At 43.4% G+C, this 107524-nt stretch overlaps 1 protein-coding gene across 5 annotated transcripts; it reads right to left on the bottom strand.

Moving 5' to 3' along the window:
- Window positions 1-6967: 6967 nt before the first annotated feature.
- Window positions 6968-83426, bottom strand: LOC129708953 (anillin-like). Of its 5 annotated transcripts, none has more exons than XM_055655048.1 (27): window positions 79723-79774; window positions 77411-77548; window positions 76829-76927; window positions 74387-74531; window positions 70798-71112; window positions 60558-60901; window positions 59370-59580; window positions 57752-57945; window positions 53165-53266; window positions 49904-50087; window positions 46947-47084; window positions 40384-40521; window positions 34414-34691; window positions 32159-32277; window positions 30389-30536; window positions 30010-30145; window positions 28352-28540; window positions 26878-27004; window positions 26353-26401; window positions 25910-25966; window positions 17404-17439; window positions 16628-16649; window positions 14940-15052; window positions 13517-13603; window positions 12331-12438; window positions 8814-8986; window positions 6968-8423 (listed from the first exon to the last, which is right to left on the bottom strand). In XM_055655048.1, the coding sequence occupies exons 3-27, from the start codon at window positions 76841-76843 to the stop codon at window positions 8279-8281; spliced, it is 3573 nt and encodes a 1190-aa protein (XP_055511023.1). In that variant the 5' UTR covers window positions 76844-76927; window positions 77411-77548; window positions 79723-79774; the 3' UTR covers window positions 6968-8278. The 5 variants fall into 5 exon arrangements, with proteins under 5 accessions (XP_055511023.1, XP_055511032.1, XP_055511049.1 ...); XM_055655057.1 differs by having other exon boundaries at window positions 77411-77544; window positions 79723-79760; XM_055655074.1 differs by lacking the exon at window positions 76829-76927 and having other exon boundaries at window positions 79723-79759.
- Between the last annotated feature and the right edge of the window lie 24098 nt (window positions 83427-107524).

Genomic DNA, 107524 nt, shown 5'->3' with positions numbered 1-107524 from the left:
CAAGAGGAATCGAATATAGGAGCAAAGAGGTCCCTCTGCATTTGTGCAAAGCCCTAGTGAGACCACACCTGGAATATTGTGTGCAGTTTTGGTCCCCTAATTTGAGAAAGGACATTCTTGCTATTGAGGGAGTGCAAGGTTTACAAGGTTAATTCCCGGGATGGTGGGACTGTCATATGCTGAGAGAATGGAGCAGCTGGGCTTGTACACTCTGGAGTTTAGAAGGAAGAGAGGGGATCTCTTTGAAACATATAAGATTGTTCTGGGCTTGGACACGTTGGAGGCAGGAAACATGTTCCCTATGTTGGGGGAGTCCAGAACCGGGGCCACAGTTTAAGAATAACGAGTAAGCCATTTAGAACGGAGACGAGGAAACACTTTTTCTCACAGAGAGTGGTGAGTCTGTGGAAGTCTCTGCCTTGTGGGGAGGTGGAGGCAGGTTCTCTGGATGCTTTGAAGAGAGCGCTAGATAGGACTTAAAAATAACGGAGTCAGGGGATATGGGGAGAAGGCAGGAACGGGGTACTGATTGGGGATGATTAGCCATGATCACATTGAATGGCGGCGCTGGCTCAAAGGGCCGAATGGCCTACTCCTGCACCTATTGATGCAGAGTTTATCCAGCATTTTGTGGTTTGAATGATAATGTAAATGGCATTCCATTTCATGAATTAATGATTTTGCAATCAAACATTGGGGTGGGAGATTGCAACCTTCACGTGGTCCACCCTGTTTCGACGAATGCAATCAATTTGGCGTGCACAAACAAGATCAAATAGAACAAGTTGACCTACAACTTTAGGCTGTGCACGCCATACACAATAAGAAGATTCAAACATTCAGGAGCCTGCAACCAGTAATTGTGCGAAGATCCAGCTTCAAAGTGATTTCCTGTTGTAATGTGTAGATGCTGAATCCTGGACGTTTTTATCTGGTGAGAAAGACTGAAAATCCTGAAAGAAATTGGGCAGTAAATGGTCGCTTACATTCTCCGAATATGGTTCAAAGGACATCCATTAAACATGGGCACAAAAACTGAGTTAGTCTTCGTCAGCGCTGTTGTAGCTGCCAGGTAATTTAGTTCATCTGGACATCTACTCTGTTTGACGGCTGGGACGAGAAAAAACAATTATCTGGTTTAACTCCTGTCCATATCCTTTCTGGGAGGCACTCCCAGAATTCTAATGAATTTTACCATGTACATTAATCTGTCCAAGAACATCTGACTAAACACTCAAGGTATTGTTGCAATTATCCTGAGAATGAAAAATGCTGTAAATAGACCTGAAATGGCAACAATGCTGGCATTAACAAATCTGTTCTTGTGTTTAGTGCTTTCATGTCAATGGTCTATTTCATAGTATAATTATTTTTGTAGAGCTCAAATGCAATTATCTATAACAACTGGCAGATCTGTATCACAGCTCTCATACTTAATCACGTGTAAAGCCAGGTACAGGAGAATGGAATAGGGCAAGGGTAAAATTTCCCAGCTCGAGTGGAACAACTATGAAAGACGTTGCAAACTCTTTTGTTTTCCGTTGGTTCCTAGAAACTAGGCAATATTTCTGGACGTCTGAAGAAGGGTTTCGGCCCGAAACGTCGCCCATTTCCTTCACTCCATAGATGCTGCTGCACCCGCTGAGTTTCTCCAGCATTTTTGTGTACCTTCGATCTTGAACAATATTTCTGGACGTACCTAGATGAGACGGAGACTCCTCTCCTCCATAAAACATTTACACTATGTTAATTGCTTGCATGTGGCATGGAGGAATAAGATCCTTACCTTTATTTTCCATTTCATAGGCTGAAGGGTTGAGTAACCATTTTCTTTCACTCTTTCCAGCTTTCCTACAACAAGGTGACCAAAACTAAACATAATTCCTCAAGCAGTCTCACCAGCGACTTGTACAACTGTAACATAATGTTCCAACTTCGATACTCAAATCCCTACCTAATAAAGGCCAGCATGCCAAAAGTCTTCTCTGCCATCCTATCTACCTGCAAAACCACTTTTGGGAACTATGTACTTGGATTATTTTCTATGGAACAGCGGAGTTTGCAGAAAGACTTGGTAGAAGTATTTAAAATTATGAAATTAGACAGAGTAGATAGTCAGAACCTTTTAACCACATTTGAAAAATCAAATACTAGAGGACATGGCTGTAAGGTGAAATGGACAAAATATAAAGATGTGCAGGCAAGTTTTTTTTTTTTTTTTTACAAAGAGGGCAGTAAGTGCCTGGAATGTGCTGCCGGGGGTGGTGGTTGAGGCAGGTATGATAGTGGCATTTAAGAGATGTAGGGATTAGCATATGGATATGCAGGGTTGTGGTTATTGGTCTTGTCATCATGTTCAGTACAGTCATTGTGGGCCGATGGGCCTGCTCTTGTGCTATACTGATTTAAGTTCTAAGTAATCCCTGTCTACAACACTCCCCAGGGCACTGCCATTCACTGTGAAGATCCTACCCGTTTGACCTCCGAAAATGTAACACCTCGCACAGGTCTGAATTAAAATTCCATTTGCCATTCCTTGGCCCACATGCCTAGCTGATCAGGATCCTGCACACTGTTTATTTTTCTCTTTGCCCAACCCATTGTTCTCATGCTTAGTTTAGTTTGGTTTAGAGATACAGTGTGGAGATCGGCTCTTTGGCCCAACGAGTCCATGCCGACCAACCATCACTCGGATTCTACAAACTAGGGGCCATTTTACAGAGGCAAATTAATCTAGAAACCTGCACATCTGTGGGATGTGGAAGGAAACCAGAGCACACAGAGAAAGCCTATGCGGTCACAGGAAGAATGTGAATTCCGTACCTATAGCACCCCTAGTCAGGATCGAACCCAGGTCTCTGGCGCTGCAAGGCTACAACTCTACCACTGCACTGCTGGGTTATGTAATTATTTGACTGGGGAGCATGTAAACAAGGCTTTCCAAAGTATCTCAGTACACATGACAATAAACTAATAACAATACATTGGTCAGATTCATTCCGTTGGCCACATTGCTCACATGGTCGATGCCAGCATCCAGAAGCTGATGTTCTGTTCAAAGTTCTCTCATTGGATTACTGTAAACAGGCACCAGAGACCGTGTACGATTTAAACACATCTTTAATGAGCACTAAAACTTAACAGCGTTGGGGACAACAGGTTGTCAGTGCATCCTAGCTGCTCAAACTAGCAGTGACGGGAACGAGTGTTAGTATAAGTGTTATAGTGGGGTTGAGTTAGTGATGCTGGCTTATGTGCGATTGGTTCACATGCATCATCAATCTACAATTACCAATGGAGAGGGAAAGATTCAAAGAAGTACTTACTGTAAGCTTCTTTGGAGAAGTGCAACATCCCCTTTGATACCTGTGAATCTCAGGTCCAAGACTGTTTAAAGTGGACCAGATTTGGGGAATGTATAGTGCCCACAAGGTGATGCTCTGGGACCCCACAGAACTTCCAGTACAGAATAACAATCAGCAAAATAAAATTGCAGTTAATTCAGTTAGGATTCCACAGAAAGTCTTTAAAACATTTGGCTCCCCTTTATAAACTGCCTTTCATTATTTTCTATGGCAACTGACATTTACATCAAATTATTATTGCCTTATTATTCTTTCCCATTTTATCATCTGTGCGAACAAACTAAATCTATTGTTGTGACTAACTGGGCACTTTGTGCCTGCAATTCATTTTCACAAATAAATATGGACAGCTGTCAACTGGAAAGGACTGCAGCTTTGTTCTTTACATATCTGAAGCAGTCAACATTTTCAGATTGACAAAGAGAAATCTTTGTGTAGGAAGGAACTGCAGAAGCTGGTTTAAACCGAAGACAGACACAAAAAGCTGGAGTAACTCAGCCAGTGGGTCAGGCAGCATCTATGGAGAAAAGGAATAGGTGACGTTTTGGGTTAAGACCCTTCTTCAGAATCAGAATTCAGAAGATAAATCTTCAATATTGTTATATAAGAGGCAGGAAGGGTGGATCAACTCAAAAATTACCCACTTACTCGACTCGTCAGTCACTTTCAAGCCTGGAAGAGCCCACAGTTCCCACATTTGCCCATTTAACCACTCAAGAAAACTAGAGTGGAAGCACATGATTCTTGATCCAGTGGCAGTGGCTTAGATTAGGAAGGGATCAAGTTAAATGTTACTTGTTGAACTGTTTGTTGCATGCGTGTCTCCATTGCAATGAGGATTATACCGGCAAAGGAGAAAGTGATGACCTGAATGATCTCAATTAACACTCAAGCTTGCGTTGCCATTCCAAATATCGTGACTGAGTGCTTGAAATCCACTTTCCAACCTAATCTCCATTGAGAAGGGATAATTCAGGCTTGAACCTCAAAAATCTAAAATTATTTCAACAGCTGGAAACATGTTGCTGGAGAATTTGTATTTTTGGTGAAATACATGTGGTGAAAGAATCTTCACGTACAACGGATGGAGTAGAGTACTTGAAATTAGTTGAATGCCTAAAAGATACAACCTGGAAACAGGCCCTTTGGTCCACGGAGTCCAAACCGAGTATCGATCACAGGTTCACATCCACTCCCGACACACTAGGGGCAATTAACCTACAAATGCATACATTTTGGCAATGTGGGGGGAAGCCAAAGCATCCAGAGGCAACGCATGCGGCCACAGAGCTAAGCGCATCCGGTCAGAGCGAATGTGCAAACACAGAGAGCATCAGAGGTCAGGATTGAATCCGGATCGCTAGCACAGTGAGGCCCTCATCTCTATCAGCTGCACCACTGTATTGCCCCTAGTTAGGATGTGTTGGGAGTCTGTGAAACATTCTAGAATTGATATTTCCTTTTATACCTATACCATATATAGGATTTCTTTGTAAGTTCTGGAATTTTAGGCTGCGACGGAAATGCAAAGAAATAGGTTGCAGTCTGGATCGGTCGAGGTTGGTTACTTTCTAATTGACAGCTGCCCACATTTATTTGTGCAAAAACAGTCACAAATTAACTAGTTAGTAACAATGAGAAATGTGTGGGGTTTTTTGCACTGAAGATAAAAGTGGAGATAACAAGGCAATAATAATTTAAGGACGCAAATAGCCAGTTGCCATAGAATATAATAAAAGAGAGCTTGTAAAGGAGATTGTTTCATAAGGATTAGCAGTGGAATCCTAACTTAATTAATTTTTATTCCATAATTGTAACCAGCATCAAAATAGAATTTATATAGGAGGAAATAATGAATGCAAGACCAGGGGATAGAAATGAAATACAACTCAATCCCGAGGCAATACAACAACAAAAATCTGTACATTTCCCCATCATAACATTTGGCTCTTAGACCAAGTTTTCTCTTATCTATTTTCCAATCAGAAACCCATTCTCCATCTGTAATCCACTCAAGAATATCTTGATGACAACAATGAGATAGATCTACATTATGTCTTATTAGATTTATTTAACCTACTTTGTCAGAAATTTTAACTCCCAATATATTTTAATTTACAGCAGTGACTGTATTTCAAAGTTACCTCATTGTCAGAACCTTTCGTAGATAGTTAGTTTTCGAATGGCACAATCAAGTGCAAGTTTTCCCCCTCATGATCATGTCCAATGCACTAATTACATTTTGGTCTACATGTCAATAACAAATATAAGAAAACAGGCATGAGACAGGAAAAAGAGGAAGAGAGCTGGGGGTCCAGTGGGCATTGCTCCCTGGTAGGATTCCAAGGAAAACGCCACTGGTGGGGGTAAAATGGGGCAGTGTCCCCTTTATGCAGATTTATTTTGATAATTGTACCTTGAAATGACACAATTTTCTTGCCTGTTTACCCTCAATTTCTAGAGGACCACCTGGACCCCTGGCACAGGAAAACCCCACCACCTTTGCTCACTTGCTACAGTGGGGAGACCCCTCACACTGGTCCACACACTCACAGGGAACCCAACTGCCTCACACTCATCGGGATGTGCCTCACCATTTTTACCCCCCCCCCCCCCCCCATAAGATTGTCGGCTGCCCTCTCCTACCTTTGGGGACCTACACGAGTTCCCGGACAAATAGATAAAAAACAGTAAAAAGGGACCCCCCCCCCCCCTCCCCTTGCCCAAAAAAACAACATCTCCAGCCTCAACGACTCAACGGCCAGTCGCTCACCAGGACTCACTCACTTCCTGTCGGGTCGAAGCCACTCCCTCTACTTGCTTTAAGATGCTTATTGACACCGACAAGGCTCCGGCCCTACAGCCACGCCCCCTCCTTTCCCAGCCCAATGCCCAATCTCCCGCTGCCCTCCCCAGCGCCACGTCTCCCTCCTCAATCCCGTCTCCCTCTGGTCCAATGGGCCCCCTCGATCATCAGTTCCGCCCCCACTCTCTTACAGATTTAGAGTTTTTTTTTAACGAATTTCGAAATCCGCGGGGCCGCAGAGAAATCTCATGCCTGGATAAATAAACCATTAGCACTGCTGTACACGATCTACTATTGGCAATCATGCTGTTATTAACTAATCATGGCAATTAGTCTTCATCAATTTATCAAGACATGATGCTATCAAAACAGTCTATCCAAAATGATTTGCCGCACACTTCACTGCAGCATAGGAGACCATTCAACCCATGCCAGCTCTAATCAAATTTATCTATCCCATTCTCTCAGTTACTTTCCTGTAATTTAATCTCACACATGCCCATTAACTCTTGATTTTGCCATCACAGGTAATTTGGAGGTGCCAATTAACCTCCCAAACTTTGGGATGTGGGAAGAAACCAGAATACCCAGAAGAAACCCATAATAAGAGAAAGAAGTTGCAAACTTCACACAGACAACACAGGTGGCTAGAATCAAACCCAGTCGCTGGGCCAGATGCCACCAACAGTATCTTTCTAATTCAATTTAATTGTCCTCGCCAAAGTGTTTCAAATTGCTTATTTCCGTGTTGTTGTTGAAGTTCAATCAGTGTATGAACATATCACCTTTGAGATGGTTTCCATTTTGAAGCAGTTTATTTTAGACAATGTGCATAAGAATGTTTTATAATAATACATTAAACGGAACCAAAATAAAAATAGCACAGTTGAAGAGACAAGATGACAAGATGGAGGACAATATATAGAACATACATTTTTCCATTTAATACAAGTTAGTGTGTTGTTACTGTTATTTGGCACGTGTTTAAAGCTGTAAAAAAATTATTGGACAAAAACTAAGTGAACAATCTTCAATACATTCTATGATGGCACACATTTGGGTTCAAAATCTTTATGCCAGTTATCAGCATAATCAAGAATTATCCAACTTTCTTCCAACTGCAGTTCACATTTAAGTACAAAATAGCTTAATTTTAGGTAGAAAAAAAAGACATGGACATATCTAAAAAAAAATTAGATTAAAAGGATCAACAACGATACTCAAAACGAATGATAGAATTGTTGAAATTTAATCAAACTATCCCAATAATGTCTGTATTATTCCTTTCCGGTTGAATCATATTAAAGTGTTTTGCTCAAGTTAAATGTCATAGCCTGCAAGCATCAAGCAGGTAATATATAGCAGCATAATCAGAAATACATTTGAAATTATTGCATAGTGTGTTCTGGTCTCTCCAGTGCATCAAATGGCAGTTTACACAAACATATGTTCGTATATTTCAACCTGGTATTTTCTCAAATTAATCCATGTGCCAGGCCAACAACTTTAGAAGTCTCAATAACAGCACAGATAGACTTTGTAGAAATTTGCTAGCGCGTGGATGGAATATTGAGTGGGGAAGTTCCCCATGGTGGAGGGGTTGGGGCAAGACCTATATATAACTCTTAAAAATAAGCATGGCTGATGCAGAGCAGCAGCACAATTAATAATCTTTTCATATTTTATTGTTTTGGTTTATATCTCCATCTCCACAAATAGTTGCTATATGCAATTTCTTAAAAGTAATCCCAAATCTAAACTGAACAAGCAAAGTCCCACCCATGAAAAGGCATTTTTTGCAGATATAAAGTTTTTAAAGGGGCTTGAAGCATATTTTCAACCATGAAATAACAACTTCAAGGCAGTGCTGATATTCATAAAACATTCGATAATCTTGTTTTCCAAAATTATTTACCATGTTCCCCCTTTCACCTGATGTTGCTGCTGGACTAATCTGTACACCTTTGCTTAAAAACATTTACTTCAGAAATATTTTTGTCAGTGCCCTAACTGCTTAGTAATATTTAGCATACAAAGTGTCATTACATATTTGCACTTGATCAATACTCATTCCAGGATGAGACAAAAAAAAAGTAAATAAATCTGGTTAATAATGGTCTCCAATCTGCTTTAACAGGATATGAGGCGAGTAGCAGGCATCAGGTTGCCAGGTTCGTAGATCAACCAGAACTCTATTCAGCTTTTGCATCCAGAGATTGCGTTCATCCTTGGTATCAGCAGACAGCCAGTTTCTGGAACGGGTGGAAAATTGTTAAAATTGCTTCAAATGTATAAAACACATTGTACAGATTGAACAAATTAAATGACTAATTTAAATTATAATAATTTTATGCTTTGTCCTCAGTTCTAGTTGGCATTCAAATTATCCTGTACACAGGCAATCTTATTCTCTGCAATGCTCTTCAATTTGTGAAAGGGTTTCTCAGTCTCCCCAAACATCCCTTTAGCTTAATAAATATCTTAATTAGACCACCACTAAATTTGTAAAGTTAAAAAGAAAACAGGTTTTGTCAACCTGTCCTCAACCTGGCTTCTGAAACCCGAGTATCCATTCTGATAATGTTATGTATAGAGTAAATGTTTCAAGACAATGTCATAAAGAGATTGGTTCTATTACTCACTTGGTGACACAGAGCGTGTTCTTGCATTGACTAACAAGCGTCTCTCGGTCACCTTCTCGCTGAGGTCTTACAGTGATGAGTTCAAATGTGTGGGGTCGAGCACAGAACTCACGGTTAGCTGGATCTATTTTTCGGCTAGTACAATTAGCCAAGTTTATACGGCCAAGTGGATTCTGCAAGTAAATAAAGTGCCATTTTTTATCATACTAACTCTCTACATATTATTGTTGAATAAAACTTGCAAGTTTTAAGTGCAAAAAAGATTTTGTACATCACAAAATTTAATACACTTCTTTGCCAAACTAAATTTGTGTTAATTTCCATTAATATCATTTATTACAGACAAGATTGCTTAAATCCAACAAAACTCCAAAAAAGGACATTAAAGAAATTAATGCTTTAAAGTAGAACTTAGGAGTCAATAAATAATTCACGCAGCCACACAACTTGACAATTTTTGAAAAGTGAAATAGGACCTGGTAGCCTGGAATGAAAAATTGATAGGTAAAGCATTAAATAACCAATGGGAGCTTTCCAGAAGAGAGCTCATTGCTGCAAGGAAGGAAAGAGGCATCAAAGACTACAGGTCTACAGGCCGGGAGGCGCTACAGGTCTCTCCGTTGCTGAACCAGCAGGTCGAGGAACAGCTTCTTTCCGGCGGCTGTCACTCTACTCAACAACGTACCTCGGTGACTGCCAATCACCACCCCCCCCCGGACACTTATTATTTTTTATTCAAATCGTTTGCTATGTCGCTCTTCAAGGGAGATGCTAAATGCATTTCGTTGTCTCTGTACTGTACACTGACAATGACAATTAAAATTGAATCTGAATCTGAATCTGAGGTCCCATACAAAATTATAAAATCCATTGAGAATAAAAGATATAAATAAAAGCCTTTTAACAAATAACTGAAACTAAGAATTACGAAATCAAAGTAGAGCAAGAGTCAATGTTTGTTAACAGTCCAGTTATTTAACCAAATTGGCAGCATTTATAATCTGGACTAGCATTGAACCTCTGAAATGGGGCTTCAGCACCAAATATTATGAGCAATGGGAATAGACAATTGAGACCTCTGCCATTTTAAACAATTGATTGATTTGTAAATGACTGGATGACAGAGATAAACAACTTGTAGAAACATAGAAATTAGGTGCAGGAGTAGGCCATTCGGCCCTTCGAGCCTGCACCGCCATTCAATATGATCATGGCTGATCATCCAACTCAGTATCCCGTACCTGCCTTCTCTCCATACCCCCTGATCCCTTTTAGCCACAAGGGCCACATCTAACTCCCTCTTAAATATAGCCAATGAACTGGCCTCAACTACCCTCTGTGGCAGAGAGTTCCAGAGATTCACCGCTCTCTGTGTGAAAAAAGTTCTTCTCATCTCGGTTTTAAAGGATTTCCCCCTTATCCTTAAGTTGTGACCCCTTGTCCTGGACTTCCCCAACATCGGGAACAATCTTCCTGCATCTAGCCTGTCCAACCCCTTAAGAATTTTGTAAGTTTCTATAAGATCCCCTTCTCAATCTCCTAAATTCTAGAGAGTATAAACCAAGTCTATCCAGTCTTTCTTCATAAGACAGTCCTGACATCCCAGTAATCAGTCTGGTGAACAGTCTCTGCACTCCCTCTATGGCAATAATGTCCTTCCTCAGATTTGGAGACCAAAACTGTACGCAATACTCCAGGTGTTGTCTCACCAAGACCCTGTACAACTGCAGTAGAACCTCCCTGCTCCTATACTCAAATCCTTTTGCTATGAAAGCTAACATACCATTTCGCTTTCTTTACTGCCTGCTGCACCTGCATGCCTACCTTCAATGACTGGTGTACCATGACACCCAGGTCTCGCTGCATCTCCCCCTTTCCCAATCGGCCACCATTTAGATAATAGTCTGCTTTCCCGTTTTTGCCACCAAAATGGATAACCTCACATTTATCCACGTTATACTGCATCTGCCAAACATTTGCCCACTCACCCAGCCTATCCAAGTCACCTTGCAGTCTCCTAGCATCCCTCCTCACAGCTAACACTGCCCCCCAGCTTAGTGTCATCCGCAAACTTGGAGATATTGCCTTCAATTCCCTCATCCAGATCAGTAATATATATTGTAAATAGCTGGGGTCCCAGCACTGAGCCTTGCGGTGCCCCACTAGTCACTGCCTGCCATTGTGAAAAGGACCCGTTTACTCCTACTCTTTTGCTTCCTGTTTGCCAGCCAGTTCTCTATCCACATCAATACTGAACCCCCAATGCCTTGTGCTTTAAGTTTGTATACTAATCTCTTATGTGGGACCTTGTCGAAAGCCTTCTGGAAGTCCAGATACACCACATTCACTGGTTCTCCCCTATCCACGCTGTTAGTTACATCCTCGATAAATTCTATAAGATTCGTCAGACATGACTTTACCTTTCATAACCAAAATAGCAGTTTCCCCACTACCGATGTTAGACTTTGTCCAATGATTTCTCCCACTTTCTTAAAAATGGGCTGCTATCCATCTTTATTATAACCACTACTCTAGCAGTTAAGTACCCCACTACCGATTTATGCCTTTAATCCATTATAAATGGTCTGTAATTAAGCCCATGCTGGATTTTCTCTCTCCCTCCCTTCTTAAAAATGGTGGGGTTCAAGACGGACTGCGGGGGTGCTACCCGCCAATGGCCGCTTCTGGTCCTACTTTCCAGAATCTAAAGGAGTTTTGAAAGGGGGAAATTATTATTTTAATCCCAGTCCTACCTGGTCCACTATTTCTGGAGCTCTTCGTCCTCTCTTAAGTACTAGTCTGGGATGCAGCCTATCTGGCCCTCGACGGGATTTATCGGCCTTTAATCCCTTATAAATTGTAAATGTAAATGGTTAAGCAGCTACAGATGCTGGATGCCATGGAAAAGCTACTGATGCTGGATGTTATACAATTGAAAAGGTATGGAATTGAAAAGTGAGGGGGAGAATGATATTTTTGGTGCCTTCCCTCACAGTGAAGTGTTTCATGTTGATTTCTATAGTGTACTGTTTCTGTGTCTTTTTTCTTTTTCTCTTTTTTCTCTTTTTTTGATTTGTATGGATTTATTGCATTGATCTGTTCAATTAATTTAATCAATCTCTGTAAAGCACTTTGGTTCAAATACTGGTTTTGTTGAAAAGTGCTATATAAATAAATATTATTATTATTATTATTATGTTGTATGAAAAAGTGATGACACCAGCAATTTTTTTTTTGATGAAAAATGCTACTGATATCAATGCATCTCGTAATTAAACCAGATGAACAATTTTTCTCCACTCCCTAACAATACCAGCAGGATATGACACCACAAAAATATTACCGATGAGACGCTTCAATTTTACTATTAATAAAAACTGTAACATTTTCACCACTAAAGAACGTAAGAAAACCTTTAAAATAATTGCATGCGGAGAGGGATGCAAAAGGGATATTTGAATTGCATTAAGTTTCACCAGCTGATAATTTCTATAGCAATTGCTTCTGCACTACAAACCTTGGATTTTTCATCATCTGGATAGGTCCAATACGAGATGCAGTTTCCTAATAAGACACACCAGCGTCGATGCCAAGCTCCAAAACCACTAACATCATCAAACATGGTCTGCAAGGAGAGAAATCCATTGAGTTGCATCAGAAGAACCTTATCACTACACATGAGATATTGCATAAACAGTATAAATATTTGTGAATTTGTCTGGACCAACAAAGTTTCTAAGAAGGAACTGCAGATGCTGGAAAATCGAAGGTCCACAAAAAAGCTGGAGAAACTCAGCGGGTGCAACAGCATCTATGGAGCGAAAGAAATAGGCAACGTTTCGGGCCGAAACGTCTGAAGAAGGGTTTCGGCCCGAAACGTTGCCTATTTCCTTTACACATTGCAATTATACATATACCATACATGATAGTTAATGTCCCAGGCTTCCCCATCACAATATCTGGGAGTGCTCTATGCCACAGGGATGACATTCCTGCCTGAGGTAGAAGCATACGGATAAACACACAAGGAAGTGCCTTGGTGCATGTCGAGACAAAATCCATTCTTATCAAAAAAATCCATGGTATACATCTCAAAAGAAAACCCGAGTTGGATCATGTATTTGACACTGCTGCAGTTGTGAATACTTCACAGTTTTTAACTGGGATAAGTTGGGTCCCACCTATGAACGCAGATGTTATTAAAGAGTGTAGTGTGTGTATGTGGGGGCACGGTGGCGCAGCAGTAGAGTTGCTGTCATACAGCGCCAGAAACCTGGGTTGGAACTCCACTATGGGTGCTGTCTGTACGGAGTTTGTACGTTCTCCCTATATCAGTTTGGGCTATCTCCAAGAGCTCCAGTTTCCTCCCACATTCCAAAGATTTGTAGGTTAATTGGCTTCAGTAAAAATTGTACCTAGTGTAGAATAGTGCTAATGTACGGTGGGTGATCAGTGATCGGCACGGACGTGATGGGCCTAAGGACCCATTTCCGCGCTGGATCTCTAAACTAAACAGTGCTTTAACCATTTAATGGTTCTGACCATTTTTGTAAGTTTGTAATAATCTGGGGATGTGGGAATTGCCATCTGAATTTAATCTTGTTCATTCTTTCTTTTCGCATGAATCATTTGTACTTTAGATAACAATCCACAGACACTTGTTAAAGAAAGTAACACAATGTGACAACCAAAGAAAATCTTACCAAAAATCCACGCTCTTCAATCGTGGATCCAACCTGGCACTGCAGTTTTACACAAATGTGACCTTCAAGTGGTGACAAGAAGGGAACCTGCAAAAGCAGTCATATAACATTTAATCTGTACTTTTAATAGTCAGTATTCTTGAAAGATTTTGCCTGTTATTGATGCAAATACTTCAGGTTGCATTTTATATTTCGCAATATTGATCTGAAAACCCAAGGTTACAGAAGGCGACAATGATATGCACCAGCTGGCAGCAACCAATTATAACACCATTAAAGGCCGGATAGTTGATAGAACGTGATACCAAGACTGAAGCCAAATTTCAACGTGTTTTCTGGCAAATGGCAAGAATTGTCAAGTATACATTTTTGATCAGCTAAATAGGATCAGTTTTGAGGATTCATGGATAGCAAATTTATACTCCTTTGTTATAATGTACTTTGCTCGAATGCCCTTCTGGGACTCAGAATACATAATTATACTTTGAAGCAAACACAATTACATTTTAAAGATACTACTAGCCATGGGTGGAAACATTTCACTAGAATTCCAGGACTGCAAACTAGTGACGTGGGAACAAATACTTTCCCCAGAGTTTAAACTTAGGATCATAACCACAGATTTAGTTAGATTTCTACTCATGTGGATTATTTTTAGCCGAAAACTCAAAGGTGCAAGGGCCGCACCTACAACCAAGATACTAGTGTTTGTTACTCAAATTTTATGAGAACAAATTCATATTTAAGTCACCTGCTCCAAATACTAAAAACTCACTTTTTGATGAGGCACATAAGCAGTGGAAAATGACACCATTGATTAATGGTGTAATTAATTGAGCCATGAAACATGTTAATCAGCAGGAAAAAAAATAACTGTCAAGTATTGGTATTAATATAAAAACAATAAAGCCTTTACATTAAGAATACTTCCCAAAAAATTGCATATATCAAAGTGGGCAGCATCAGTGCACCAAAACAATTAGCCAATTATTTTATAATTGATCGTATTATAGTCACCTTTTCCAAAGTTATGTGCTACACCTCAACATGCCTCATAAAATATAACTCAGACAAGCTCTGCATGATTGGTAAGAGGATTGTCCAAAAATAAACTTGGTGATATTGGTCAATGGTCAAAGAAATCGCATTTGGTAACAGAACAATATTAAAATCTCAGGACACGTTTTTGAAATGTAAAAACATTTTCTCGATCAAGGTAATCTCTCATTCAACTTAAAATTAAACAAACAAACGATTGAATGATTACCAATTAAATAACGGTTCCTATATGACTGCAGTGCTTATGCACATTTTAAAGACGCTTCGACTGCTAAAAATGCAATCGAAAACAGAACTTAATCTATGTAAGATTCGATTAATCTATGTATATATATTAATCCATGTAAGATTCCAATATACAAACCTTCGCCAGTTGGAATTTAGAATTTCCTACAGAAGAGAGAGAGAACTTGTGCGATCCGACCATGCTGAAGTTACTGGTGCGCACTGCATTGGGTCCTCCAGGACTTGCCAAAGCTACATATAAAAACAATATATTTTGAGGGAACTTGCTAACATTTTCAGACAGCCTCAAAAATCTACCTGTGAAGGAAATCAGCGTGGAATGACTGTGCTTAGGAGCAAGAAGATGCGCCTCGATAACATTGAAACCAAATATAAAAATAAAAAATAAAAAAACAAAATATGAATATAGAAATATAAAAACTCCCTTTTGATTATCACGCTCTTAATTAGCCGCATCACACATGGATAGAAACATAGAAAAATAGAAAATAGGTGCAGGAGGAGGCCATTCGAGCCAGCACCACCATTGCGATCATGGCTGATCGTCGCCTATCAACAACCCGTGCCTGCCCTCTCTCCCCACATCCCTTGACTCCACTAGCCCCCAGAGCTCTAGCCAACTCTCAATCACAAGGATGTCCTTCCTCAAATTAGGAGACCAAAACTGTACACAATACTCCAGATGTGGTCTCACCAGAACCCAAACAACTGCAGAAGAACCTCTTTACTCCTATACTGAAATCCTCTTGTTATGAAGGCCAACATTCCATTAGCTTTCTTCACTGCCTGCTGTACCTGCACGCCAACTTTCAGTGTCCGGTGTACAAGGACGCCCAGGTCTCGCTGCACCTCCCCCTCGCCTAACCTCATTGAGATAATAATCTGCCCCCTCGTTTATGCCGCAACAAAGCTAGCAGGTTCAAGGCCTACTTTAGATTGCTGCTCTAAGGGGACTTTAAAATTAGATAGATGATGTTTTGGGGCGAGACCCTTCTTCAGATTATACAAAGTAGAAGTCTGTGAAAGGAATTGAAAGCTTAATATACAAGAAAGTCTGGACGAGACTAGGAGTGGTCAGATTGGAAATAAGGAAAGCAAACATTTATTTGAAAATATTGGCAGTAATATTAAAGAGAAAATGTTTTACAGAATTTTCTAACTACAATTTTCCAACCCTCCCTGGCTCCAGTACTACCAGATGATCGGAGGACTGCTAACATTGTACCTCTTTAAAAAAGGGAATAAACCAAACAATTACAGACCAATTAAATTACCTTGGTGGCCAGAATAAAGATTTTTTCGTGTTTCAGTTACCCAGAGAGTGGATAGCCCTGAAAACTATTGACAGGCATTCAGGATAAAGTCAAATTGAACATATTTATATTCAACTGAAACAATTGTGGTCCTTCAGGATGCTGACTTGACTCCCAACATAAATTTATTCCCAATGTTTTCTGTCTTTTAAACTGCCCTTACAAGACACCAGTATAATACCACCCAATCTCATGCTTCCTCATTTTATTTAATATAATAATCTGTGTAACAATTGAAGGCATTATTCCACGAGTCCAAATACAACACGTGCATTAGTTCCTCTTATTTATTCTGGAAGCAAAAACTTAAAAAGCAGATTCATCACACAGCATCTTTCTCATAATCCTTTGCCGACTCTGCCCATTCTCAATATTGTTTCCAAAGTTCTCCCCTACGATTTCATCAATGATGTTTTCTAGTACTTTTCCAATGCTATTGTCATTATTCCTGGAGACAAAACCCCACTTACACATTAAACTGCATGCAACATACCTGGTGTGTGCAAGTTGGTCTTCTGTTTGGAATGAAGGAAGAGGCAATGTTAAAGTAGTAATAGAATACATACACAAAAATGAAAAGCACAGCAAATTGTATTTAGCATTAGGTTGTTTGTTTTGAAGATATTTTCCAAAAATAATCAGCTTTCCTTTGGAAATCATTGAAGAACACCAGAACAAAGAAGAAATCAGTTCACTGATCTTTCTATTGCTCTTGAACAATTTTGGATTAAAATGTGCCAAGGATTTAACAGAATTGCAGGTATGTTTCTCCTAGTGTACATTTTCATCAATTACTTTCTTCAAATGTTCCTTTGAAAAATTTACAATGACAACATCACATCATGGTCCCCATCTGAAATGTTATTTTGATTAAACACCAGGATTTATTCTGTACTACAGAGAGACTTCCACTATTCTCTGTTGATCATGAAGAAAATAGAAACGTTTCACTAGACATGAATTCAAAAGTCCATACCAAACAATCCGCAAGATGTAATGAAGTAAGAAACATCAAGGCTTAATTGAGGGATCACATGGTGACTTCCCTTTGACTCGCTTTACTGTATGAATAATTCTGACATAGAAAAATTCTAGATATTCAGGCAATATTTGTCTTTCCAACAATTTAACCAGTATAATTAGAAAATGACATGTTTTTAAAATCTCATTTATTCTCTTTGTTTGGTAGAGTTAAGAATTTCTTAATGTCAGCTAATAAATCCCAACTATATTTTATTTATTCCCATAAAGTAGTCATGTTACACTTACTGTAATTGAAGTCAATAGCCTCTTTGGAGTAATGGCCTAAGAAAGAAAAATAATCGTTTAGTTACTGTTAATCATTAAGTAATGTTGAGATTAAAATTGCTCTCCTGGTATCTGCATGCAACCCAAACATCAGCAGATGTGTGCAAAACAATGTGAACCGTTAGTTTGAATTAGTTAAAAAGTTATTATTTTTGTTTCTCCAGAGGATCGGGGAAAGCAAGTTCCTTTTCTAAAAATATTTCAATGAGATCAAATATCAAACCTGTACACATTAGCATAGTCATTATCCATACAGATTGTGGATAATATAGTCAGAGAATCAAATCTGCTAAGTGAAACTGACAGCCCAGGAACCCAGGAAAAATATGTTAGAGGGTGAGAAGCCTTAACTATTACAAGAGTATTGACACTACTTTTTGCTTTCAATGCAACATGTTCCAGAAAGCTATTTTTATTATTGCAAATGTTTAATAATTACCTGCTCTGGCTCCCTTTTCTGTACAGACCTTACAGGGTAAAGGGACAACTTCTGCCTAACTAACTGTTGCTTAGAGAGACGAACATCCGTGAATGGAAAGTTACTAGAGTGTGTTCGGAGGGATAAGATAATAATGCATGTAGATAGACAAGAGCTGATTAGGGCCAGTCAGCATAATTTTGTGGAAGACCGTATTTCACGAGTCTGATTTTTTTTGTTAAGAATTAACCAAAAAACGATGAGGGCAGAGCTATAGGCATTGCATATATGGATTTTAGCAAGGCATTTGATATGGTTCTGCATGATAGACTGCTCTGGAAGGTTAAATCGCATGTGATCCAAGGAGAGCCAGCCGACTGCATAGAAAATTGGCTTCATGGAAGGGAGCAGCGGGTGATGGGGAAAGGTTGGTTTGCGGACGGGAGACCTGTGACTAGTGGTGTGCCTCAGGGTTCGGTGCTAGGTCCAATATTGTGTGTCATCTATATCATTGATTTTGGATGAAAGTGTGCAAGGCATGATTAGGAAGTCTAATGGAGTTTGATACAGATAAGTGCGAGGTATTGCATTTTGGTAAATCTAACCAGGACAGGACCTACACAGTGAATGGCTGGACTGTCGACACATTGACCTTCATCAGAGTTATGAGTATAGAAGTTGGGAGGTCATGTTGCAGTTGTATAAGACATGGCTAAGGCTACCTTTGGAATATTGTGTTCAGGACTGGTCACCGTGTTATAAGAAAGATATTGTTAAACTGGAAAATGCGCAGAAAATATTTACAAGGATGTTGCCAGGATTTGAGGGCCTGGGCTACAGGGAGAGGACGAGTAGACAAGGAATTTACTTCTGGGAGTGCAGGAGGCCGAGGGGTGATCTTATAGAAATTTATAAGATCACGGGAGGATTAGTTAGGGTAATCGGATTAATTAGTTGTGGCAATGCAGTGGTAGAGTTGCTGCCTTACTGCGCCAGAGACCCGGGTTCGATTCTTACTACTGGTGTTGTCTGTACGGAGTTTGTATGTTCTCCCCATGATAGCATGGGTTGCTCTGGTTTCCTCCTACACTCCAAATACGTACAAACACCACACAGACAGCACCCAAGTAAAGATTGAACCCGGGTGCTGAGAGGCAGCAGCTCATTGTACCGCCCAATGACTGGTTAAAACCCCTTATTCCTTTCTGTTCCAGCATTATTTAATTTTAATAAAAGTGAATAAGCAAGGAAAAAACAATAATGCAAGCACAAGTATTAATTCAGCATTTAATTGATACCTAATGAAAATAGAGCCAGTTTTGCTACTTGATGTGGATTATAATAGCACCAAAAACACACAGATTAGCAATCATCAACATTATCTTAAATATTATTCTGCAATGATTTGTCTGATATGATAAAAGGTTAATTGCAAGATGAATAAATTAATTCAAGTTATATTGACTTATGCACAATTGAATTAATAGTGTAGTACAGGAATCGTCTGAGGTTCTCAAAATCTTTTACATGCCATTTATAGAAACATGGAAAATAGGTGCCGGAACAGGCCATTTGGCCCATCGAGCCAGCACCACCATTCAATATGATCATGGCTGATCATCTAAAATCAGTACCCCGATCCTACTTTTTACCCCATATCCCTTTATTCTGTTAGCCTTAAGAGCTAAATCTAACTCTTGAAAACGTCCAGTGAATTGGCCTCCACTGGCTTCTGTGGCAGAGAATTCCACAGATTCACAACTCTCAGGGTGAAAAAGTTTTTCCTCACATCTCAGTCCTAAATGGTCTACCCCTTACCCTTAAACTGTGATCCCCCCCTGGTTCTGGACTCCCCCAACATGGGGAACATTTTTTCTGCATCTAGTCTGTTCAATCCCTTGTGAATTTTATATGTTTCTATAAGATTCCCTCTCATCCTTCTAAACTCCAGTGAATACAAGCCCAGTCGACGTATTCTTTCATCAAATGTCAGTCCCGCCATCCCAGGAATTAACCTGGTGAACCTATGCTGCACTCCAATAGCAATAATGTCCTTTCTCAAATTAGGAGACCAAAACTGTACACAATACTCCAGATGCAGCCTCACCAGGGCCCTGTACAGCTGCAGAACCTCCTTGCTCCTAAACCCAAATCCTCTCGCCATGAAGGCCAACATACCATTAGATTTCTTCACTGCCAGCTGTACCTGCATGCTTACTTTCAGTGACTGACGTACAAGCACACTCAGGTCTCGTTGCACCTCCCCTTTTCCTAATCGGGCACCATTCAGATAATAATTTGCCTTCCTGTACATGCCACCAAAGTGGATAACCTCACATTTATCCACATTGTACAGCATCTTCTCACTCACTCAAACTATCCAAGTCACCCTGCAGCCTCATAGTATCATCCTTGCAGCTCGCACTGCCACCCCGCAAACTTGGAGATGTTACATTTAATTCCCTTGTCTAAATCGTTACTATATATTGTAAATAACCAAGGTCCCAGCACTGAGCCTTACGGCACCCCACTAGTCACTGCCTGCCATTCTGAAAAGGATCTGTTAATTCCTACGCTTTACTTCCTGTATGGCAACCAGTTAATCCATGTCAATACCCTACCCCCATATGCTCTAATACCACGTGCTCTAATTTTGCACACTAATCTCTAGTGTGGGATTTTGTCAAAGGCTTTTGAAAGTACAAATACACCACATCCACTGGCTCTCCCTTATCCATTCTACTTGTTAGATCCTCAAAAAATTCTAGAAGATTTGTCAAGCATAATTTCCCCATCATAAATCCATGCTGGCTTTGACCAATCCTGTCACTGCTTTCCAAATGCGCTGCTGTTACATCTTTAATAATCGACTTAAGCATCTTCCCCACTACCAAAGTAAGACTAACTGGACTATAATATCCAGTTTTCTCTCTCCCTCCTTTCAGACCATCAGGCCCTGGGGATTTATCTGCCTTCAGTCCCAACAGTTTACCTAACACCATTTCCTGACTAATGTGGATTCCCTTCAGTTCCTTCCTCCCACTACAGTCTAAACCCTCGATACCCACTGCTTAATAAAAATAAAGTACTATTTCCCAAGTTTCCATTCCCAAATTCTACAGGCAAGCGGCTTCTGCATCTTGTTCTCACCCAGCTATCTCTCGTCCATATATTTATCCATCCCAGCATTCCCTGGATCAAACCTGCAAGACAGCAACGCTACCTCTGCGCCACCATAACTAATTTATCAGACCTAACGTCCTATTTCGTGATTTTGTACAACTCCCAATGTCAGCCACACTTGGATACTCAAACCAAGAATCTTCTGCTCATTATTCTCCAGCTACTGGCAGCACCCCAACAATCATTATATTCAATATACTAGTATCAGTGTCTACTACACCTTTGTAAAATATTTTGCATTACAATATTTGACCAACACACATGGTGCAACTGCTGGCCAATCTTGATCTCTATCAAAAGTGAAGAAAAATATTAACTCCTACTGGTATCTGACCTTCTAACTAGAAGAGAAAGCACCTTTATTGCAGTATTCAACATTTAGTTACAATATAGGCTTTAAAGACAGATCTTAAAGGAGAGGGAATTGGAAAAACAAATTAAGCACATTAATCCAGTGTGTATTCTAAGCAGTCAAAGATATTTACTACTGATGGTGGATGAAAGCAGAGTACACAAGGAGCATTGTCTGGATGGGCTGAGTGGCCGGGAGAGGGAGAGGCCTAGTTCTGCCTCGGGTCCCAATCCTATTTCCCCCCCCCCCCCCCCCCCCGGCAGGGGAAGTGAAAAAAAGTATTGAAAAGTGCTTTTTGTAAAGTTTTAAATGTCAATAACATCAATCCGAACGAAAATTGTCTCTTTTACATCCCAGGACAATGGAGAGTAAGGCGAGCCAAATATTGTAGTGCTATCGTGTACCGTTTTGGAGGAGTTTTGAAACTTCACACACTCGCACTCATACCAACAGAATTTTAGTAATACACTAGACCATTGGGTCCCGTTCCTTCAACGCGCGGTTGCGGGTTGGTGGGGGCCTGCAGCATCACACACACACACACACACACAAACATGCATTTGGCATTTTTTAACATTGATTAATAACTGGAGAATTATTAAGAATTATTGCATGAACTTTCCAGATAATGCAATTTTTGACAACGGGATAAATCTCTACAGACATGTGTAAAGATTTTACCAGTAGAGCGTTGTTTTTTTCAAGCAGTAGGATTATACAGACACACACACATCCAAGATCAGAGTTTTAAGTACATAGATTAGTTGATTACACATGTGACAATTACAGAATATCTGCCTAAATCTTGTCTTTCTCATTCAGCCGATCTAAACATGTGTAACCCCACTTTTTAAAAAGGGAGGGAGAGAGAAAACGGGGAATTAGACAAGATAGTCTAACATCGGTAGTGGGGAAACTGCTAGAGTCAGTTATTAAAGATGGGATAGCAGCACATTTGCAAAGTGGTGAAATCATTGGACAAAGTCAGCATGGATTTATGAAAGGTAAATCATGTCTGACGAATCTTATAGAATTTTTCGAGGATGTAGAATGGATAAGGGAGATCCAGTGGATGTGTTATATCTAGACTTTCAGAAGGCTTTCGACAAGGTCCCACATAAGAGATTAGTATACAAACTTAAAGCACACGGTATTGGGGGTTCAGTATTGATGTGGATAGAGAACTGGCTGGCAGACATGAAGCAAAGCGTAAACGGGTCCTTTGCACAATGGCAGGCAGTGACTAGTGGGGTACCGCAAGGCTCAGTGCTGGGACCCCAGCTATTTACAATATATCTCAATGATTTGGACGAGGGAATTGTATGCAACATCTCCAAGTTTGCCGATGACACGAAGCTGGGGGGCAGTGTTAGCTGTGAGGAGAATGCTAGGAGGCTGCAAGGTGACTTGGATAGGCTGGGTGCGTGGGCAAATGCATGGCAGATGCAGTATAATGTGGATAAATGTGAGGTTATCCACTTTGGTGGCAAAAATAGAAAAGTAGACTATTATCTGAATGGTGGCCGATTAGGAAAAGAGGAGATGCAACGAGACCTGGGTGTCATGGTGCACCAGTCATTGAAAGTAGGCATGCAGGTGCAGCAGGCAGTGAAGAAAGCGAATGGTATATTAGCATTCATAGCAAAAGGATTTGAGTAGAGGAGCAGGGAGGTTCTACTGCAGTTGCACAGGGTCTTGGTGAGACCACACCTGGAGTATTGCGTACAGTTTTGGTCTCCTAATCTGAGGAAGGACATTCTTGCCATAGAGGGAGTACAGAGAAGGTTCACCAGACTGATTCCTGGGATGTCAGGACTTTCATATGAAGAACGACTGGATAGACTCGGCTTGTACTCGCTAGAATTTAGAAGATTGAGGGGGGATCTTATAGAAACTTAAATTCTTAAGGGGTTGGACAGGCTAGATGCAGAAAGATTGTTCCCGATGTTGGGGAAGTCCAGAACAAGGGGTCACAGTTTAAGGATAAGGGGGAAATCTTTTAGGACCGAGATGAGAAAAACATTTTTCACACAGAGAGTGGCGAATGTCTGGAATTCTCTGCCACAGAAGGTAGTTGAGGCCAGTTCATTGGCTATATTTAAAAGGGAGTTAGATGTGGCCCTTGGGGCTAAAGGGATCAGGGCGTATGGAGAGAACTAGGTTTGGCTTGAGATAATACGCATTTAATAAATTAAATGAATTGTATAGGGTTGATTTGTTTCGTTCCAAATCCATGTACAGTGCCCTCCATAATGTTTTGGAAATGTATTTGCCTCTGTACTCCACAATTTGAGATTTGTAATAGAAAAAAAAAAATCACATGTGGTTTAAGTGCACATTGTCAATTTTTAATAAAGGCCATTTTTATATATTTTGGGTTCACCATGTAGAAATTACAGCAGTGTTTATACATGGGTTGTCCACCCTCCCCCCCCCGCTTTTTTTTTTTTCAGGGCACCATATTGTTTGGGACACAGCAATGTCATGTGAATGAAAGTAGTCATGTTTAGTATTTTTATGCATATCCTTTGCATGCAATGACTGCTTGAAGTCTGCGATTCATGGACATCACCAGTTAGAAACATAGAAAATAGGTGCAAGTGGAGGCCATTCGGCCCTTCGAGCCAGCACTGCCATTCATTATGATCATGGCTGATCGTCCCAAATCAATAACCCGTACCTGCCTTGCAAGGAATACTCAAGAAAGAGTATTCCTTGCATTTGTAGCCACTGTGGCATACTCAGGAGTTCGCTCGCTTAATTCAGCAATCTGAAGAAGGGTTTTCGGCCCGAAACGTTGCCTATTTCATTCGCTCCTGACGCTGCCGTACCCGCTGAGTTTCTCCAGCAATTTTGTCTACCTTTGATTTTCCAGCATCCGTAGTTCCTTCTTGAACAGTTATGACAGTCGACAAAATAAAGGATATGTGCGGATAGCAAAACAAACAATAAATGTCATGAATCCGATATTAAGAAGTGGTGGGTTTAGATGGAATCAGGCATCACTTCTAATACTCGATGCTAATCACTTGGATATTCTCCATGTTTTCCAGTTTCATCTCACACTAACCTGCGCAAAAGTTACATTCCCATTATAAGAGTTTCCTATCATGTTCTGACAGAGTTTCTTCATCAGATAGCTCATCCCAACATTCTCAGAAATGCAGTTGTCGACTTGAGTTTTAATATCGATGGCAAGCCATATCTGGTGGAACGGAGTTTCTGGAACGTTTTAAACACACGGAGGCTGTCAAAATTCTTGGAAGGCAGGTACAGGATACTGAGTGGATGATCAGCCATGATCCTATTGAATGGCGGTGCAGGCTCGAAGGGACGAATGGCCTACTCCTGCACCTATTTTCTCTGTTTCCATGTTTCTATGTGTTCAATGCCCTCACTTGTATGTAATTGTAGTGGATGGCAATCAAGAGCAAAGATATTTCTTCCATTTTTTCACATCTATTCCAGGATACCCAAGAATGTTTATAGTGTCCCATAAATACCACCAATTGATACCAGAAAGTTAAAAATCAAACATGAGATGAGCAAAACGGTGCCACCATATTGAGAAACAGCAAGAGGTTCATAAGACTTTTGCCAGTCAGTTTTAATTTACATTTTTAACATTCAAAGGCAGCATTTACTTTCACTTTCGTAAAGTTCACTTTCCGATACATTTTAAACACATTTGCAGTTAATCTGAAGAACCCTATAAAGAAGCGCCGTGTGATTTCCACCCATTCATTTCACGTGACTTGCAAACTAAAACTCTGAATCATCGTCATCTGAAGGCCTGTCAGAAATTGAGTACATCGTTGGGATTTTGTTATTGAAGTGTAAGCAGAAGAGGTGAACTTTGTTATATTGTTAAATTATGTTATAATCATACCAAAGAACAAATCAGTTCTCGAAAGTAATGAAATACTCCCAGATGAAGTGCAGACATTTTGCATAGAAACTATAAAAGAAAATATATTTAGCTGGCTTATTCTAGGCAGAATTTAAATAAAAAAAAGACTAACAGTTTCTGACCCTACAAATTGTTTTCAAACAATCCAATTATCTAAATGGAACAGACAATACAAAGACAAATTCAGGTTATACCATATCAACCATAAAAATGCAGAAACTTGACTATATTGCAAGAAATATGCTGTTACAGCTCAAAGCAATTATTTCCTTGCTTCTTAATTTCTGTTGCAACAACAAATTGTACAAAATGAAGACTGAACAACTTAAGATATAGTATTGTTAAATGCGAGATAAATTACATGGATTGATGGGAAAAGCAAAAAAAGAACCAATATGTTTCAAGGCCTAAATCTCAACTCTTAAGCAAAATTTAGTTTCTCACTTTCTAGCATATTCTTAGATGCAATTTGAAGTCAAATTTTTCTCTACCATGAATTTCACCGAGTAATTTTATATACATCCCACCTGATCACCATGCATTATAGCTACTGAAACCGTATTAAAAGAAATGGAACCAATTTCATGCAAAACTTTCCCTTTACCTTAGATTTGGTAGGTTTCTTTTTCTTTTCTGTAATGCTACTCTCCCGGTGCAATGCCTAAATAAAAACAACGGTCAGAAAAATGGCAAAAGGATTGTTCCTTTGAGAATTATTTCAGATGACCTCTGCATTACTGCCATCTGGTTCATAGAAATCCGCTCAGACAGAATTTATAAATCAATACCCACTACCCAATAATTTGAGATACGGAATAAAATGTATTTAAATTGTAAGCAATGCACAAAAAAAAAAAAAAATCAACAAAATAAATGTTTTGCCCAGTCTCGTTTCTTGACATACGTGCAGATAATGTGACTTTGGGTTATGAAAAATGACGCCAGGGGCGTTTACTAAGTACACAACTCCACCCTGTCCCGCTGAGTTACTCCAGCTTTTTGTGTCTATCCACCCTATAGTGCAGGGGTTGCCTTATCGTAACTTACCAGACAATAAACCTCTATCTCAATTTCAAAATCATTCAAGACATCTTGCCTAAAATAAAAATAGAACAAATTTAAAGCGCATTCATTCCCATAAAAAAGAAATTAGCTTCTAAAACCAAAGATTCAATTAATGATAATAAGGCACTTTCTTCAGAGAACTTTAACTTACAGTATGATCTTGAACAAAAGGTTAAAAGTCCATTTGCTTGCTTTCAGATCCCTAATCGTGTGAACTGGCAGTCAGAATTGTTTTAAATCATAACTAAACCACAAGATTACTGCATAAAAATTAAGCTTTTTATAGTTCACAAATAAACTAATTGAAAGCTGTACAAGTGGCATTGCTCCTTTGATTACAGGAAAGCACAACTTTAAACAGGTCATTTTAATCAGAGTTGCATGACACCTTTGCTCAGCTGACCCAATAACTTGAATACAAACTAATTTATAACCCTAAGCTAATAAAGAGTTTTAGTTAGATTTTGAAAAGCAAGGGAAACCATTTTTGACATGTCTGTTACTTACAGAGTGAACTTTGTGGGAAAACTAATAGCGTCGCCACTGAGAGCATTTTGGATGGAGGCCAATGGTGTAGCCACTATATTTAACGCTCCTGCTTTAATTAGCACGAAAAAATAGTAGTTGGTAACATCTGAAAGAGATTAATAACCTATATGTTAAAAATGCACTTGCCAAAATAAAACTTTAAAAAAAAACTATGCTCACCATTCAACTGAAACAATGAATATCCAGCATTTTCCAAGGATCTATTTACTTAACTAGCACCAGTAATTTTCATCTAAATGATTAAAACAAATTTAAAATAAATATGTTAAAACCACAACTCCTTATTTTACCTTGTATTCCATTAACTGCTGATATTCAAGTATAAAGCAACATAATTTAACGGTTTCACTGACTTAGTTGCATTCATTACTTCATTTAATACATAGTCTCAAGATTATATACCAGCCAAAATCCATTTTGTAGTTATGATGCCATTGAATCACAAAACAGTGATTCTGACCAGTAATTCTCAGATACTGACCTGCACTGTTAAAATAATGCAAAAGGGTGACACTGTTCATCAACAATTGTTGCAGCCTTAGTGCTACCACTGCAAAAGTCAATAACACTCAAATGACAATTGATAATGCTTTGTGCCTTCTTTGAAGGAGAACAAAGCATGAGCGGCAGCAGGAGTGGATCCAAGGAGACAGAGTGGGAGAAGAGATGGGAAGCAGTTTGCCTTTCATCACTTCCTATCTCTTCTACGCATATGTGCATAGAGGTGTACTTGAGCACCAGGGATCACCCGTGTAAGAAATTAAGCACATCTACTTGGTTCCCTGCGCATAACTTGTGACCCATGTCAGAGACAAGCTTTATTTAACAGTGCTGCTCAGAAGGAGCACTGTATGAAAAATGATATTCCTCATACGGGTTACTGATTGGGGACGATCAGCCATGATCACGAATGGCGGTGCTGGCTCGAAGGGCCAAATGGCCTTCTCCTGCACCTATTTTCTATTTCTGTTTCTATGATATATCCTTTAAGTGAGTATTCAAAATTTGAAAGGAGGAAGAATGAACAGATGTAATTGGCCAGTCAAATTTCTAGATTGATGCAGTTTAAGGCATGATAGCGTCGGCATTTAAGAGATTTTTGGATAGGTACATGGATATGCAAAGAACAGAAGGATATGGATTATGTGCAGGCAGATAAGTGTTGGTCTTGGAATCATGTTCAGCAGACACCGTGGGCCAAATGGCTTGTTCCTGTGCTGTACAGTTCTGTCTTCTATAAGAGTGCAATGTGTCAAAATTTCTACATTTTAAACATACCACAAATCTAACCAGTTACGGTGTTGGAATTTGAATAAATAAGAGTAGAACACCAAATTGCATTTATATCTATATTACTGATTCCGTTTTCTTGAGGCTTTGGTCTATTAACAGCAAACGGCAAGTTCCAAGTTAACAGGAAAATTAGTCTTACCCGTTTTCTGAGCTGTTGAACAGATGAAATCTGCCTTTAAAGGAAGGCGGATATCTGAAAGTGCAAAACAGCCTCTAGATGGAGCAAATTCACCAGCTGATTTTGCTGCATGGCCACCTCTCTTATTTACAGGTACTCCTTCACCCTTTAGTTTGTTTATTTCAGCAAGAAGTGCCAATCTCTTTTCACCTATGTAAAATGAAGCAAAATAGACAAATTAAAGAAACCAATCTTTATGCACATCAGAGAAAAAAAAATAACCTGGCCAAATCACATTATTTGAAAAAGCATGATATTGATAATGATCATCTAAATGCAGGCTATCCCCCCCCCCCATGTGCTGCTTTCTTAGAAATTGTGATTTTCTATAGTTCCCATTGAATCAAATATTATAAGTGGAGATGCATTCCTATGGGATGAGAATCACAACTATTCGTTCAGAGCAGGGGGCACTGAAGATATTTGCATTGGAAACTGACAAGCAGTCAGTTAAGTCGCTTGCGACTGTGTTTGGAGACAAGCGGCTGCAGATGCTCATCATCTTCCATCGTCAGTTTGAATGGAGGCACACACTTTTTAACGCATATCAAATATAGATAACATAGGCTAAATAAATACTTCATAAATAAATAAGTAGTTGTTTAAGTATACAAACAGGGTGGCACAGTGACTGCCTTACAACACCAGAGACCCGGGCTCGATCCTGACTACAGGTGCTGTGTGTACAGAGTTTGTACGTTCTCCCTGTGTCCTGGTGTGTGTAGGATAGCATTAGTGTGCTGCGATTGCTGGGCAGCGTGGACTTGCTGGACCAAAGGGCCTGTTTCTGCGCTGTATCTCTAAACTAAAATTAAACTGTACTTAATGTTCATGGTCCAGTTTTAGACATTTTACGCTAAATAAAATGCAAACTCCTGAAAATAAACTGCTAGGAAACTGAACAAACTGCAAAAAAAAGCCAATGGTATTATCGAAGCATATATCAAATATGTTAAAAACAAAATAACAAAATCTGTTGTTTCTTTTGCCATTCTGTGCTAATTTATTTAATTCCCCCCCACCCCATACACAAATTCCATAAGAACAAATTTTATTCCACATCTTGGATTTTTTGGTAATGATTTGTGATTTCTGTTAGGTTGAGTTTCCATAATCCAAATGACCGTAACAAAGGGATTGTTTGTACTTACTATCTAAAAAGAACAATTTGCTGTTATTTGAATACCTAATACATTCATATCTACTAGTGAATTCAGGCAGATTAATTTGAATTAATTTTCCTAACGGCAGATGCAATATAGCATGACTGCTCAATCACTGCTCATACATGTGTTCAAGAAGGAACTGCAGATGCTGGAAGATCGAAGGTACACAAAAATGCTGGAGAAACTCAGCGGGTGCAGCAGCATCTATGGAGCGAAGGAAGGGTCTCTGAAGACATCTGAAGAAGGGTTTCGGCCCGAAACGTCGCCTATTTCCTTCGCTCCATAGATGCTGCTGCACCCGCTGAGTTTCTCCAGCATTTTTGTGTACCCACTGCTCATACATGTTCTGGTTTAAATGCGCTTAAGCCTTTCCAGAGGCCATATGTCAACTTTGTATTTAAGAAAATTGTAAATTCTGAAATGATACTTAATCTTTTGTGTTGCATTTCTTACTGGCAATCAGTAGCAGCCTCTCAGCTTCGGCCTCCTGCTGAGATCCTTTCCCATGATCTTCATCTGTACAGCAGTTTAAAGCCTGGCTTGCCTGGTGGATAACACTTTGCTGGATATTTATTTCATTGTTCAGATTCTTGGAATAATAAAGTGAAACAAATAAATATACGAGAAAAAAATTATTAAACGGAAGGATTTTACAGCCCACATTGACAAAAAATGTCACCTCAAAGAACACAAACCAAACTCAATACAGCAAACTCCAGTTATTTTTTTCCACTGAATTTTAATGTTGTTATTTCAAAATTCATAACCCGAGAGGCATTTAGGTCGATGTAGTGTCCAGCATGGCATAGTCTTCTTGCAATTAAGACATTACCTTCATCTTCTGTTTTATGCTAATTGAACTTGGCGGTGCATTAATTTTCTCTTCAAGTCTTTGAGAAACATCCTCTTTACGGACAATGACTTGTTTCACTGAAGGGCGCTCAATATTTTTAATTCTTTGCGATCTGTAGGCATCAATACTGGGAAAAAAAAAAAGGGTTGGTGGTCGAGAAGACAAATTAAAAATGAAAATTACAACAAAATTAATGAAAACTCAAAAAACACTAACATAGAAAATAGGCGCAGGAGGCCATTCGGCCCTTCGAGCCAGCACCGCCATTCATTGTGATCATGGCTGATCGTCTCCAATCAATAACCCGTGCCAACCTTCTCCCCATATCATAGAAACATAGGAATTAGGTGCAGGAGTAGGCCATTCGGCCCTTCGAGACTGCACTGCCATTCTATATGATCATGGCTGATCATCCAACTCAGTATCCCGTACCTGCCTTCTCTCCATACACCCCGATCCCCTTAGCCACATGTAACTCCCTCTTAAATATAGCCAATTAACTAGCCTCAACTACCTTCTGTGGCAGAGAATTCCAGAGATTCACCACTCTGTGTGAAAAATGTTTTTTTCATCTCGGTCCTAAAAGACTTCCCCAACATAGGGAATAATCTTCCTGCATCTAGCCTGTACAACCCCTTAAGAATTTTGTAAGTTTCTATAAGATCCCCCCTCAATCTTCTAAATTCTAGCTAATACAAGCCAAGTCTATCCAGCCTTTCTTCATGTGAAAGTCCTGACATCCCAGGCATCAGTCTGGTGAACCTTCTCTGTACTCCCTCTATGGCAAGAATGTCTTTCCTCAGATTAGGATACCCCTTGATTTCACTAGCCCCTAGAGCTCTAACTCTCTCATAAATCCATCCAGTGATTTGGCCTCCACTGCCCTCTGTGGCAGGGAATTCCACAATTTCACAACTCTCTGGGTGAAAACGTTTTTTCTCACCTCAGTCCTAAATGGCCTCCCCTTAACAGTAGGAATCAACAATACAAAGATTCAAAGTTAGTGCTCTGTAAAAGCATCTTGCTGAATAAATTAACAACAAGGCTAACTGGATAGTCACAAGTTCCTTAAAAATCTTCAACTGCTAAAAATCATCATCTGGTTGGGCAGCATCACTAAGCTGAAACATTAACTTGTTTCTCTCCAGAGACATTGCTCGACCTGCAGAGTATCTCCAGCATTTTCTGTTTTAGTTCCCTTACATTCTGTATAATGTCCCCATATTTGACAGTCAGACCAATTGTTCCCCATGTGAAAATGTATTTCTTACCTAACCCACCCTCTTACTAATAGATTGAAGTTGTCCTATGGACCTGCATACCCCATTGGGTTTGACGAGTCATTGGCGAGTCATTGGCAATATCCAAGCCATTTGATAATTAGCTGCTTGGGAAGCCACAGGTCTGGCTCGGAACACTGATGGTGTTTAAAGCTCGGCCCTCAGGTGATCGAGGTTTTTTTTTTCAGGGATATCTTCCCCACCCGTACAAGGAGAAATATCACCTTGTCAAAGCTCCTGGGCAAAATCGACATCTTTCACCCACTCACTTCATTATTCAATTCTTCCTATTTTGCTATACATTTTTACCTCAAAGTAGGAGCATGGTAAGCCAAAATACAACTGCATCAAAAACAGCAAATACATTAAAGGACAATAACAATTTAGGGGATAAAACTTCAGCGCATAAAGTATTCTTCTATTTAATCAGATAACACCCCAGGTTAAAATAATAAAAACTTTGTTATACCTGTATAACAATTTGTGTTCATCAGTTGAAGATCCTACATTGTCAGCCGACTCCGATCTGGTTATGGGTTTTAGCTGGCATTTGCCCTCCTTTGTATTGCTGGCAGGCTTAGCACTCCCCTGTGTAGCAAAACACATTGAAGTAAGTGTGGAATTAAGTTAGCGTATGAAGAAAACAAAATCCGGCAATTGAATCCCTCAGTAACTTACATTTTATTTTAAATTGAATTCAGCCAAAATGATCCTTTTTAAAATATGCTAAACAAAAATGCAATTGTTGAACTCAAAACAATTATTACATTTTACTTCAAAAACAAAATTTCTCCCGAAGATATAGTTGTTAAGCTTCCGCATGACAGAACACAAAATAATTAAAAGTGTAGGGAATGAAATAGATTTATGACAAGAATATCTTTTATTTGTCATTAGATTTTTAATAATTTATACAGATTGGGAAAAGCTGATTGACATTACAAAAGTGGCCAGTGAAGTCCAAATATGTTGTGAATACAGAAGAAAAGTTACAAACAAGATTCTATAGAAAATATAACCTGACAAGAAGGAAATTGAGGTAATGAAAGGTGGGGGGTGTTGAGCAAAAAAACAAAACAAAAAAAAAACTGCTTAAAAAAGGGAAAAGGTTGGATATAAGAAAAATCAACTAGGTCTGTCAATTTTGCATTGTTTCTTTAAGTGTAACTAATTATAATACAAGGAAACCATGGGAAATTAGAACACAGCCAGGGCCTAATCATGTCACTAAGCATTTTGTCCACTTCCAAGATGGGATATGTCAGCAACTCCGGTTGTGGAGGGGGCTGTGGTGGAGTGGGGAAGAGGCAGAGTGGAGAGAGCAACAGGAAAAGGAGGAGACAACATTGGTGGGGGAGGGGTTAGGGGGGGAAAGAGGTCCAGTGGACAAAGCGAACCCCACTGTGACTTAACATGTCCTATACGTGGCTGCGGCCTGAAGAAACCTGCTCTCCCCAGGGGCTACAACGTGAGACAACCAGACTGTGCAATGAATGAAGGACTCGCTGGTGCACCTAGCTAGCCAGGAGTGGCGTCGGAAAAGGGGTGCGAGCCAGACTGGTGTTGGCAGGTCCGTCAGCTATAACCAAACTCCGTTATAAAGGGGCTTGTTAAAACGAGAATTTAGTGTACATGCACCTTTAGGTCTCGCTGCCCGTACTCCTCTCCAGGATAATGCAGGTGTAACTTTCTAAACTGCAATACGTCGCTTGTCAGAGTTAAATTGCATTTGCCATTTTGTAGTTCACTTCCCCCAATCATCCTGTTGCATGGATAGTTAGTCCTCTGCTCTGTCTCTACTCCACTAATATTGTTATTGTGTGCAAACTTACTTTCCATTCCAACATTTTATCTATGTTAATAATTTGGATGACAAACATTTTTATTTCACAGTTTTGCAGATTTTGCTCATTTTGGCTCTGCAAACCCTGCTAGTGCTTAGCACTGCAAAGGTTCCAAAGATGAGGTTTTTTACTTCATTGTTTGCACTATTCACCTTCTTCCTTTATGGAAAACGACAAATGTATTGGAAGCAGTTTAATGCTCAAAATAATAGAATGGCTGTCATGTGAAGGACAGCTGGATAAGCTTTCCTTTTATCCACTGGAGTTTAGAAGAGTTACAGGCAACTTAATCCCATGCATGGAGAGGTTTTGTTTTTTTTAATGTTACAGAGAATGGAGCCTTCAAATATTTTTATGGCAAGAATTCGACTCTTGATAAGCAGGGGTGATAGGCTAGTGAGGATAGGATGGAATGTAGAGTTTAAGTTACAAACAAATCAGCCATGAACTAATTGAATGGCTGAGCATGCTTGAGGGGCTGAGTAACCTATTCCTGCTCAGAGAACAAGCACTAAATCACACATGAATTTAGTGTTGATTAATGTAACATGGCAATTTCCTTGCTCCTTCAATAGTGCCCTTAAAAAAATTTCAAAAAGCAAAACTCAACTATGCTTTGATTTTACACCCGATTCCAGCAACCACGTGTTACAAGCATTTTAGAGAGAAATAGAATTGTCACGTTGGTGCATTTCTCCTCTGCAGAAGTAAATGAGTGGGGCAATGGATGATGCTTAAACAATACAGAGTGCTTCTATGTTGTGTTCCGCATGGACTTGTGCTCCAATTTCTAGCAAAACAATTGCTACCTTTGAACATAAATTCACCAGGAGGAAAATAAATACACAAATGCTCAGTACTCTCCAACATTAAACTCGACCTTTTGATTTGTGACTGCATCAACAGTTTCTTCCATTGGCGCGAGGAGCGACATTGAGGATATATTTAGCTCATCGTTTTTCTCCGCTGGATTACTTTCAGTTTCTTTGTTGCATGCCATTTTCTCACTCATCTCATCATCTTCCTCCTCTTCCTCCAGGACATCAAATAGTTCATCAATGACGGCAGAACTGTTAGTCTCATCATCATCGTCATCGTCATCATCATCATCATCATCATCAACGTTCATCTCAATCTCACGTTCCATTTCAATTTTATCTACCAAAACATTGGGATTAACAATTTAGTTTATAAACATCTAAAACAATCATAATGGAAATAATTTCACATGTTACTGCTAGATATAGACTAAAGTTCCAGTTGGCAAATTCTTCAGTGACTTAAGATCATTTAGTCCTCATTACAGTTTCAAATGGAGTTGCCAATTGAATGGCAGACTGGGAAGTGATGCATGTTATGAATATGCTTCAATGTTACCATTAGTAGACGCAATTTTTTTCCAATCCTACATATTAGATTAAATTAAAAATCTAATTTTGAAGATTTAACAATGGTTGACCGACCTGCTCTGCTACCCAATTCGCAACTCAAATCATCTTCCCTTAGCATGAACACAATGTAGCATATGCAGTTACAAAGTTGTGTATGAAAATTCCGAATACAGGTACACAACCTTTTATCCGAAAGCCTTGGGACCAGACACTTCTCGGATTTCCGAATGGAAGATTTTTAGCATAGATTAGGTAGGTAGCACGGGCGGCTTGAAAAGTCTGGAGCGGCTGCCTCCTCCCCGGAGACCGGGGAATCATTGTAAATCATTGCTTAAATGTTAGTCAGTTATTTGGAGGGATTTTATGTGGTGGGGGGGTGAAGGGGGAAACTTTAATTCTTAGTCCCCTACCTGGTCGGAGAGGCGGGGAGCAGGCAATGCCTTACCGGGTCGCCGTGCAGTAAGCTCCGGAGCGCTGTGGCCGCCGACTCCCGACATCGCGGAGCTGGGGCTGCGGGCTTCCGGCCGCGGGCAGCGCCAGTTGTAGCTCCGACCCCGGCAACTCTACCCCTGGCTGCGCGGCGCTCCAAATCCAGCGCGGCTCGCGGCCGGACACCCGCAGCCACAGCTCCGCGATGTTGGAAGTCGGCGGCCACAGCGCTGGGATACCAGCGGGGAGCGGGCAATGCCTTACCGGGTCGCCGACTCCCAACATCGTGTGGAGCGTGTGGCCGCCGACTCCCAAAATCGCGGAGCGGTGGCTGCAGGCCACACTGGATTTGGAGCGCCGCGCAGCCAGGGTTAGAGTTCGCCGGGGTCTGAGCTCCAACCGGCGCCGCCCGCCCGCAGCCCCAGCTCCGCGATGTTGGGAGTCGGCAGCCACAGCGCTCCGGAGCTTACTGCACGGCGACCCAGTAAGGCATTGCCCGCTCCCCGACTCTTCGACTAGGTAGGGGACTAAGAATTAAAGTTTCCCCCTTCACCCTCCCTTCACATAAAAGCCCTCCAAACTAACCGACTAACATTTAAGCAATGATTTACAGATGTTTAAGTGTCTCCCCGGTCTCCGGGGAGGAGGCAGCCGCTACAGTAGTACAGACCTGGGTTGACCGTGGGTCGTTTCGGGTCAAGTTTGGCGCCAAACGCGAGCTTTGGTGTGCAGACGACATCCTGGAAAAAATGTCCGGTTTTCGGAGCTTTTCGGTTTCCGGAACTCCGGATAAAAGGTTGTGCACCTGTACATGGTTTTACATAAGTATCTATCTATGCGGCATAAATATAATCTTCAATATTGCAACTTGCTCTGTTCCTTCCTTTCAATGTAAGTGCTGTTTCTTCCTCAGTTGACAATTCAAATTGTTAATCTGCAGATTTTTTTACTTATTTCCAATGATTGCATATATCTAATTGAGAATCTATCTATCTCTGCCTTCAAAATATCCAGTGGTTTGGCCTCCACAGCATTCTGAGGCAAAGAATTCCACAGATTCACCACCATCATCTGACTCACCACCATATAATCTAGAACAAATTCCTCCTTATCTCCTTCCTAAATTCCTTTAATTTTAAGGCTACAACTTCTCCATATCCACTTTATGCAAGCCTTTCACTATTTTCCCACACTATTGTCCCTATTGTGGAGAATAGTGCTGATGGATGGGGTGATCGCAGGCACGTAAAGGGCTGTCACAGGTGTGTCGAATCTGAAGATGGGTCCTGACCCACGTCACCTATCCATGTCCTCCAGAGAAGCTGCCTGACCCGCTGAGTTACTCCAGCAGTTTGTGAAACATCATCTGTCCTTTTCCCTCCATGGCTACTGCGAGATCCGCTGAATTCCTCCAGCAGTTTGATTTTTGCTCAAGACTATCACCTGCCCTCTCGCAAGTTTCTATTTCTCTGCTATTATTTTGTCTAGTTTACTTGCCCTCTACATACTGCACAGGAACAGGCCAACTCGGCCCACAATGTCTGTGCCAAACACGATGCCAAGACCAACTATTAACTGCCTGCTCTTAATCCACATTCCTCAATTCTCAGCACATACCTGTGCCTATAAACACATTTCAGGCTCGCACTACCCTTGAATTGCAAAAACAATGGCCGAACACATTTCTTTTAAACTTTGCTCTCCGAGTTCTGCGCAATAACACCAACAATCTATCTGCATTTGGAAAGATAAGGACTGATTAGGGATAGCCAGCGCGGATTCGTGGATAGGAGATTGTGTTACACAAATGTAACTGATATTTGACGAGGTCACCAAGAGAAAGGCCTGACAAAGGCAGAAGACGTTCTCTACAAGGACTTTAGCAAGGCCTTTGACAATGTCCCATGTGGTTGGCTAGTCAGGAAGGTTAGATCACATGGGATCCAGTATGAGCAAGCCATTCAGATACAACAATTAGCTTTCTAGAAAAGTTTTAATTCCAATTAGAGGCCTGTGACCAGCAGCTGTTGGCGTTACTGGTAGTCCCATTGTTATTTGTCATCCATATTAACGATCTGTAGGACAATGTCATAAATAAGTGATGCAGTGCAAGAATAAGTGTAGAGGATTATTGAAAAATACAATATAATCTAGAAGAATTTGGCCAAAAGCCCCAAAAAAACAGCAACCAGAATTTAACTCCAACAAATGCAAAGTGTTACATTTTGGAAAATTAAATCAGGGCAGGATTTACACGTAAATGGTAGAGTCAGTATAGAACTAAGGAATTGTAAGGGTAAAAAGGCCCTTATGGGACTTACGTACAGGCCCCCAAACAGTAGTTAGGATGAATCGGGAGTTAAAATTGACATGTAGTAACGGTAATGCTACGGATGTTACGGGAGATTTCAACATGCAGGTAGACTGGGAAATCAGGTTGGTACTGGACCCCAAGAAAGGGAGTTTGTTGAGTGCCTCCGTGATGGATTCTTAGAGCAACTTGTACTGGAGCCGACCAGGGAGAAGGTAATTCTGGATTTAGTGTTGTGTAATGAGCTGGATTTGATAAAGGAACGAGGTTAATGAGCCATTAGGAGGCAGTGATCATAATATGATCAAGTTTAATCTACAATTGGAAAGGGAGAAGGGTAAATCGGAGGTGTCAATGTTACAGTTGAATAAAGGGGATTATGTAGCCATGAGGGAGGAGCTGGCCAAAGTTGATTGGAAAGATACCCTAGCATGGATGACAGTGGAACAACAATGGCGGGTATATCTGGGAATAATACAGAAGGTAAGAGGCGACTGGGGCTGTCAGGGACATGGACATCAGGGACAGAATAAAAATAAAAGAGAAGTACAACATAGCAAAAATGAGCGGGAAAGCAAGAGGATTGGCTAATGTTTAAAGGGGAACAGATAATAACTAAAAGGGCAATACGGGGAGAAAAGATAAGGTACGAAGGTAAGCTAGCCAAGAATATAAAGGGGGATAGTAAAAGCTTCTTTAGGTATGTGAAGTGGAAAAAAATAGTTAAGACCAAAGTTGGACCCTTGAAGACTGAAAAAGGTGAATTTATTATGGGGAACAAGGAAATGGCAGATGAGTTGAACAGGTACTTTGGATCCGTCTTCACTACGGAGGACACAAACAATCTTCCTGATGGCTAGAGGATCTGGAATGACGGAGGAACTGAAGGAAATACACATTAGACAGGAAATGGTGTTGGATAGACTGATGGGACTGAAGGCTAATAAATCCCCAGGGCCTGATGGTCTGCATACCAGAGTACTTAGGGAAGTGGCTCTAGGATTTACAAAGGAGAAATCATGCTCGACTAATCTTCTGGAATTTTTTGAGGATGCAATTAGGAAAATGGACAAGGGAGGGCCAGTGGATGCAGTGTACCTGGACTTTCAGAAAGTATTTGATAAGGTCCCACGGGAGATTAGTGGGCAAAATTAGGGCACATGTTGTTGGGGGTAGAGTGCTGACATGGGTAGAAAATTGGTTGGCAGACAGGAAACAAAGAGTATGGTCCCTTTCGGAATGGCAGGCGGTGACTAGTGGGGTACCACAAGGCTCGGTGCTGGGATCGCAAGGGCTCTTAAAGATAGCGGAGTCAGGAAATATGGGGAGACGACAGGAACGGGGTACTGTTTGGCGGATGATCAGCCATGATCACAGTGATCAGCCAATTCACAGCCATGATCAGCCAATTCTCTGCCACAGAAGGTAGTTGAGGCCAGTTCATTGGCTGGATTTAAGAGGGTTAGATGTGGCCCTTGTGGCTAAAGGGATCAGGGGGTATGGAGAGAAGGCAGGTATGGGATATTGATTTGGATGATCAGCCATCATCATATTGAATGGCGGTGCAGGCTCGAAGGGCCGAATGCCCTACTCCTGCACCTATTCTCTATGTTTCTATGATCACATTAATGGCGGTGCTGGCTTGAAAGGCCTACTCCAATTGCCTATTGTCATGGAGAGTGCTGTACACCCAGAGGGACAAGTACATAGATCCACATTAGTGACACCACAGGTAGACGGGATAGCAAAGAAAGCGTTTGGACTGCTTGCTTCGTCAATCGGGGCATCAAATACAGGAATTGGGATGTTATGATGCAACGGTACAAGCTACCATTGAGACCACACTTGAATTATTGCATGCAGTTTTGGTCATCCAGCTAAAGGATGTCATTAAGCTGGAAAGGATGCAGAAAAGATTCACAACAATCTGATCAGAAATGGAGGGCTAGAGTTATAAGGAAAGACTGGCACTTTTTCCACTGGAGTGAAGGAGGTTGAGTGGTGACCAAATTGAGGTAGTTAAAATCAAGAGGGGCAGAGATAAGGTGGATAAGGTTGTCTGACAAAGGGTCTCGACCCTGAAACTTCACCCATTCCTTCTCTCCAGAAGATGCTGCCTGTCCCGCTGAGTTACTCCAGTATTTTGTGTCTATCTTAGGTGGTCAGTCTTTTTCTCCAGGGTAGGAGAGTCGAAAACTAGAGGGCATAGATTTAAGTCACACAAAGGGCAATGTTTTCACACAAGGGGGACAAGGATATTGTAAAGGTAGGTAGAATTACAATGTTTAAATGACATTTGGACAGGTACATGGAGAGAAACGTTTAGAGATGCACGGATCAAGTTCCAGGCAAATAATCTTGGTTGGCATGAGTGATTTGGGCCATAGGGTCTATATCTGTCATATATAACTCTCATGTACAACCATCAAGTTGCCCTTCTGCCTTTATAAATGTCATTCCTTCATTGTAGCTGAAGGTCTCAACAATTCACAAAGATGGCTTATGGGTTATGGGTCAAGTTGTAAATGGATATTAGATGATTAGATGCCGACTTTGCCTGTAACATTCACATCGCAATAAATATACAACTTTTTGCATTTCTAAAAAAAGTGGGGAAATCAGGAACCAGAACCAGCTTTGGTAAAATTAAGTTTTCCCCAAAATAAGTATACCTTCAAAAATCTTCAAACTATTGCTTGAACAGCAAATGGTTTCTTACCTGTACATCTACCATTGCCCTTCTCTGCTTTACATATACTGACATCCAGCTGCTCAGGAACAGCAGACACTCTTTTGAAGGGGCCAAATTTAGCAGGAATATTAGCAATCTTCCTCGCATTTAGCTCTTTGGAAGTAACTATAAGATTGAAAAAAAAACCCCAATGTGTTAAAATCCAAATGATGACACAAAATCTTAGTTTGGAATCTTCTACACTATTACTAAAACTCTCATCTTGACCACTTGTCTGCATTATAAGTAAATTTGCGCAAAAATGCTACACTATATTGCTAGGATTTTTTCGCCACCTTACTCAACGTTCTCCTCAGCTCCAAGCGCACCAAGTTTTGTTCAAATCGGTTAAATAATAGAAAGGTTATGAAGGTTTGAATAAATGGTGAGATCAACAGATTGGTCTTCTCACCTGTCAGTCACCATGAAGGTAACGTCCATTCCACGGGCGAGGAGCATAAAGCCCCGGAGGCCCTGCGCGAGTCAGTCAGCCCGGAAGTCGTGAGTGAGAGTCGAGTCCAGAACTGAGTCTACCAACTGTGCTGAGTGAGTGAACCATGAGTCTACAAGCCGTGCTGAGTGAGTGAACCGTGAGTCTACAAGCTGGGCTGAGTGAACTGTGAGTCTACATGCAATTAGTGACAGAACTGTGAGTCTACTTGCCGCTAGTGACTGAACTGTGAGTCTACAAGCCGTGGCTGAATCCGAAGGCCGCGCTCAGTCCAGAAGTCGGGTGCGAGTATAATCAAGAGTTTTACTGCCGTATGTCCCGGATGCGTGTGTGAGATGGAGGGTGGGTGCGCGTGTGTATTTGCTGGAGTGGTTGTGTGTGCGCGCGAGATGGAGGGTGTGCGTGAGTGTGTGTGTGAGATGGAGGGTGTGCGCGTGTGCATGAGATATGGAGGATGTGCATGTCCGTGTGTGATGGAGGGTGAGGGGAGAGAGAGGGGGGGGAGAGAGAGAGGAGGAGGGGGAGAGAGGGAGGGGGCAGAGAGAGAGGAGGGGGGCAAGAGGAGGGGGGGGGGAGAGAGAGAGGGGGGGGGAGAGAGAGAGGGGGAGAGGAGAGAGAGGAGGGGAGGAGAGGAGAGGGAGAGGAGAGAGGAGGGGGAGAGGAGAGGGGGAGGAGAGGAGAGGAGAGGGGGGGGAGAGAGGAGAGGGGGGAGGAGAGGAGGGAGAGAGGAGAGAGGGGAGAGAGAGAGGAGAGGGGGGAGAGAGGAGGAGAGAGGGGGGAGGAGAGAGAGGAGGGGGGGAGCAGAGAGGGAGAGGGGGGGGGGGAGAGAGGAGAGAGAGAGGAGAGGGAGAGAGAGAGAGGGGGAGAGAGAGGAGTAGAGGGAGAGAGAGGAGGAGGGGGAGAGAGGGCGAGAGGGAGAGGGAGAGAGGGGGGGAGGGAGAGAGAGGCGAGAGAGGGGGGGAGAGAGAGGAGGAGGAGAGAGATAGAGGGAGAGGGAGAGGGGAGAGAGAAGGAGAGAGAGAGGGAGAGAGGGAGGGAGGGGGGGGAGAGAGAGGGGGGGGGGGCAGAGGGAGAGGGGGGGGGGGAGAGAGAGGGGGGGCAGAGAGGGAGGGAGGAGAGAGGGAGGGGGAGCCAGAGAGGGGGGGGGAGAGAAGAGGAGAGAGGAGGGGGAGAGGAGAGAGGGGGAGAGAGGAGAGAGAGAGGGGAGAGGGGGGAGAGAGAGAGGGGGGGAGGGAGGGGGGGAGGAAAGGGAGAGGGGGAGAGAGAGAGAGGGAGAGAGAGAGGGAGAGGGAGGGAGAGAGGGGGGGGGAGAGGAGAGGAGAGAGAGAGGGAATGAGGGGGAGAGAGGGGGGGGGGAGGGGGGAGAGGGGAGGAGAGGGGGGGGGAGGAGGGGGAGAGAGAGAGGGGGGGAGAGAGGGAGGAGGGGAGGAGGAGGGGGAGGGGGGAGAGAGAGGAGGGGGGGGAGAGAGGGAGGGGGAGGGGAGAGGGGAGGGGGAGAGGGGGGAGAGAGAGGGGGGGGGAGAGAGAGAGAGAGGGGGGAGAGGAGGAGAGGGAGAGAGAGGAGGAGAGAGAGAGAGGGGGGGAGAGAGAGAGAGAGAGAGAGAGAGAGAGTGGCGTTTGGGAGAGACAAGAGAGGAGATAATAGCAGAGACAGGGGAGGGGGGAGGAGGGAGAGAGGGGGGTGAGAGGAGGGGAGAGAGAGAGGGGGAGGAGAGAGAGGGGAGGGGGAGAGGAGAGAGAGAGGGAGGGGGGAGAGAGGGGGAGGGGGAGGAGGGGAGGGAGGGAGGGGAAAAAGAGAGAGGGGGGAGAGAGGAGAGAGAGGGGGGGGGGAGAGAGAGAGAGGGGGAGAGGAGAGAGGGAGGGAGGGGGAGAGAGGGAGATGGGGCAGAGAGAGAGGGGGAGCAAGAGGGAGAGAGAGGAGGGGGAGAGAGAGAGAGAGAGGGGAGGGAGGAGGAGAGAGAGAGAGGGGGAGGGGAGGGGGAGAGAGAGAGGGAGGGAGGGAGAGAGAGAGAGAGAGAGATAGAGGAGAGAGAGGGGGAGAGAGAGGGGGGGGGGGGGAGAGAGGGGGGGGGGAGGGAGGGAGGGAGGAGAGAGAGGGAGGAGGAGAGGGAGAGGGGGAGAGAGGGGGGGGGGGCAGAGAGAGGGGGGGGAGAGAGAGAGGGAGAGGGGAGAGGGAGAGGGAGAGAGGGAGAGAGAAAGCTAGGGAGAGAGAGAGAGAGAGGGAGAGAGAGGGGAGGGAGAGAGAGAAGGGGGGGGGAGAGGAGGGAGAGAGAGAGAGAGAGAGAGGGGGAGAGAGAGAGAGAGAGAGAGAGAGAGAGGGAGGGGAGGGGGGGAGAGAGGGAGGGAGAGGGGAGAGAGAGAGAGAGAGAGGGGAGAGAGAGAGAGAGAGAGGAGAGAGAGAGGGAGAGAGAGGGGGGGGGAGAGGAGAGAGGGGGGGAGAGAGGGGGAGAGGAGAGAGAGGAGAGGAGGGAGAGAGAGGGAGAGGGGGAGAGAGGGGGGGAGAGAGAGAGGGAGAGAGAGAGAGAGGGGGAGAGGGAGAGGGAGGGAGGAGAGAGGGAGAGGGAGAGAGAGGGGGGGAGAGAGAGAGGGAGAGGAGAGAGAGGGGAGAGAGAGAGGGAGGGAGAGGGAGAGGGGAGGGGGAGAGAGAGAGGGGGGGGAGAGAGAGGGAGGGAGGGAGAGTGGGGGGGGGGGGGGGAGAGAGGGCGTACAAGAGGGAGAGGAGAGAGAGGGAGAGAGAGGAGAGAGAGGAGGAGAGAGGAGAGAGGAGGGAAGGAGGGGGGAGGGAGAGAGGGGGGGGGAGAGAGGGAGGGAGGGAGGGAGAGGGGGGGGGGAGAGAGAGGGAGGGGGAGAGAGGGGGGGAGAGAGGGAGAGAGAGAGAGAGGGGAGAGGAGGGAGAGAGAGAGAGAGAGAGAGAGAGAGCGAGAGAGGGAGAGGGAGGGAGAGGGGGAGGGAGAGGAGAGAGAGAAGAGAGGGAGAGGGAGGGAGGTTGAGAGAGACGGAGAGAGGGAGGGGAGAGAGGAGAGAGAGGAGAGAGGGGGAGGGAGAGGGGGGATGGAGAGCGTGTGGTGAATAGAGAGAGATGAGAGAGGGGAAAGATGGGAGAGAGAATGAGGGGGGGGGGGAGAGAGAGGGAGGAGAGAGAGAGAGGGCAGAGAGGGGGAGAGAGAGGGGGAGAGGGAGAGAGAGGGGGGTGCGAGAGAGAGGGAGGGGAGAGAGAGAGGAGAGGGCGGAGAGAGGGGGAGGGGAGAGAGAGGGGGGGGGGAGAGAGGGAGGAGGGAGGAGGGGGAGGGGGGGAGAGGGGAGGGGAGGAGAGGGGAGGAGAGGAGAGGAGGGGGGAGGGGGGTGGAGAGGTGAAGAGGGAGAGGGGGAGGAGGGAGAGGGGGGGAGGGAGAGGGGGGGGGGGGGGGAGAGGGAGAGGGGGGAGGGGGGAGAGGGGGGGGGGAAGAGAGAGAGGGGAGGGGGAGAGAGAGGGGAGAGAGAGGAGAGAGAGAGAGAGAGAGAGAGAGAGAGGGAGAGAGAGGGAGAGAGAGAGGGGAGGGGGAGAGGGAGGGAGAGGGGAAGAGAGGGAGAGAGGGAGGGAGGGAGGAGAGAGAGGGGGGGGAGAGAGGGAGAGGGAGAGGCAGAGAGAGGGGGGGGGGGAGAGAGGAGGGGGGGGGAGAGAGGGAGAGGGAGGGGAGAGAGGGAGAGGGGGGAGGGAGAGAGAGGGAGAGGGGAGAGGAGAGGAGAGGAGAGGGAGAGGGAGAGAGAGGGGGGAGGAGAGAGGGAGAAGAGAGAGAGAGGGAGGGGGAGAGAGGGAGGAGAGAGGGAGAGAGAGAGAGAGAGAGAGAGGGAGGGGGGGAGAGAGAGGGGGGGGGGAGAGAGAGGGGGGGGGGGGGGGAGGGGGGGGGAGGGGGAGGGGGGAGAGGGGGGGAGAGAGAGAGGGGGAGGGAGAGAGGGAGGAGAGGGAGGGAGAGAGGGAGAGAGAGGGGGAGAGGGAGAGAGAGAGGGGGGGGAGAGAGGGAGAGAGGAGGGGGTGAGAGAGGGGGGGGGAGAGAGGAGAGGGAGGAGGAGGGAGAGGGGAGAGGAGAGGGCAGAGGGGAGAGAGGGAGAGGAGGGAGGGGGGGGGGGGGGGGGGGGGGGGGGAGAGAGAGGGGGGGGGGGAGAGAGAGAGAGAGAGAGAGAGAGAGGAGAGAGAGAGAGAGAGAGAGAGAGAGGGAGGGAGAGGGAGAGGGGGGGGAGAGAGAGGGGGGAGAGAGAGAGAGGGGAGGGGGAGAGAGAGAGAGGAGAGGGAGAGGGGGGGAGAGAGAGGGGGGAGGGAGAGAGGGAGGGAGAGAGAGAGGGAGGGGGGGAGGGAGAGAGGGGGGGGGAGAGAGAGAGAGAGGGAGGAGGGGAGGGAGAGAGGGAGAGAGAGAGAGGGGGGGGGGGGGAGAGATAGAGAGAGGGAGAGAGAGAGGGGGGCAGAGAGGCAGGGGGGAGAGGGAGAGAGAGAGGGGAGGGAGGGGGAGAGGGGGGGGGGGAGAGAGGGAGGGGAGAGAGGGGGGGAGGGAGTGAGAGAGGGAGAGAGAGTGGGTAGAGAGAGAGAGAGGGGGAGAGAGGGGGAGAGAGAGAGGGGAGAGAGGGAGTGAGAGAGAGGAGAGAGGGGGAGGGGAGAGGGGGGGGAGAGAGAGGGAGGGGGGGAGAGAGAGAGAGAGAGAGAGGGAGAGAGAGGGGGGGGGAGAGAGAGAGAGGGAGGGGGGAGAGAGTGAGAGAGAGGGGGGGGGGGAGAGAGGGGGGGGGGAGGCAGGAGAGAGAGGGGGGGGGGGGCAGAGAGGGGGGAGGGGGAAAGAGAGGAGGGGGCAGAGAGAGGGGGGGGGGAGAGAGGGGGGGGGGGAGGGGAGAGGAGGGGGGGAGCAGAGAGAGAGGGGAGAGGGGGAAAGAGTAAGACGATGAAAGAGTGTGGGAGGAGAGAGGAGAGGGAGAGAGGGGGGAGGAGAGAGAGAGAGGGGGGGAGAGAGGGGGGGGGAGAGAGAGAGGGGGGCAGAGGGGAGGAGAGGGAGGAGAGGGAGGGGAGAGAGAGGAGGGGGGAGAGAGAGGGGGGAGGGGGAGAGAGAGAGGGGGGGGGGGAGGGGAGAGGGGGGGGGGAGAGAGAGGGGGGGGGAGAGGAGAGAGGAGGGGGGGGCAAGAGAGGGGGGGGGCAGAGAGAGGGAGGGGGGGCAGAGAGAGGAGAGAGGGGGGGGGGGGGGAGGGGGGGGGGGGGCAGAGAGGGGGGGGGGGAGGGAGGGGAGCAGATAGAAGAGGGAGAGAGGGGGGACAGACAGAGAGAGGGAGGGGGAGGGAGAGAGGAGAGAGAGGGGGGGGGAGAGGGAGGAGGGAGGGAGAGGAGAAGAGTAGGAGAGAGACAGTCAGAGAGAGAGGGGAGGGAGGGAGGGGAGAGAGGGGGGGGGAGAGAGGGGGGGGGGGGCAAGAGAGAGGGGGGGGGAGGGGCAGAGAGAGGGGGGGGGAAGAGAGAGGGGGGTAGAGAGGGAGGGGCAGAGAGAGAGGGGGGGGCAGAGAGGGGGGGGGGGAAAGAGAGGGGGGGGGCAAGAGAGGGGGGGGGGAGAGAGAGAGAGAGGGGGGGGCAGAGAGGGGGGGGGGCAAGAGAGAGGGGGGGGCAAAAGAGAGGGGGGGGGCAAGAGAGGGGGGGGGCAAGAGAGGGGGGGGGGGGCAGAGAGAGAGGGGGGGGCAGAGAGAGAGGGGGGGGGGGGCAGAGCAGAGAGGGGAGGGGGGGGGGCAAGATGGAGAGGCGCAAGAGAGGGGGGGGGCGCAAATTAGAGGGAGGTTAGGAGGGAGATACCCGATACTTTGCTGCATAACCTGTATGTTCATATGACCGTTGTTACCCTTCTGACTTGAAAATATATAATTCCATCATTGTTGCGGGATCTAAATTCTATAACGTTCTCTTCAACAAACTGTGCGAGTAACTTTGCCAGTAGATCCTCAACAACTCTAAGGTGGCAAGCACCAGTTATAAATGAACATTAGATGTTGGCTTTGGATGCAATCTTCACATTTAAAAAAATCTACAGAAATCTAAAAATGTAGGTGAATTATGACTTCAAAGATAATCTAAATGTTGTCACAAAAAGAAATAGCTTCTTACCGCTATTTCTTTCAGCATTCCCTTTTTCGCCTTCACCAGTAACATCCAGCTGCTCAGAAGCAGCATACAGCTTTTTGAAAGGGCTTAATTTGGCAGGATTACTAGTAACATTCCATACACGTTGCTCTTTGGAAGTAACTAGAAGAGTGAAAACATGTGTTAAAATCCAAATAATGACAATATCACAATCAATTTTTCTACTTTTCAAAGTTCCTATTTTTGATTAGAAAAAAAGTGCTCTACCACAACTCTCTGGCTTCTATTAGTAGGCCAGTTCTGAATGAATATTACCTAGTCAATCATAAGATCATAAGTGTGCAAGAAGGAACTGCAGATGCTGGTTTAAACTGAACATAGACACCAAAAGCTTGAGTAACTCGGTGGGGTAGGCAGCATTTCTGGAGCGAAGGAATGGGTGACGTTTCGGGTTGAGATCCTTCTTCAGATCATGTGATAGGAGTAGAATTAGGCCATTCAGGCCATCGTCTACTCTGCCATTCAATCATGGCTGATCTATCTCCCTCCTAACCCCATTCTACGGTCTTCTCCCCATAACCTCTGACACCTGGACTAATCAAGAATCTATCTATCTCTACCTTAAATATATCCAATGCAGCTTAATGTTCTGGATCTGCCTACTAGGAGGGACTTCATCAAATTCAGTACCAAAATCCCTGTAGATGACATTCACTGCCTTATCCTCATCTATTGCCTTCATCACTTCCTCAAAATAATCCGTTGGTAAGACACGACCTGCCACGTACAAAGACATGCGGACAGTCCCAAATAGGAGTAAATCCTATCCCGAAGAATCCTTTCCAATAGCTCCCCAACACTGACACGTGGCTCAGAGGTCCACAGTTCACTGGATTATCTACTTGTCTTGTTAAACAAAGAAACATTGGGCACGCTCCACTCCTCCGGGATCTCGTCTGTGGCTAAAGAAGATGTCAAGATTTTTTTTTAAACAAGTATTTACTTCAGTGATCTCCGCTTGCCTCTCTTAATAACCCAAGATAAATCCGATTAGGTCCTGCTCTTCATGAGTCCCAACACCACCACTTTCTTGATTTAAAACTTCCCTCGCATATTAGTATTCTCCCCACTGTCCTCCATGTCCTTCTCCTTGCTGAATAAAAAATTCCAAACAGTCATTGAGCACCTGGCCTTCACCTACCAACTCCAAGCAAAAATTCCGTCCTTTATCGAGTGGTGCTACCTTCTCCATAGTTACCCTCTTTTTTCCCGCCCAATGAACGTATATAAGCCTTGCCATTTTCATTAATACGACTCGCCAAAGCCATTTCATGAGCCCCTTGGTGACCCTTCTTATTGCCTGCTTGCGTTATCTTCTATTTGCTTTATATTCCTCAAAAGCCTGGCCGATTTCATCTTTTTTTAAACCTTACAAACATTCACTTTTACTTTTTGGGCAAATTTACAACCTCTTTGGTTGTCCAAGCTTCCTTTAACCTTGCCATCCTTATCCCTCCTCCTTACTGAAACTTGCCAGTCTTGAACTTTGATCAAATTATTTATCCTTAGTTCCTTCTGGTAATGTTATTTGTCTTACTCCAATTTAGTACCAGGTTCAGATCTATCCCTATTCAAAACAATCTTAAAATATATGATCTTGTCAATGGTTTCTTCTAAAACAAAAAATATGTCAACAGAAAATCTATTTTGTTTTCATCTTCACAAAATAAGGAGTGTTCACGATTATGCATCCTAATTACACCAAAGTATGTAGACAACCATTTAACCGTAAATGCACAAATCAGCCAGGTCGTTAAGTGATCCTTATGAGCTTGAGACAGCCAGTCCCCAGTATCAGAAAGACTGAAAAAAACAGTATGTTTTGAAACAAGCTTCATAATGACTAGAAGCAAAAGATGGATTTCCCGATAAAATCCTCCCTGGAGATTTAGACAATATTAAAGAAAGCAAACAGGAGATTCAACTGAAAATCTAAAGAAATAGAATACAAATCTCATGGGAAGATTCTAGGTTTGTCCAAGAGAAATCAGTCTATTTAATATAGAAATATAGAAAATAGGTGCAGGAGTAGGCCATTTGGCCCTTCGAGGCTTCACCGCTATTCAATATGATCATGACTGATCATCCAACTCAGTATCCTGTACCTGCCTTCTCTCCATACCCCCTGATCCCTTTCGCCAAATCTAACTCCCTAACTAATTTAAAACAGCTAACTAATATAATTTGGGTCACCAGGTTTTGGGAAAAATAAAGATATTGAAGATGGCGCAAAAAAAAACTCAAGGCCAGGAATCCAAGTTATAAATGCTGATTAAGCTGTAAATGTTTACACCAAAAAGACATGGCTCGTTTTCGATTTTAAGTTTAAGCTGCTGAAGCGTAAAGACAAGATAAACATCCTTACGTTTTAATAAAAACATAAATTTAGCAAGTGCAAGCGTCACAAATAGAACAATACAAAAGACACAAGAAACTGCAGATGATGGTTTATGCAAAAAAAAAAACAATGTGCTGGAGTAACTGGTCAGGCAGCATCTCTGGAGGACACGGATAGGTGACATTTTGGTCAGGTTCCTTCTTCACAGATACAAAAGGAAACTTTTCATTGAGCTACCTACAGAGCTTGATCAATACGCTACCAAAATAACATAAACTGCCAAAAGAGCCAGTGTAAACATGTAGAAACAAAGATCTGCAAATGCTGGTTCGCAAACATAAAGTGTTGAAGAAACTCAGCAGGAAAGGCAGCATTTCAGGAGAACATGGACAGGTATTGTTTCGAGTTGGGACCTGAAAATTCGCTAATCCATGTCCTCCAGAGATGCTACCTGACCTACTGATTTCTCCAGCACTCTGAACCAGTGGAAACAGTTGAGATTTGACAAAACTGGATAAAAAAAAAGGATAAACAAAAAAAGGAACTATGCGATTGTGTGATTTATTTGAATTAAAGTTTGTACCTGTGGATTCAGTGCTGGATATTTTCACGGATAAAGGCTCGTGCACCCCTGCTAATGCAGACTTCACTGGTGACATTGTGTTTGGTTTTGATGATTGCGGTGAATGCTGCAGAGTATTCATCTGGGTTTGATGAACTTCTGCACTCCGCTGCTCAGTGAATTTATGGAGACGTTCACTAGAATCCTATTTTTAAATTAAAAAGGTGTGATTAACTCCGTTGTACATTCTCATTTACAAATGGAACATGAGAAATGCCAATTATAATTTTACATCAACTGACATATACACAATTTCTCACAACCATGATCAATACTGTAAAAAATTACAATGTCCCACACGATTGCAATATAACATGTGCACCATAATCATAATATTGCAGGTGGCACTAATATAGTTGAGGCATCTTGATCAGCATGAGCAAGTTGAGCTAAAGGGTCGATTTTAATGCTGTAGGTTGATAATATAGCACATCTCAAGTATTTGATGAGGAGAATATCAGGGCAGTAGTCCGAGATGACATTACTGAAGGGCGTAGAGCTGAGAAATACAAAGTGTATGATCATCTCGTATATATAGGCCCCCAAATAGGCAACATGAATTAGAATAACTAATATGGCAGGAGATTGCAGGCAGCCACAAGATTTATAGGGTTGTCATAGTGGGGGATTTTAACTTTCCCAACAGTGCACCATAGAAAGCATATCATTGGGTTGCATAAGAATGAAATGCAGATGCTGGTTTAAATCGAAGGTAGACAAAATGCTGGAGTAACTCAGTGGGCGAGGCAGCATCTCTGGAGAGAAGGAATGGGCGACGTTTCGGGTCGTGACCCAAACTTAAGGGGCTCGACCCGAAACGTCACCCATTCCTTCTCTCCAGAGATGCTGCCTCACCCACTGAGTTACTTCAGCATTGTGTCTACCTATTGGGTTGCATTAGTTTTGTTTTGAAACAGCTCTACCCAAGAAATTGTACATGAAGCCCAGTCCATCAGAGACTAGACCCCATTGGCTTCATCAACACCTCACGCTGCCTCAGAAAAGCAGCCGATATAATACAAGACTTGCTCCATCCTGTTCATTCCCTGCTCCCACACTGCAGAAGGTTGATAGCATGCACCACCAGTCTCAGGAACAGCTTCTTCCCCGCTGGTATCAGGCATTTGAATGGTCCTTCCGGGTATGGTACTGTCTGATTCACTCCTACTTCATTGTCAACATTGGACTTTGTCTATGGTTCTTGGTTCTTGGTCCTTCAAAATATTCCAACTGGAATTTAAACTGGAGGTGGTGAAGGGAGGGCTTAAGCCAGAAAGGGTTATTGGGAAGAAAGAGCTACTTTAAATTTAGTTGCATCTGGTTGGGTAACTATAGTTGGGTGGAGATTATTCCATGCTTTAATTGTGCGTGGGAAGAACGAATTGCTGTATACATCTGTCTTTGTAGCTGGGATCACAAATTGGATCGAATGCCCTCGTCTGCTCCTAATTGGTTTGGGTTTGGTGTAGGTCTTGTAGTCTATGTCGATCTGACCATTTAACATTTTGTAAAAACAGGTCAAACGGTGAGCTTCACGTCTGTCTTGGAGAGGGTTCCACCCCAGAGAATTCAGAAGTTTGGTGACACTCGCTTCTCTCTCATAGGTGTTAGTAATTATCTTCTGCATACGGCAGTCCCAGTTTAGATTTACGCTTATTATTTTCACATGAATTGAGGTACAGTGATAAGATGGGTTTTGCAAGCTATCCAAACAGATCAGGTCTATCAAACGCAATATCATCAAATTGCTATGTTCTGCTCTCTTCCAGTTTGCTCTATCTATTGTATTTGATTTGATTGCATGAGACTGCAACAGTACCAAGGATTTTCGGGTGAATGGAACTGAAGCAATGTTCGTATTAGAGTGAAAGGAAATGTCGGTGGGTTTAAGGAACCCTAGCTGTTGATGTAAACTGAGGCTCTCGCCAGGAAAAATGAGACATTGGTCAGGTATAGGCAGATCGGATCAACTGCAGTCCTGGAGGAGCATGCTTCAGGAGAAAATCAGAAGGGCAAAAAAAGCTAACAGATAAGATTAATGAGAATGGAAAGAGATTTTAAGTATGTTTAGGGAAAGTGAGCAACTAGAGAGGGAATGGAGCCCCTCAAACACCAAAGTGATCGTCTACATTGGGAGTACAGAAAAATGCTGGAGAAACTCAGTGGGTGCAGCAGCATCTATGAGCGAAGGAAATAGGCAACAATTCGGGCCAAAACCCTTCTTCAGACTGATGGGGGGTGGTGGGGAACCGGGGAGAATAAAGGAAAAAGGAGGAGGAGCCCGAAGGCTGAGGGATGAGAGGAGACAGCTCGAGGGCTGAGGAAGGGGAAGAGACAGCAAGGACTAACAAAATTGGGAGAATTCAATGTTCATCTACATTTGGAGTTGCATGAGATGGGCAAGGCCCTCAATGAATCTCTCTCCTCTGTTCTTACCACAAAGATATGATACTTGGGACAATAATTGGAGATATCTTGAGGACACTATTAGTTGAGGTGGCACTGGACATCCCAAGCCATATCTGGTCAAAATTAGACACAAAATGCTGGAGTAACTCAGCTGGTCAGACAGAATCTCTAGAGAAAACAGATAAGCGACGTTTCGGATTGGGACCCTTGCTTCAGTAGGATGATTTTTTTTGGGGGGGGGAAATGACACTGGAAGTGAGGCAGCACGGAAATTGAAGGAACAGCACCTCATATTTGAGTTGGTACCTTTACAACCAACTCAATGGTAGTATATGAACATCGAAATCTTCAATTTTTGGCAACTTCTACAAATACCTCCACCCAGTCCATTAATCGGTTCCACAGTTACCAACCATGGCACACACCCGCCTCTGTCCAAAAAACAGACTCTCGGGGAACCTCCTTGCAAGGCCAGCCCCGATTTGTCCTTTGTTTTTGCTTCGAGTCTCCCCCCCACCTCCCACTACAATCAGTCTGAAGAACGTTTCCAACTTGAAACATTTATCCATTTTCTCCAGAGATGCTGCCTGACCCACTGACTGACTTCAGAATTTTGTGTTTATCTTTCGTATTAACCAGTATCTGTAAATCATCAATTAAGATTTAATCCTGTTCAATATGAGGAATTCAAATTCGTGCCTCGTTCAAATTAAAATTGGGGTTATAAAATTAATATTTATTTCCTGGCACAGTCAAGCATCAATAGCATCCCTCATTACTGTTCAGGTTCTAAGAGAAGCGCCACAAACACACCTCAGGCAGAGTGGAAGTACAATTTTCTCTTTTCTTATCAATACCCCACAAGTTGCCTCTCGGAATCCGATTGCGAATAATTGTCAGTTCTTTTTCCCGTTCCTGAAACAACAGCAAAATCATAGTGAGGGACTATTTCAGCTTGAAAGAAAAAATACATTCAATATGCTGTAGATTGAATCCAAAATAAGTTTGGTACACTAAGCACAATGTTAATTAGGCAGCCAGAATTTGTGAAATACAACTCAAACAAGTTAACAGAATTGTTATTTGAGAAAGGCAGATCTCAAAATATCATAATAAAGTAATCTTTCACCTTAAAATACCCATTTACATTTTCAAGTCCACAACCTGAATTGAAAGTTAAGAAAAGCAGCATCGTTCTTCCAAACAAAATGTTGGCTGATGTGGGCAAGTTGGGCCGAAGGGCCTGTTCCCACACTGTATCACTCTTTGTGAGTACTACATTGTTAAGCAGATCCCAAATAGACACAAAACCACTAAAATAGCTTGTTTCAAATATCGTTTGAATAATATCTGCAAAAATGAAAAATATTCAATGAAGGTTTGAAATTTAGACATACAGCACAGAGGTAGGCCCTTCCGCCCACCAAATCCGTGCCGACCAGCAATCCCCACACACTAGCAATACCCTTTACACACTATGGACAATTTACAATTTTACCAAGCCAATTAACCTACAAACTTGTACATCTTTGGAGTGTGGGAGGAAACCGGAGCTCCCGGACAAAACCCACGCAGGTCACGAGGAGAACATTCAAACTCCATACATATAGCACCCATAGTCAGGATCGAACCTGGGTCTCCGGCATGCTGGTAATAAATAACACTTGGATGGAATAATGATACTGCTTTAGTTTGCACATTATGATAAAAATAAAGGTTCAAAACTTAGGTCTGAGCAATAAGCAGCGAATAGTTGCCAATCCATGTGTAATACAAAATAGATGAACTGCCCAGAATGGACAGTTTCATAAATTTATAATACCTGCAGCTTAGACATAAGGAAGCTATGAAGCTAATTGCAAACAGGAGATGGCCACCATAAACAACAAAGAGTAGCCGGAAGCCAGAGGATTGGGAAACTTTCATAGGACAACAGAAGGAAACAGAACGGGCAATACGGGCTGAAAAGATGAAGTACGAAGGGAAGCTGGCCAGGAATATAAAGGACAGTAAAAGCTTCTTTAGATATGTTAAGGGAAAAAGAGTAGCAAAGTCAAATGTGAGTCCCTTGTAGGCAGACACGGGTGAAATTATTATGGGCAACAAAGGAAATGGCAGAAGAGTTGAACAGGTACTTTGGATCTGTCTTCACTAAGGAAGACACAAACAATCTCCCAGATGTACTGGCGGACAGAGGATCTAAGGGGGTAGAGGAACTGAAAGACATTTTCATTAGACGAGAAATAGTATCAGGTAGACTAATGGGACTGAAGGATGATAAATCCCCTGGACCTGATGGTCTGCATCCCAGGGTCCTTAGGGAGGTGGCTCTAGAAATAGTGGACGCATTGGTGATCATGTTCCAATGTTCAATAGATTCGGGATCAGTTCCTGTGGTTTGGAGGATAACTAATGTTATCCCACTTTTCAAGAAAGGAGCAAGAGAGAAAACGGGGAATTACAGACCAGTTAGCTTGACTTCGGTGGTGGGAAAGATGCTGGAGTCAATTATTAAAGAGGTAATAATGGGGCATTTGGATAGCAGTAAAAAGATTAGTTCATGTCAACATGGATTTATAGATAGCTAGATAGATAGCCTTTTATTGTCATTCAGACCAAAGTCTGAACGAAATTGCAGCAGTCATACATATAATACCATACAATAAAACAACAATAAACACATATTAACATCCACCACAGTGAGTCCACCCAGCATCTCCGCACTGTGATGGAGGCAAAAGTCTTAGGTCTGCAGTCTCTTCCCTGCTCTTCTCCCTCTGCGCTGGGGCGATCCCCCCCCCCCCCCCCCCCCCCCCGGGCGATGTTAAGAACAGTCCCGCGGCTCAAACACCGCGGCCCGGGGTGGTTGAAGCTGCCGCCCACCAGTCCTGCAGAAACAGCTGCTGGCCCGCGGCCGAACCCCGGACTCAGGCCACCGCTGCCAGAACACCGTCCCAGCCACCCTCACGCGAGTACTGCGCCGTCTTCAGCCTCGGGCTGTGCCGCCCCGACTTGGGCGCCGAACCTCCCCCGGACCGGGCCGCCCCGACTTGGGCGCCGAACCTCCCCCGGACCGGGCCGCCCCGATATGGACGTCGCTTCTCCCCCGGACCGGGCCGCCCCGACTTGGGCGCCGAACCTCCTCGGGCTGCCAGCGCCGCACCTTCCCGAGCTCGGCCGCTCCGACGGGAGCCTCGTTCCACCCTCGGGCTGGCCGTCCTCACGGGAGCGTCCCAAACCCCTTCCAGCCCTGAGCCGGACCACCCTCACGGGAGCGAGTCCTGACGGTGCTCTGCCTCCGGAGCCTCGAGGTCGTCAGCTCCATTAGGCCTCAGCACAGACGGAGGCAGAGAAGGAGAATACGACAAAAATGTCGTATTCCCCTGCAGGGAGAGACTGCAAACCTCGTTTCAACCCCCCCCCCCCCAAAAACACAAGCTAAAACCAAAAAACTAGACTAACCAAACAAAAATAAACAACATAAAAAACACAAAGACAACGGGACTGCCGGTAAGCCGCTGCAGCCAGAGCCGCGCCGCCACTCCGACCATGAAAGGGAAATCATGCTTGATTAATCTTCTGAAAATTTTTGAGGATGTGACAAATAAAATGGATGAAGGGGTGCCAGTGGATGTAGTGTATCTAGACTTTCAGAAAGCCTTTGATAAGGTCCCACACGGGAGATAGGTGACTAAAATTAGAGCACATGGTATTGGCGGTTGGGTGTTGACATGGATAGAAAATTGGTTGGCAGACCGGAAGCAAAGAGTAGGAGTGAACGGGTCCTTTTAAGAATGGCAGGCAGTGGCGAGTGGAGTGCCGCAAGGCTCAGTGTTGGGGCTGCAACTGTTTACCATATATATTAATGATTTGGAAGAGGGAATTAGGAGCAACACTAGCAAGTTTGCGGATGACACAAAGCTGGGTGGCAGTGTGAACTGTGAAGAGGATGTTAGGAGGTTGCAGGGTGACCTGGACAGGTTGAGTGAGTGGGCAGATGCGTGGCAGATGCAGTATAATATAGATAAATGTGAGGTTATTCACATTGGCAGCAAAAACAAGGGGACAGATCATTTTCTCAATGGGGTTAGGTTAGCTAAGGGGGAGGTGCAGCGAGACCTCGGCGTCCGTGTACACCAGTCACTGAAAGTGGGCGTGCAGGTTCAGCAAGCAGTGAAGAAAGCTAATGGAATGTTGACCTTCATAACAAGAGGATTTCAGTTTAGGAGTAAAGAGGTTCTTCTGCAGTTGTATAGGGCTGCTCTGGTGAGACCACATCTGGAGTATTGTGTACCGTTTTGGTCTCCTAATTTGAGGAAGGACATCCTTGTGATTGAGGCAGTGCAGCATAAGTTCACGAGATTGATCCCTGGGATGGCGGGACTGTCATATGAGGAAAGATTGAAAAGGCTAGGCTTGTATTCATTGGAGTTTAGAAGGACGGGGGGGGGGGGGGGGGGGAGAGGGATCTTATAGAAACATATAAAATTATAAAAGGACTGGACAAGATGGATGCAGGAAAAATGTTCCCAATGTTGGGCGAGTCCAGAACCAGGGGCCACAGTCTTAGAATAAAGGGGAGGTCATTTAAGACTGAAGTGAGAAAATACTTTTTCACCCAGAGAGTCGTGAATTTATGGAATTCCCTGCCACAGAGGGCAGTGGAGGCCAAGTCACTGGATGGATTTAAGAGAGTTAGATAGAGCTCTAGGGTCTAGTGGAGTCAAGGGATATGGGAAGAAGGCAGGCACGGGTTATTGATAAGGGACGATCAGCCATGATCACAATGAATGGCGGTGCTGGCTCGAAGGGACGAATGGCCTCCTGCTGCACCTAGTTTATATGTTTCTATGTAAACTCTGCAACATGGAATAATTGAACTTTCCAAAGCAAAGCAAGGTCAGGACAAAGCAATTTACTATGGGACTTTACTATGGGACTGTTCACATACCAATTCCTTGTGTTTAATTTCCACTACCCATTTAAACACAACCAATTGGAGCAGAAAAATAAAGTTGTCCTGGCAGGTAGCATATTAATCTGGTTACATCAACACCCTGTTTTCATTCAGATTAATACAAAATATCCCATGACACGATTTCCAAGAAGAGCATAGAAATATTCTGGCCAATATTTATTTTCCAATCAATCTCAAACCAAATTAACTACTGAATTTACATAGCACCTTAATTAAACAGGATCAGTGAGGAATGACCATACAGTTAATAAAGTATTTGTTACATTGCATGAGATGACACAATGTAACAAATGGGGCTTCAAATATGCCACTTTTTTTCTCCACTACCGTCCTCCACCCATTCCAAGGTTAAACATAGGCTGAGACATTGTGCTCTCTTTATAGGTCTTAAATGAATCCTGGAATAAAGTTCAAATCCACACCTGTTTAAATTGCCGAGTTAGATGTGCTGTAGCAGAAGGCTCCTGCTGTTTAAGTAGCCGCTCCTGTATTGCTTTTGTGCTAGGTGTAACATTGAGGGTTCTTTGCCCAGGAGTAGATGGAGCAGGACTTGACACACCGTGTTGTTGGCAACGCTCACCAAAACATTCCAGGAAAGATTTGACTCCTGGACCACCTATAATATATTAGGAATTTTTAAGTGGGACGTTTTAGTTATAAACCAACAGCAGGTGAAAAGTACATTAATGCATGCAATATTCCAAATAGCTTCAAACTTTTGTAACTAATTTTGAACAGAAAAACAATCACCAACAAATGCAGGAAACTATAATGGTAAAAAATCTAGATGCACAGAATACATATGCTCGTAAACAGTTGATCACACTTTGTATGCATGATATTGAACCTTCAGTTAACTGTCCATTCAGAGCATTCTAGCTTTCTTGCTGCCTTCCCCAACAGTTCCAAGAGAACAAAAAGATAGGAGCAAGAGTAGGCCACTCAGACCCACAAGCCTGCTCTGCCATTCAATATGATCAAGGTTGATCTGCCCCATCTGTAGCAGTTTCCCATGCCCCTCAATTTCAATACTATTTAGCTATCTCTTTATATACTCAGAATAAAATCTACAACTCAATGGGGGATGCATTAATCTCTGCATGAAATTCCTCCACACCCTAATTTTAGATGCTCATCCCAAATCTTGTAGCAATGTCTCCCATTTAAGATTCTCGCACTTGTAGAAATATCTTGACAGCGATCCTGCCAATACACTTTAATGAGATCATCCCTCATTCTCCTAAACTCCAAAATATAAATTTAATTTATTTAGGTCCTCATGATGGGACAACCCTCTCATCCCAGAAATGAGTAATTAATCTGATTTAGGCTTGGTTCTTCTTGGTTTCTTGGTCCTCCAAAATATTCCAAATGGAATTTAAACTGGAGGTGGAGGCTGCCACCAATGCCAGTATACAGTAGCTCAGAGAGTACTTTCTGCCAGAGACCTAGGTTCAATCCAAACCTGTATGGAGTCTGCACAATATCCCTGTAACCGCGTGGGTTTTCTACAGGTGATCCACACACATTCCAAAGATGTGCGAATTGGTTAGCTGCATGGCGATTGTAAATTGTCTGTAGCCGAGTATATAGCCAAGTAGCAGAAACTGGGGAAGTCAATGAAAATGTGGAGGGGGAAAATGGGATTAATGTAACTGGGTGGTTGATAACTTAGTAGGCTGATGAGAGCCAGATTGTGTGCTGCATTGCTCTACCACTCTACTCCAGATACGGCCTCACCAATACCATTGTGAAGATGTAGTAATATTTCCCATTTCAATATTTGACAGAGGCAAGGCACCATCCTGCACTCTGCAGATTACATGTGATCTCCAATCCATAGCAGTACAACTTCCAATACAGTCAGGCAATTTCAACTCGAGCATCTGATATGGGAAAAGATTGTAGCGTGAAGGAAATAATTAAACTCTAAAGCCAGTTATCAAATCTGCAAATGTTAATACAAAAGTTAAAATAGTGTCCATTGTCCTGACAATTGGTCCTGTAAGTCACATTTTAAGGTTTTGGGAAACAACTTACCTGGAGTGGGCAGACTGCCCCCTGGCTGAACATGAACAGCGCAGTCTTTTTTTGGTTGATCCCTAAACAGGATTTGACGCTGGGAAACTGTCACTTTTGCTGCTAATGGTTGGCCCAGGGGTCCTTTGGTCGATGGCGACTTAATTGCTTCAACTTTCTCCGAGGTGGGTGGGATTACCTTTGTTAAATGGACATCAGGCCGAACAGTTTTCTGACAAAATAAATTAACCAGAATAATTAGGGCAGCAGATTGACGAATATGTGAAAATCTTACATTAAGAGCTGGAGATTTTACTTAAAATTTATATCCATTTAAAATGTCAGGAAATGTTGGGCATTGATTGTACTTAAAAACTATACCAACATCTCCAGCGATTAAATATTTTCACCACACTTAAGACTATATTAATGGTGATTTACCAGTCACCATATAACCTGGAAGAAGTTCCAGATTTAACGTCACTGGACTTTGCTCAGAAAGCTACAAGAAAGCTACAAGTGCTCCGTTTCCTTGTGGACACAACCCCCCCCCCCCCCCCCCCCCCCCCCCCCCCCCCCCAGTCAATTGTTTCCTGTCAAAATGTACATGAGGAAATTCAGTGAAGATAAATAACCTCAAGTTTGGTGGCAAACTCAATCTTACATCCATTGAAAAAAATGTAATAGTCCACTTTTTGAGCCATCTTTAAAAATATATTTGGAGCAATAATATTGAATGTAGTTGGCACAAATAGAATGCAAGGGAGGGGGAAAAAAAGCATATTTCGCTTTGCAGCAAATTTAAGTCAAGTCAACTTTATTTGTCACATACACATACAAGATGTGCAGTGAAATAAAAGTGGCAATGCCTGCCGATTGTGCAAAAACAACAGAACAGGATCAGTATTTACATTTTAGAATTGTTTTTAAAAGAAAATGGTGTGGGGGGGGGGAAGAAGTATTTAAGTAATATACCTGTCCAAGTTCCGGCAAAGCCATTTTATTTTTAACCTTTTAAACGTAAAATAAATGCATTTCCTGTAAGGATAAGTCATCACCCTTTAAATCTTTGGGTTCACAGGGCAGTAGTTAAAGACACACACCCCAGGATTACCAAGTTGAAAAACTCTTAGAAATATGCACAGCTTTAAAAATAATTGTACCTCCCTATAAGGATTCTTGAGTTCTTTTATAAATATCTTCACTTACCTGTATGGCTGTAGAGTTTATTTTATTAACTGTATTTTCTGGAGGTCGTTGTGTGGAGATTACAGCTTGCTGGTTAGTACAACTGCTGTCAATAGTAGGTGGAGCTTTGTTCGTTGCAGAGGAAACTGGTAAACAAGCAGTACCAGGCTGTCCTGATGACTTGTTATGCTTAATGATCGGATGGCTCATGTCGTCGTCCCAGGAGTTAATCGTTGCAGCAAGATTTGCAAACCGCCCTCTCCTTCCAACTGGAGTTTTGCACTCAACAGTACTTGCTGTTTGCTGAGGTGAAGGTGAAACAGTCCATGATTTCACAGGCGACACAGGGGAATCAATTTCATTCCCTAATGTGAAGAAAATCATGAGAAAAGAAACGCGTCAAGGTTTAAATTCTTTATTTTAGCACATGCAATTACTGAATATTTGCTCCTCAGCTGATAAATTTCATCTAAACAGTAGGATTTGTTAAAGGAGTTGATAAATGAAAAGTTGGCTTCCTTGAATTATCACCAGTTTACATTGCATCTGTTATACTTGAAAAAACTCAAAAACATGGAGTTGTATATTTATACAACTCTCTCAAACAATATAAAAAGATTGAAGAGTATTTCTAACATAAACCATTCCAATCAAATTAATAGATCACAACTTCTAGATCAGGAAACAACAATTTAAAATCATTTCCTCAGGTCCGTTGGGAGCTCTTATTTTGGCCTTCAAATGAGGGAGAGGCTCCATTTTGAACTAAAAATTCTCTCCTTGCAATTACTGTTACCTTTAACCATTGCATTGCATCCAGCAAGCCAAAATTTCATTAAACCAAATTAAACTGTGCGTCTTAGACTATGAATAGACAATAGGTGCAGGATTTCGCCATTCAAGCCAGCACAGCCATTCAATGTGATTATGGCTGATCATCCACAATCAGTACCCCATTCCTGCCTTCTCCCCATATCCCCGGACTCAAGTTCCCTCTTGAAAGTATCCAGAGACCTGGCCTCCACAACCCTCTGAGACAGAGAATCCCACAGATTCACAACTTTTGTGAAAAAGTGCCTCCTCGTCTCCTTTCTAAATGGCTTACCCCTTATTCTTACACAGTGCCCCCTGGTTCTGGACGCCCCCAACATCGGGAACACATTTCCTGCCTATAGTGTCCAAACCCTTAATAATCTTATACATTTCAATAAGCTCCCCTCTCATCCTACTAAATCCCAGAGTGTACAAGCCCAGCCGCTACATTCTCTCGGCATATGACAGTCCCACCATCCCAGGAATTAACCTTGTGAACCTACGCTGCACACCCTCAATGGCAAGAATGTCCTTCCTCAAATTTGGAGACCAAAACCGCACACAGTACTCCAGGTGTGGTCTCACTAGGGCCCTGTGCAACTGCAGAAGGACCTCTGTGCTCCTATACTCAACTCCTCTTGTTATGAAGGTTAACATGCCATTCACTTTCTTCAGTGCCTGCTGTTCCTGCATGCTTAAAACCAAATATACCAATCTACATTATCACATTAATGATAAACCAACTGGGATTATAGAAGCTCAGATTTTTCATATGCCTATGGATTTGTCCTTTTTGCTGTCCATACAAATCTCACTCCGAATTTGAATTCTGCAAATTAGAACCATTGGAGCACTGCCTAGATTGGTTTGCTGCAACCACTTTCCAAATAACCATTCATTATTTAAATGAAAACAAAACCTTCAAATGGCATTAACTAGAATAACACAAATAAAGTCAATTTATTGCATCCACCGCATAACTTGACATGAAGCAAAGAGGACGTCCACAGAGTTAGACAGGTTTACTGCAGTTGGCTTAGTTATAATGATCAAAAGCTTCCTAAACTCATCTCTATTGTCACGAATGACAGCAGGTGCAGGGCAACACCACGACCTGCAAGTTCTCTTCAACTACACCCTATTCTATTTTAGAAACACTTTGTCCCTAAACGTTTAAGATAACTAAAATCTGTAATTTTGTAACCAATAGCTCTATGGGATTATTTAATTAGATAGCCAGAAGTTCAATCAGACACATGCAGATCAAGGGGAAATCCTCACTGTTATCACTGCATGCCTTTGCTTTACTCCCCACCCAAGCAATTATTGTTCCTTTTATTATCATGCTGTGTCCTTTAGAATTATCCCTTAAAGTGTCCTTGCCAAGTCTCTGTTTTACTATGCAAGTTTTTTTTTTGCACCTTCAAAGATGAGCTGCCCGAATTTGGCCTCTGTAAAGATTTAAATCAATTCTCCCACTGGGGAATGATGAGAGAAATTATGATCGATGATAGAAATGGTATCAGGTTACAGAGCCACCAGGTGGCCAATATGGTCTGTTTCAATTTGATAAGGAAACGCCTTCGTAATACTAATGTAATACTAATACTCATCTTTGTAATACTAATCTATATCTACTTCTTTGTCCATTCCCCAGGTTTACTTCCATTTTAGCAAAAGCTTAAGGATCTCTGGCATTCACCAGTGATGCCACCAAGCTGAATGAATAGTTACATTGAAATTTCATAAACAGGAAACAACCAGGGACAGACTTCCGACCAACACCAGCTATAAACCTATTGACTCTGGACAACACCTGCTCCAACATTCTGCTTCATTCTTGCAAAGATACCACACGCCTACTCTCAATTTCTTCGTCCCCATCACTTCTGTTCCAAATACAAGACAACACTTTGGGAGCTTACACACCTCTACCACCCATGCCTTTACCTCCTGACATTCCTTATTTCCATCCCAACTAATTCCACATCACAAATCACCACCTATGCTATATCACCGAAGATAGATACAAAAAGCTGGAGTAACTCGGCGGGTCAGGCAGCATCTCTGGAGAGAAGGAATAGGTGAAATTTCAAGTCGAGAACAGAAATGTCACCTATTCCTTTTCTCCAGAGATGCAGCCTGACCTGCTGAGTTACTCCAGCTTTTTGTGTCTATCTTCTGTTTATACCAGCATCTGCAGTTCCTTCCTACACATCTATATTACCAGTCACCTCTGCACCATCTTCCTTGATTTAACAATGCTATCCCCATTTCTTTATCTGCTCTTTTGGAACATTGAATAATCTGGAATAATGATTCATCAATCTTAATCCCCCAACAATTATGGAATACCTATTATCTATAAAATCAAACTCATCTATCACTATGTGTGTCAAATCCTGCATGCATTCAGATAAAGAGATTTATAGAAACATAGAAAATAGGTGCAGGAGTAGGCCATTCGGCTCTTCGAGCCAGCACCGCCATTCAATATGATCATGGCTGTTCATCCAACTCAGTATCCTGTATCTGCCTTCTCTCCATACCCCCTGATCCCTTGGGCATTTTATCATTTCTATTACTGGTTTCAATTTCTGCCGTTCACTTTTGTTTATATGTTCTGCCACCTTTGTCACATTTGATTTTCAATCACTCCTTCACTAGCCTGTGCCACTGCTTTCTTGTTTCTTTGATTTATTAAGCTTCCCGTCCCCTGAATCCTGCTCAACCACCCACCCCATCCAATTATTTTAAAGGGCTGTCAACAAAGTCAATTCTGCAATTCACTGGGGCACGGTTTCTAGCTTAATGTGCACAAAGCCTGGGATAAATAAAGTTCTATTGTATCGTATGGTAATCATTTTCCTGGTTCTACTATCAAAAAGATTACCTGGCCTTTAAACAACTTCCACATGTGTCTATCCACATGTTGGATGCGGACTAGACCAATGCACCCTCCCGAGATACTGCCTAATAATGTTGGAAACTGCTTTACTCTAATTTAGTACCATATACTGCAAGGTCCAGCCTTCTCCTTATTCAAAACAATCTCAAATTATGGAGTTGCGGCTACTATCCCCAAAAATGCTCTTGCACTGTAACGCCAGTCAACTGGCCAGGCTAATTTTGTAAAATAAGGTCCAGCATATTCCTTTATTGAGTTTGACCACCCACATACTGTTTCAGAAAATTCTTGAATACACCCAACAAATTCTGCCTGTCTAAGCCTTTGGCACTGAGCATGTTCCAATCAATAATTGGGAAGTTAAAGTCACCAAGACAGCCCTGTTGCTTTGTCATCTTTTGGCAAGCTGTCTACATATCTGTTCCTCTATCTCCCACTTGCCATTGTAAAGCCTATTGTACAATTCCATTAGAGTGCTTGCACCCTTCTTATTTTTAAGTTCCACCCACAGTGTCTCCACAGATGGACCCCACAGAGTGTTCTCTCAGTTGGAGACAGCCTCCCTGATTAGTAGCACAACTCCTCTACCTCTTTTGCCTGCTCCTCGATCACATCTGAAATATCGAAACCCAGAAACATTGAGCCTCCAAGTCATGTTCCTCTTGTAATTAGTTCCGCAAATGACCACAACTTCATAATGCCAAGCACCGATCCAGTTCATCTGCTTTGTCCACAAAATTCCTTGCATTGAAATAAACACACCTCAACCCATCAGCTTAACCATATACCTTCACCTCTCCTTGCATTTACTGATCCCAATCTCTACCTTCCAATCACTCCTTCCTTCTGATCTACTACTCTGGTTCCCACCCTCCTGCACCTCGAAGTTTAAGCCCACCCAAGTAGCTGTTGCAAACCTCCTTGCAAGGATATTGAGTATTTAAGAAGGAACTGCAGATGCTGGAAAATCGAATGTAGACAAAAATGCTGGAGAAACTCAGCGGGTGAGCCAGCATTTATGGGGAGATGGGGAGTGAGAGCAGAGTCACAGGGTATAGAAGAGACCCTGGTGAGAGCCTCACCTATAGTAGAAGAGGGGAACCCCCGTTCCCTGAAGAATGAGGACATTTCCGATGCCTTGGTGTGGAACACCTCAACCTGTGCAGGAGCGGCATAGACAGAGGAATTGGTAGGGGATGGAGTCCGTACAGGAAGCAGGGTGGGAAGAAGTGTAGTCCAGATAGCCATCAGAGTCAGTGGGTTTACAGTGGATGTCGGTCAGTAGTCTATCACCTGCGATGGGGATAGCGAGGTCAAGAGATGGTAGGGCAATGTCGGAAATGGTCCAGGTGTATTTGTGTGCCGGATGGAAGTTAGTGGTGAAATGGATGAAGTCAGTGAGTTGTGTATGGGTGCATGAGGTAACACCAATACAGTTGTCGATGTAGCGGAGGTAGACTTCGAAGATAGGGCCACGGTACGCCTCAAACAAGGATTGTTCGACGTACCCAAAACAGAGGCAGGCATAGTGAGGGCCCATGCGCGTGCCCATAGCTACGCCTTGCATTTAGAGGAAATGGGAGGAGTCAAATGAAACGTTATTACGGGTAAGAATCAGCTCCGCTAGGCGGAGGAGGGTATCAGTAGACGGGGATTGGTTGGTTCTACGGCCAAGAAATAAATGGATGGCTTTGAGACCCTCCTGGTGGGGATGGATGTCTAGAGTGACTGGACATCCATGGTGAAGATGAGGGGGAATGGGGGCCTAGAAAACAGAAGTCTGGAGTAGACGAAGAGCATGTCAGGTGTCTTGAACATAGGTAGGGAGGGATTTAACCGGGGAGTACAAGATGGAGTCGAGATGTGTGGAAATAAGTTTGGTTAGACATGAACAGACAGAAACAATGGGTCTGCCAGGACAGTCAGGTTTGTGGATTTTGGAGAGAAGGTAAAATCGGGCCATGCAGGGCTGGAGAACGATGAGGTTGGAGGGCAGGGAGCCGGAGTTAATGAGGAAAGTGATGGTGCTAAAGATAGTGGCCTGGTGCTCGTTTGTGGGGTCATGGTACAAGGATAAGTAGGAGGTGTCTGAGAGTTGGTGCGTGGCCTCAGCCTTACAGCCTTGTCGGCAGGTTTGATCACCCAGTCTGGGCTATTGCAGAATGGAGGGTTTGTACGGGGGGGGGGGGGGGGGGGGGGGGGGGGGGAAAGAAGAGGTTAGAGTGAGACAGGGGAGTGGAGAAGTTGAGGCGAATGATGTCCTGCTGGCAGTTTAAAGTAAAAAGGTCCAAAGCCGGTAGATTGCCATGAGGGGAAGTCCAAAAGGAAGGGGTCCATTGGAGACGGGAGAAGGGGTCATCACTGGGGGGCGAGGACTCCTTCCCATGGAAGAACGCTTTTGCGGAGGCGACGGAAGAAGAGCTCCACATCGTGGCGGGCACGGAACTCATTGAGGTGGGGACGGAGGGGAACAAAGGCGAGGCCTCTGCTGAGGACAGACCATTCGGTATCAGAGAAGGGGAGGTTGGGGGGGGGGGGGGGGGGGGGGGGGGGGGGGGGGGGGGAGATGGTGAACACACGGCAAGGATGGCTGTTGGGGCCGGAGGAAGGCAGGTGAGTGGACTGAGGTCGAGGCGATCTCTGGTGGGGCGGCAGTCCCTTCAGTTCAGGTGCAACCCATCACTTACACAGAACATGTTTGCACAGAAGCGATCCCAAAGGTAAAAAAAAAAATCAGAATCACCATCGCTTGCACCAACTCCTGAGCTACTCATTCACCTGCCCCATCTTTCTGTTCCTAACCTCACTAGTACTGGGAGAAAACAAGAGATTACTACCCTCGGGGTTCTTTATATTCTTCTGCCTAACTCCCTATATGGACTCCGCAGGACCTTATCCCTAATCCTACCCATGTCATTTGTGCCAAAGTGCAAATTTCAGTTACTCGACCTCCCTCAATGTTCTGCAGCTGCTCCGAGATATCCTGGATCCTGGGCGGCAAAACATCCTGCCGTTTCATTCACTGCCACAGAATCTCCTCGTCTGTCCCTCTAATGAGTCTCCCATCACTATGGCTCTGACTTTTCCCTTCCGCACCATGCCGCAAAGATAGGCCAGACACCACATTCCAGACCACGACTGCTCTCCCCCGACTGGTCATACCCCACAATAGCATCGCACATTTAAGATATACTGGCATTGGAAACAACCCAGAAGAGATTAATTCCTGGGAAGACAGGATTGTCCTGACATGGATGGCTAAAAATAAGTTAGACCTAATTCATTGGAGTTTAGAAGAATGAGTCGCAATTTTATTGAGCGTAAAAGTCATGAAATTGCATGTCAAAGCACATGTTGAGATATTTCCCGTGTTGGGGCTTCAGTAACTATTCTTTTTTTTTTAAAAAATCCACTTCACATTCTTGATTAGTTAAATTATGAGATTGCATCCGATTCATTTACAAATTTTCAAAGTAGCAAGCCTCCATTTTGTGACTACAAAACCATTAATTCTAAAATATATCATGAGATGTTACTCCATCTCTCATTAATTCTGGTTATATACATACTGCTCATATTTTAAAACGCAACAACGACCCTCAGAGTGCTGTGTACTCAGCCACGAGGAGGAGACCATTGGATTGGAAATTGCAGAAGCAATTTGCCACTATTTCGTCTGGGCTTGGATTGTGGGGAGGGGGTTGGATTGGCTGGGGGCTGGGCGCAGGCAAATGAGACGAGCTCAGAATACCAACTGGGTCTAATGGACAGGGTGGCCCAAAGGGCATGTTTCGGTTCTTTGACTTCACTTCAGAAGTTCAGCATTTGCACGCAAAGCTCATTGGGCCATTCATGCGTGTCAAGGCTACTTAAAGAACGCATGCTCTTGATTCCATTAACGCATGATCTGGACAAATCAATAACAGCATGTTCTTTCCTAGGAATTAGATCACGGGAAAATTAGGTAATTCTTGTTCCGTTCCAATGATAGGTCACTAACTTTGAATAAGAATGGTTAAACTAAGATAAAATTTCAAAGGAATCACAATTTAAAACAAAATGTCATGTGATAGGAGTAGAATTAAGCCATTTGGCCCATCAAGTCTACTCCACCATTCAATCATGGCTAGACACAAAATGTTGGAGTAACAGCGGGACAGGCAACATCATTGGTGAGAAGAGGGTAGAAGATTGCAGCCTTCACGTGGTCTGCCCTGTTTCGACGAATGCAATCAACCCAGCGTGCACAATCAAATAAGATCAACTAGAACAAGTAGTCCTACAAGTTTAGGCGGTGCACGGCATATGCACGAAGACTGGAGAGAAGGATCTCGACCCAAAACGACACCCGTACCTTCTCTCCAGAGATGCTGTCTGTCCCGCTGAGTTACTCCAGCATTTTGTATCTACCTTCAATTTAAACCAGCATCTGCCCTTCTTTCATACACATTCAAATATGGCTGACCTATCTCTCCCTCCTTACCCCATTCTCCTGCCTTCTCCCCACAACCTCTGACATATGTGCTAATCAAAAATCTATCTCTGCCTTAAAAATATCTACTGATTTTGCCTCTACAGTCTTCTGTGGCAAAGAATTCCAGAGATTCACCTCCCTCTTACAAAAGAGGTTTCAGCTCTTATGTTCAGCTGTTGGCCATCCTGAACCTTAAAGCACAAGGCACTGGGGGTTCAGTATTGATGTGGATAGAGAACTGGCTGGCAAACAGGAAGCAAAGAGTAGGAGTAAACGGGTCCTTTTCACAATGGCAGGCAGTGACTAGTGGGGTACCGCAAGGCTCAGTGCTGGGACCCCAGCTATTTACAATATATATTAATGATCTGGATGAGGGAATTGAAGGCAATATCTCCACGTTTGCGGATGACACTAAGCTGGGCGGCAGTGTTAGCTGTGAGGAGGATGCTAGGAGACTGCAAGGTAACTTGGATAGTCTGGGTGAGTGGGCAAATGTTTGGCAAATGCCGTATAATGTGGAACAATGTGAGGTTATCCCTTTTGGTGGCAAAAACGGGAAAGCAGACCATTATCTACATGGTGGCCGATTGGGAAAGGGGGGAGATGCAGCGAGACCTGGGTGTCATGGCACACCAGTCATTGAAGGTAGGCATGCAGGTGCAGCAGGCAGTAAAGAAAGCAAATGGTATGTTAGCTTTCATTGCAAAAGGATTTGAGTATAGGAGCAGGGAGGTTCTACTGCAGTTGTACAGGGTCTTGGTGAGACCACACCTGGAGTATTGCGTACAGTTTTGGTCTCCAAATCTGAGGAAGGACATTATTGCCATAGAGGGAGTGCAGAGACGGTTCACCAGACTGATTCCTGGGATGTCAGGACTGTCTTATGAAGAAAGACTGGATAGACTTGGTTTATACTCTCTAGAATTTAGGAGATTGAGAGGGGATCTTATAGAAACTTACAAAATTCTTAAGGGGTTGGACAGGCTAGATGCAGGAAGATTGTTCACGATGTTAGGGAAGTCCAGGACAAGGGGTCACAGCTTAAGGATAAGGGGGAAATCCTTTAAAACCGAGATTAGAAGAACTTTTTTCACACAGAGTGGTGAATCTCTGGAACTCTCTGCCACAGAGGGTAGTTGAGGCCAGTTCATTGGCTATATTTAAGAGGGAGTTAGATGTGGCCCTTGTGGCTAAGGGGATCAGAGGGTATGGAGAGAAGGCAGGTACGGGATACTGAGTAGGATGATCAGCCATGATCATATTGAATGGCGGTGCAGGCTCGAAGGGCTGAATGGCCTACTCCTGCACCTAATTTCTATGTTTCTATGTTAAATACATGACTATTGCCCAACTTCTTTCCTCCATTCTGCACATTCTTGATTAGTTAAATTGTGCAGAAGGGTCTCAACCTGAAACGTTGCCCAATCCTTCTCTCCAGAGATGCTGCCTGTTCCGCCGAGTTACTCCTGCACTTTGTATCTACCTTCAGTATTAAACCAGCACCTGCAGTTCTTTCCTACACTTTCTTTCCTCCATGATGGGCAATATCTTCAGTTGCCAAGACCCAAGTTCTGAAGTGCATCCTTAGATATTCCTACCTGTTTATCCTCATTTAAGGCACTCCTTAAAACCCAACACTTTGTCTTAGTTTTGCTATATTTAAGAGGGAGTTAGATGTGGCCCTTGAGGCTAAGGGGATCAGAGGGTATGGAGAGAAGGCAGGTACAGGATACTGAGTTGGATGATCAGCCATGATCATATTGAATAGCGGTGCAGGCTCGAAGGGCCGAATGGCCTACTCCTGCACCTAATTTCTGTTTCTATGTCAGTTCTATTATCCTAGCCCTTATTTTTTTTTTAAATGCCCCAGCGAGGCCTTTTGTGACGATTTACCTTACCAAAGGTGTTAAACAAATATAAGTAATTATTGTGACATTAAGATGGGAAAGGATAACTAATTCCAGTGTTATCGTGTTAAATATTTGAATAAAGCATTATTTTAAAAAAAAGCAAGAAATGTAAAACAATGAAATTGATCATCACATTCCAACACAATTAGAAAATACCTTCAGCGTCCCTTTGGCGTAACTGTTGTGCCAGCCTGTGCATCCGATTCTTCAGCGATGCAGGTGGGGTTGGATCTTGGATCACTTTCTGATCTTCCTGTTCCCTAATTAATTGTCTGGGTTGAGTTGAAGGTTGTGCAACAGAAGTAATCAAAGATGGAGATTGTTCAACACAATTGATCGCGGGTGGAGATCGTGCAACAGAATCAATCACAGGTGGAGATCGTGCAATTTTGTTTTCTATCTCTTGTATTGGTGTTTCCATTTTATCTGAACAACGTTTTTTGGATGGAGAAGGCTTGGTTGATGTATTCACTAAATACAAAATAAATTTTGTTTAGTACAGGGGTGGATTGGGCAAAATGAAACTTCATGCGGGCCGGATGAGTTGTGCACGCGCAGACATCAGTCAGCCAGCCCGAGGCCAAGGGGAGCTCAACACCGCCATCTTGTCTGTCTGACAGCGCTTGCCGTCCCCCTTGGCAAACATGGGCCAATCACGGAGTGGATGACGGGAGCTACCCGCCGCCATCTTGACTCTTTAATGGCTGTTGCCAGGGGCAACCGCTCCCATGGCATCCGCAGGCCAATCACGGAGCGGTGGACGTGAGCACCCCTGCCGGCGCAGCAAGCAGACCCCCCTCCCCCACCGGTTTAGTACGTCCGCAAAATGATACCCAAGTACAACATAAAATGCAAGTATAAATTACAATTAGAATGTCTTTGTATTCTAATTACTTTACCGATTGTCAGTGGCTAACTTTTTCCAATTGTGTCCATCTTCCATTTCTCTCAGTCTTTTTAAGCCTCAAATCAATAATCCATTAAGGCGGAAAGTGCAAATTTGTTAATTTTATCACTCATATAATGCAGGACCACCTTGAACACAATTTTTATTTTATTTTGCAAAATAATTATGCATCTTAATGTAATAACAATAAATAGTGGCAATAGCTTAACTTATATGTGCAGGCAAAAAGGATTAGTTTAATTTGATATCGTATTCAGCCCAGACATTGTCTGCTGAAGGGCCTGTCAAAGTCCGTTATTATTTATTAAAATCACCCACACCCAAAATGATTTTGGCATGTTCTCCACATGTCATGCCCACCAAAGGATGAGGTTGCCTTTAAGTAATATAATATATTTTAATACCTATTAAATATACCCCCAAAAACTTGCCTATGTAACCACTTACTTTTCAAGTTTTCAAAATGTTCTAACCAAAGTAAACTATCCTGTTTCCATTTCCCTTCAACATTTCTTTTGTGCTACAATGCAATTTAAATCAGAAATAATACACGGTTCTGCCTCAATAAAGAACCACAGATATGTAATCCTCACCTTACTCTTTGCTCTTGGCCACTGTTTCGGAAAATCAGTAAAAGCTGGCCTAATAATGGTTATGTCTATTGCATGCATCATTTAACTTCTAAAGAATAAAACCTAAACTACTCAAAAGCACAAGTTCTATCATCTTTTTCTTTCTTTGTTTTAAATACCTTATTGCCCCAGAATCTGTTGATCGAATGGAGAAAGATTTGCACTCTTCATATTCATATTTCAACCAGCACTACGTGAGTGAATTGTGTTGACCCTACAACAACTGGCTAGGTATCAGGAGTAAAGGCACTTTTCATCAATATACCACCGCAGTATGTTATGGTTTATATTGTTAAATAAATGACAAATATTCCAGTCAGTTGGCTCTGAGCTCAATGTCAACAGTTCCAATTACAGCTGCGTAGGGATACAATAGGATACTTTGTTTAACCCAGAATTTAGGAGATTAAAGACCCAGCTGTATCGAGTTTCTGATGTCACAATTCTTTAACACAATTCCCAATCCAGCTTTTCACCCATTCTCTTGATTCCAGTATCAGTTTTCTCCACCTGCCATCCAGTTCTATGACCACAAATTTAACCTTGAACCCCACAATTTCAGCCTTGACTGTTCTTTTATGTGTCATTTAGACTTTGAAAAAACTATTTATGAAATTACATATTTTAAGATTTATCACAGATCATTACAAACGTAGTGCCTTCAAAGAGGTGAAGGCTGTTTCACAAAATGTCCCTCTCCGTTCCAAATCCAGATTTGCTGCTTTTTAACCAAATTATTATTGTGCTGATAATCTTTATGTTGTCAACTGACATCAATTTGATTATGTACAATACAACAGCAATAATATTGGTGTACAATGTAGTGTATTGGAAAGTGGATAATATGTTTCATTTCTTTAATGTGTCTATTGAGGTACATGTGTAGTGAACTCGTACTGTAGTGAGCAGTACATCTGAAAAAGGGTTTAAATAAATAAAATGTTTTAAATGTGCCTCCAGCCCCCCCATAATCCAAATGATTAATTTAACAATCAGTTAAGCCTTCATTGAGCCATTCCCAATTATTGTGCAAGTGTAGAGGTTATTTAGGATGCAGAAAGTCGTAACCACTGCCCAAGTCCACCATCGGCTCTGACCTCCCCACCATTGAAGGGATCTATCGCAGTCGCTACCTCAAAAAAGCATCCAACATCATCAAGGATCCACACCATCCTGGCCACGCACTCATCTCTCCGCTACCATCGGGCAGAAGGTACAGGAGCCTGAAATCTGTTCCATCCAGGTTCAGGAACAGTTCCTTCCCCACAGCCATCAGGCTATTAAACTCACCAACAAACAGACTCTGAACTGTAACAGCCTATTGCACTTTATCTGCTTATTTATGTGTATATTGAACTGAACCGTTCTGTATTTTTGCTTACAACATTCTGTTGTGCTGCAGCAAGCAAGAATTTCATTGTCCTATCTGGGACACATGACAATAAACTCTCGACTTGCTTTGTTAAATTGATATACTTTGTGATTTCAAGGCTACTTAAAAAATCCCCCCTAAAAAAAGTATATTAGAAAAATCTTCCCTAATCAGTGGAACTCATGCCAAACCATGTATGTGCCCAATCTTCTGCCCAGATCTTTATCCCATTGAAACAAATCTTGAACCAATGATAAAGATTACAAACGCTTGAAATGGGGGGGGGGGGTGCGGGGGGGGGGGGGGGGGGGGGGGGGGGGGTGTTACATGGTAAGTGATTACCATTTAAAATCTTCAAACACTTTGCACAATTCTAGCAATATCTTCTGCATTGGACTGTTTATGGTCATAAAAAAAAGTAAAAATTCAATAAAAAATAGTTGATCCTTTAACCCATTTGCTTTAATCCTATCATACACCACTTCCCTGGACATCTTGAATTCATGGTTAATGTGAATTTCTTAATTCTGAGGGCACATCACATAAATTTAGTACTATGAATCAGAAAATAATAAACTAGATGAAGCTAAACCATTAAAATAATTTCAGTCAATTGTTAGTAGTTGTAATATAACAGAGCACCTTCATATTTCGTGATTAATGTTTTACAGTTATACCAGTCAAGAAAATACAAAGTCCCTTTAAACAGGACACCGAGTACATCAAGTGAAACTACTATTACTTCTTCAGAACAGAAGGAAGACCGTTACAATTCATAGAAAGCCTGCAGAACTTCTTTCCTCAAAATCAAATACAATTGAAGGAAGCTCCTACCTTCCTCAGTGACTTCCAATGGCTGGTTGCTAGCTTCAGACAAAGGTTCCCTGGATCTTTTTCCAACTGGCCGAGTTTTTGTGGTCCTCTCAGCCATTTTCTTCTGCAGATTCTCTCGACGAGCACGGGTTCGTTCAAGTAGTTTCTAGAATAGGTAACAATTCAGTGTATTGTCCACAGCCTCATAAAATCAGATTACATTATACTATCATTACACAAATTGCATTACTTCATCCAAATAAAACAATAAGCAAATCACATTACTTCATTCAATTGAAACAATAAGCTTTTATTTTGTTTTAAACAGACAAGCAGATCACAGAAATAGTCCTCGTACATCAGGAATCACATATAGAACCACTATGAAGAATCAGGCCATATTTCCTCTTAGCTGGACTAGAATTGGTACATTTTGCAAGTTCACTGTTATACTAACGTTACATAGTGCAAAATCTAAAGTTTAAACAAATGTGTTCCCTCAGTAGTTTCTTATCATCATAAAGTTCTTCCAATATCTCAATTAAGGCTCTCACTAGATTAATAGCTTTCTATGGAAAGGCAAGAAAACTATAGGACCATACTTTAAACTTGTGATCTAACAAAAAGCAGTGTCAATGAAATTAGTTGAAAACACATCCAATATCTACAAAAGACACACAAAAAGCTGGAGTAACTGTGACGTTTCGGGTCGAGACCCTTCATCATATCTACAAAACTTAGTTTTCCCCTAGGAGGGAAGAGGATAATTAAACATTCTTGCTTATTTGTCTCCAGTATCGGATGGCATCACAGCTCAGTTTGGGAACAGCTCTGGTCAAGACGGCATGAAATTGCAGAGTTGTGGATGCCGCCCAGTCCATCACACAGACCAGACTGCCCTCCATCAACCCCTCATACCACCATGAGAAAGCAGCCAGCATAATAACTAGACCCTTTGCATCTGGTCATTCCCACTTCTTTCATGGTTATGCAAGCCAGCGATGTGGAATGGGAGGTGCTGTTCCTCCAATGAGTGTATTCTCACTCTGGCAATGGAAGAGGACCCGGACAGAAAGAACTGTATTGGTATGGGAAAAGGAGATCCGGTTGGTCTTGGTGAGCAACTGTTCAGCAAAACAGTTTTTGCCTAGTCTACACTTAGTAGCACCAATGTAGAAGAAGCCACATTGTGAGAACAAATGCATAGACAAAGTTTGAGGAGGTGCATGTGAACCCATCTCACCTGGAAGGGCTGCTGCAGTCCCTGGATGTAGGTGAGGGAGTAGGTGTAGGGACAGGTGTTAAACCTTCTGTAGTTGAAGAGGAAAGTACCTGGGGTTAGGGCAGTTTGGGTGGAAAGGGATGAGTGAACAAAGGAGTAGTGGAGGGAGTGGTCTCTCCAGAAAGCTGAAAGAGTTTGGGATGGGAAGATGGGATGCAGCGAGATCATATTGAAGGTCACGAAAATGTTAGAGAACGACATGGGTGGGTGGAGATGGGGAAAGAAGAGCAAGAACACATGCAAGACACAGGAGACATGGACGACTGATCCATACAGAACAGCAGGTGGGGGGCCACGTTTACAGAAAGAGGACATCTTGGATGTTCAGGAGTGGAAAGCCTCATCATCAGGCTCAAAGACCAGGGCATATTTGGGACAAAGCAGTAGTCTGTGCATGAAGTCAGAGGAAACAGTCAAAATCTTAAATGAATGCTTCAGATTTCTATGCGCTAAAGAAATGGAATCGTACCTGTATCTACATTCAGGGTGACAGTGAAATTCTATAACAAATTGTCATGAAAAGGAGATTCAAGTATATTAGTTGATTTAAGGGTGAATAAATCCCTATGACTGATGAAATAACACATGTGACTAGACAGCTAAGTTTTATAATAAGCATTTGAGTTTTGGGAGGGATTTCAGGAAAGAAAATTCAGTTGGAATGTAGTCAAAAGCTGGCACTCACTGCTCGTGTTGAGCAGGCTAGTTAAGTAACATTTGGATGAGCACTTGTCAATACTTAAGCATGGAAAGCTCTGGGCGGTGCTGGGAAATGGGATCAGGAAAGGCAGGCATTGTTTAGCACAAATATTTTAGACTGAATGACCTTTTTCTGTGGTAAATGACTCTGTGGCATTTAGAACTATATATCAGTATTTAGGCTTAACTGCATCAATCTACCATTGTGCCATATTTGTATTTATCTAGTGCCTCTGTTCATAATCACTCTCCATGTAAAGAAGTTTCACAAATTATTGTAAGGGCGGTTATTAATAAATCAAATGTTTATGACGACGTTTGAAGTACCCCAAGTAGACACGAGTATATTTATATAAAACCTAATCTGACAACTAAAAGAAATTTCAATTTCAAGCACTGTTATAATTTGGCAAATGCAATTTTCCAATGGATTGCTCATAATCAGTTACATTCACAACATTTCACTTTGTCAAAACACATACCTGGTCTGTTAGCATGCACTACACCAGAATATATTTTGTTGAAACAGCTGGATCTCATTCAAGAATGTCCAGTTCAGCATGTGACTAAAAATTCAAATTCTATTGGAGCAAACAGCATGATGATTCACAATTTCAAAGACATTGGGTGGTTCACAAAATTTAAATATTTTTGGCTACAGCAGCATTTTCCATTCCCTCAAAGACCCAAGCTATACAGTGAACATTCACAATCATTTCATTCAAAGCACCGTCGTGAAATTGAAAACGCCTCGAATCAAATTATATATTACTTACTCTTCAAATCAAAAGCTGGAACACAAAAAGGAAAGAGGAAATATACCCTGCAGAATTGTACCGCTCAGCGAAGTGTACTTTGCAAACAGTATTACTCAGTTTTAAATGTTACTGAATTATGAGCAAACAAAACTAATTAATAATGACCAGGTGGATGTCGCCATGGATGTGGCCTCATCCTATCTGAGATATTCCCTTTGTTCTTTTTAGCCCTCCCACACATTCTCTGCAACCTTAAATGAGTTTTTTTTTCTCTTTCCTAGTTCCAATGAAGTGCACTGAACTCACGAATGTTATTGGTTTCTCTTTTCAGAAATGCTGCTTGACATGCTCAGCGTTTCCAGAACTTTCTGTTTCTATTGCAATTTCCAGCATCTAGTTTTCTGATTTTTTGGACTCTGACCAGGACTCACTTGTTAACACTATCTTCAGAGAGGATGAATGATAGATTAGTATCTTTAAGAAATATTGTTTTCTATAACTTTATCACATACCAAATACTCATTTTCTGTGAAGTGCCAACAATTATTTTGATTGATAGAATGGGAAGAGCCATATTGATCACAATATTACACTTTGCAGTCAAAGGTTTGAAATATCAGAGGGCAGAACAGAATTGGAGAGGGGTGGGGAGTGGGGGGCTGTCACCTTTCAAACTCCTTTATCTTCAGTCAGTTCTCAATTGAACAAAAAGTATCAAGTAAAATACAATTTTGCCCAAATGTCATTGTTAGAATCTGTATTTTATTAAATTCTAATATATTATTTGCTTGCATGCAATTCATATTTTGAGGACTTTTATGGTGGAAAGTTAGTACAGTATATACAAAGATCCATACTATATTTGAAAGATTTATTTTCTAGATTAGTTTCTGTATGTTGAAAGCATCTTGAGCTATGGTACAGAGGCACATTATTTATTCCGGGGTGAAAAATTAACAGGTTAAAAATGTTAATACAATAATAACTTTCCTGATAGCAATGGTACTGACACAATACATGTAGAAAGTGACAGCAAAATCAATAATCATGGGTAAACAGAAAATGCTGGAGTAACTCAGATCAGGCAGCAGCTCTCTGGAGAAAATGGATAGGTGACGAATCATGTTGGGACTTTTCTTCAGACATCCCAACAGAAATGTCACCTATTCATTTTCACCAGAAATGCTGCCCGAGTTACTCCAGCATTTTGTGTCTATATTTGGTATAAACTAGAACCTGCAGTTCATTTTATTACAACAATCATGTGCAACTCACACTAAGCTTCCTCAATTTTAATATTAACCGTTGATTGAGTTTCCCTTTATTCTACACATGGTACAAGAATAGTAAAAATGGTTCAAGATGGAAAATTTGGAATTGTCTTAAATCAGTAATAAAACAAATTTATTAAGTTAAAATTACATTTTTAATAGATACTAGACCAGGTGCAGACCCGTTGGGTCTGTTTCCCCAACGGCATTCGCCGGGGGGGGGGGGGGTGCGGCATCACTCTCACATTAACCACCCCCCAAACACACAGGTGGGGGGGTGAGAAGAGGGGAGGGAGGCAAGATGAGGAGGAGGAAACGGGGATGGGGGAGAGAGATGTAGGGGAGGGGGGGGGGGGGGGAGAGAGGGGAAGGAGGGGGGAGAGGGGGGGGAGGGGAAGGTGGAGAGAAGTGGAAGAGTGGGGAGGGAGGGCTAGGGGGAGGGTGAAGAGGGGGACAGGGGGTAGGGGGTGGAGGGGTTAGAGAGGAGGGGAGGGGGGTGGGGGGGGGGTAGAGAGTGAAGGAGGGTGGGGTAGGGAGAGGGGCGAGGAGAGGGAAACATAGAAACATAAGATTCTATAAGATCCCCCCTCAATCTTGTAAATTCTAGCGAGTACAAGCCAAGTCTATCTTCATATGATAGTCATGACATCCCAGGAATCAGTCTGGTGAACCTTCTCTGTACTCCCTCTATGGCAAGAATGTCTTTGAGCATTGGGCATTGTGACATCACACGATGGAACGTTCACCAGGGGCTGGGGCTGGTGCAAAGGCATATGTAAATGGATCCATTCCAATTGGACATCTGCGAGCATTGGGCATTGTGACATCACACAATGGAATGAATCAAAAGGAAGAAAGGCAGCCAGATAGATAGAAGATAGATGGATATCATACTCCCAACCCCAACTTTGTGATATCGCCGACATGATAATCAAACTAATAAGCGATGTCTACAATACGAGTACATCAGTAAGTTTGCCAGTTAGATAGTGTATGCAATTATACTTCAAAAGCATTCCCTCATCCCACCTCCTTCCCCTGGTACACCTTATGGACTAATCTTAAAACAGACACTGGACATAACTGAAATTTCAAATTAAACCCAACCAATTGAGCTTCTCTCCATGTAATGAAACATGACTCAATTTCATTTTGACTGCTGAGTCATTATATTGCCAGATGTTCTTGAACTCAGTAAAAATGTGCATCACCACCAACTCCCCTCCTTTCCAAGTACATATTCTCTATTAAGAATAAAATATATAATAATAATATTAAATTAAAAATGCGCTCCAACACTTCTTAATTACTAAATTCAATTAATTCCAATTGAAAAATAACACTGACCATTTATTCCCTAATGAAGTACTGGATAGAGGCGACGCAATGCTGCTGCCTCATACTCCAGTTTTCATCCTGACTCTGGGTGCTGTCTTGCACTTTGCACCTTCTCTCTGTGACACATGGGTTTATTGCCACATCACAAAGAGGTATCAGCAAGTTAATTGGTTACTGTAAGTTTTCTGTAGTTTAATGACAAAAAAAAATAAGGGGAGTTGCTGCACATGTGCCAGGATAAATTGTAGGGTACAGGGAATTCAGGGGAGAACTAATTGGATTGCTCCCCTGGGGACAGCATGGACCCAAAAGCCTCCTACTGTGTCATAAAATGAGACTGGGGGCTAAAATCAAATAATCTCTATGAACAGCACAGCTAAAGAAAACAATGTATTTTTCTCTGGAAAACATGGATAGATTTTATCCGAAGATAGACACAAAAAGCTCGAGTAACACAGCAGGACAGGCAACATCTCTGGAGAGAAGGAATGGGCGACTTTTCGTGTTAAGACACTTCTTCTAGACCCGAAATGTCACCCATTCCTTCTCGCCAGAGATGCTGCCTGTCCCGCTGAGCTACTCCAGCTTTTTGTGTCTATCTTCGGTTTAAACCAGCATCTGCAGTTCCTTCTTCTTACACTTATCCATTGGTCTCCAGCGATGCTGCCTGACCGCTATTACTGCAGCACTGTATACTTTTTATAAAGCAGTAAATGCAGTTCCTCGTTTCTCCATTGTATTCATGGCACATCCAACTTGTTCAATAAAAAAATTTCGAAGTTTATATAAAAGACACAAAAATAAATGTTAAAAATCCAAATGGAGTGCAGAAAGTGCTAGAAACTGTCATGTCTGTCACCATCAATAAAGACAGTAAACAAATGACGTTTACCTCTGGGTACAAACCCAAAACTACTCAAGTGATTTCAATTTACAGAAACTGGACAAATCTCTCCACAACCTGAAGCAATGCTACATTCCCACATGAAGATGTCCTGCCGTTTGTGGCAGACCATCATAGATACCTGAGACAACTGTGCTTACCATCACTTTTGGCATCCACAGAATTAAATTCTATTGAACAATATATCCCGCACTAGATAAAAGATAATTGACCCTGAAGACCACTGCATTAACAGCAAGTAATCTCAAAGGATGTCCAATAATTGCCATATTATGCTAATTTGATCCCTGTTTAGGGAAAGATCTGAATGTAGGAATAATGGAATCTTGCCCCCGAATTTAGGCGAGGGACTTCATTGTGCGACGTTAGGGGAATCTATTCCTCAATTATTTTAAATGAATAACGGGATATGATGGATGGGGTGTTATTTAGTAAAATTACTAAAACGAGGACCGGGGCTAATTAAGTTGGATTAAAGGGATTTCATTCTTATAGTCGGGGTCCGTCATTCTGCAATGACTAAAGGACCCTAATACTTGACATTTGTCCTGCATGACAAGGGCTGTTAGCTCGTGTGGGGGGGGGGGGGGGGGGGGAGAACCAAAGTGCCGGAGTAATCCAGTGTCTGGCTGCATCGCCGGAGGAGATGGATATGCGACGTGCCACGCTTGTTTGTTCACAATATTGGGAGAACCTGCGCATTTTCCATCCCTTTTATACAGCTAACTAGTACCTCAGCGCTCATGCCAATCCAAGTGCCCCGTGCCCCAACCGATTTAGAAAGGTTCAGCGCCACTGCTGCCAAGAATCTCCACAGAAAGGGAAAAAATGACAGAGTAACACAGCAGGACAGGCAGTATCTCTGGAGAACATGGATAGACGATAGGTCCATTGGTCTCCAAATATGCTGCCTGACCCACTTTTACTCCAGCTGCCGTGCCCTAGTTTCCTTCGCAAAAGTAAAATAAAAAAGTACTTATGTAACAAGTTGTTGGGGTCAGAATGTATTTCTGGAGCCGGCGGTGGAGTCAGATTCAATGGGAACGATTAACCTTTGCACGGACACGATTTGTGAGAACTTGTGCATTTCCCATCCGTTTTATCCAGCATACTAGTACCCCAGCCTTGTGCCCAAACCGATTTAGGAAGGTTCAGTGTCACTGCTGCCAAGAACCTCCGCTTAAGGGAAATAAAAAAATACTTTCTGCAGAAAGGTGCCAGGGTCAGAATATGTTTCTAGAGCTGGCAATGGAGCCAGATTCAATGGGACCGATTAAGCTTTGCACAGTCACAGTTTAAGAGAACTTGTGCATTTCTCATCCTGCTAACCAGTATGATGACAGCAGTCCATTTGGCTTACCCTGCCTCGGTGAAGGGGTCGCTATCACAAAGAAATTTTAATAAAACTTTATGCAGCAAGGTGCTGGGGTCAGAATGTTTTTCTACAGCAGGCGGTAGAGCCAGATTTAATGGGAGCAATAGACACAAAATGTTGGCGGAATTCAGCGGGACAGGCAGCATCGCTGGAGAGAAGGAATGGGTGACGTTTTGGATCAAGACCCTTCTTCAGACTGAGAGCCAGGGGAAAGGGAAACAAAAGATATAGAACAAATGAACGAAAGATATGTAAAAAAATTAATGATGATAAAGGAAACATAGAAATTAGGTGCAGGAGTAGGCCATTCGGCCCTTCGAGCCTGCACCGCCATTCAATATGATCATGGCTGATCATCCAACTCAGTATCCCGTGCCTGCCTTCTCTCCATACCCCTTAGCCACAAGGGCCACATCTAACTCCCTCTTAAATATAGCCAATGAACTGGCCTCAACTACCCTCTGTGGCAGAGAGTTCCAGAGATTCGCCACTCTCTGTGTGAAAAAAGTTCTTCTCATCTCGGTTTTAAAGGATTTCCCCCTTATTCAATGGGAACGGTTAGTTGTGATAACAAGTCAGGTGATAGATAACATGTTATATAGACACTGAAGGTCGTCAGGAAGTCAGTGGAACTAGTACAACAACGAGGCTGGGGAGGGACAGACAGAGGGGGAGAAGGGGGTGCAAGGGTTACTTGAAGGTAGAGAAATCAATAGGAGCGATTACGTTTTGCACGGGCGAGACCCTTCCTCAGACGGAATCAGGGAGAAGGAAATGAGAGATATAGAACAAATGAAGGAAAGATATGCAACAAAAAATAACGATGATAAATGAAACGGCCCATTGTTAGCCGTGACAACAAGTTATACAGACAATGAAACTCACCAGGAAGACAGGGGGACTAGTACAGCGACTAGGGTGGGGAGTGGCAGAGAGAGGAGCAGAGAGAGCAGCAGAGAGAGGGATAGACAGACACAGAGCCGCAGAGACGGGCAGAGACAGAGCAGCAGAGACAGAGGGATAGACAGACACAGAGCAGCAGTGACAGGAATGCAACGGTCACTGGGAGATATCAATGCCAGCGATTAAGTTTTGCACGGTCGCAACGCTCCATTTCGCTCGCCGCTCGGTGAGGTCGTTATCGCAAAAGTGAAAATAAAAGAATACTTTATGCAACACGACATGCTGGAGTCAGAGTGCATTTCTAGAACCGGCGGTGAAGCCAGATTCAATGGGAGCTGGATTAAGTTTTGTGATTTCGCTCGCCCTACCTCGGTGAAGGGGTCCATGGTGCCGCTGTGGTGGCGACCAGCTGCTCTAGGTCGATGGGTCGCTCCGACTCTTCTCGCGCGCCTGTCGCTGCTGTCGAGCTGCCTCGAGCCGCCGCCGCTGTTGCTGTTGCTGTAGAGCTGCCTCGAGTCGCCGCTCCCACCGTTCAAATTTTGAAATTACGCGCCGCCGAAGGGGCCAACCGCCAATCGCAAGCCCGGAGGGGGGAGGGGAAGCAAACGGTCCGCCCGGACCACGCCCGCGCCAATCGGCAGCACGCGGCGCCACCCTGCTCCCTGACACACTACACCCGTGTACAATCATGCAGCCGCTTCACGATGGGGGGCGGGCGGGCGGAGGCGGGACTCAGTTTTTTTTTATTTTCGCCCCAACTTTTATTGACTCTATACGACTATAAATGGGAATGTTTTGCAGGAGATTCACTGCGAAGCCACAACATTCAAGCCAGCCGAAAGGAGCTACTTTATCAGAGCAACGCAGCGCGCCTTCCCCTCCTTATGTCCATAACGTGGCAAATTATATTTTCCTCAGGAAAATAACGACCTTTCGATAGCTGCTATGGAATTCGGCTCTATAAATAGATTTTAGACAACCAACGCCTTTTTTGCATAAATCTCCCCTTCCGTATATTTGCTAATTAACTTGGTTTTCCATTCCTGGAGGTACACAAAAATGCTGACGAAGGGTTTCGGCCCGAAACTTTGCCTATTTCCTTCGCTCCATAGATGCTGTTGCACCCGCTGAGTTTCTCCAGCATTTTTGTGCACCTTCGATTTTCCAGCATCTACAGTTCCTTCTTAAACATCCCATTCCTGGAGTATCTTTCATAAATATCTTATTCGTCTTTGAACACAACGTGGAAGGGACCCGCTTGGCGAAAGTAAACGGGTTGCTTATAATAAGACCAATGCAACGAGCTCGATACTCTCCATACGTGGCAAATTATTGCCACAAACGGCTGTGGAGGCCAGGTAAATTGATATTTTTAAGGCAGAAGTTGACATATTCTTGATTAGTAAGGATGCCAGGGGTTACGAGGAGAAGGCAGGAGAATGGGGTTGAGAGGGGAAGGTAGATCAACCATGATTGAATGGTGGATTAGACTTGAATGGGCCGAATGGCCTAATTCTGCTCCTAGAACTTTTGGATTCTTTCCTCTCAGGAAAATTACCCACCTGTTGACAGCTACTGTTGAATCTTGCCCCAACTTGCTCTTGCCCCAACTTAGTCTTCACTAAGGAGGACACAAAGGGGAAATCATGCTTGTCTAATCTTCTGGAATTTTTTGAAGATGTAACTAGGCAAATGGACAAGGGAGAGCCAGTGGATGTAGTGTATCTGGACTTTCAGAAAGCATTTGATAAGGTCCTACATAGGAGATTAGTGGGCAAAATTAGGGCACATGGTATTGGGGGTAGAGTGCTGACATGGATAGAGTAGTGGTTGGCAGACAAGAAACAAAGAGTAGGGAATAACGGGTCCCTTTCAGAATGGCAGGCAGTGACTAGTGGGGTACCGCAAGGCTCGGTGCTGGGACTGCAGCTATTTACAATATACATTAATGATTTGGATGAAGGGATTCAAAGTAACATTAGGAAATTTGCAGATGACACCAAGCTGGGTGGCAGTGTGAACTGTGAGGACGATGGTATGAGAGTGCAGGGTGACTTGGACAGGTTAGGGGAGTGGGCAGATGCAAGGCAGATGAAGTTTTATGCGGATAAATGTGAGGTTATCCACCTTGGTAGCAAAAACAGGAAGGCAGATTACTATCTAAATGGCATCAAGTTGGGAAAAGGGGAAGTGCAACGGAATTTGGGGGTCCTTGTACATCAGTCTATGACAGGTAACAGCAGGCAGTGAAGAAAGCGAATGGCACGTTGGACTTTATAACAAGAGGAATCAAATATAGGAGCAAAGAGGTCCTTCTGCAGTTGTACAGAGCCCTAGTGAGACCACACCCGGAGTATTGTGTACAGTTTTGGTCCCCTAATTTGAGGAAGGATATTCTTGCTATTGAGGGACTGCAGCGTAGGTTTACAAGGTTAATTACAGGGATGGCGGGACTGTTATATGCTGAGAGAATAGAGCAGCTGGGCTTGTACACTCTGGAGTTTAGAAGGATGAGAGGGAATCTCATTGAAACATATAAGATTGTTAAGGGTTTGGACACACTAGAGGCAGCAAACATGTTCCCTATGTTGGGGGAGTCCAGAACCAGGGGCCACAGTTTAAGAATAAGGAGTAAGCCATTTAGAACGGAGACGAGGAAACACTTTTTCTCACAGAGAGTGGTGAGTCTGTGGAATTCTCTGCCTCAGAGGGCAGTGGAGGCGGGTTCTCTGGATGCTTTCATGAGAGAGCTGGATAGGGCTCTTAAAAATAGCGGAGTCAGAGGATATGGGGTGAAGGCAGGAATGGGATACTGATTGGGGATGATCAGCCATGATCACATTGAATGGCGGTGCTGGCTCGAAGGGCCGAATGGCCTACTCCTGCACCTATTAACCATATAATATAACCATATAACAATTACAGCACGGAAACAGGCCATCTCGAACCTTCTAGTCCGTGCCGAACACATAATCTCCCTAGTCCCATATACCTGCGCTCAGACCATAACACTCCATTCCCTTCCCATCCTTATAACTATCCAATTTATTTTTAAATGATAAAAACGAACCTGCCTCCACCACCTTCACTGGAAGCTCATTCCACACCGCTACCACTCTCTGAGTAAAGAAGTCCCCCCTCATGTTACGCCTAAACTTCAGTCCCCTAATTCTCATGTCATGTCCCCTTGTTTGAATCTTCCCTACTCTCAGTGGGAAAAGCTTTTCCACGTCAACTCTGTCTATCCCTCTCATCATTTAAAAAACCTCTATCAAGTCCCCCCTTAACCTTCTGCGCTCCAAAGAATAAAGCCCTAACTTGTTCAACCTTTCTCTGTAACTTAGTTGCTGAAACCCAGGCAACATTCTAGTAAATCTCCTCTGTACTCTCTCTATTTTGGTGACATCCTTCCTATAATTAGGCGACCAAAATTGTACACCATACTCCAGAATTGGTCTCACCAATGCCTTGTACAATTTTAACATTACATCCCAACTTCTATACTCAATGCTCTGATTTATAAAGGCCAGCACACCAAAAGCTTTCTTTACCACCCTATCTACATGAGATTCCACTTTCAGGGAACTGTGCACAGTTATTCCCAGATCCCTCTGTTCACCTACATTCTTCAATTCCCTACCATTTACCATGTCTATTGTCTACCATTTACCATGTACAATTGTCTATTGAAATTGATTTCAGATACCCAATATCTTGCATAAAGTTTTTTCTTCTCTTTTGCCAATTAACAATTCCTGATTGTTATCAGGGAAATGATTATCTATCCCACAGTAATTTCTAACGCTTCTGTCAGATCCTCTTGTAGCTTTCTCTTTTCCAAGAACAACCCTAAGTTTCAAAAAACGAAAAGTCTCTCAATCCTGGAATAACTTTAATAAATATCATGTTCATTTTGTAAAAGCCTTTACATTCTTTCTTAAATTATGCCCAGATATTTGCACACTCCCCCAGTTGCACTAAGAAATAAGGGCTTTTGCTTTACACTATATTGGGTTTTGTTATATGTTGAACTTTTTGTTTGTTCAAAATGCTATCTTTTGAGTACAATGTTTATAGACCTATTCGACTTTTTAGGAGACTGTGCAGTCACCACATGTTCGCAGGTGGTTGCCGGGGAGTTGCCTTCATGGTCATGAGGAGTTCCCGCATTCTGGGAACTAGTCGCAGCCTCATTATGGTCGCCGTGAATTTTTCAACATGTTGAAAAACACGTTGAAAAACAAGTTGAAAAATTAGCGGCAACTAGAATGAAGCCGCCATGGAGAATAGCGAGAATTCTCGTGCCGTAGGTGGGTCGCCGGGAGGTCCTAATGGGTTGCCAGGAGGTTGGAGGTTCTCGTAGGTTGAAGCCGGTGAATTTCATTGGGGAAAAAAAAGGTAAGCAGTAGTTTTCAGAACCAAGGATTATCGACCGGTAATGTTAAATGTCCGCCAAGCTTCACAGCCGTGTATCTCTGTCTTCTTAAAAGCTGCCTCCACTCCTTCTCCCGCCCCCCCCCCCCTTTTAAAAGACTTACCACACACTGCTTTAGCTGTCTTTTTTTTAAATGGTGTTTTCCTTGATTGGATACTATAACTTGCGATGGGAGAAAGGTTTACGAGTATGGTTTCCATTTTATTTGTCCTGGGTTTATCTTCTCTCTTCAATATTCAACAGTTGTCTTTGTTGTTATTACTACAACACTCTTCTATTATAAGGTGCTTTAATTACTTTAAAGGTAGACTAGTGTAAAACAAGAATGTATGTCCTTATTTCTCTTATTATTATATCCTCTTTTCATCTCCCTCCCAAACACCAGCCTTCCCAGCAACTCCACCTTGGAGCTTGGCATAAAGGGCAATGTCCTAAGATAAATGATTGTGACATACTATTTGCCCTGATATCAGTCAATAGAAATAAGGGCCAGGGTTTTACTGTCTGAAGAAGGGTTTCAGCCCGAAACATTGCCTATTTCCTCCGCTCCATAGATGCTGCCTCACCCGCTGAGTTTCTCCAGCATTTTTGTCTACCCAGGATTTTACTGTCAGCTTTATGGTGACCTCCATCATGCCAGTTGTCAAGAAAGGTGGCCTGTTTCAATGACCATCATCTGGTAGCTCTAACATCAATAATAATGAAGTGCTTGATGACTGGTAATGGTCCGCATTATGGCCAATCTTCCAGCTAATCTGAACCCCTTGGAATTTGAATAAATGAAAAATAGTTCCAGGGAAAACACCATTTCCCTTGAAATATATTCAGCCCTAGGTCATCTTAACAATAAAAACAGCTGTGTCAGGATGCTATTCATTGACTGTAGCTGGCAAGTACAAAATGATTCTAACTGCTATTTCTATCCTCTCTGGAATGGTAAGTGCTCTGCTTGACTCCCTGATTGTGCAGAGAGTGGTGAACACAGTCCAGTAACGGATTTGTCACTTCCTTCAATCCTAAAGGCTGGAAGTATTGTCAAGGATGCCTGCCACCCTGGTCATTCCCTTCTATCCTCTGGGAGAAGATACAGGAACTTGAAAATCCCACCCCCCCCACCCCACTAGTGTAAACTGTTTCAGACTGTTTAAAAAATGCAACGGTTCTGGCTTCAAGCCATTTTGCTGTGTATTTGAGCAACATTTTTTGTTCTTCCAGTTCTATGCCTATGTTGAACAATAATTCAATTTTAGAAACAAAATAGATGTCTATATCTCAAGTTAATTTTTGTAGATATTGTACATTTCTTGTTTAACAGGTACATTTTCACAGTGATTTTAATTAATTAATTTTCTGCATTGATGCTACACATTAAACCAAAGAGCCGTTCATGTGACTTTTCTGTTTGCAATAGGTGCATTAATGTAATGGGCAGGGAAATATGCAAACATATGCATTCTATTTCTCCTGGAAGTGGCAGTTGAGCAGTTAGTCTCTCAATGTATGGCAGAATTGTGTTGCCTGGAAAATCTATCTATCTATATCTATACATAACTAAAGCTCTGATCTTGTTATTTTCCGGTTTGCGCGGTCATTCTATTTTCGCAAAAGCGGTAAACGATAGAGCTATGATTTTTCGCCAGCTTACTCACCGTTCTCCTGTGCTGCGATTGCACCAAGTTCCGTTCAGATTTGATGGTCTAATGTAAAAGTTAGTGAGGTTTAAAAAATCTTAAAAAACGCGCGTGCGCAGATCGATCTCCTCGCCTGCCGTTCAGCGCAACGTGGATTGGTCTTTTCTCCTGTCACTCTGCGGGACGGTCTGCCCTTCCTGCGCCATCGTCTTTACTGGAGCTGAGGGAGGCACTGGACGGCGGGTGGAGGTTTTAATCACGTCATTGGAGCTGAGGATGGCCGGCGGAGTTTCCAATTGGACACAATTTTCAGAGGGCCCAGAAGCACAGCACGACCTGGTCCGACGCGGGAGATATCGCCAAACGGAAAATCTGATCCCGGCGGAGGAGAATGTCCAGCGACCAGCGCCCGCTGTGAGTTCCCATCACACTGTCAGCTACGGCCCCTTCCCCTATGGTTCCCCTCGCTAGCTCCCCCCCCCCGCCCCCCTCCTCCCCGTCCCCGTGATACCACCCTCGCCCCCCCCGCCACACCTCCCCACGCCCCGTCTATTCTCCCCACCACCCGCTCGCCGCCCACCTGCCCACACCACCCCCCCCGGCCACACACCTCCCCCCCACCCCCCGCCCCCAACCCCCCCCACACCACACTTGCCACAACCCCCCAGCCCCCACACATCCCCCCCCCCCACACCCCTTCCCCACCCACACCCATACCTCCCCCGCAACGCTCAGCCCCCCCCCCCCCAACCCTACCCCCACACACCCCTCCCCCACAACCCCCCGCCCCCCACAACACCACCCCCCCCCTCCCACATTCTCCCCCCCCCCCCACCCACCCACCACACCCCCCCCACACTCCCTCCCGCAACGCTCCCTACAGCACCCCCTCCCCCACACACACACCCGCACCCACACACCCCCTCCCCTCTACACCCCCCCCCCACACACCACACACACCAATTTGTTCACATTTTAAGGAGTAAATCCCTTTGCCACTTGGGGCCCATCTGCTGGCGTGGGGCTACGAGGGGGGAAGGATGGGGGGGGGAATCAGGGGCGTCACAACGGGAACCCATCAGCCATGCCTGTGCAGTTAGGGGCTATGGGTGAGTGGTGGAATATTGCATTGAGGGAACAGGTTGCGTTGGGGGAACGGGTGAGTGATGAAATATTGCGTTGGGAAATGGGTTGCGTTGGGGGACCAGGCCTTCCGTGTGACTGGGACCCAACGGGTCCCACTTAGTCTAATAATGTTATAAATGGAGAAGTGGAAAACATGCTTCTGCAAGCCAGTTGAGGAGAGAATGAGAGTGCTTGTCATTGTTGAAAATCCTTTTCAGAGAGAAATGAGATTAAATACATTTCAAGTTGACTTTTGAGTCTGACACTGTAAAGTTCTCAAACTTGTGTCAATGTTAGAATTTCTATAAAATTTACTAGCTTTTTAAGACATTGTTTACAAGAACATAGAAGCATAGAAGTCAATAGATGTTTGGAAAAGTTTAACTTATTAGAGACAAGTTGCATTCCTCCATAATTTGTTCAAAGATGTTTACTGATGTCTAGTGAGATCTCTGCTGAAGGAATCTAATCACTCAACAAAGCTATTGGGTTTTATGTAGTGCCAGTTAACCATTTCACCCCCAAATCCAAAATGGAGTATTCACCCATATTGGTGACCGTGATAGACACAAATTGCTTGAGTAACTCAGCATTACAGGCAGCATCTCTGGAGAGAAGGAATAGGTGACGTTTCGGGTCAAGACCCTTCTTCAGACAATGACGGTGTTGGTCATTAAACACAACAACTTGCATATTACTATGTTTAGGCACTGATTTCAAGATCACAACAGATAGAGGTCACGTTCTCTACTGAACCTCCCCAACAAGAGGGAATTAGGAGCAACACTAGCAAGTTTGCGGATGACACAAAACTGGGTGACAGTGTGAAGAGGATGTTAGGAGGTTGCAGGGTGACCTGGGCAGATGCGTGGCAGATGCAGTTTAATATAGATAAATGTGAGGTTATCCACTTTGGCGGCAAAAACAAGGGGGCAGATTATTATCTCAATGGGGTTAGGTTAGGTAAGGGGGAGGTACAGCGAGACCTGGGTGTCCTTGTACACCGGTCACTGAAAGTTGGCGTGCAGGTGCAGCAGGCAGTGAAGAAAGCTAATGGAATGTTGGCCTTCATAACAAGAGGATTTCAGTATAGGAGTAAATAGGTTCTTCTGCAGTTGTATAGGGCTCTGGTGAGACCACATCTGGAGTATTATGTACAGTTTTGGTCTCCTAATTTGAGGAAGGACATCCTTGTGATTGAGACAGTGCAGCGTAGGTTTACGAGATTGATCCCTGGGATGGCGGGACTGTCATATGAGGAAAGATTGAAAAGACTAGACTTGTATTCACTGGAGTTTAGAAGGATGGGGGATCTTATAGAAACATATAAAATTATAAAAGGACTGGACAAGCAAGGTGCAGGAAAAATTTTCCCAATGTTGGGCAAGTCCAGAACCAGGGGCCACAGTCTTCGAATAAAGGGGAGGTCATTTAAGACTGAGGTGAGAAAAAACGTTTTCACCCAGAGGGTTGTGAATTTATGGAATTCCCTGCCACAGAGGACAGTGGAGGCCAAATCACTGGATGGATTTAAGAGAGAGTTAGATAGAGCTCTAGGGGCTAGTGGAGTCAAGGGATATGGGGAGAAGGCAGGCACGGTTATTGATACGGGACGATCAGTCATGATCACAATGAATGGCGGTGCTGGCTTGAAGGGCCAAATGGCCTCCTCCTGCACCTATTTTCTATGTTTCTAACATCTTCAGATTAGTTAGTGTCATAGGTAGTTCTCTGACTGCTCTTTTTGTCCTCTCTGGAATGAATATTTATATCCTGGTCAATGCTTCTAAATTCCTTCCTGGACAATGTCTTTCCCCAGAACATTGCTTGTCTTTTTTCTAGTCTACATGGCCTGTGTAACAATTGCAAATTTTCATAATTTATCAACAACTCCCATTGTCCAGTTATGGAGAAAGCACAAAATGGATCACCCTTCCCAGCCAAGCTGGATAAAATCCTCGCATTTCTTGATTTGCTACCCCCATTTTATTTCACTTAAATTCTAAAGATGGGTGCAGCGAAGCTGTAGGATACACTGTCCTTGTTTATTGGTGTTCCAAAGGTAGACAACTTGATCATTAGGCTAAAAGCTGTCTGTGGATACACTCTCTACAGATGCTACCAAACCACCTGAGTATGCCCAACATTATCTGTTCTTATTTTAAGTTCTCAGCATCCACAATTTTGCATTTCAATAGCGAACTTCCCTGAAACAGGAACTTCGTTTGCTATATTATCTCCTGGATTTCACTAAACAAGCTTGTATCAAGTCTCCTAAACAAACTACAACCTCAGGATCATGTAATCATGTCCTTTGTAATTTGATGAAACAGATTCAATGTCTCTGTCAATAATCTCCTACTTCTCAGCTACCTCCTAATGGCATTTCACATACTTGAGCAAGTTGCAGTAATCATGACCATTGCCAAGAAAGAAGACAAGGCTGGGAAATATTATTGTTAGGATCTTCCTCAAACCTCTCCTCCCTGTGGCTGAAGTGTTCTTCCCAGGGTTACAATGTGTACTGTGCCTATCAAAAGGTAGTGTAGAAAGGAACTCAGATGATGGTTTACGCCAAAGATAGATACAGAATACTGGAGTAACTCAGTGGGACGGGCAGCATTTCTGGAGAGAAGGAATGGGTGACGTTTCGGGTCGAGACCCTTCTTCAGTGGGCACGTTCTCCACTGTGTGACAGATCCAAGAATGATGTGGGGAATAGTCCCGACCTTAGCAATGCTTCATCTGTGGCAAAAGTGAAGGATGATGATGAATACAAATTTGTCTGTCCAAAAAATCTATCATCATCCTTTGTCTGCTCTTTAGAATGCATTCTGTTTGTTGCTGAATTCTCATTGGTCTAATAAAGGTCATTCATGAGTTAAATCTTTCTAAAATATGGTAATTCTCCCGAGGAGCCACGCATGCGGCAGGAGTGTCCCGGGGAGCCGCGCAGGCCTGATCTACCTGCCGAACAACTGCGCCCTCGTAGGCCCAACTGGCCCCACAGGCCTCCCAGAGGACTGCAGAGAAGCTGGGCGGAGAGACCTGTCTGGGCCGAAGGAGTCTCAACGACGGTAGCGATGGGAGCCTCGGTGGCCACGGGGGCCTCGACAACAACAGGAGCCTCGGCGGCGGCAGTGGGAGCCTCAGCAACGGTGGGGCCTCAGGATCAACCCGCCATCAGTGGTCGATGAGCGTGAGGTGAGGAGGGGAAGACAATGGGGAACTGGCATGGGGGGACCACCGTGAAGAACAATGGGGACCTGGCATGGGGGGGACCGCTGTGACGGGTGGTGGGAGAACAAAGGGGTCCCCAAGTGGGTTAGAGGGGGGCCACTCTAGTTTTAGAATCCTCTGCCCACGGGATAAGCCTGCGTTTGTTCGTTCCGGTTAAGGCGCTGTGCACATGGCAGCCAGCCAACAGTCGCTTATCTTTTTCTTTTTTTTTCCCTCACTTTTAATTTAATTTTAATTTCAAGTTTTTGTGTACCTTGTGTGTTGTGACTGTTGGCAGACCAATTTCCCTGAAAAATGAAAGAAGACCGTCACTTGAATCCTCTATCTTCAGAATTATTGGTATTCAATTTTCTCCAATCTTAAGTAAGAAATTATTTCGTTTGGGATGCCAACATATCTCACTCAAGATGAAAGTTATTTTTCAACGACATGATTCCAGGTAGGAAATGAGAAATCACACCGTGAGGAGTCCATAGTGATCAACAATGGATTAAATTAATTTTCCTTCCTTCAATCTCCTCATTTCTCGCTTTCACTTACTGCCTCAGGCTAAACAAATTAAAAAAAAAACACTGCATGCAGGGAGTCCTCTTCGGTCCCCTGCTTGTTTCTGACTTCATATCCTTTATATCACAAAGCTACTTTATATTACAAAGCTACTTCCCTCTTTAATATCACTCACTTCCAGCTCAGCCTTACCCAAACTGCACCCGAATCATTCATTCGTACCTTCCTCCCCTCTGGACTCGATCTTACTCTAATTATATCCTGGCCAATCTGCTATCTTCCACTCTCCATAAACATAACCATATCCAAATGTCTCTAACTAACTGGTCCTTGCTGATCTTATTCATATAAGCTGCAAAACTTCAAGAACTCAGTTTACGTGTTAAACTCACTTTTTTTCACCACATGAGGCCTGTGACCTCATCTTGCTCTACTATTCTCAGCTTATCGTGTTCCTTTCAGTCTAGCCTTTGCTGTATTTAAGTTGCATTGCCCTACTATTGGTACAGTGCTGTGGGGACAGATCAGGAGGAGGAGCCATCTTGGGGAACGGCTGCTAACTAGCAGCCGTCCGTTTAATTCACTTTTTTTTTTGTAGGTTTAGTGAGTCCTGTGTTTTGTTTGTGGGAGAGATAGACTTTTTAATGTGGGCGTTAGGGGGTAACAATATTTCTAGGTCCCTACCTGGTCGGTGAGGCAGCTTTTTCTCCGGGCTGCCCGGTCGACCCGTCCTCGTGGCCTACCAGTGGGCGTGGAGCGCCGTTTCCTGGCGGGGACCGCCCAGCACCTCGGCTTCAGTGGCGGCACAGCGCTGGAGCGCTATCGCGGAGTGGAGCGGGCGATGGCTTGCATAGGTCGACGCGCTGGAGCTCTGGTGAGCTGTGACCGCCGAGTTCATCACCTCCGGGCTGCGGGTCTGCGGTGCGGAGTGGGCGGTGCCAACTTCAACATCGGGAGCCTGGGAGCTCCAAACCAGCGCGGCCTTGTCGGCTTCGGAAGCCGCGGTCTCCGGTAAGGAAGCGGCCGTTCCAGGTGGCCAAGCCGCTGAGAGGACTCTCCCGACGCCGGGGCAACAGCACCCGGCCAGAACGGCCAGGAACATCGGGCCTCCGTAGAGGCAATAGCGGAGGCCTCAATAGGCCTGACTTTGGGAGAACTGGTGATGGGGACTGGACATTGTGCCTTTCCCCACAGTGGTAACCATTGTGGGGGGATGATTTTTTTGTGTGTAAGTGAATATTTTAGTTTGTGTCCAAGATGGCTGTCGGAAGGGAGAGTGTACGCTAGCACGGTTTAGCTGCCGCTGCTCTCTCTTCACATTGTGTTTTTGATTTTTTGTCTTTGGATCAAATTCTGTCTTTAATTTGTGTATTGGTGATGGCTTTATTATTTATTTTTAATAATTTATTATTATTATTATTATCTCTTTGAAATTCCCTGCCTAAATACCTTTGCTTTCTCACCTTAGCGGGCCTTGATAATTCTTTAAAACGCAAACATTGCCAACACTTTTAGTCTTCTTCATTGGTTTATTGTCCACTTCACAAATAATCTTGAAACATTTTTTCTACATTAAAGTCATTACACATTGCAAGTTGTTGTTCCTTCCCTCATATTAATTAGATAGAGCTCTAGGCAAGTTAGATCAAGAGATATGTGGAGAAGGCAGGCAAGGGTTATTGATAGGGAACGATCAGCCAACATCACAATGAATGGCGGTGCTGGCTCGAAGGGCCGAATGGCCTCCTCCTGCACCTATTTTCTATATTTCTATATGTTCTTTCCTCCTTTTTCTTCTTCCACTGATCTCCCCTCTTTAACATTCTTCAATGGTTTCTCCTTTCTGGCCTTCAGTGGCCTTGTCCCAACCTCATGTCTTTTTGGCTTTTCAGTCCCCTTCCCCCCCTTTTTTTCTGCCATCTCATGTCCTTTTTCTCAAGAGTACTAGCGCTTACTAATGGTAATATTAGAATTTTAAGGAGGATACACCTATGTAACATTTTAATGCGCTGCTTTATTATCGGATTGACAATATTTAAATGGAAATGCTCAATCTAATGTGGTACTTAGAATTATAGATCAAAATAGTTCCATGTTCAATTCCTCATCTGCTATGAAATGGCTATATTAGGTGGTAAGCCACAGTTGATTTCAGAGCTAAGTATTCACGATTCAATGAGTCACATTTGATTTGTGGTATTGATTATTACATTGAAAACAATCAATCATAAAAGTAAGCATTGTGGCATTAATAATTACATGTGAAATATGTCAGCCTTCCTTCTAAAAACCTTCTTTTGTTAAAACAATTTTGTATTACCTTTGCTTTCAGCCGAAAGCTGATTTCCTCATGGTGTCATTTAATTACAATTTCTCGTTGACTGTCCATTATAAAGAATAAAAGCACTTTTATTCAAGAAAAGCAATCCAACACATTTCCCAGTGCTGCAGTCACAACTAATCATCAATGATTCCTAATACATCAGGAAAACCACACAAGGGAATTATGACTGTGATGTTATTTCATTAACATTGCATCAAGGGGACCAGGATGCCCTCATACATTAATTGCAAAAAGATAAATAAGATAGATACAATCTAGAATTAAGAAATACTCTGAAACATGATGCTGTTGTTGTGTTTTCTTTGACAAAGGTAAACTTCAAAAATATGCATCCAGACATGTATACAGATCTGAGAAAATTTGCAAAATGGAGCAGCTTGCTAAATTGTGGTGTAAAGTAATTAGAATAGAAATTTCAGAGGTAAGTGTTGGCAATAAACGTAATCACCATGGCAACTGTATTATAGCAAATAATAATAATTCACGGAAAGATTAAAGAACTCCAAAGATTCCAAGGAGACATTACATACAGATTTATGTTCATTGTGATATAGAAGATTGATGAGAGATTTGATTGTGGCATTTGCGAGGTTCTTATAGTGGACAGAGAAGAAAAAAACTTTTTTGCTCAGCATTTAGAAAATAAATTAAGGAACAATTATTGACACTAAAGGAATAGAGATTTTGAATTATTTCCCACAAATTTACATTAATGTGCATTTGTATTAAATTTATGTTGATGCATTACCCTTTCACTGCATTAATCAGGAATGTAAACAAAAAAGGCTTAAAAGTAAAATTTAAATGTTCTGCAAATTCTTTCCACGTTTGATGACGCAGTTGGCTCAGGTGCAGTAAATTCTGACATTTCTTGGGCGTTGTGTAGGGCTGCTGAGAGACAAAGTCGGAGCAGCTTTGCTTCTTACAGACTCGAAAAATAAATCTTCAGATGGAGAACAGCTACATGGCTATTACACGCTTCCCCTCTTCTCAGTGTTGGGCAGAATTGATGCATTGGAGTAAAGTCTGCACCATAACATGTGCCCACTATTCATTTAGTCGTAGGTGATAAACATCAACAAGAATTGATTGATTAATATTTTATTGACAAATGTTCTTGGTAAAGTGAGATTCTATGTTGCGTACAGTACAAGTATAAAGGGCGCCGACCAGGTTACAGAAGTATTCAATATAGACCTTCTTTCTTCCCCCCCCAGTCCCTCTCTGTTCTCAGCTGCCCCTCCCCCACACCAGTTCCCTCTTTGTTCTCAGCTGCCCACCCCCCACAACGGATCCCTTCCCTTCTTGGTCTCGGCAGCACGTCCTTCACCGATTTGTTCAGCTTCTTGACTTTCAAAATTATTAGGATGGAAACTGCTGGAGTGGAAGAGAAGGCTTATTCCATATCATCTTCTATTCTATTAAATGCTGTCTGGCTATTTAACTGTGGAAGACATTATATTCCCAGACCAACCACAACCTTGGACACTCTAAATTCCTATCACGACCAAATGAACAGCAATGATTAAATAACGTTTTTTCAGCATGTTTGAATAAGTTGTTTGAAATACCTACATTTACTGTAAATGCAATTACATGTAAGAATTAAAAATTGACTAAATTTCCCTCATAACTTACTAAAAAATTAATCATCTTAAGTTAGAGTTTGCTGATTATTTGGTTTAGGATTTTAACCTCCATTTTTGAGTAGGATTCTACCAGAATGGGGTTTTGGATTCATAGGTGTTGCTAAATGGATAGTTGGAGAGAATGGCCCCCACAAGCACAGCACAAAGACTTTTGCAGCTTTCAACCAAACAAATGTGTGTGAACCCTGTTGTTATCAGACTTTGGAGAAACAGTTTTACTGCCAGTTGTCATTGAGGAACTATTTGAGCCAAGGTAAATCAGCAGCAAACATTGTCAATGTGTAGCCAAGCAACTTGACAAAGGTCATGCATCTACCAGTGGCTACGTGAAGAAATTGAAGAGGTTGGAATTTGAGGAACTCAGAGATCCGAAAGGCTATAAAACTGCAAGTTACAGTTATAAAAGGTTAAACCTGTGGATGGATTTGCACACAAAAAAGGATTAAAAATTTAGATTTAGATTTAGATCCTTTATTTGTCATTCAGACCTTTCGGTCTGAATGAAATGTTGTTGCCTGCAGCCATACATGTAATAATAAACAACAAAACACACAATAAACACAAATTAACATCCACCACAGTGAATTCACCAGGCACCTCGTCACTGTGATGGATGCAAAAATCTTAGGGTTAATGTCTCTTCCCTCCTCTTCTCCCTCTGCGCTGAGGCGATACCCCACCGGGCGATGGTAAGTCAGTCCCGCGGCTCACCGAGCTGCGCGAAAGGGCCGGTTCAAGCTCTGCAGCCCGTGATGGTCGAAGCTGCCGCCCTCCAGTCAAGCGGACGCAGCTGTTTCCGCGGGAGCTCCGGAAAACAGGCACCAGCCTGTGACCTGTGAGCTCCCGACGATGTCGTCCACGGGCCCGCGGCCGAGCCCCGGATTCAGGTCGCCGCTGCCAGAACGCCGCCTCAGCCACCGGAGTACCGTCTCAGCCCCGCGCCGCGCCGGGCCGCCACCCTCGGCCGGCCGCCACAGCCACCAGAGCACCGCCTCAGCCCCGCGCCGGGCCGTCTCAGCCACCCAAGCAGCGTCCCAGCCCTGAGCCGGGCCGCCCTCACGGGAGCGCCGTCCCAACCTCGAGTTGTGCCGCTGCCACCGGAGTGTCTCAGCCCCGCGCCGGGCCGCCCTCACCGGAGCGCCGATTCGTGCCGCTGCCCAAACGCCGCCACAGCTCGAAGGCAGCCAGCCTCGCGTTGGTGAGTCCTGGCTGGCTCTACCTCCGGAGCCTCGAGGTCGGTCGCATGTTGGAGGCCGCCAGCTCAGCCATTAGGCCTCAGCGCAGACGGAGGCAGAGAAGGGGGATACGACAAGAAAAAGTCGCATTCCCCCGAAGGGAGAGACAGAAATCCCTGTTTTTCAGCCCCCCCCCCCCCACACATAACACAACCTAATAACCAAACATTTAACTAAACAAGACAAAAAAAAAACACACAAAAAAGTAAAAACAGACGGACTGCAGGCGAGCCGCAGCCTTTCAACAGCGCCGCCACTTCTGGAATGATCTCTTTAGCGTTTTCCAGTTATTCCTCAAAATATGATGTCTGAAGAAGAGTCCGCAGTCTCATATCTCCATTCAAAATATGATTTTTCTATGATTGTTTAGCAGCATTGTTTACGATGATCAATTAATTATCAATCTGACCATTTTGTTTAGTTTAGTTAAGAGGTACAGTGCGGAAAAAGGCCCTTTGGCCCACCGAGTCCGCACCGACCGACGATCCCTGCACATAACACTATCCTACACACACTAGGAACAATTTTTACATTTATACCAAGCCAATTAACCTACGAACCCTTACATCTTTGGAGTGTGGGAGGAAACCGAAGATATTGAAGAAAACCCACGCAGGTCACAGGGAGAACGTACAAACTCCCGTTTTTCAGCACCCGTAGTCAGGATCAAACCCGGGTCTTTGGTGCTATAAGGCAGCAACTCTACTGCTGCGCCACCTGGTCGATTTTTAATACAAAATCATTCAACAATCCTACTAAAAATATTTATAGACAGATCAATTAATTGGGATTAGATTTTTTAAACAAAGTCATTCAACAATCTAACTAAAAATTATTTATAGTCAGACCAATATGGATATGCTTGAGAGAGGTATAAATGAAACAAGTGCCACACCACAGGCTACCAACATTTCAACTTGTGAGAAACCAGAGTAGGTCTCGGCAAAGAATGAGTAAATAAACAAGGCAATAAAAAGAGTTGGGTGTTCCAAGGGATTAATGAAAAAAAATGGGAAATTCAGGTATTCCAAGAATCAGTACAGGAACCATGATTTTTCAGTTATGTATACTGAAATTCAGACACACAGTGCAAAGAATGTCAAAATAAATGTGGCAGTTGATTCTGACCAGCCAAAATCAATCACGGAAAATAAATCCACAATGATGGGAGCATTGTCTACTTTTTTATGAGCTAAGTTGAGTTAATTGTTATTCATTTATACATACAATTTGATGGAATTCACCTGTACTTTTTGTTGCATTAAAAAAAAAACTATTGAAGGCCAAGTAATCCACTAGAGGGCATTGACTGAATTCCAGCAGAACTGGAGTAGAAGCTGCATGAAACTATAATGACATTTGCTGTCCAATAATGTTCAACAACTTCTCTGTGAATTTGGTGCCAGTATTACATCTATGGCAGATTATGTGTATCAGTGTTGAAACAATTCACAGAGTTTTGATTTACTGATTATCTTGTTCATTGATGACAATTTCATAGTTGAAGCCCAAAATTTATACTCTGGGTCCATTGCATTATGTGCAAAATTGATGATATATTATTGCTTTCAACAGCCTTAATTACATATGGATTGTATAATAAATAAAATAGCATTATAATGATTGGTTCAAACATGCTTTTGACTTAAAGTAATAACTTTTCTATTTTCTCCCCTTTCATCTTGCATACTGAGCATTTGCAGTTTTTCCACTATCCTACACCGCAGTACCAAATAGTCCAATCCTGAGAAAATGGTGATGGATGACACAATTTCATTCATTAGAGAGATTCTATCACCAGACCATCTGGTCTCCTCCCCTTTCAGTTCTATAAAGGAATCATTCCCTCTGCAATTCTCAATCCAATGTACTGTATTTGGTGTTCAAGATGTGGTCTACTCTGCACTAAAGAAGCCAACTGTAAATTGGCTGACTGCTTTGCAAAGCACCAACATTAAATCCGTATATTGGCATATATCAGCCGCTCCTTTTTATTCTCCAGCTCAACACCCACGATGACCAGCTGTCCATGGAGCCCATAGCAAGGCCTGATGTAAGGAACAATCTCAATATTTTGTTACTTCCACTGTTTGGTTTATAATTGACTAGCTCTTCTGTAGATTATCCATCTATAATATTGACTCTTTATTTCTCTCTCTCTACTAGCATGGTCAGACCACCCATGCATTTCACAGATTTTACACATTTCTTTGTTTATGTTCTCTTTCTCCAACTGTCCTAGTTAATCTATCAACCAGATGGCTTCAACACTTTTTTTAGAACACAACCCTGGCCTCTTCCAATCAGAGATATTCCCTTTGTCCCATCATTCCCACCTCTCTGCAACTTAGAACTTGCTTTCTCTCTTAGAGACACCAGCGTCTGCAGATGATGGAACCTTGAGCCAAAGCCAAAGTGCTGGAGGAACTTAACAACCAGGCAGAATCTGAGGAGGGAAACAAACCAACATTTCTGCCACTGCGAGGCAGCAAATCTACCAGCTGCCCCATTGTGGGCAGCTGGTAGGCCTCCTCCTGCATCTATTTTCTATGTATCTATGTATTGTGCTGACCCAAAGAGTAAGAGGAAAATACACAGCAACTTGCAGAGCCCTTTGATCCCTTCAGAGAGTGATGTACAAATCCAAACTCCTTCAAAGTGGCAACATATGTGGATCGGGTGGTAAAGAAGGTATGGCATACTTTCCTTCATTGGTCAGGGCACTGTTTAAAAGTTGAGAAGTCACGTTGCCCCTGTACTTTGTGTGCAGTTCCGGTTGCCACATTATTGGAAGGATGTAGAGACATTGGAGAAAGTATAACAATGCTTCACCAGGATGTTCCCTGGATTAGAGAGTATGAGGTACCGGACACATTTGGATTGTTTTCTCTGGGACGTCGGAGGCTGAAGAGATCTGATCAAAGAAGATAAAATTTGAGAAGTTTGGTAGGTAGTCTGAGTCTTTTTCCCTAGGGTGAAAATGTTAAATTCTGGAGGTCATATGTTTCAAGTGAGATGGGGAAGTCTTAAAGGAGATTTACAAGGCAATTTATTTTACACAATGAGTGATAGGTACTTGGAAACTGTTGCCAGGGAAACAGACTGAGTAACTTTTGAGGTATTCAGACACAATAACAGACAGGAAATAGAGGGATATCAATGATGTACAGGCTGATGTGCAGTTTAAATTGGCATCCTGTCCGGCAGAGACATGGTGAGCCAAAGGACCTGTTCTTATGCCGTATAATTTTATGTAGAAACAAAGGACTGCCGATGCTGGTTAATACACAAATGGACACAAAGTGCTGAAGTAACTCAGCAGGTCAGGCATCATCCCGGGAGAACATGGACAGATGACATTTCAAGCTGAAGAAAGGTCTCAACCAGAAACATCACCTATCCATGTTCTCCGGGAATGCTGCCTGACCTGCTGAGTTACTCCAGCAATTTTTGTGTCTTTTATTGTATCATTTTATGTCCTGTGTACTCTGGTTAATTACAAAGGAAGCCTAATGACCTTATAACTCAAGGGAGGGGTGGGAGATTGCAACCTTCATGTGGTCTGCCCTGTTTCAACGAATGCAATCAACCTGGCGTGCACAATCAAATAAGATCAAATTGAACAAGTTGTCCTACAACTTTAGGCTGTGCACGCCATACGCAAGAAGAACTCAAGGGAGAATAGAGGCATGGTGAGAACTTGAGATTCAAATCTTTAAAAGTGATCGGTCTAGTCAATGAATTTATTAAAAGAATTATGTGGTCTTCCCTTTTTTTCTTTTAAAGATTAGGCATTTAGAAAGTCAACCCACGATGTGGCAGCTGTTAGCATGTTGCGTCAAATTTTTAGCTTTGTCCATCAGAAAAGAGGTCTAGGCTACGGATAGTGTCATAGATGTTCATTAAACCAATACATGGGATTAATAGATTTCAGTTATGAGAAGAGAACTGAACAATTTGATCTCATTTTATCGGTTAAGAAGATCATTAAAATAACTAATTTAGCTGTTTAAAATAATAAGAATAAAACTCCAAAATTATTTTTTTTTATTGATTATTGTAGCTCTAATGGTAGGGCTTAAATTTAAGAACTATGAAGGGTAAGGTTAAGATTTTTTTTAGTATGGATGGGTGTTAGGTCAATTGCCTACAATACTAGATGCTGAATTGATAATACCATCTAAAAGAGGTGAATTGATATTTGAAAACAAAATTTAAAGACATGGATTGTGGGACCAATAATTAAGCCTTTTGTAAACTCAAGCAGGTGCAATGAGCTAAATAGCGCTCTTCTATCTTGTAAGAGTCTAAAGCAATCATGTTTGGAAATCTGCCCAAATTGAACAATTGTACAACAGGTGACCATGGATTCAGTTCAATTGAATTACTTAAGTCCACATAATTATTTCCAATATTTATATAGTTAGAAGAGTCAACGCCAAGGTATCCTAAATAAATTGTTGTTTGCAAAATCTGTGAAGAGTTGCAATTTCAAAATAAAATTTATGGTGCTGCATTTTGTGCAAAACATAACCACCCAAAGTTACCTAAACAATAATAGGTACAGAAGGTGTATGTATTGCAACGATTGCATTTCATTGAATGTTACAAACCCCTCTGTTATCTTTAAGGTTTAGGATGAGTTCCTGTGCTATTCCAACAATTTTCCAATGTGGCTGTTAGAAACATAGAAATTAGGTGCAGGAGTAGTCCATTCAGCCCTTCGAGCCTGCACCGCCATTCAATATGATCATGGCTGATCATCCAACTCAGTATCCCATACCTGCCTTGTCTCCATACCCCCTGATCCCTTTAGCCACAAGAGCCACATCTAACTCCCACTTAAATATAGCTAATGAGCTGGCCTCAACTACCTTCTGTGGCAGAGAATTCCAGAGATTCACCACTCTCTGTGTGAAAAATGTTTTTCTCATCTCGGTCCTAAACGATTTCCCCCTTATCCTTAAACTGTGACCTGTTGTTTTGGACTTCCCCAACATTGGGAACAATCTTCCTGCATCTAGCCTGTCCAACCCCTTAAGAATTTTGTACGTTTCTAATCCACGTACAATTTCAATCATTCTCCCCAGTTCTTTCGTTCATCCTACACATGTTGGTGAATCTGATGGCCTTATTTAAAAATGGACTTTCATTTTAATAATTTTCCTCCTTCTGTTATAATTGCTCTCTGTAGCCTGTTCGCATTCAATGTGATTCATTTCTTTGCTGTTATATTCCAGATGTCAATATGTTTTTCCATTTCATCCTTTTCAAGTTTCTCCACCAATCCACGTTAACCACAAATGAATACATTTACTTACTGAGCCCACATCAAAGGCCCACTCGTTGCATCACATCCCAGCTTCAATCACACAAGTACTTACCAAAATAAACCCACATCAAACAGTATTCACACTGTTGATAATCCCAGAGGCGAAACTGTACAATGTGTTCAATGCAGAAGCTTAAACTTTGAAGTATAATTCTATTTTTTTCTATTTTATAACCTTTAAAGCAGTTCATTTAAATATTCGTCCTCGGTTTTTAACTGCAGAATGTTTGTGGCTGTATATGTTCACTCTTTTGATATTATTCAAATTTTCAATTTTTGTAATCATATTTTCAGACAATATAGGACACTATTGAGTCTATATTGAATCTTAGAATGTTTTCAAACGGCCTATTCTCCTATTTATTTCCCTGTAATTAAATCTCCTTCATGCATCCATCAACTCCTCCCACCTCCAGTTCTCCTGCCACCCACCTACACTCAGGACAATGTGCATGAAAATAAATACAGCTTCATATTTTTAAACTATTTTACTCTTAGTTTCACCGACACTTCTCAAGTGCAATCATCAAAGGAATCTCACTGAGAATAAAGTTTAAGCGGCTTAAATGGTTAACTTCAAAACTGAGTTGATAATATACACTTGAAATCAATCTTTATTTTCCCCTGGTACCTTAAGGCATACACTAAAAGACCACACCCTTTGCAACTCTGTAGTTCATTCATCCCATCCCACCCAAACCACCCTCTCCCCAGTTACTTTCCCTTGCAACAACAGGAAATGTAGCATCTGTCCCTATATATAGAAGCATAGAAAATAGGTGCAGGAGTAGGCCATTCGGCCCTTCGAGCCTGCACCATCATTCAATATGATCATGGCTGATCATCCAACTCACTATCCTGTACCTGCTTTCTCTCCATACCCCCTGATCCCTTTAGCCACAAGGGCCACATCTAACTCCCTCTTAAATATAGCCAATGAAGTAGCCTCAACTACCTTCTGTGGCAGAGAACTCCAGAGATTCACCACTCTCTGTGTGAAAAATGTTTTCCTCATCTCGGCCCTAAAAGATTTCCCCCTTATCCTTAAACTGTGACCCCTTGTTCTGGACTTCCCCAACATTGGGAACAATACCTCCTCCATCGCCTCCATCCAGGGACCTCAGCACAGCAGTCCTTCCAGGAGAGACAGAGGTTCACGTTCACCTCATCTTCTGCATTCGGTGTTCATGATGTGGCCTCCTGTACATCACAAGACCAAGTGTAGACTCATCAACCATTTCACTGAACACTTGCGCTCGGTCCGCCAAGGCCTACTGGATCTCCCAGTTGCTAACCATTTTAACTCCCCTTCCCATTGCCACATTGACCTGTCTGTACTGAGCCTCTTTCATTGCCGGAGTGAGGCCACATGCAACTGGAGGAACATCACCTCAAATTCCACTTGGGTAGCTTACAACCCAGGGAATGAACATTAATTCTGTTATTTTAACTAACCCACCACAACCCCCCCATTCTTCCTTTCCCTATGCTCCACCTGGGCTGCCACCTATTTCTCCCTTCCAATCCCCAACTTTCGGAGTGGCGGCGTGGCTCTGGCTGCAGCGGCTTACCGGCGGTCCCGTTGTCTTTGTGTTTTTTATGTTGTTTATTTTGTTTGGTTAGTTTAGTTTTTTGGTTTTAGCTTGTGTTTGGGGGGGGGGGGGGGGGTTGAAACGGGGTTTGCAGTCTCTCCCTGCGGGGGAATACGACCTTTTTGTTGTATTCTCCTTCTCTGCCTCCGTCTGCGCTGAGGCCTAATGGAGCTGACGACCTCGAGGCTCCGGAGGCAGAGCACCGTCAGGACTCGCTCCCGTGAGGGTGGTCCGGCTCAGGGCTGGAAGAGGTTGGGACGCTCCCGTGAAGGCGGCCAGCCCGAGGGTGGAACGAGGCTCCCGTCGGAGCGGCCGAGCTCGGGAAGGTGCGGCGCTGGCAGCCCGAGGGAGGTTCGGCGCCCAAGTCGGGGCGGCCCGGTCCGGGGGGAGAAGCGACGCCCAAGTCGGGGCGGCCCGGTCCGGGGGAGGTTCGGCGCCCAAGTCGGGGCGGCCCAGCCCGAGGCTGAAGACGGCGCAGTACTCACGTGAGGGTGGCTGAGACGGTGTTCTGGCGGCGGTGGCCTGAGTCTGGGGTTCGGCCGCGGGCCAGCAGCTGCTTCTGCTGGACTGGTGGGCGGCAGCTTCAACCACCTCGGGCCGCGGTGTTTGAGCCGCGGGACTGTTCTTAACATCGCCCGGGGGGCGGGTATCACCCCAGCGCAGAGGGAGAAGAGGAGGGAAGAGACTGCGACCTAAGACTTTTGCCTCCATCACAGTGAGGAGATGCTGGGTGGACTGACTGTGGTGGATGTTAATGTGTGTTTATTGTTGTTTTATTGTATGGTATTATATGTATGACTGCTGCAATTTCGTTCAGACTTCGGTCTGAATGACAATAAAAGGCTATCTATCTATCTCTATCTATCTATCTACCACTCTCCCAACCCTCTCCCACCACTCCGCTACTTTCCCCCATCTGGTTTCACAATCTGCAATTCCTCAAATGTGTCTCACAGATTTTGTTCTTACCTCTGGCCTTTGCTCCATCTATTTGCCTATCAAAATCCCTTGGCCTATGTTGACCTATGCCTCTGTTACCTGCCACACTGTCCTGCCTTTCCCCTTTTCCAGCTTTCTTCTCTCCCCCTATAAAGAAGAGGGGTCTTGACCAGTTGTTATCAGACAACTGAACCATCCTACCACAACTAGAGAGCAGTTCTAAGCTACCATCTACCTCATTGGAGACCCTTGGACTATCTTTGATCGGACTTTACTATCTTTATCTTGCACTAAATGTTTTTCACGTTATTCCCATTATCATGTATCTGTGCACTGTGAATGCTTCGATTGTAATCATGTATTGTCTTTCCACTGACTGGTTACCATGCAGTAAAAGCTTTTCACTGTACCTCGGTTCACTTGACAATAAACTAAATAAACTTCACCTATTGCAACGGGGTGGAAGATTGCAACCTTCACGTGGTCCACCCTGTTTCGACGAATGCAATTAACCCAGCGTGCACAATCAAATAAGATCAAATAGAACAGGTGTCCTACAACTTTAGGCTGTGCACGCCATACGCAAGAAGACATATTGCA

This window comes from Leucoraja erinacea, chromosome 2 (genome assembly GCF_028641065.1).
Source record: "Leucoraja erinacea ecotype New England chromosome 2, Leri_hhj_1, whole genome shotgun sequence".
Classification (NCBI taxonomy): domain Eukaryota; kingdom Metazoa; phylum Chordata; class Chondrichthyes; order Rajiformes; family Rajidae; genus Leucoraja; species Leucoraja erinaceus.
The sequence above is the reverse complement of the archived record's forward strand: the minus strand, read 5'-3'. Positions and strand labels throughout refer to the sequence as shown.

Coding starts and splice junctions, on each gene's coding strand:
- LOC129708953 (XM_055655039.1), bottom strand. Junction 32,278..34,413: donor ATGCAGTCACAAATCAAAAG/GTCGAGTTTAAT, acceptor TTTGCTACACAG/GGGAGTGCTAAGCCTGCCAG. Junction 28,541..30,009: donor GAGGCTGCTACTGATTGCCA/GTAAGAAATGCA, acceptor CATTTTACATAG/GTGAAAAGAGATTGGCACTT.